The sequence below is a fragment of the Mustela putorius genome, unplaced genomic scaffold (assembly GCF_011764305.1).
Source record: "Mustela putorius furo isolate JIRA1106 unplaced genomic scaffold, ASM1176430v1.1 tig00001118_pilon_pilon_pilon, whole genome shotgun sequence".
Classification (NCBI taxonomy): domain Eukaryota; kingdom Metazoa; phylum Chordata; class Mammalia; order Carnivora; family Mustelidae; genus Mustela; species Mustela putorius.
This window is the reverse complement of record NW_025421577.1, coordinates 236,300-380,478: the sequence shown is the minus strand read 5'-3', so window position 1 is coordinate 380,478 and position 144,179 is coordinate 236,300. Positions and strand designations below refer to the sequence as shown.

Below are 144,179 nucleotides of genomic sequence, written 5' to 3'. Positions count from 1 at the left end.
GGACTGAAAGAGCACAAGAAGGTCTTCATTTATGGCCCCATTCTCCTGTCTGCGATGTGGTTCCCTGATCCTGTATTTCCCATTGCTCTTGGTTCCATCCTCTGAGCTCTTGATTCTGCCCTCTGTGTCATCTTCCATTTTAAATGGTGATTGAGCTGGTTCTGCTTTCAGCCTTCATTTCATCCAAAGAAAGTGGGGCTCCAAAGTCTTATTCCATTTTGAACTTAGTCACCTTTAGTCTAAACTGGTACAATTATTTTAAACTCTTTGTGGGTTCTCATTTATCAAATTACAATCCATTTCATTAAACAAAAACCACATTCACAATTCTTTCCAAGACAACCTCCTCTCTATTTGGGGCTATAAGTCAGGGTGCTGTGGAGTAATGTTCTTAAGTTACCCAGAAATCTCAATAAAGGGATGTGGGTGGGCATCACCTTATAGTTTTATGAGACTTTAACAAAGAGTCTTAGAGAAATTTTTGTCTTTATCTTGATCCTAAGACCATGCTTAACTAGCAGTACCCTGGATTTCATCTTTGTCTTGAGACTATTCTTATTTTAAGAATCTTCTGGAGGTGCCTGGGTGGCTTAGTCATTTGAGCACCTGACTCTTGATTTCAACTCAGGTCATGATCTCAGGATCATGAGATAGGGTCCTGTGTGGGGCTCTGTGCTCATTGGGAAATCTGCTTGAAGATTCTCTCCCTCTCTCTCTATTCCCTTCTGCCTGCTTGTGCTCTCTCACTAAATAAATAAATAAAATAAAAAAGAATATTTTGTTCATCTGGACATGTTGAAAATAAGAAAGAGTTTCACCTCCTAACTCATCAATTCCTGGATCAGAAATACATCCCCTAACTTGTGCTTGAAACTGAATCATTCCCTCTTTAGCTCATCTCTCTCTTTCCTTTCTTTATCACAGACAGTTAAAATAAGTCAGTTGGCACTTTCCACATTCCACTAGAAAATCTCTTTGGCAAGCTTGACAAATACATTAGGTACATGTGTTAGCTTAGTACATTTTGCCCCTCTGTAGCACACACTGTCCTTTCTCCAGCTGTCAGGGTGGTTCCTTCATTGCTCTTCCAGCCTCCATCATGGTCTTATCACCACTCCTATGGTCCCCACCTGTCTGAAACCATAGCCAACAGCATGCATGTTAAGTTTTTTGTTACAGCAGCAGTCCATTTTCAGGTACTCATTTTTGTAGCAGTTACTATTGATGCATGACAAAACAGCCCCAAACCTAATGGTTCAAAACAACTGTTGTTTATTATTTCTTACAATTCTGTGAGAATTGTGAGGGTTGAATGAGAAATTCTGCTCTCCAAGTTGTTGGCCAAATCTCACTTATGTGTCTGTATTCAGCTCATAGACTCAGTTTCCTGGAGAGAAGACTCCTTTCATATGCCTGGGGCCTTGGGCTGACCATTCTCCTTCACGTAGCCCTTGTCTCCATGTGGCATTTCATCCCCCAGCGCCTCTCCACGTGGCCTCTCTTTCCAGCAGAATAGTCAGGACTGCCTTGCTGTATGGCTGCTGGGTTCCAAGAAAGCCAAGTGCAAACTACCGGGCACGACATCACTGCTTTTTGACTCTACTGGTCAAAGAAAGTCCCAGAACCAACACTGATTCTAGGAGAAGAAAAACAGATGGGAGGAGCATGCACAGATGGAAGAAATTGTTAGTAGCCATATTTATAGAAACAACTCCCCCATCAGGTCCAGCCTCCCCTCTGCATCCCTCCTATTCCCTCCCCTAAGGCCTTGCAGAATTCTGAGATTCTCTGGTGAGGACTCAGGAACTCCTCTGAGTTCCTTTTGATGCAGGTTTCAGCTCTGACTTTGATCCCTGGTTTGTATTCATAGGTTTCTACGTTGCTCCTAATGTGACAACTTTAGCTTGAACTCTGTCACGGGTATGGTAACTAAATCTCTTTCTTGCTCTTATTGAGGTGAAAATGGCTATTATTATGAATAGCTAATATGTATGAAACCCGTTCTCAGTACCAAGCATACCTTGAGAGCGTTTCATTATTTCTGAATTGCAAATAAAGAAACTGAGATCCAGAAGGGTTAGTTAGGTGGCCCAAGGTGGCAAATGGGATGCCAGGGACTGGAGCCTAGGCTCTTTGGGTTAAAAGCTATCTGCATAGGGGCACCTGGGTGACACAGTCGGTTAAGTGTCCAACTCTTGGTTTTGGCTCAGGTCATAATCTCAGGGTCTTGAGATCACGCCCCACATTGGACTCTTTGCTGAGTGTAGAGTCTGCTCGAGATTCTCTCTCTCCCTCTCCTTCTGCCCCTGACTCCCCTGCACTCTCTTTCAAATAAATAAATAAATCTTGAGGGGTAAAAAAAAGCTGTCTGCATAATTCCAAATCTCTACTTCTCTTTTCCTGAATTGTGGCACTGTAACTCCTGTCAATTCCCCTCATCCATATTAGGTTCTAATTCCTCACCCTGTCTCCAGGGTTAGGGCCCTGCTATGTCCTAAGATGTTTCCTAATGCTGGTTCTGTGTTTTCTTTCTTTTTAAAAAAATTAAATACATACTTTGTTGAGATATATTATACATACAGAAAAGTATAGTGTATAGCTTGAAGACTTTTTTTTACAAGAAGTACTTACTACTCAAACCAAGAAATAGAACATTACCGCTCTCCCAGAAGCCCTCATGATCCTTCTCAGTTACTAGCTCTGCTCCACAAAGATAACTATTATTATTGTTTCCTTTATTATAGATTAATTTTGACTATTTTTGCACTTCATATACTTAGAATTCTGTGTATTTTTTTTAACCTGGCTCCTTTCTGCTTGACATTCATAAAAGAATCAGTCATATTACTATGTATAACAGTGGCTTATTTATTTTCGTTTCTTTTTTTTTTTAAGATTTTTTTTTGAGAGAAAGAGTATAAGCAGGAGGGGCAGATGGACAGGGAGAATCTCAAGCAGACTCTGTGCTGAGCAGGGAGCCTGATGCGGGGCTCAATCCCACAACCCTGAGATGATGACCTGAGCCAAAATCAAGAGTTGGGCGTTTAACTGACTGTGCCACCAGGCACCTCTTCATTTTTGTTTCTTCATGGTGTTCCATTGTACGACCATTCCACAATGTATGTGTCTCTTCTTCAGTTGATAAACATCTAGATTGTTCCTACGGTAAGCTATTACAGATAATGCTGCAGCAAACATTCTTGGACAAGCCTTTTGGGCACACGTAGCTGTTGAGATCATACCTGAGAGGTCTGCAATTACAAAAGAATGACTTTACAAAGCATTGGTACCAATTTTCACTTCCACCAGCAGCATAAGAGAATTTCAGTTGTTCCACATCGCGACCAACACCTGGCATGGCTGGTCCTTTTAGGCTTAACCCTACTGGCAGTGTGTAGTAAGATTTCGCTACAGCCGAATTCGACCACAGGCTGCAAACGTGTTTATATGTTTATTAGACATTCAGATGTTGTCTTTTTTGAAGTGAGTATTAAAGTCTTTTGCGTTGTCTTTCTTTTCCATTGGAAACAGTTCCTTAAATATTCAGTTCCTTAAATATTAAACACTTGTCCGATAGATCGATCGCAAATATTTTCTCTATTTTTTGGCTTGCTTTTGCACAGTCTTGTGTTTTTCAATAAACTTGTTTTTTAAGTATCAGTGCTCCTAGGTGGCCAGTTGCTAAACTACTTCCCCTCCTGGGGGTCACAATATTTCCTCTAGGCCCTCTCTAATGCTACCAACAAGGACAATGTCTCTTGTTGGCTACACTGAATACCCTCAGAGTTCAGTGCACCTGTTCCTGTCCTTCCAGAAGCTTGCTCCATCCCAGTAGCAGATCTGGTTCCAAGTTCTGGCACTTTCCTGTCTTCTCAGGCTCCTTGCAGTTAACTAGCTGTGCCCAATCGTATTCTGAAGAAGAGTTCAGGGTGTCCAAACAATTGACTTAAACATGAACTTTAGAACTCATCACCCTGTGCATTGGGGCAGTCCTAGGTACTCTATTTCCTTCTGTCTTAGTCACTTAGGATCAAATACCATTTCTAGCTGAAGAGAACTAGAACATTACAGCCATGGTTATGGATCACCCAAGATACCTCTGCAATTTAGTGCCAGGCCCCTAATCTGTGAAAGAAATTATGCTATGAGAAAATGACACCCTTAAGCCAAATTGAGAAATTCAACAAATAATTATTGAGTGCCTGATATGTGTTTTCACTGTTCCAAACACTACAGAAATAGCAAATGAAAAAAGAAGACACCAACCCATGCACACATGGCACTTATGTTTTAGATGGAGAAATGAGTAGCACGCAAGCTAAGTAAGACCTCTAGCATGTTAGTAGTGCTAAGGAAAGGAGGAAGGAGTGTCATGACAGTGGTAGTGGGTTCATAGTTTTAGACAAGATTTCTAGGTAAGGAATCACTGAAAAGGTGACATTGTAGCAAAAACCAGAAAAACAAAGAGAGTCAAGATGATACCTGGGGGGAGGAACATTTATGACAGAGGAAACAGCAAGTGCAAAGATCCTGTGGTCAAAGTAGCTCTTGTGTAAGAAAAACAGTGAGTATCAAAAAGGCAAGAATAGCTGGAGGTGAGAGAGAAAAGCAGAGAAATAAGAGAAGAGGTCAAATAGGTTTAAGATGGGTAAGCTTTATAGGTCATTGACAGTATGACATAGGCCTATACTAATTTGGTATAGTGCTGCTCAGATGCCAAGTTCACTGTGTGTTTAGATCGTGAGGTGGTTGTAATTTAAGAGTTGTTAAGAACAGCTTAATGCAGCCCTGAGGGAAAAGAAGGAAGAACCATGGGAAGGGAAGGGCTGGGACCCATACTTAAAGACCAGGGGCTTCGCTGGCTGGAGGGTTGGGGCACTGAGATCCTGAGTCCACAGAGACAAGAAGATTCAGGGAAAGGTGAAAATGTGGGAGGCCATCGACAAACCAAGACACAGAGGTTCAACTGAGTCTGGCTGACTTCCAGAAGACAATTAATAAATGAGAAGAAGGCTGAGATCACACTGAGAGATCTTACTGGCTCACAGCTCCTTATTCAAGAGTCAACTTCTCTCCAGTGTCACCCTGCTTCAGGGTCATTCTCTACTACTTTAAGTTATTGTTTTTCATATTTTGAATATGTTTTTCATATTTTTTGAAGATTTTATAAATCTAATCTGTAAAAAAAAATAGTCCGTCTTAACTACTGAGTAATAGAAATGAGACTTCTTTTATTATTATTTTTTTTAAATTCATGGTGTTGTCTGTCATCTTCAGCAACTCCAACTTGCTAGACATATTTTGTTAGTTCTGACTTATACACTTCTTTTTAGCTAGTCTATCTTCCTTCTTCCCCTTCCTTCCTTCCTTCCTTCCTTCTTTCAGAGAGAGAGAGAGAGAGTGCAGATTCCATGCTGAGTGTGGAGCCCAACACAGGGCTTGATCCCAGGACCCTGAGATCATGACCTGAGCCCAAATCAAGAGTTGAAGACTTAACCAACTGAGCCATCCAGGTGCCCCTGGCTAGTATTTTTTTTTTTTTAATAAAATGTATTTTTCTTTGTTGACTCGTTAGAACTCTGATTTTATGTTGAATTGCCGAAGTAGTTAGTGATCCTTCGTATAATAAAAGTTGAGGTATCTCTACTCCTGTGGGCTGGCAATGTGAAGCAGGCAGGTGAACCGTGATGTAGATCACACAGTCCTTCTGTTCTCGCTTTCTTCTTACTTTCAGAGGCTCAGGATAAGTGAAGACTCAGGGCATCATTGATATGTACCAAGGTTACTGCAAACTTAGTGGTTCAAAACAACATACATTAACTACATCACACTTCCTGTGGGTCAGGAATCCAGGGACAGCTAGCCTGGTCATCCCCTTCTGCATTTTATAAACCTGCAATCAAGGGGTCAGCTGAGGCGGTCGGTGGGCACTCATCCAAACTGAACTGGGGAAGGATCTGCATCCAAGCTTATTGGATTGTTGGCAACATTCAGTTCTTTTTTTTTTTTTTTTAAAGATTTTATTTATTTATTTATTTGTCTGAGAGAGAGAGAGTGCACAAAAGCAGGCAGAGCCAGAGAAAGAAACATGCTCCCTGCTGAGCAGAGAACTCCACGCAGGACTCAATCCCAGGACCCTGGGATCATGCATGACCTGAGCCGAAGGCAAACGCTTAACTGACTGGGCCACCTAGCATCCCTCAACATTCAGTTCTTGGTGGGCTGTTGGACTGAGGGTCCCAGTTTCTTCTTAGCTGTCCACAGGAGGCTGCTTTCAGTTCCTTGCCATGTGGGTCTTCCCCCTAATCACTTGTTTCCTCATAGTCAGCAAGAAAGAGAGTCTTCTGATGAGACTGGTGTTACGGTCGTATGCAATGGAATCACATACAAGTTTTTCACCTTTGCTGTGTTCCATGGGTTAGACTCAAGCCCCAAGCCTCAACCACATGAAAAGATTTGGATAAAGGCACGAATGCTAGTACAGGAGCTGTGGGGCCGCTTTATAGTCTGTCTGCTGTAAGTTTCTTTGTGACATGTTGGGGCCAGGGACACTAAACATACTCAAGAATTCAAAGTCAACCTACCATCAGAGGGGGTACACATTTTGGCAGGACCTGGTCTTCCCAGGAGCCTCTCCTTCGTGTTTCACACAGGAGTTTCCTGATGTTATCTGTCTCCCTTCCCTGGCACCCAAAGACAGCTAAACCTTATAGAGGAAAAAGGTTCTACTTCTCCTCACTGTTGCCACAACTCTCTGGACCAGGTGAGGTATAGATTGTAAGGTCCCAGATGAGCCTCACTTGGGTTACACATATCCAGAACTCCTTCTTGCATACATTTTTTTAAAAACACATGGTATGTCTTCCAGAGTCTAAATGTTTGGAAAGTACTTAAATGTATTATGATACCCATACATTAGAGTACCCTCAAATTATGTAGCTATTAAACAGAGATTTTAGCATGGAAAAATATTCCAGGGGGTGGAGAAAACACCTTAAATAACAGTAGCTCTTTCAAAATTGATTTCTTTTAAATATATGCATCTATGTGTGTAAATGTTAAAAGTGATTCTCTCTAGGTGGGTAGGATAATGGGTGATTTTATGTGTCTTCCTTTAACTTAGCTGCATAACAAAATATAACAAAATGTATTGCTTTTGTAATAAAGGGCCAAGCTTTAGAAGTTTTTTTGCTTTTTGTGTCTTAAGTATTGTTAGGTCCCCCAATAATGGGTCCGTGATTAAAGGAGCGAAACTGATATAAAGTGAAAGTCAAGCAAAGCTTTATTCGGCACCAAGCGTCAAAAATCAGACTGAATGTTCAGGGCCATGCCTCTTACAGAGACGGCTACCTCTCTCTGCTTCACAGACTAGCTTTTAAGGGCAAAGGCCATGTGGTTGGGCCTGGCCCCACGCAGGTGGCCAATGAAATTGTAACACACAGAGAAAGCTGCACAGTCATGTTAGGTCACACATAAGTGACCAATTGAATTACAATTTACCCTAGTAGATATTTGAACCACTCTATCACCTTGGTCAGAACTGGCCCAAAAGGTGCCCAAAGGGTGGGGCCCATACTCCTTGGTAACTAGGGAGACAATATGGGCCCCTCCACTGATTGGATGTCTCCACCTGGCCTGACCCACCCTTGTATTTGGGCTTTGTTACCTGGGACTGGTTTCCGGGACTTGTTTTTAAGTAAGTCCCCTGGGGGAAGGGTGGCAGGGACAGTTTAAGTTTTAAACAAAAAAATTATTGTTTAACCGAATGGAAGTGTTCTGGCTAAATAGGTTCTTACAGTATGATCTGTCTGCAATGAAGGACCTGGGTTCTTTATCCTATATTTCTATCCCAGCATAACTCCCTTGGACATATTAGGTTCTTTTTTTTTTTTTTTAAAGATTTTATTTATTTATTTGACAGACAGAAATCACAAGTAGACGGAGAGGCAGGCAGAGAGAGAGAGAGAGAGAGGGAAGCAGGCTCCCTGCTGAGCAGAGAGCCCGATGCGGGACTTGATCCCAGGACCCCGAGATCATGACCTGAGCCGAAGGCAGCGGCTTAACCCACTGAGCCACCCAGGCGCCCGACATATTAGGTTCTTAATGGATTTTTTAAAAGATTTTATTTATTTAAGAGAGAGAGAGAGAACACATGAGTGGGGAAAGGGACAAAGAGAGAGGGAGCAGACTCCCCGCTGAGCAGGGAGCTCAATGAGGGGCTCCATCCCAGGACCCCGAGATCATAGCCTGAGTCACCCAGGCACCCCTGGTTCTTAATGTTTTTAAACAAATACATGGATTTCAGAATATTTAAAACTAACATCAAGATATTCTATGGGACTCTGCAAACAACGCTAATTTATATACTTCATTACAAATAAAACACAAACAAAATCTCCCAAACCTTTGCTCTGTTTTTCCTAAGAAACCAACTCCACTCGCCTGCCCCAGTGAATCAACTATTCTAGGAGGTAAGTGTGGCAGACTGCATGGCTATTGGTAAAGGATGGCTTAGACAAGTGAAATTTACAGATAATCAAGTATTTCTTGTTTTATTCTATAGCTCAAACTGTCTTCCCTGATAGAACTTTGGAAAAGGGTACTAATATGTAGAAAAATCAATGGAGTTGCCATTACACTTCCCGCTTTGGATCACCCCTAGAAGAGGCGACCATGAGCACTCAACCCGGTTTTGATCTTCAGGATGGAGAACGAGGAAAAATAATGAACCAAACTCGTAACACTTGAAACAATGGGAATTTACTATACATAACCCTTTGGTATTTTGTTTACTTCACCCAAAATAATCTGTTGGGTAAGGGATTTTTTCCCAAGAATACTGAATGGTAGCATATCACAATATGTTCATAAACTGTTATGTCCGCATTGCCTTTTCATGCTTACATCATTTTTAATGCTAAGGAGGAAAATACAGTTTGAACCTTATTTTCTGAAAGAGAATATTGGAGCACTGAAAGAGCCTGAAGAACTGTTACAATGTTATTGGGAAATTCAGGCCCATTAAATCATAGAAACTGATGTTTGTGATCAATCTATCTGCATTAAGTGTGGCGGAGCTCTTTTCACCCCTCTTCATCGGTTTCCTGATCCCTAAAAAAATAAAACAACAAATAACAAGGTAGTTGGTCTTTTCATTTTCCCCCCATAATTTCAATACTTCGTGATGGTTAGCTCCGTTTCTTCCTTTTAGCCCACTCTGCCAAGCAAATGTTCTCAGGTACACGCAGATGAGCAACAACACCATCCACCATCATGACTCTAACCCAGAGTTCACTGGTGTATTTCATCGTGTTGGGTTTTCCTTTATGCTTGTAGGTTCAGCCACAATCCTGTCTAGGTTCACACAACTGCTCCATTTTCCTCCGTGTGCCGTTTTAACAAAACAAACAAACATACAAAACAAACAACAACAACAACAAAACCCTGGAGAGCCTGCCATGTGCTGGACACTATGCTAACCTCTTGCTGAAGGATAGGATGGAAAAAGAAAAGCAAGCAGATAGCCCAGTTTCAGCAGCTCCTTTCCTGTGCCCAGAAGAGTGATTTCATTTCTCTCTCATTCTGCAGCATACCTTCTTCCTCTACCTTTTCCCATGAAGTCCCTGCTTGGAAGTCCCCTGCCTTTGTACCTGCTGTTCCAAAATATGAGAGCCTCCCCGGCAAAATGGCGGCCAGTCTATTTCCCTCCTTTCTCTCTTTTGGTCTCCTTTCCTTCTTTATCAAAGTTCATTTTTCCTTCAAAAAGGTCAAAATCCGATTTGACTTCTCCACCAACAACTGTTCTCACAAATCAACCTGAGGTTTCACTCTTCTTTGAGGAGTACCTAGAATTGAATATTATTCCCAGGAAAAAATGTTCAGTAAGTACTCTTTCAGGTTATATTGGCTTCCAAATTTTCTTTAAAATTTTTTTTTCTGTTGTCAAAAGTAAACATTCTTTTGACAAAATGAGAGAACACAAGGAAATATAGAGAAGAAAACGGAGATCAGAGGCTCACTCACCCTCCAGAGCAAATGTTAATGTTTGCATACCTTTTTTTCAAGATCTTATTCTATGCATCTGAGATTGCATATAAAATATATGTGTTTATTGAATGGGTATAATTGGAGATACACATTTGTTGTACTTCTTTTTCTTTTTTTTTTTAAACATATTTTATTTATTTATTTGACAGAGATCACAAGTAGGCAGAAGCAGTCAGAGAGAGAGGGGGAAGCAGTCTCCCCGCCAAGCAGAGAGCCCGATGCGGGGCTCGATCCCAGGACCCTTGGATCATGACCTGAGCTGAAGGCAGACACTTAACCAACTGAGCCACCCATGTGCCCCTAAATATTCTTTTAAACACAGTATTTTTTTTTAATTTTTAAAAGATTTTATTTATTTAACAGAGAGAGATCACAAGTAGGCAGAGAGGCAGATAGAGAGAGAGGAGGAAGTAGACCCCCCAGTTAGCAGAGAGCCCGATGCAGTGCTTGATCCCAGGACTCCGTAATCGTGACCTGAGGTGAAGGTAGAAGCTTTAATCCACTGAGCCACCCAGACACCCCTAAACATTGTATTTTTAAAGCCTACCCTGAATTACTTTCAGATGTTACCCTTCATTTATTAATTGAAAAAAAGATCAACCCAATAATTATGGGCATTCCTAAAGAATGGAATAGTTTAGAAACCACCTAAGGAAACCTAATACATATATGTGGGGATATGTACACCAATGTGCTAGTTGCAGGATTTTTAGATGGTTAAAAATTGGATTCAGTCTAAACGGCCATCATAATGGGAATTGTTAAATAAATTAGGTTATCTCAATACCAAGAAATATGAGGCTACAGTTGGAAAAAATGTCCATGATATACCACTCAGTGGAAAAAGCAAGTCATAGGACATATATAGGGTTTGAATTTTATTAAAAAGGATATATTTATAGGGTTGCCTGGGTGATGCAGTTGGTTGACCCTCCGACTCTTGGTTTCAGCTCAGGGTTCAATCCTAGGGTTGTGGGATCGGAGCCCCTTACATAAGGGCCCTGCATTCAGCAGGGAATCTGCTTGAGATTCTCTCTCCCTCTCCCTCTGTCCCTCCCCCTTGTGCCTTCTCTCTAAAATAAATAAGTGTTTAAAATATATATATGTATATTTACTTAAATGTTTATAGAAAAATGTGTTGAGATTTATTTAAATGCTTATTAAGAACTGTGTAGAAATGGTACACACCATCTATAGTTTAAATTTTTGAATTTCCTAAAATTAAACTTAAGCATGTGGGAAAAGCTAATACTGCTCTTAATTTTTAGGTAATCAAAAATGTCATGTATTTTATCTGACGTAATGGAGAGCAGTGGTCCTATGCATCCCAAATGCCAAAATGGCACTAAAAATAACTAAAAATAACGACTATTGGAATAAAGCTATCTCAGATATTGTAAGAACAGATGAGGAAACATGAGAGGAAATTCCTCTGTACTTTGGGAAAAGATTTGTGTGCTCTATTGGAAAGTCTGGGTCTTCTGTGTAACTATGGATCCAAATTAGTTTTAATCCTGCTTTTGTGGATTTTTAATCCTGCTTTTGTGGTCAGGATTGGTCATGTAAGTGAAGCATGGTAACTCTAAATGAATATTTCTATGATGATTATGATGATGAATACAGAAAAAAGTCTTGAGGAAGATACATTGTTGCTCAAGAGGCTCAGAAATTTATTTGCCTGATAGAAGCATGAAATCATACATTTTATTTACTTCCCTGAGAAACAGGAGATTTGACTCGATCTGCAGAAAGCCAGGCATTCTGGTAAAGGTCTCTCAAGACCTTCTTTAGTAGAAAAAGTACCCAACTGGGATTTTAAAAACCTGGAATCTGGTCCTATCTTTTTTCCTAGCCATTTGAGTGATTTGAAAAAAAATTACTTCACTTCTCTGAGGCTCAGATTTTTCTTCCCTCACTAAAAGAATGGTAAAAAATAATGCATTGTCATTGTAAAAATTTTAAGCAATATTTAGTATATAAAGTCAAAATGTAACTATAGATAATAACTCTCACTTTCCAGGTCTGCTTCACAGCAGAACTGTTGTTAAAATTTGGTGTATATCATTCTACACATCCCCCTATAAGCACTTAAATATATATATTTTAGTGAAAAGAGTAGGGTTCAACTCTATATATTGTCCTATAACTTGCTTTTTCCACTAAATAGTATATCATGGACAATCTTTCCGACTGTACCCTTAAAGCTAAGATACAGAGCTATCCTAATTTATTTAACAAGTCCCATTTTGATAGGTATTTAGACTGACCTCAATGTTTAACCACCTAAAAATCCTACAACAAACACATTGGTACATATATCTCCATGTACATGTATCAAGTTTCTTTAGGCTAGCTTTCTAAAAATGGAACTGCTGAGTTTTACATATTTCGAAGTTGTGTAGTGGTACCAAACTACCCTCCAAAAACATACCACCTGATCTTTCCCCCAACAGAGTATGAGAATGCTCCTTCCGCACCCCTTTGTCAACACTGAATGCCATAACTTTTTCATATTCTGCCAATCTGATCAGTGAGCATGGAATTTTATTGAAACTTTCTTTTTTTTTTTTTAAGATTTTATTTATTTGACAGAGAGAGTACAAGCAGAGGGAGCACCAGGCAGAGGGAGAGGGAGAAGCAGGCTTCCCACCAAGCAAGGCGTCCGATGTGGGCCTTGATCCCAGGATGCTGGGATCATGACCTGAGCCAAAGGCAGTCACTTAACCCACTGAGCCACCCAGGTGCCCTTGCTGAAATTTTCTTAAGCTACAATATAGAGCTGGGTTTCATGATTTCCACGGACATTTGGATTCTAAAATGCTACATGTGGAAAACAAAACTGCTTTGTCTAAAGACATACATGTGAGGTTTCATAATGGATTTTTCTGGGCCATTTCTGACCCTTCTGCAAAAGTAGAATGCACAGTCCTGAGAGTTTCTGCTGAGAATTCCAGAGGTGGTAGGACATCTAGTTAGAGTTAGGGGACTCTCCATCAACCTCATCTGAAAGAAAGACAAAGGTGGCTATTTTCAACAATTTTAACTAAAAGGGAAAAAACAAAACAAAACAAAATAAACAAAACCCAGAACAAAAGGCTAAAAACATAAACCTTCCTTCAGTATTGCATGTAACAGAACAAGGACAAAAGCTCTGTATTTAAAATATAGCATTTGGGGTGGGGAGGGGGTGTCTGGGTAACTCAGTAGGTTAAATGTCTGCCTTTGGGTCAGGGTGTCTCGAGGTCCTGGGTTCGAGCCCCAAGTGAGGCTCAACAGTGAGTTTGGTTTTTCCTCTCCCTCTGTCCCATCCCCCTCCATCCTGCTCATGATTTCTCTCTTTCTCAAAATAAATAAATAAATCTTTAAAATGAAATAAAATATAGCATTTAGCAGGGACTCTGTAACTATAGATAATAATTCCACTGATGAAACTTTCTCCATTCATGTCTTCTTTCTGGCTAAATTCTACTTAAACATGTAGATTCTATGCTAACGTTAACACAACTTTCAGTTTCAGCCCTAGGGGAAAAAAAAAGACGATGACAGAGCAGTGGAAAATCTACCAGGGGAAGGTTAGTTTGATTGATGTGACCTTCTGGTTGCAGCACTCAGTTGTTCCATTAAGAGCTACAGTGTCTTTTCTATAGCAATTCAGAAACCATCTCCTAGAGTTAGTGAGTTTCCCCAAGCTCCAAATATAAGTAAAAGTTAAGGTCTTAATTACCTACCATTGGTTTTTTTGTTTGGTTGGTTGGTTGGTGATTCCTTTCCGGTAGCCCTTTTTACTTCATAAAATCCTTGTGCAGTTTTAAATCTTTCAGCTTTTAGAATTCCAATCAGGGGCACCTGGGTGGCTCAGTGGTTTAAAGCCTCTGCCTTCAGCTCAGGTCATGATCCCAGGGTCCTGGGATCGAGCCCTGCATCGGGCTCTCTGCTCAGCAGGGAGCCTGTTTCCCTTCCTCTCTCTCTGCCTGCCTACTTGTGATCTCTGTTTGTCAATAGATAAATAAAAATCCTTTAAAAATATAAATAAAATTCCAGTCAATTATACTCTAAGAATGGAGGAAACAATTTCTCAATGGCATCTGTAGGGACAATTATTAAAATGTTAACATAACCCCAGGACTGAACTATTGCAGTGATCTCATACTGGTCTCCGCAGCCAGTGGAGACCCTTTTGACCCAACCTCCACTGGAGTCCAGAGTCACCACCTACAACGTCCCTGCCCTTTAGAGCAGATTTGTCTCAGAACGTCTCTCATATCTGACTGCAGTCTCTGGATTTCCACCTCCTTCCTTGCCTTTTTCCCTCCAGCACAACCCATGTTCCACTTAGACTGACAGCTACCCAAATACTTGGCTTTCATATCTGCTTTTTCATGGGTGGTCCCCTTGCCCAGAAGGACTTGTCCCCAAGCGTGTCATCCCCTTATTTGTCTCTATTCGACCTTTCAAGATACAGCTGGATTGTCAGCTTTTCTGAGAAAAGGAACTCTCCAGGGAAAGCTGACCCTTTTGTGCCCTCAATCTCTGGTCTCCTGCCTGTTAAACAGAATGGTAGAGGCTATTTTAAAAGGCTGTCTTCTTTATTGGACTCTGCTAGTGCTTCCTGCTGGCTAAATCCAGACCCTTTGGATTGGTCATCTTTCCAGCATTTATCAAAGGGTGGGATATACTGCAGAGAAACTCTAATGTTAATTGAAGTGACTTGAATTGCATGACATAAAAGCAAATCTGATATTACTTGGAAACTCATTTTATTGGTGATCTTGGCATAAGTTCCAACAAAGCATCATCAAAGAAGGGACACTCACCAAATGCACAAACTACTAATAATCCCGGTCTGTGGCACAGTGATCCCAAGGTCCTTATAGGAAGGAGGTATGAGAAAGATTTCGTTCTGTTATTTCTATAGTGTTCTTTGTCCTTCCTGTACACTAGCCATGGCTCCCTAAAGATTCTGAGACCTTCTGAAATGTTTGAAAGCACCTTCAATGAAGAGACAAGACTAACAACATGTGTGAAGTGTAATGTGACTGACTTTGTTAGCGTTCATTTAATTAATTTTTTAAAGGTATAATGTCCTCTTTCCAACCTTCAAAATGTTCAAATAATTTTGACCTGACTGATTTTGGAAATACATTTCCCCTTTACCTAACATCAAAACAACTGCCTTCTATATAAATATGTCATCCTTTAATTCTAAGATTCTTTAACATCTACAATTATAGTTTTAGCCTATAATTGTTATAATTACATTGACTTTTACAGAGAGATCCTCCGAGATACATAATGAAAAATTTCCCAATGTCTGTATAAGAATATTAAACAGAGTGAATTCATTTCATTACTCCCTTTGTTGTAGAAACCTAACTTCTCGAACTGAATGTCTTCTTTAAAAAAGTATGTTCTTTGTTCTGAGGCAAGAGAAAAGCCTTTAAAGTAGCAAAACCCCAAATACTCACTGTGTTTAAATAGGTGTTAGTATATTATCTCTAGTTAGCTATACAAAGTTATTTATGGAGAAAAATGCTGACTATACTTGTTAAGGTTTAAATATTAGAGGCCGATTTTAAATGGAAAATACCATGTAAAAATGATTGGAATGCATAGATAAATCAGAAAAAGATCTTGATTATTTCTGTTTAAAACTACCAAAGTATAGTTTTCAAAAGTTTATATTTAAAATACATTCTTACATGAACTGAATTTACATTTCATTATATATAACTGTACATTTAAAGATCCACCATCCCACATGATAAAGTGATAACAGTCTGTTTATGGCTGTGGAATGTTGGATTGTTAACAGGCATCCAGAAATGGAATTACTAAGTTAATGAGTATGAACATATTTTGAGTTCCTGGTGCATATTTCCAAATTACTTCGGAAAGGGTGACACCACTTCTCAGTATCATTGGTAATGCAAGAAAATATGAATTAAAATCTGCTTTTCTGAGGAATAAACGTTACTTTCATAAAATTTTGCTAATTTAGTAGGTATGAGGTGCATTATTCTAATCTACATTTGTTTACTTTCTAACAAAGTTGAATATGTTCCCATAAATTTGAGTTAGATTTTGTGTGTGCGAATCCTTTGGTTATGTTTTCTGGCTACCTAGCCATCGAAATCTTAGTGTTTTTATTATTATTATGAGTTGTGTGTTATGTATATATATAATATTATCCTTTTATCTTCTGCATTTGTTGTAGAAGAACATCTTCTATATTTATGTATATTTGTTTTTTCATTCTGTTGCTTGTCTTTTGTTTATGCATTATTTAGAAAAGCATCAGGGCACCTGGGTGGCTTAGTCAGTTAAGTGCCTGACTCTTGATTTGGCTCAGGTCATGATCTTAGGGTCGTGGGATGGAGCCCTTGAGTCAGGCTCCATGCTCAGCAGGGAGTCTGCTTCTCTCCCTCTCCCTCCCCTCCCCATCTACCCCCTCTGTGTATTCTCTCTCTCTAAAATAAAAAATAAATCTTTAAAATAATTTTTTTTTAAAAAGCATCAGATATTTGAATTTATAGTATATCTGCTGATCTTTCCCTCTAATAATTGTTTTCTAAAGCATCTGGGAAGTTCTCTCTCACATCATCCTCAAGTTTTTAAATAAGGAATTCCAGGGCACCTGGGTGGCTCAGTGGGTTAAAGCCTCTTCTTTCAGCTCAGGTCATGATCCCAGGGTCCTGGGATCGAGCCCCACATCAGGCTCTCTCCTCCATGGAGAGCCTGCTTCCTCCTCTCTCAGCCTACCTCTCTAAATAAAATCTTAAAAAAAAATAAGAAATTCCATTTTCTGTTTCTTCTACTCGTCGAGTTTTTATATAATATTTTTAGCATTTTGATTATGATAAGACTTAGTGTTTTTTTCTTCCTGTTTCTTGGGTGGGTGTTTATTGAGCTCCCCGAATCTATGAATTCATCATTTGTCATCAAATTTGGGAAATGTCCAGCCATTGTCTCTTCAAATATTTTTTTTCTGTCTGCCCCTGCCTTTGGGGATTCCAACTGCAAATAAATCCATCCACTTAATGTTGTGTCATAATCTAGTGGTACTTTGTTCATTTCAAAAAACAATTCTCTGTGGGTATTTTGTTTTACAGAGTTTCTATTCCTATGCTTTAGAGTTTACTAACCTTTTCTTCCCTGACATCTACTTTGCCATTCCTCCCATTCAGTGGATTTTTCATCTTACACATCACAGTTTTCTGGTCTTAGAGCTCAATGTGAGTTTAAAAAAAAAAAAAACCCTATGTCTCTATTAACTTTTTGAACATATAGGATATAGTTATAATAATTGATGCTTGTCTTTGTCTGGTAATTCCAATGTCTATGAGAGTTCTGGGTCTGTTTCAATTGATGTTTCTTCATTATGTGTCCTATTTTCTTCCTTTTTGTGGGCCTCATCTTTTTTTTTTTTTTTTTTTCAATACCAGGTATTGTGAAAATACCTTGTTGGGTGGTGGATATTTTTGTATTCCTTTAGACATAATTGAGTCTTACTCTGGAATATAGCTAGGTCACTTGCCATCAGTTCTCTCTGTCATGTCTTGCTGTGTTGGGTGGCGCTGGGCAGTGCTTACGTCCAGCCAGCTGCTCCAGTTACGCCACTTCTGAGGCAAGACTCTCCTGTGAACTCTACCCAGTCACGAGGCCTTCATCTCACTGGGAGGAATAGGCTCTATTCTTGGTGCTGTGTGAATGTGGGCAGTGTTCCCTCAATCCCTTCAGATGGTTCTTTTTTCATCTTTAGCAAACTAGCAAACTCTGACCAGTACTCAAGGGGGATTCCCTGCACATCTCCACAGCTCTCTCTCTCTCTTCTCTCTCCTCTCTCTTGCAGGGTCTCTCTTCGTCAGTAAACTTTAGGCACCTTGCTCTCCCAGACTCTTAGCTTCTCATCTTCAACTCAGAGAACCCACTGTGCTCCGCCTGGGTTTCACCTCCCAGGTTTCCGATCCTCAGTCTCTGGCCAGGAAACTCTCCCAAGAAGGTACACTGGGAAAACAATGGGCCACTTCTTTTTTATCGCATCTCTCTGAGATCACTGGTAACTTAGTTGCCTGGTGCACAGTGTTTTAAAAACCATTGTTTTGCATGGAGCACTGGGTGTGGTTCATAAACAATGCATTCTGGAACACTGGAAAGAAATTTTAGAAAAATAAATAAAAATTAAAAAAACAAAACAAAACATTGTTTCTTACATTTTGTCCATGCTTTGGTTGTTTCCAGTGGGATTGTTACTATAGTCCCTGATTACTCCATTCTGTTGAGAACTGTGATTTCTTTAGGTATTCTGCAATTAATTCTTGTGTATGGATTGAGGTGAAAATCTATTTTGATTTTTTTTACTCCACCCAAATTAACTACCCTAACATCAACTCTAGTGAATATTTTCTTCCTTGTCTTTGATATTTACCTTGTGCTATATTTTGGGGTACATTTCCGCATTAGCTCATTGGTACTGTGGCTCTATTACTCATTTTTGCCCCAGAGCTATACTCTTTTACCTGGAGCTTCTTTGTCATATATTTTTAATACCTGATAATGCTAATCTACCTTATTATATTTTTCCATTAAATTTCCCTCTGAGTATTTTTTTTAAGTTTTTTTTTAAAGATCTTATTTATTTATTTGACAGACAGAGATCACAAGTAGGCAGAGAGGCAGGCAGAGAGAGAGAGAGAAAGAAGCAGGCTCCCTGCTAAGCAGAGAGCCCGATGTGGGGCTCGATCCCAGGACCCTGGGATCATGACCTGAGCCGAAGGCAGAGGCTTTAACCCACTGAGCCACCCAGGCACCCCACCCTCTGAGAGTTTTTTAAATGTATTCTGTTATACTTATTCTTCTACATCCATTTGGAAAACATTTTGTCAAATCTTTAAAACCATTCTGGGATTTTTCTTAAGACTGAATTATATATGTAAATTAACTTGGAGATGACACATAGACATTTTATATAATATTTGTCTTCTTATCCAGGAGTGTAATATACCTATCAATCTTTACTACTCACTCAAATGAGTTAATTTTTCAGAAGTTTTTATTGTTTTTTCACAAAGATCTTATATATTTCTCTCTCAAGTACTTAGTGTTTGTGTGTTGTTACTGGAAATGGGCCTTTATTTTGTCAGTTTGCTTTCCTACAATTACAGATGAAAAGCTATGGACAGGGGTGCCTGGGTGGCTCAGTGGGTTGGGCCTCTGCCTTCTGGTCAGGTCATGATCTCAGAGTCCTGGGATCAAGCCCTTCGACGTCTGGCTCTCTGCTCAGCAGGGAGCCTCCTGCTTCCCCTTTTCTCTCTCTCTGCCTGCCTCTTGGCCTACTTGTGATTTCTCACTCTGTCAAATATATAAAAGCTTAAAAAAAAAAACCTACGGACATCACATGCATGTAGTGTATGTCTGTGTGCTTATACTCATACCTATTTAGTTTCCTATATTCCATACTATATCCATGTATCTCTAGAACTGAGTCCTTGGCTTCTGTATGTATTTAATCATATTACTGGGAAATAATGGTATTTTCACTTCTTTATTTGCAACACTTAAATAACCCACATTAAACTAAACTGGTTTATGGAGTCTTGAAACTAGATACAGCATAGTTATACTACAAAAAAGTATTAGTCCAGCTCCCATATAGAACTGAAAATAAACTTAAATCTTCAGAGAAGTCTTTTTAGAATACCAAAGGGAGGAGGGGCGCCTGGGTGGCTCAGTGGGTTAAAGCCTCTGCCTTCGGCTCAGGTCATGATCTTGGGGTCCTGGGATCGAGCCCTGCATCAGGCTCTCTGCTCAGCAGGGAGCCTGCTTCCTCTTCTCTCTCTGCCTGCCTCTCTGTCTACTTGTGATCTCTTTCTCTCTCTGTCCAATAAATAAATAAAGTCTTAAAAAAAAAAAAAAAGAATACCAAAGGGAGGCTCTCTGCCCCTCTCCATTGAACAAATAAGGGCATTCTCTGGTGCAGTGCCAGCCACCTCCCCGAGACACGATGGTGAGGGTTGGAGTAAACGGATTTGGCTGTATTGAACACCATGTCGTCAGGGCTGCTTTTTATTCAGGCAAAAGTGGATATTGTCACCACCAATGACCCCTTCATCGACCTCAACATATTCCAGTATGATTCCACCCATGGCAAGTTCAATGGCACAGTCAAGGCTGCGAACGGGGAAACTTGTCCTCAACAGAAACTCCAACTCCGACTTCTAGGAGTGAGATCTTGCCGACATCAAATGGAGTTGATGCTGGTGCTCAGTGTTTTGTGGAGTCCACTGTGGTTTTCACCACCATGGAGAAGGCTGGGCCTCACTTGAAGGGTGGGGCCAACAGGGTCATCATCTCTGCCCCTTCTGCTGATGCCCGCATGTTTGTGATGGGCGTGAACCATGAGAAGTATGACAACTCCCTCAAGGTTTTGTTAGCAATGTCTCCTACACCACCAACTCCTTGGCCCCTCTGGCCAAGGTCATCCATGACAATTTTGGCATCATGGAAGGACTCATGACCATAGTCCATGCCATCACTGACACTCAGATGACACTCAGATGAACTTCCCTCTGGGAAGTTCAAAGGTCTGTCCAGAGCATCGTCCCTGCTTCTACTGACACCAAGTAGGTAGATGAGGTCATCTGTAAGCTGAATGGGAAGCTCACTGGCATGGTCCTTGTATCCCCACCCCTGACCTGTCAGTGGTGGATCTGACCTGCCTCCTGGATAAAGCTGCCATGTACGATGACATCAAGAAGGTGGTGAAGCAGGCATCAGAGAGTACCCTTGAGGGCATGCTGAGCTCCATTGAGGACCAGGCTTGTCTCCTGTGACTTCAAGAGGGGCCCCCTAGTCTTCCACCTTCAGTGCTGGGGCTGGCATTGCTCTCAGTGACCACTGTGTCAAGCTTGTTTCCTGGTATGACAATTACTTTGGCTACAGCAACAGGGGGGTAGACCTTCTGTTTCACGTGGCCTCCAAGGAGTAATAGCCTGCTGGACCACCAGCCCCAGTGAGAGCAAGAGGAAGAGAGGGGCCCTCAGCTGCTGGAGAGTTCTCACCCCAACTCATCCCCAACATGCTGAGAATCTCCTGACCTCTACTACAGTTTTCTTCCCAGACCCCTGAAGAAGGTGGGGGGAGGTCTCAGAGAGTCCTACCTTGTCATGTACCATCAATAAAGTATACTTTACCCAGCCAAAAAAAAGAAGAATACCGAAAGGAGAATACAAATGTAACACAAAGAAAACATCTAAAAAATTTTTTCTCTGGTTACTTCCTATCCAATACCATCTCACACATGGAGCTCCTCTGTTCTTCAATTTATCGCCCAACCTCTTCTCTACCCCCTAATTCTCCAAAGCCAACTCACAGAGAGCTGAATCCTTCCCCTTCATACCAATCTTCTAAACTTGCCTGGATTTTCCCGTAACTCTTTGTCATTATGTTTCTATTAATTTCTCCTTGCTGGTTTTCCTAGGTCTCTACTTCACCGCCCAGTTCTCTACTTCTCTGGGACCCTATTCAACACAAAAATCTCCCCCTAACAAACATTCAGTGGAAATTAACTTAGAATGTGGTGGGGTGGGAGAAAGGGATTCAAGACACCCATACTTACAGTTTCGTGTGTTTGTTAAACAGATGACTGCATAATTCTCATGTACTACGAAAATCTAAATGTTTTCAAATCCTGTGGGTCTCTATATGTTTAAAGGCCTTCCTTTTATTGCCTTTAATAATATATCCAAAATTACATGAACCAATGTTTATATAATTTTATACAATTTTCAAATTTAAAAAGTTCAAAAGCTGCTGCTTCACGGTTCCTGGGGATACTGTTTAATGCCTTCTGGGGTCAGGAAAATGCTTCAGTGCCATCTGCTGGTTCCTAGAGCTATATCAGGTAGTTATTCTAATTGCTTGCCAAATCCTTTTTTTTTTTTTTTTTTCCCCTTTAACTTCCCGGTTCTCCTTGACTGCATTTCAAAATAACCAGAAAAATAATTGCCATTTCCAGTGACAGGACCATGAGTATTCAAATTAATAATAATGTAATAACCTTGTTTGGGACAAAATATGAAGAACAAATATTTAACTTCTCGGTTTATTGAACTAATCATGTATTTGTTGCCACTAAACTAAAGTGTAAATTTCACATGCTGAATTGACATTGCTCATTACATGCATCTTATTTCATTTGTCACCAATGGATATATTTTCAGGTAGATAGTGTCCCATGTGTTGTGATATATGATGCAAATAATGTACAAACAAAAAAAAAATTGAAAGCTTCTGAATAAACTTTTATTACTTTTAGAATATTTTTAAGTCATTCTTATAACAATACTACTTTCATTTACTTACATTTGATATACATTTCTTGAACAGGAAGGAGATACAAACAGAGACAGTTTACACATATTTGTTCAGCCAGTAAATATTTACCGTCAACCACGCCCCAGGCATGTTACTTCACAGGAGTGATTTAGAAGTAAGCATGAGAAAGCCCTGATTTCAAGACCACCCTTGGGCCAGGGTAAGATCTGCACCCTACATATCACAAACACATTTTTAAAATTTGCTTAAAAATGTGGGAGGTGGGGCGCCTGGTGGCTCAGGGGGTTAAACCTCTGCCTTCTGCTCAGGTCATGATCTTAGGGTCCTGGATCAAGCCCCTCAGCGGGCTCTCTGCTCATCAGGGAGCCTGCTTCCCCCTCTCTCTCTGTCTGCCTTTCTGCCTACTTGTGATCTCTCTTCCTCTGTGTGTCAAATAAATAAATAAAATTTTTTTTAAAAATGTGGGAGGCTGGGACGCCTGGGTGGCTCAGTCATTAAACGGCTGCCTTCGGCTCAGGTCATGATCCTAGGGTCCTAGAATTGAGGCCTGTATTGGGCTCCCTGCTCAGTGGGCAGACTGTTTGCCCCTCTCCCACTCCCCCTGCTTGTATTCCCTTTCTCATTGTCTCTCTCTCTCTCTCTCTCTGTCAAATAAGTAAATAAAAATCTTTTTTAAAAAAATGTGGGAGGCTGTCTCTCAAAATCTGCCTTTTAGCCCTGCTGTGGCATAACCTGTGAGCCTAAAAATCCAATCTCTGATTTGTGTGTTTAAGTGTCAGGGAAACAGGTCTTTTGTCCTGTGTCCCCAACTAAAAGAAAACCCTGTTTGAATGCAGGGAAGACTTATGAGTTGTACTGCTTTTGGACCCTGTGTCAGAGTGTAAGGAAGATTTGTATGTAAAAGGGCTTAGGCAAGAAAGAAAAGACAAAGTAATTAACTTGTCACGTTCTTCCTCTCAGACTGCATGAACATAACAGACTTTGCATAATGAAGTGTTATTTCTAAGTAGTTCCAACGGTACCTTGTTGTTTCCTTTTGTTTTCTACTTCATAGGTCTGGATGTACTCATGAAACAGCAAAATGTTCTCAACAATTGGATATGATAGCTCAAGACTGTTTACAGTATTAAATAATTCATATGACACATAAATTTGAAAAAAGGTAGAAATAAATTTAACATGAATGAAGGGTAATACAGATTCTATACATTGGCAACTAGAGGGACATTGAATGACAAGCTTCTGAATATCCAACTCACAATTTTTTGTGCAAAAAGTTTTCCTATTTAATTATTTATTTATTTGACAGAGAGAGAGAGAAAAAGAGAGAAGATGAGCAGGGGAGGGGGAAGAGGGAGAGAGAGGCACAAGTAGACTGCCCACTGAGCAGGGAGCACAAGAGGGGGCTCCATCCTAGGACCCTGAGATCAGGACCTGAGCTGAAGTCAGGTACTTAATTTACTGACTGAGCTACCCAGGTGTCCCTTGGGAAAATATTTAATAAGGTAATAATATTTACAAAAAATTTAAAACTTCAACTTTATTTAATCTTATTTAAAAATTTGTCGTTAATTATAATATATTTTGCCTTCTTAAAAGAAAGATAACTGTTGAGGTGCCTGGGTGGCTCAGCTGGTTAAGCATCTGCCTTCGGCTTGGGTCATGTCCTGGGACTGAGCCCCACATGGGGCTCCCTGGTGAGCCAGGAGCCTGCTTCTCCCTCTCCCTCTGCCACTCCCTTTGCTTGTGCTCTCTCTCACATGTGCTCTCTCTCTCTCTCTCAAATAAATAAATAAAATCTTAAAAAAAAAAGAAAAAAGATAACTGTTGAAAACAAATGAAAAATAAAATGCATTGGCTTTTTACTTAATTAATATTTTTATGAAAATATATTCAATTTTTGTATACTTGGAATAGAATAAAATTTTATTTTTTAATTTGATCATTTTTGTCAATAGAACACAATTTATGAAAATTTGGGTGAAATAACGTGATTGGTAATTTTGCTGAAATGAAGGCAAAATTTTATGGAAAAAATATATATAGAATGCATTAACTCTACAAGTCTTTTTTTCTTCTTTTTAGCTCTATACGTCCTTATTACTCATTCACAATCATCAGCCAATCAACATTATACCCAGATAGATACAATAATTAAGTACTGTCATCTTTTATATTTTGTCACCTTTCATTTATATACAAACATTTTTATTTTGTCATTATAAATGTTTACTTGTCAAATATAGTGATTGTAACAGTTAACAGTGGAGGAGGAGTTAACAGTGTATTCGGCTGACTTATAACTTTTTAAAAAATATTTTACTTATTTATTTATTTGACAGACAGAGATCACAAGTAGGCAGAGAGGCAGGCAGAGAGAGAGGAGGAAGCAGGCTCCCTGCTGAGCAGAGACCTGATGCGGGACTCAATACCAGGACCCTGGGATCATGACCTGAGACGAAGGCAGGGGCTTTAATCCACTGAGCCACCCAGGTGCCCTTAACTTTTAAATAATTAGGAGCACCTGGATGGCTCAGTCAGCTGAGAGTCTCCCTTTGACTCGGGTCATGATCCCAGGGTCCTGGATCAAGCCCCACATGGGGCTTCTTGTTCATCAGGGTAGTCTGCTTCACCCTCTTTGCCTGCCACTCCCCCTGCTTGTGTGCTCTCTCTCTCTCTCTCTCTCTCTGTCAAATAAATAAAATCTTTTAAAAAATAAATATTTAGACTAATGGTAGGTGGGTCTCTATTTGCACACTTGCCCAGCTTCCACCTTCTGAGGAGCAGATTTCATGTCAGCCTGTATGAAGACAGTATTCAAGAGAGGGGACACAGAAATAAATAGGCAAGCAAATCAGATTGTTCTAGGTAGTCATAAATGCCATGGAGAAAATACAAGCTTGGTCTGTTTGATGGATAGAAAGATGATCTGTTGTGACCAGAGAGGAGTGAAGGTCAAGATCAGTCCTATCTGAGGTGATCTCCATTTTGTCAAGACTTCTCATTCAGGTCTCTGCTTAAATGTCGCCTCCTCAGAGGGTCCTTCTCTAACCACTCAAACTAATGATGCCTTTTCTCGGTACCCCCTAACATTCGGCTTTGTAGTAGTGTCATTACAGTACTTACCACACTACTCGATGCTTTTCTGGTTTATCAATTTGCTTACTGCTTGTCTCTTCCTGGTGGAATGTAAATTCCATGTTCACCCCTATATGCCTAGCCTGGCATAAAGTACACATGGAATGAATCAGAGTATTAATACTGGGGATTAAAAGGGGTAGGGTGAAGGAGGGAGGATAGCCTTTAAAAAATAACTTACCCAGGGTGCCTGGGTGCCTCAGTGGGTTAAGCCTCTGCCTTCGCTTGGGTCATAATCTCAGGGTCCTGGGATAGAGCCTGAATAGGGCTCTGTGCTCAGGGGGATCCTGCTTCCCCTTCTCTCTCTGCCTGCCTCTCTGCCTACCTGTGATCTCTGTCTCTGTCAAATAAATAAATAAAATCTTTAAAAAAACAAAACAAGCAAAAAACCAACTTATTCATTCAAATCACTCTTAGAAACTGTGGGGTGGAATAGAGTCCTTGCCTCAAACAGTGATACTGTAATGACATCCCTCATCAGATGAAAGAGCATATGGTGAAAATACTGACTCTGAAAACCATGTTTATCCTTGTATCAAGAAATATTTACCAGCTACAGCTGAAGTTGTGGATTTAATGAATGTAAAGTAGCAAAAGCCATGAAAAGGATTCTTAGACAACTGATATTTTAAATTCGAATAACAACTGAGAAAGTAAGTTTGCTCTGGTCCTCAACTGAATAATCAAACCAGGAGATAGGCATATAATCACAAAAACCAAGGAGGAGATAATCAAAACACAATCAGGAATATATCTAAAAATTCTTCTAAAATGGAGGAAAAGATGTAATTCAAGATCATAGTATTTGAAAAAATAAACCCATATTTTATATATATTTTATATTATATATATTTAAATAAACCCATATTTTATATATATTACATATATAAAATGCCTATACAAACACATGAATGTATGTATATATAAAATGAGTCTCTGACTTGTTTTCTTTCCTAGTTTACTTTCAAAATAAAATTCAACATGGCACAATTGGGGGCGCCTGGGTGGCTCAGTGGGTTAAGCTGCTGCTTTCGGCTCGGGTCATGATCTCGGGGTCCTGGGATCGAGCCCTGCATCCGGCTCTCTGCTCGGCGGGGAGCCTGCTTCCTCCTCTCTCTCTCTGCCTGCCTCTCTGCCTACTTGTGATCTCTGTCAAATAAATAAATAAAATCTTTAAAAAAAAAACATGGCACAATCGGAGCTGACATAGAAAGGCATACAATATTTCAAAATGGAGCAAGCAGGACTAGCTAAGCCTAGTTCTTCTTTTTTTTTTTTTTTTTAAGATTTTATTTATTTATTTGACAGACAGAGACCACAAGTAGGCAGAGAGGCAGGCAGAGAGAGAAGGGAAGCAGGCTCCCTGCTGAGCAGAGATCCCGATGCGGGACTGGATCCCAGGAACCTGAGATCATGACCTGAGCCAAAGGCAGAGGCTTAACCCACTGAGCCACCCAGGTGCCCAGGAACCACAAACTTTTTGCCAGCTGCAAGCCCTCAGCCTGGACTTAATTCCCTCATCATCAAGACACCTGAATCTTTCAGATTCTTCACTTTGAAAGGAGGCAGCTTGATTTGACCAATTTCAACCCTTCATTTATCTATTACTCCAACCAAGCCCAATTAACATACTTTCAATTCCTATTTTGCATAGAGGACCTACAGGATAACAGCACTCATGACCTTTTAACTTTACAGCTCTCTCCCCTCCTTGTCTTCCTCAGAGCATGTTCAAGTTCCTGCCTGAATTTGTCTCCCAAATTGCAATTCTCATTGCCCAAATAAATGCCTGTTTGCTCGAATTCTCAGTGAATTATTTCTTGGTTGACAAAGAGTTGAACCAAACACCTGTAGCACTTTTCTTTTTATTTTCGTTTTTATAAAGCTTTAAAATATATATTCAGGGGGCGCCTGGGTGGCTCAGTGGGTTAAAGCCTCTGCCTTCCGCTCAGGTCATGATCCCAGGGTGCTGGGATCAAGCCCTCCTTGGGCTCTCTGCTCAGCAGGGAGCCTGCTTCCCTTCTCTCTCTGCCTGCTTCTCTGCCTACTTGCGATCTCCATCTGTCAAATAAATAAATAAAATCCTTTTAAATATATATATATATATATATATATATATATTTCAGGATTTTTAAGTGAAAAAGCAAATTTATCTTGCTGATAAAATGGTACTGATTTTTCATTTCTTACTACTCTTTAACTTCTAAGCTGATTGTTCTTATAGAGGTAAAATTCCCTTAACACATAAGGACAAAACAATCTGAGAGATGTGTTTGTGTGGGTAAAGTAGATACCGCCAGAATTTTTTAAAATCCTGTTATCCTCTTAAGGCAATTAACACCACATGAAAAAGGAGATTATTAACTATCTGTAGGAATGATTGAAGAGATTTTTAGGTTTTTCCGAATGTTGCTGAAGTAAAACAAGAACAAAAGACTGTGTTAAATTTTAAGCAGAGAATATGCATTGAGTATAGAAGCAGAGAGCCCCCAAATCTGTAACTGTTTCCAACAAGCTGCAGGGAAGAGGGTTATTGAAAGACTAACACCCTGGCACCGAAAAGTCCATTTTCTGAGAGAAATGAATGCATCCGGAACAGGTATAGGATATGCAACACTCCTGCGCCCTGGGTAGCTTCTTGGAGAGAAGCCCCCATCTGTAGCACTTACCACACTGCTTTGGATATAGACGGTGGTATACCCATATGGGACACTCTTCAGCAACATTAATCTTTAATGATGCCAAGACCCAGCGGTTGCATGGGGCTTGGAGTGAGAATGGGTATCACAGCAAAGGGGCAAGAGGGAACTTTCAGGGGCCATGGAAACTCTCTTCTTGACTGGGAAGATCGTTACATCTTCACTTGTTAAAACTCGTAGAACTGTTGAACTGAGGTGGTTAGTTCGATTGGTAAATTTTATCTTAACAGGGTCAACTTTAAAAGAAAGAAAAAAAAATTCAGTATGCGCTCTCCAGGAACGCAAAGTGGTGACAAGCAGGCGCGCACTGCGCGAGCTCATCTCCTGAAATCCTCCGCCTTTCCCCAGTTTATTAAGAAGGTAACAAACTCAAAGTAATTCGGTGGAGCGCACACAGCACCGGGACGCCAGCGCTGGGATTTGAGCCCAGCCAACGTGACTTCGCAGCTCACATTTTTAACCCCGGGCGAATCTGGTGGTGCACAGTAAAGGCTGGATAAATGTATGTCTAATAAATGCTACGTTACAGATCCTTAATGCTCACAAAAGGTTCGCCCTGAGACTGAACCCTTCAAGCGCAAACCGCACAGCGCGGACGAGTAATCCACAGCTGGAGAGCTCAACGCGCATCAAAACCGCCGACTGAGCCTGAGCCTGTACGGCGAAGGGGTGGGGCTTCGACGCAGGGAGGTGGAGTCATCTTAACGCCTTTCTCGTAAGCTTGTACTTCTTCTCTTGCCGTAGTGCCTGAAACCGGAAGCTCTCCTTAAGCGTGCTCTGGATTTCCGGGCGAGAGCCGGCCGCTGGAGTACCATGTGCGGGCTGATGTGAAGACAGGTTACTCTGTACGCGCCTCCCGCAGTGAAGTTCCCGGTGAGCAGGAGCTGTAGGGCAGTAGACGATATACCAGCGGAGGGGGAGGTGACCGCGGGTTTTCGAGTGTCGCGGAATCAGGGCTGAAAAAGCCGTAGCGCGGCCCCAAGAGCTTTAACTGTGGTGTCTGCACCTTGGAGTCCGGGGCAGGCGGTGAGTGTCCGGGACAGCGCTGAGTGCGAGGGAAGTTGCTTGTATGTGAGCCATTAGGGGCTTGTAGTTAAGCCACTCTGTAGTTTTTCCTGGAGACTTCTCACGGTGGCTTTGTGTCCTAGCCTGTGTTTTTAGGAATCCGCCGGCGTGAGAGATGACGTCCCTAGCTCAGCAACTCCAGCGACTCGCCCTCCCTCAGAGTGACCGCAGTCTGTTATCGAGAGATGAAGTTGCTTCTTTGTTGTTTGACCCCAAGGAAGCGGCCACCGTCGACAGGGACACCGCCTTCGCGATCGGTGAGTTACCCGTTTACGAAGAAAAGCTTTGAAGCATTTGTTTTGTAGATGTTGGTGTATCGTTTTTTCTTCGGACTCTCCCTCTTTCTTAGCAGTTTCTGACTTGTTGTTTAGGGGTAGAGAATAACAAATAGCTATGTGCTGGGTGCTTGAAATGTATGTAGGTAGTGGCTACCTGAATTTCACAGGTTGAAGAAACAAGGAGGTTGACTAATGGGTAAAGCGAAGAACCGCTGAAAAAAGTCTGGAGGCAGTGACTAGGTTCCAGGAGGAATCTCCTAAACCCTAGGAGGACTGGCCTAGTTACTGAGAAGTGTATGCTTGTTTTTAAAGGAGTGGCTTCTGCCCTGCAGAACTTTCCTGTTTTTAGGGAGGGAGATAGGGTTTATTTTTTATGTTGAAAATTAGAAATCTATGTTTGGGACTGTATTACAATTATACCTGCTAAAAGGATACAGAGATCTTGGGGGTAAGTTAAATTGTAGAGGGAGCTAAGATGAGTTTGCTTGCAAACAATTGTTAAATCAGCTGGCCTTTTCCTAGGATGCACTGGTCTGGAAGAGCTGCTGGGGATCGACCCTTCCTTTGAGCAGTTTGAGGCACCGTTGTTCAGCCAGCTAGCAAAAACGTTGGAGCGCAGCGTTCAGACCAAAGCAGTGAACAAGCAGTTGGATGAAAACATTTCATTATTCCTTATTCACTTGTCTCCTTACTTCCTACTGAAGCCAGCACAGAAGTGTCTGGAGTGGTTGATTCACAGGTAACAAATAAAATTACAGAAATAATTATGAGCAAACAGCTTTGATCTTTAAAAAAAAAAAAAAAGTATTGAGAGCACTTAAACAATTTAAAGCTGAGAAATTAGATATATTAAGAGATTATGTCTGTTGGGTAAGATAAGCATGTCCCCATCAAACTCACTTCTTCTGATAGAACTAGAACTCCTAGAGATCTTGAGTTAATAGGCCAACTTCAGGGGCACCTGCATGGCTCAGTTGTTGATTGTCTGCCTTCAGCTGGGGTCATGATCCCCGGATCCTGAGATTGAACCCCACATTAGGCTCCCTGCTCCACAGGGAGCCTGCTTCTCCCTCTCCCTTTGCTTGCTGCTCAGTCTGTTTGTGCTCTTTCTCACTAATAAAAAAAAAGAAAATAGGCCAACTTCATTTGTTCTGAGGAGCTCATGTTACTTTGCTGTTACAAATTATTACTGCATATTTGGAGCAAAGGTGTTCTTGACTATTTTGTTGCTAAAATAACAAAACCAATGCTTGGAGAAGAGGAAACTAGTATTCTCTAAAATATTAGTATCCTCTAAAATAATAGAAAAACAATAATAGATAGTGTGTATTGAACATTTTTGTACTAGGTGCTGTGGTAAGCACTTTGCATGCATTCAGTGCTTAGAGCATTCCTATGGAAAGATAGTTGTACTGTCCCCATTTTACCATATACAGAGTTGAGGTATAGTTAAGTTATCTATGTCACGTAACTAGTACGCTGAGACACAAAATTGTTTCCAGGGTTTAATCTTTTATCCTCTCTGGAAATTGTCTTGGTAAGTATACTCAGTTTATATTCCCACTTAATTTCCATCACATCACAGCTTAGACAGTTTTGTTTATTCTGCCATGTGTTATATGTTTTATTTGTGTGTTTGTTTATTGAATTCTGTTTATTTGACAGAGAGACAGCAAGAGAGGGAACACAAGTAGGGGGAAGCAGGCTTCTGTTGAGCAGGGAGTCAGGGCATGATCCCAGAAACCTGGGATCACAACTTGAGCCAAAGGCAGATGCTTAACAACTGAGCCACCCAGGTGCCCCGTGTAGTATGTTTTAAAAGTAGAAAGACCTGCTATGTCATTAATTGGTGACATGGGGATAAAGTTATTTCCCTTCTGGAAGCAGTGGAGTCATTGGGAAAACATAAGTTTAACTTGGGTCTTCTGATTATCAGAACATTAGAGTCATCAGGCGAAAAACGGGTCTGTAATATTTCCCTTTTTCTTCTAGTATTTAATCTCCCCTCTCCAATAGATCATTAGTGTAAAGAATACTTGTATTTGTGTAACTTATTTACTAAGCAAACATTAAGTTCGAAACAAGATGAGTAGGCTGCTTTGGTTATTGTTTTAAAATAAAGGTGTATGCAAAGATTGGGGCATGTTGTGCTACCTGAAGTAGAGAGAAGCTTCATGGAGAAAGTAGCTTCTTGGCTAGTAAGTTTAGAGTTTAGTTAGACATGAGGGATCACTTCACTGGGAGAATTAGAAAAAGCATTCTGAAAAAGGAGATATTTGAGCTAGGTCTTCAAGGCTAGAAAGGATTTAATGTATCTGATGTAATTAATGAATCACTTACTATAGTAGAGGAGTCAGTACAAAGTTCTGTGAAGTTCAGGGACAAATTATGTATGGTTGTACTTTAACAAGTTTTTTTTTTTTTTAATTCAAGGAAATTAATGTGATTTTCATCAGTCTTCTGGTTTTAGAATTCTGATAATTAGGGAAGCTGAGGAAGCTGCGGAAGGTGAACTTATTAGAGCATGGAAAGGAGCCAAGCTTTACTGTCTAGTTGACCAGTTGCTTTTCTGTTGCTTTGACCACAGTGATCACACGGTTTTATTAATTTAATAATAGGTTTAAAAAAAAACCAAAGTGAATGGCATGTAAATTTTGGTATTGAATCTTAAAAATACTACTGCATAAGAGTTGACCAAATCCTGCAAAATAGTTATCATTTAATGCCCTTTATCTTATAGTTATGTGTTTGTTTTCACTGATATTTATTCTTAGTAGTTTTAATTCATTGATAAACAATTTGGACATGTAAGGAAATACATGCTTGTAGGTTTTGTGTCAGTGTGACTTGTTTGCTTTTCTCCCCCCAGGTTCCATATCCATCTTTATAATCAGGATAGCCTCATTGCTTGTGTTCTACCATACCATGAGACAAGAATATTTGTACGGGTTATACAGCTCCTAAAAATTAATAATCCAAAACACAAGTGGTTTTGGTTGTCACCAGTTAAGGTATGATTATTGAATGACACATGTTTTACTGAATATTGAGTGTGGCAGTTCAGGCTAGGAGGAGGACAAATGGGGACAAAAGTAGACTAACTGTAGGACCATGGAAAAAGTTAACTTTAGGCATAATGTGAGGTCAGTGATCAGAAATACAGTTTAAGAGTTTGAATGTAAAGCACTTGAACTAAAGGATATTTAAGAAGAGAAAGCCAAGCCAAGCCAAGCTTTTATCATATTACTTCCTCTAATAACCTGAAGACCATTTTTGCCCCTACTCTACACACAGAAAGTGAGGCTCTCTAAACACAGCTGTTTCAGGTATGCAAACCCCACTCACTATTAAAGTTCATTTTAGATTCTCCTTTCTTTGATTTATTCAATATTTATTAAGCACCCAGTACATGCCATGCATGATGCTAATAAGCAGTGGGAATAGCAGTATAAGTTTTCTGTGTTTGTCATCTGTTACTAGTCTTATTGTAAAGCAGAGAGAGCCTGTCAACATTGGCTGAAAAAAACGAATCTAACTAGGGGAGGTATTAAGAATCTGGAGAGTACAGGGGCGCCAGGGTGGCTCAGTGGGTTAAAGCCTCTGCCTTTGGCTCAGGTCGTGATCCCAGAGTCCTGGGATCGAGCCCTGCATTGGGCTCTCTGCTCAGCGGGGAGCCTGCTTCTACCTCTCTCGCTGCCTGCCTCTCTGTCTACTTGTGATCTGTCTGTCAAATAAATAAAATCTTAAAAAAAAAAAAAAAAATCTGGAGAATACAGACTTAGGTAAATACATAATCAAAATGCAAAACATAAGTAGGCAGTATTCGCTGAGGGTCTGCACCCTTGCTGCTCACCTCCTGGATTTCTAAACTTTGTGCAGTTTTATATGTTAATCTCCTATCTACCACATGCTGTATGGAGAGACTATATATTTTGTATTTATGAACTGAACCAATAGGAAGTTGTTACTATGGTAGGTACTTTAAAAAATAATAATTGTTGATAGATGCCCTTAACGATAATTGGTTCTTTCTGTCTATAACAGCAACACGGAGTGCCCTTAGCTAGGGGAACTTTGATTACCCACTGCTACAAAGATCTTGGATTCATGGATTTCATTTGTAGTCTGGTGACAAAATCTGTGAAAGTGAGTAGTATCTTGTTTCATGACTATATAGTTCCATTAAAAGATTGCTTGCTTGGAATGGGGAAAGCCTGCTAAGGCATTTCCTAATTACTGTACTTTGAAGAAGTTCCTTTGAAGTGAAAAAGCATGAGCAGTTCGATCAGTCTTGCATCACTAAAGGTGTTTTCCTACAAAAATTATTCTGTTTCCTGCCAAATTCTCTTTATAATGACTGTTTAAATAAAAAGATGGTCTAAAAATGTCAGGATTGTTCATTCTTGTCATATTTAATTAAACTATTGCATTTGTGTATTTAATATTGTGTGTGGTAAAAAGAAACATGTCAGCCTGAAGTAGTTGAGGAGAGTTGTAAATATGCTTCCACTTTTATATGTACTTTGTGTTTTTTTGTTCTAGGTGTTTGCTGAGTATCCTGGGAGTTCAGCTCAGTTGAGGGTGCTCTTAACTTTTTATGCTTCTACCATAGTGTCTGCTTTAGTGACTGCTGAGGACAAATTGGATAATACAGTTGCCAAGCTGTTTCCATACATCCAAAAGGTTGGCCTTGCTCATAAGTAAAGTAGATTATTTTGTACTTGAAGGAATTTCCTGGCTTTTAAAACTTTCACTCAATGATAAATATTTTAAAATTGGTCATTGGTAAGATTTAATTTTTTGGTTAAAAAAAAAAATGACTTGTCTTAAAAACGTGACCAAAGTGGGATCTTAATAAGGGTTCCTTAAGAATTAATGTTGGCTATTTGGCCCTGCCGCTGTCTTCCAGATCTGGTTTTTTTTTAGCAGTCATGTTAATTCACTGGAAAAGGAATGGATTTAAAAATCTCATCAAGGCATAGACTCTTTTATTCTTTTTGCAATGACTGACTTGACTTATACTTTGCAGTGTTTCTTCATCTCAAGTGCCTTGTTGCCTATCACCTTTCTAGATCCCTCATGAATTTACTGCTTTCACTTCCTACTGGTGTCCCAAAATTATTATCTTTAATCAGACACTATTTTGTTTCTGAAATCTCCTTTACAGTGGTGGGTGTTTGCCTTTAGAAGAGGCTATTGGCTGGCCCCTGTTATCATAAATAGCGGATGTTTGAGTTGGGAGACCTTCTGAGATCCCTCCTTTCATCCAGGAGACTTATCTCTATGTGCTCAGGAAATGAGGTTGACTTCTGAAGTGTGGTTGACTCTCACTTTGTGTTAGATATTATTAATCTCTAATTTATGGCATTTTCAATTTGTCAAGGTAAAGTGACATTTTAAGTAGAATTCAGTGCTATAGTTTATAATTTTTCCTTATATCTTAACAAATATTTAGGGATTGAAATCATCTTTACCAGATTACAGAGCTGCCACGTATATGATAATATGTCAGATTTCTGTGAAAGTGACAATGGAAGACACCTTCGTTAATTCGTTGGCCTCACAGATCATCAAAACACTGACCAAAATTCCCTCTTTGATCAAGGATGGATTAGGTTGCTTGATAGTGCTCATGCAGAGACAGAAGCCAGAGAGCCTTGGAAAGAAGTATGTACAATTGAATTGAAAAATGATAGTAATTAAAGGAGAATGAAGTTATTTTGAATAATTCTTTCAAATATAAATTTTATACTGGGTTGTTTTTTTTTTAAATTGCCGTGTATTTGACTTCTAAAGTTAACATGTACTTATTTCTCAAAGGCCATTTCCTCACTTGTGCAATGTTCCTGATCTCATTACAATACTTCATGGGATTTCTGAAATATATGACGTCAGTCCTCTTCTGCGTTACATGCTTCCCCATCTGGTTGTCTCCATTGTTAATCATGTTACAGGTATGTGGTTTTACATTTTGTGTTGAGAAACTAAGATCTGATTCTAAGATTTGTGTCTAAGATCTGATTCTCTTAAAATAGGAATCACATTCATGTTATTATCTTTAAGCTATTTAAAGGTTCTAATTAATTGTTCGGTGTCATTTATTCTGTGTAATTTATTCTTATGTGAAAAACATTTGAGGTGGGGAGTAGGTTTGTTGAAGGGAGATCCTTCCTTATTCATTGAAGGATATACTCAGAATTATGTTTTGTTTTGTTTTTTAATGTGTATTTTGTTTTTTACCTATCTGTATGTGAAGACGACTATGGAATTATTTTAAAATGATTAATGTATGTTGCCAAGTAAAACTTCCCTTTCTCATTTAGATATTTAATGAACTTCAGTGACTCATTTATTTATACTCAGTTGCCAAAAAAGTTTTTCTCCTTTGAGTCTTTGACCATAGACCAAGAAAATCTCATACATAAAAATCCAAATTTTAAAAAAGTCTTTAAAGTAATTAAAAGTGATTATTTCCATTATTTGCTTTTTATCCTTCAATAAATACAGAAAGACAAGAAGAAATGCTTGGTCCTATTACCACTTAGGCTAAGAAAGACATACTAAGGAAGACATCTCTAAATTATGTCATCTGTTGAAAATTAAGTTTGCTTACCCAGATCTTGGTTTACGTATGTTTTTCAGAAACATGACTAACATTGTATAAAAGCACATTTTTCCTATTTTGGTGGTGATAAGTAATATCCCAATCTTTGAAGGCAGGGCCAGCATCTGACTCAAAATACATCTATGGTCAGTCTGGAATATTAGATGACAGCTCTTGGTTCAGTAAGGTGTATCGAGATGATGATTGAGCTTGTTTTCAGAGCTAGTTTATTAAGACCTAGGCTTGGGTCCCTACTTCAGCCCCTTCTAATATGACCTGGAATGACTGTTTTTTAGACTTCTGTTTTAATAAGATAGGCATGAAAAACTTGTTAAAAATAAAGAGAATTTCGGGTAAAGCATAAGTGAGGGTAAAGTATACAAAAATATAAAAATATATAAATGGCTAAATAGGTAAAATACACTTGTATAAACAGGTAAAAAGCTGGTTTCAGATGAATACGGTTTAAAGTTATTCCTATAGGAGGGTTTTCTGCTGTAAATAAATTTAATAATATAAGTGCAAAAAACTTTCCCAATCAATTTTAATTTATGTTGTATACTAAAGGAGAAGAAACTGAAGGGATGGATGGTCAAATCTACAGGAGACATTTAGAAGCTATACTTACAAATATATCACTGGAGAACAACTTAGACCATTTGTTGGCTAGGTAAGAAGGTATTATTTCTGACATGCTTTTGATTTGTATTTTTGTGGTTTTGTATACTTTTTAGAATTGGCTAGCCATTTTCCAGTATGTCTTTATGATGTGCTTCTAGATTTGTCAGTATCATGTCACTAATTAGAAGTACTTAGTGCAATAATTGTGGCACTAGAAGGAAAAAATAATTTCTCTCTAGTGTTCATGTGTGATCATGGAAAGTTAATAGTTAAGCTAAATTTGGGTTATAGCTACATGTAACTAGTGGCTGTTCAGAGTTTCCTATTAATAAATGATCAAAGTGCCTGAAGCAATACCTCACAGTTGGCATTTAGTGAATATCAATTAGAAACTTGATACTGAGGGTTGGTGTGAAGTGAGGATTATTTCTTATTTGTTTATTTTTTAAAGATTGTATTCATTTATTTATCAGACAGAGATCACAGGTAGGCAGAGAGGCAGGTAGAGAGAGAGAGAGGGGAGGAAGCAGGCTCCCTGCAGAGGGGAGAGCCCGATGTAGGGCTCGATCCCAGGATGCTGGGATCATGACCTGAGCCGAAGGCAGAGGCTTTAACCCACTGAGCCACCCAGGCGCCCCTATTTCTTATTTTTTTGTAAAGATAGTTGTTTCCCATTTTCTTTTTTTACTTAAAGGGCAACTTGATATAAATGCAAAGAATGTAGGCATTGCATTCAGACATGGGCTTGAATCCTGCCTCCCTCATTTCCAGGAGAGTAGAGTAGTAAGTTCTAAAGGTCAGACTGCCTGGATCTGGTTTTGTAACATTGGCCTGTCTGCTGGTGTGTGTCATTCGAGCTACTTGCTGACAGAGTTGTCTTGTGAATTTCATGATGGTATATATGGGAAGTACTGTGGAGAGTGTGGGCCCCTGGATCAAACTAGACTTGAAAACACACAGTAGGACTCACTAAGTGTTGGCCATGGTGCTTCTTCTCCTTCGATCTCAGGCAAATTACAAGAATTCTAAGCCCTGGTTTTTGTCTAAAGTAAGAATGACTTCTACCTTGTGGAAGTGTGGCAGATAATATTTCTAAGGCATCTAGAACATAATGAGTACTCAGTAAATAGCTCTCATGTCTGCTGGTACTTGTTTTGCAGCCTTCTTTTTGAAGAGTATATTTCATATAGTTCACAGGAAGAAATGGATCCTGATAAAGTATCTTTGCTTAACGAACAGTTTCTTCCACTTATCAGACTGCTAGAAAGCAAGTAAGTTGTGTGTTTGTGCCGTTCTCTAATGTGTGCCTCTTGATTTATAAAAAGATTCACAGGTCACATTGAAATAAAGTAAATGAATTCTAAAGAGGCTGTCCTTTTTGTTCCCCCTTGAGGAAGACAGGTGAGGGATTTAGGTATATTTGAAATTTGACTTTCATATAGGGAATAGGGGCTATGTGGAGACTATAGAGAGTCTAATTTTTTTTTACAGAGAGACTTTGTTGCAGTAGTCATAGTTACAGACTTGATTAACATCACCAGGATTTACGTATACCGTTTTACGTATACATTTGTTAAAATTTTAAGTCTCAGTAATTTTTGAAGTTTTATTTATGTTTTTTTATATGTATAAGGTGCATGTGGTCAGTGACTTTACCAAGAATGATTAACTCATTAATTTCTTCCCAGATATCCCAGAACATTAGATGTTGTACTAGAGGAACGCCTAAAAGAAATTACAGATCTAAAAAAACAAGAACTTTTTCATCAGTTTATCTCTCTTTCCACAAGTGGAGGAAAGTATCAGGTAAGTTTTTCTTCAGAGAAATTGCTACAAATATGGATATATTTGTGTGGTTCTTTGAAGAGCTCTGGAAGGAAGTTTGCTACTTCATACCTTTCTTTGGAAAACTTTATGGACAGGTGAGATTTAATACAGTTTACCTAGTTCCCTGAAGTAAGGCCGTGAGGCAGGGGTTGAATCATTGGAAAAGGCACAGAAATTTAAATAACTGAAGGGATATGTGTTTCAGGGAGAGTATTGTTTGAAAATGTTACAGAGGATCATCAGCAATCACTAAAAGGTAGCTTCATGTAGTTTCCAGCATTTTCTTATTTTTGTTCCATACCTGTACTTTCCAGTGCAGTACCCACTAGCTGTATATGGCTATTTAAGTCATTTATTCAGAAAAAGGGAGGTAGATTTTAATTTCATGAGCATGTTAGAAATTTCCTGGTGAGTAACCCTGAATCTTTCTACTAGAAGTTAGGCAGCTCTTAAAATTAGCCTTGAAAATAAATATGAAGAAAAACTTGATTATTTTGGTTTTTCTTTTCTAATAATTAGACTTTCATTTTTAATGGCATTTCATTCCCAAATCTTCGTGAAGTAAGTTGTTATAAATCTGTCACTGTTGTATCATTTAGATAAATTGCTTTCTGTCTTCAGTGACCAATTTTTTAAATTTTTATTTTCATTTAGGTGCTACTACAATGATTTATTTTAGGTACTTCTCAGTCTGGAGTCAGATCTACATAAAGAATGCAAAGTTACTTCATAGAATTGCTTCACTAAATAAACCTACCCATAGACATGAGGGTACTCAAAGTCACAACATTAACAGTATACATTTTGTTCATCTATTGTAACTCATACCCTGTTCTAGAGACAAAGATTTTACTTTATTTCGTGGTGTCTGAAGTTAGATGGTTGTTATCAAATGTGTTGGGCATTTTGGGATGGTTTTTTCTAGTTTTTATTCTTGATTAGATGCTGTTCAGATTTAATGGCAAAAATAATTTGGTGATTGTGATGAATCCTATAGTTTCTAGCAGATTCTGATACTTCCCTGATGCTCAGTCTGAATCATCCGCTTGCTCCTGTGAGACTTCTGGCCATTAATCATCTGAAAAATATGAAAACATCAGAGGTTTGTATCAGACAGCTTCATTTGTGGTATTTTTATCCTTATGGTGAACAGTGTCATTCTAGAGTAAGAAATTGAAGTTACCAACTATAATTAATATTGTGTAATTACAGATATAAGATTAATAAAGCAGAGGAGAGTGTACAGGACAAAGATTTAGGACCATACATACCAGCAGGCAGCACTTTTAACTTGTGTATGCTCTAATAACAATTGTCTTCACATGTTTCCACGTTGCAGATTATTATTTAGCTTAGTGTTTTTCAGACTAGAATTTCTAGATTATTTACAGAGGCTCACAAATTATCTGAGAATGTTTTAGTTTTGAAATTTGACTTTGATAGTCTCAAGTTCAACATGAGTGTATTTGGGGACATGGGAATGAGACTTTTGGGATACCGTTCATGATCTCAGTACCTGCAGTTGTATTTGTGTTTCACATTTTGGTGGCTGCGAGAAGCAAGTACAAAGGCTGACTTAATTTGTAAATAATGTCTTTATACCAAAATGGTATTTTAGAAGACTTTGTAATGATTCAAATGAAGCAGTATTTTTCATTCTTAAGCCATTCAAACAATACCTTCACGATTTTTGGTTTGTTTGCTTACTGTTGATACTATGTTTTTAAAATTTTTCTCCCACTTTTAAATGGACTCATTTTTACATAGCCATCAAATCATGGGTTTGAAGAGCTAATTGGTATAGATATTTTGCTGTAGTTACTGTAATTGAAATGGGAGTGTTCATTGCTGTGATATCTGAAATCCTCTTGTATATGTACTACTATTAGCATATTTGGAAAATTTCTGGAATAAAAAAAGTGGTTCTAGAGTTGTTTCCCCATGGCATGTAGTACTACAAACATGCTGAACTCAAACTTGTGTCATGGTTGGTAGATCCAGATTCATGTCACAAGTAGAATTTAATTTCAGCTAATCATAATTACCCTAATAAATACATTTCAGTTTGAGTTTTATTGGCTTTATAGGGTTTTTAAATATTGGACTTCAAATTTTTTGTTTTATATTTTTGATATATTTATATTTTTGAGTTATTTAATTTTAAAATGATTTGTAAATAATAAAGTGTTAGGATCTGTCAGAATGTTTCTTTAAAAATGTTTGTAGTATTCAGATTTATAATCTATTGATTTTGATTCATTTCTGATCTGGCATAAGATTATGTTTCACAAACTGCTGATAAGTATGTGCTATTGATTTTTTGTTTTTTTTAATTAAACTACTGAATTCTGGTCTTTGTTTTGATGAGAAGATTCCAGTGTCTAGAATGAAAAAGGGATTCCTGGAAGCTCCTAATACTCCTACAGCTGTTCTCAGCCTTCTTTTACTCTTAATCCCTACCTCCCCTGTCCTTTTCTGCATCTGGTTAGATTTTCAGTAAAAGGCACTGTATACATCTGCCTTTTAGGTTCAATATTGTCATTACAGTTACTGTCTTTCTCTGCATGCTTTGATTTCACTTTTCCTTCTCCATCAGTGACAGAACATAGATCCTATTATAGAATTTCAGATTGGGATATTTGGCTACTTGTTAGCTCTAGAGAAAATTTTGGTGACATTTGGTACATGAGATTTGAGCTTCAGTTTTATGAGTTCTAGGGGTTTGGGTTTTATCTCCCAACAGAGAGCCCTGTTACTTTTTTATAGCATTATAAAAAATGCCACCTACAGGTAGGGATATATTTAGGTTGGCTTGTAGTCTTAGTTTCCCATTACTTTGAATGATTATATGCTTTATTTTCTTTTGTTAAGAAAAATAAAATCTCTTTTGACAGACTGGCAACTGGCTTTTCAGCAGATGTCCTTATCCTTGTAAAAATCTTGATAATAATAGCTAACTTTTAACTTTTAACTTTTAGGCCTTGTTCTATGCAGTGACAGGTATTATTTCATTTTGTGGCAGTTCTTTGAGATAGGTGCTATTATTAGCTGTCTTTGATAGACAAGAACAGTGAGACCTGGAAAGGTTAAGTAACTTGCTACAGGTCACACAATTGGTAAGTGGTCGAGCTAAGATTTAAACCAGACGTTCTGGTTCTTTAGTCTATGTACTCTCAATATCCGGGCTCTTGTGTAGCAAGATGAACTTTTTTTTTTTTTTTTTAAAGATTTTATTTATTTGACAGATAGAGATCACAAGTAGGCAGACAGGCAGGCAGAGAGAGAGGGGGAAGCAGGGTCCCGCTGAGCAGAGAGCCCGATGTGGGGCTTGATCCCAGAACCCTGAGATCACGACCCGAGCCGAAGGCAGAGGCCCAAACCACTGAGCCACCCATGTGCCCCATAGCAAGATGAACTTCTTAATGCAAAACTTATGTTTGGATTATACATATTCTATGGTATTTTCAGTAGAAACTGGGAAAAGTTTTTACCAAATAATTACTCATCTAAAAAGACCCTTTAGAGATTATCGAGTTCAGTGCAAGTATGCTGAGTGTTTGAGTTTGTCTAGGGTAGAGCCTGTATTTCTTGACTGATAATGAGTGCTTTTCATAAAACTAAGCTTTCTTTTTAGTGTAAACTCTTAGGAGGTTTTAGCAATAACCAAATTTAAATATTTTTTCTCTTGCTTAGGAGAGTGTTGATGAGTCTTTCATAAAAGAAGCTGTTTTAACCCGATTAGGTGATGATAGCATAGATGTTGTTTTGTCAGCTATAAATGCATTTAAGGTGAGTGAATTTGTTTGTTGAAATACACAGTTTGTAAATATTTTTTCATTCCCAGGTGATTCTCTGCTCTAGGCAGGAACATATTTGGAAATTATTCCTTCATTGGGAATTTGTTCTCCTGAGAAAACAGACTTAAGCCTGATTAAGGAAAGCTCATGGGAAAAACTAGACTGCAGAGTTTTATGTATATGGAAGTTCTTCAAGAAGGAAATGTGCTTTGTGAATTTTTGTCAGCAGTAAATACCTTGGGATCATGGAAGATTCTCTCATAAATGCCACTTTTGAGAAACTGTTCTCATAAAGCTTTGAAATTATATGACGACTGTTGGGAGATAAATTCTTTATAATTCATTATTTTTTTAAAGTTCATTTAACAAGTACCATGTGTATCTGAAGCAAGTGAAAATTTACTTATGTATGTTTCTTCCCCTTTAGATTTTCAAACAATATTTTAGTTCAGAAGTGACAGTTTCAAATCTTCTCAGCCTCTTTCGAAGAGCAGAACTTTCAAAAAATAGGGAATGGTATGTATTCATTTCTTCTCATACTGTTTTTTTTTTTTTTTTTTTTTTAAGATTTTATTTATTTATTTGACAGAGAGAAATCACAAGTAGATGGAGAGGCAGGCAGAGAGAGAGGGAAGCAGGCTCCCTGCTGAGCAGAGAGCCCGATGCGGGACTCGATCCCAGGACCCTGAGATCATGACCTGAGCCGAAGGCAGCGGCTTAACCCACTGAGCCACCCAGGCATCCCAACTTCTCATACTGTTTTGAAGTGACAGAATTCTATGTCCGTTTCAGTTCTGTTTTCTTTCTTTACATTTTTGCATCTGATAATTTAGTTACGTGGCCCTTTGGTCATGGTAGTGGAATGGATAATAATGTAACTTGTGCATCATAAAAAGAAAGAGGGTTTGTGGGGGTTCTCTATGTTTGAAATTTTCCTTAATAAATTTTCTTAATAAAAATTTTCCTAATAAAATGGAAAGATTACATAATGAGTGACATAACTGGTGAAATCTGAGAAGTAGGGTAGGAAGTAGTTTAATTTTCTGCTTTATATAATTCTATTTGATTGTTTTTATAAGGATAGTATATTACTTTATAATTAAAAGTAAACATATTAAAATAAGCTCAGAGGCACATGGTCACCTGTAGTGTTTGATGTACTCTAGTTACTTCATTTTTCACATCTAAGCTTTTTGCATTGAAAAAAATGACCTAAGCTCCTGGGGGGAGGAGAGCATGTCTTACAGATTTTTGTATCTGTCATATTTAGTTCTTAACACATAGTATGTGTTTTTATTTTTTTTTAACTTAGGAGTGAATCCTTCATGTCTAGTGGAGTTGAGATATGTTGTGAGATACATGTTTTATGTTACAGTCAACCTAGTGATTTCTCAAAAAAAAAAAAAAAAAAAGTTAACAATTACTGTCCCAAATAGCTCCCTGTTAGCATGGATTTTGAGTGATTGTCTGGGGTCTCTCCGAATAACGTGTTTGGTGAGGTCAGGATAGTGTCAGTTGAGCAGAACAATATAATAATTTTTTTTGCTGAATTTAAGTTTCTAATGGGTCCCTTAGCCAAATGTGTTTGTGTTTCAGGTACAAAGTACTTGAAGTAGCAGCAGACATACTAATTAAGGAAGAGATACTGAGTGAAAACGATCAATTGTCAAATCAAGTGATGGTGCATCTGCTGCCATTTATGATTATTGTCAATGATGATATGGAATCTGCTGATACGAAGATTGCCATATATTTATCGAAATCCGGAATTTGCTCTCTGCACCCTGTATTAAGAGGCTGGAAAGAAGGTAAAAAATTTGGTTGCCTTTGGGTGTGGGGGGCGGAACCAGCAACACTTTAAATACTTTAAAAAGAGGGGCGTCTGAGTGGATCAGTGGGTTAATTTAAGCCTCTGCCTTCAGTTCAGGTCATGATCTCAGGGTACTGGGATCGAATTCCACATCGGGTTTTCTGCTCAGCAGGGAGCCAACTTTCCTTCTCTATCTGCTGCTCTGCCTCCTTGTGATCGCTGTCTCTGTCAAATAAATAAAATCTTTAAAAAAATAAATAAATACTTTAAAAAGAAAAGTACAATTAAAAGTTGGCTCTAATCATTATTTGAAATCATGTTTGCTATGGTCTGTGTCAGCAAGATTTTTAAAAATTTTTGCCAAGGTCAGAAACCTACGGTTGACTCTTGAACAGCATAGGGTTGAACGGCATGTGGATTCACTTAAATGCAGGTATTTTTTGATAAATACAATACTCTAGGGGCACCACAGTGGCTCAGTGAGTTAGAGCCTCTGCCTTTAGCTCAGGTCATGGTCCCAGGATCCTCGGATCGAGCCCCGTCAGGCTCTCTGCTCAGCAGGGAGCCTGCTTCCTCCTCTCTCTCTGCCTGCCTCTCTGCCTACTTGTGATCTCTGTCTGTCAAATGAATAAATAAAATCTTTATAAAAAAAAATACAATACTCTAAATACATTTTCTTTTCTTTATGATTATTTAAACACTACTTTTTTTTCTCTAGATTACAATTTTGTAAGAATACAGTATAGCACACTTACAACATTAAAGGTGTGTTAACTGTTATTTGAAGGCTTCTAGTCTGTAGTAGGCTATTAGTAGTTAAGTTTTTGAGGATATATGCAGATTTTCTCTTGTGTTAGGGAGGGGCATTGGCAACCCCCTTCCCCATGTTTTTCAATAGTCAACGACAATAAAAATAAAGCTGACCCAGAGATAGATTCAGAATTGGATAAAAGGAAAAATACAGAGCAAACCTTCATAGGAAAATTGAAACTTTTGCCTAAATTTCTTACTCTACAGAATTCATGAGGTGAGTATTGGTGATACAAGTGTCCTCTGTGTTCATTTTTTTTTTTTTTTAACAGCTCTTGAAAATGTGATTAAAAGCACAGAGTCAGGAAAACTAATTGGTGTAACAAATCAGAAGATGATTGCATTATTGGCTGACAATATAAGTTCAGGGGATCCTTCTTCAATGTTAAAGATGGTATGTATGCTGTCAAAGACCACCCCTGGACTTCCTAAAATTCTATTAGATTCTCAGTGTTTGGTTTACTAGATTTTTTAAAATAAGTTTTACATTTTTGACTACTTTGTTATGCTTTAAACATGTATAGTTTTACATAGTATGTTCCGCAGAGTGTTTGAAATCTTCTACATTTTATATAATATTTTTGTGGTTTTACATTGGATTATAAGAATAGTGTATCTTTTTTTGCTTTCTTGTTTCCTGTCATTTAAAATATAAAGTCATATATTTTTTTAAATAACAATCTCTAAAAGGATTTTTTTTCTCTTTTGCTGTAGTAAATAAACCTATGTCAAGGTTTTAGGAGTATAATTTTAAAGCCCTTTATCCAGTTGCCAGATGCAATTATGTTCATTATAATTCTGAGATTATTTAATTTTATTATTACTTTAGAAATCAGTGAAGAGCTATGAGTAATGGAGTATGTTTATTTTTCAAGGTGGAAGATTTAATAAGCATTGGGGAAAAGGAGTGCTTTAGCCTGAAGCAAAAAGTGACTTTTCATGTGATCATGGCTGTGCTTGTTTCTTGCTGTTCATCTTTAAAAGAAACTCACTTCCCCTTTGCGATCAGAGTCTTCAGCTTATTGCAGAAAAAAATAAAGAAGCTTGAGAGTGTGATTACTGCGGTGGTAAGGAGTGCACAGTTTTTGGAACATTGAGTAAAGTGGCAGCCTGGCTTACTAATCACAGCAGCACTGAAAATTGGGGGCTGAAATGCTAAATCTTTGGATACGAGGGGTGAATGTGAAGCAGCCTTGGGCAGCAATAGGTAGAAAGTTAGAGAATTTAATTGAATTATAGAATTTCAGGGTTGTGATGTTCTGTACCTGATAGTTGACTCTTCCCTGTATTATCTTTATTAATTACCGGAGTTATACTTAAATATACTTTGTGATGAAGAATTCACTAGGCATGTTATTGCTTGAACAAAATATTTACTTTATTCTGTTATTTACTAAGAATTGATTTTTTTTTTTTTTTAAAGATTTTATTTATTTATTTGATGGACAGAGATCACAAGTAGGCACACAGGCAGGCAGAGAGAGAGGGCGAAGCAGGCTCTCTGCTGAGCAAAGAGCCCGACGCGGGGCTCGATCCCAGGACCCTGAGATCATGACCTGAGCTGAAGGCTGAGGCTTAACCCACTGAGCCACCCAGGCACCCCACGAATTCAAATTTTTAAAACAATTTGAGAGATACACTTGAGAGGGGTGTGAAGGGAGAGGGAGAGGGAAAGAATCTTAAGCAGACTCCCCAGAGAGCACAGAGCCCTACATACCATGGTCGTACAATCCTGAAGTCATGACTTGAGCCGAAACCAAGAGTCAGACGTTTAACTGAGCCACCCAGGTGCCCCAGGAGTTGATCTTTTGTATTATTTTAATATTACATCAGATTTGGATCTCACCAGCTTACTATTATCTTTGACAGTATTGGCTAAAGAGCATGTTTCAGTTGTTTGTATATTTACCTAGTCTCACATCTTGAGGTAATAAGATGATTTCTTCTAATTTTTTTTTTTTTTAAAGATTTTATTCATTTATTTGACAGACAGAGATCACAAGCAGCAGAGAGGCAGGCAGAGAGAGAGGAGGAAGCAGGCTCCCTGCCAAGCAGAGAGCCTGATGCGGGGCTCGATCCCAGGACCCTGGGACCTTGACCTGAGCTGAAGGCAGAGGCTTAACCCACTGAGCCACCCAGGCGCCCCTCTTCTAATATTTTTAATAGTTTTTTGTTTTTATTTGTCTTCCAACAATCAGAGGGCTTTTCATATTAGGGTTTGCTGAAACGAATCGCATCTTTCTTACATTTACACATACCCTGAGGGTTTTACAAGTTCTAGCCATAGTCATTGTTACCTAAAATTATGTAAACTTGAAAAGCACGAATTTTTCAGAGTTCCTGGGTGGCTCATTCAGTCAAGCATCTGGCTCTTGGTTTTGTCTCAGGTCACGATCTCAGGTCATGGGATTGAGTCCCACCTCAGCTTCTATTCTCAGTGCGGAGTCTGCTTAGATTCTGTCAGCCTCCCTCTTGTTCATGTGTGCTCTCTTTCTCTCTCACTCTCAAATACATGAATGAAAATCGTAGAAAAAAATATAGAAGAGTGGTGGATTTTTATATTATAAAAAGTAGCCCAGATAAGCCCTTCTTAATTTCTTTCTTTTGTAGAATGTAATAACCTGAATGGTATTTGCCCTTGGTATTAAAAGTATGGACAAATGGATTGTTTTTTTATATGTGCAGATAACATGCTGTTTTATATTTAGTACTCTTTATAGGAGTCCTGAGTCTTTCTGGCTGCAACAGCACACTGAGCCAATGAAATCCCTCATTAGAGACATTTTCTCAAAAGTCTGGCTTTGGGTTATTTTCCTTCTAAGTTACTACTTTGCAGTCTTCTGTACAGGGTCTTGTTTATCATTTTTCTTCATGTTTTCTCATGCTGCTTTTTAGTATCTGCTGTATAATTTTTAAGCACCCTCACATTTTGCTACTTGTGTAGATCTATTTGCACCCCATTAGAAGTATGTGACATGAGAAAGCTCCCTTTAAGGGTCTCCTGGAAATCCAACTCCTTTCTCTATAGAAATGTGCCATTTAATAAACACAATTTCTATGGATAAAATTTATTTTTAGATATGTGTTCAAGGAAATATAGATAAAATGAAACTGTGGATAACAATCTTTTTGTTGTGAATAGTGGTAGTTAAACCTCCTTACAAATTTGGATAAAGCTGTTAATCCTGTCCTCAAATGCTCATAGAGACGAAATTTTGCATATTACTCAATCATATATCATTGCAGTTCCCCTGTGTATAATCCATGTTCAAAACTCCTTCATATTTATGCTCTTTGTTTCCTTTACTATTTCAGGAAATCCCTTCCGAATGGCATTTTGAGCTGATGATGGACAGAGAGATACCAGTGGAACTGTGGGCCCATTACATAAAACAGCTCAATTTGGCCCAGCGTGTTGCCCTGGAGGACTCTGTTTTACTCATATTTGCACTGAAAAATTTTATTCATGCACTGAAGGGTCCTAAATCTTTTCCTAAAGGTAGGACAAAGTGTGACTTTTGAATGTGATACTCAAGAAAACAATTATTTTCTCCACAACTATTCTTTGTTTTGAGTGAAAAGTTCCCAGCACGTGTTCACATAAGTTTATTCATCATTTCTCTCTCTCTTCATGTCCATGTAGATGATATATGGTGGAATCCCGAGCAGCTGAAAGAAGATAGCAGAGCCTATCTGCGCTTGCTTATTGGGCTCTTTGAGATGATACTCAGTGGTACAGATGCCACTCACTTTAGGGTTCTGATGAAACTTTTCATAAAGGTACTAGGCTCATCTTTTTCAGGCATACTCTTCCCTTTCAGAAGATAGAGCATTTATGACAGTTTTTTAATGAAAATGAAAGTAGATTTTTGAACAGTACAGAGTATGGGGTAATAATATACACGGGCCCTGTGAGGTAGTGATATCATTATGACACCTCCATAGGCCAGAGACTAACATTGCTGCATGCCTAGTAGTGTGTTAGGCCTGTCATGTACTTACTAATCACAATTCATTACCAGTGAGAAACTGCTGTTCAATGGGGTAAGTTAGCTTGTGCAACTCAGTTAAGAAATTTCATGGACCTCCATGTTGCTAGGTCCAGCAGTTAAGTCTCTGTTCTTGTCTTACCCCTTTCAGCAGCATTTGGCACCACTGGTGACACTTATTCCATCTTGAAATTCTTTCTTAACAAGGCTTCCCCCTCATCACGAGTCTTGGTTTTCTGCTTATTTTCACATGTTGTTACTATTGTCCAGTGTGTTCAGAGGCAAAGTTATAGCAAGTCCTTTGGATTCATTTCCATACTTCTCGTTGGTTAAAATAAGTATGGAAAATTTTAAGTCTTGGGACAGGGCTTTGTTGTCATTACAACAAAGTGTTTTCTGTAATTGTACACTAGTGTAAAGAGGATTTGGAACCAACTAAATGTGAGTAAAAATTAAACTTCACTGTCGTTTATTTAATTTAGGTGCATCTAGAAGATATTTTTCAGTTATTCAAGTTCTTCTCTGTTTTATGGACATATGGGTCTAGCCTTTCAAATCCACTTAATTGCAGCGTGAAAGCAGCATTGCAGACTCAAGCTCTTTATATAGGTTGTGAGATGCTCTCTGCTCAGAAGGCACAGGATAAACATCAGCTGGCATCTGTATCTTCTCCAGGTATCATGAGAAGCGTGTTGTGTTCTGTCATGATCAGCTTTAATGCTTTCTCTATAGGTAGTTTATGTGGGTTATAGTTGGGAGAATTTTTTTTTTAACTTTTTTTTCTGAAGAGTACTCACAGTGTGTGCACTCTCTCTGCTCTTTACGTGTATGTATAAGTTAGGTGTATACATATAAATTCTTGTGTATAAACTGTATATACGTATATATAAATTATTATTTTTGTTAGATTTTACTTATTTGAGAAAGAGGGCATGCACACCAGCAGATGGGGAGGAGCCGAGGAAAGGGAGCCCGACATGGGGATCGATCCCAGGACCCTGATTTCATGACCTGAGCTGAAGGCAGACACTTAACTGGGGCACCCAGGAGCCCATATATAAACTACTTTTAATCACCAAAATGGGTTGTTAATATCCAGCTATTCATGTTCTGCATTTCATCAGTGAAGGGTTACATGGAGAAGCCATGCCATTTAATACAGTTCTGTATTCAACTGACTACTTAGAAAATGGGTCTCCAGACAACCTTTCTGAATTTGTCTCTTTTATCATGTGTAACTCATTTTCAGGTTGGGCACTCACTACTAAAACACCCCCAAGTTTAAGTTTATTAAGTTTATTTTTTGATAAAATGAAATTTGCAAATTCCATGAAGTTGATGAACGTGATACTGGAAAATAGGTACTTTAAAGTTACTGACCAAAAAAATTTTTTAAAAAGCTACTGACAGATGAGAGGATCTGGCAGAATTAGACCCTGTAGCGATTAAAGATGAGAGAATTGATAAGGATGATGCATATGATTGATACTTCAGACTGGAATGATTTTAATGTCAAAGGAATAAGAGTGGCCTTTGGGAAATTTGAGGGTATTCTAGATTTTTTTTTGTTAATTCTAAAATTGCTTTTTTTTTTTTTTTTTTAAAAGATCTATTTATTTGACAGAGAGAGAGACAGAGAGGGAACACAAGCTGGGGGTTGGGAGAGGGAGAAGCAGACTTCCCACAGAACAGGGAGCCCAATGTGGGGCTTGATCCCAGAACCCCAGGATCACGACCCAAGCAGAAGGCAGATGCTTAACGACTAAGCCACCCAGGCACCCCCTAAAATTGCTTTTTATAAATGTTTTGTGAAAGTAAAGTGAATGATCATATTTTTTTCCCAAGATCATTTCTGTTTATCTTTCATTAGCTCTGTGAAAGAGCACATAATTACAATTGTAACCAAGATTTTGTTAAATACAAGGTAATTTACATACATAGATTTCGAGTTTTACTTATAAAATAAAATCCCATGAATATAATTTCTTTACCATTCACTGTAAAATTGCCTTCCCTTTTTTTAGGTAGACTTACTTTAAGGTTTTTTTTTTTCCTGCCTTAGATGAGAAGACCCTCCTGTACATTTTTTAAACTCTTTATTAAATTTATTTTAAACCTTTTATTAAATTCTTTAATAAAGTATTAAGTATTATATTACAAGTATTCTATAGTAGTACTTTATATAAGAATTTATTTTAAAATGTCTGCAAATTATTCCATTGTATGGAAGTAGCATGATTTATTAAAATGGATATTTTTGTTAAATTTGGGAGTTTTCATAAAGGTATGTGTATTTTATTTAGAGGTCATAACTATTTGGATTTCCTAATTATGAAATGTCTGTTATCTTTTGGTATCAAAGGCAGTAGTTTCTGAGGAATGGATATCTCCAGGACCCAAAGACTTAACTTGTCCCCAGTTTTGCTGCAAGATAGGCTCCCTGTCTACCCCTGACTTGTCATCTGTCATTTTCCTTCTTCCTAAAGTACTTTTGCATTTATGCTGCTAGAAATGTCACAGTACTCCACTGAAAACAGGAGAGATGCACCTTGTTCTACTGGGAAGCTCAAGGACTGCACACTATAGAGTCCCAGGGGGCCTAAAGTGGAAGGTCATTTAGCCATTGCACCTGTCCTCCGTGCTCTCCTCTTTGAGTACACAGTGAGCTTCTATGCGTACCTTGTCTGTGAGGAGTCCAGGAAGTGTTGGCTGATACTTCTTTTAATCTGTTTACAAAAAACTTTGTCTTTCAAAAGAAAAAGGTATTGGCATATTAATATAGTATGCTGTTATTTGAATTAAGTCTTTGTCAGTGGCTTGGGAATCTAACCACCATTTATTGCTTTTTCTCCAGATACTCAGTTCAAAATTTGCTTACATACAGCAAATTTTGTTAGATGAATAAATATTTAATCTCATTTGTAATAAGATGTAGATGTAGACTGCCTTTGTTTTTTTAATACCTGATCAATGTAGTACATTCATTTATATATTTAAAACCAAAGCTCAGTATTTTTTTTCAACTTCTGTGTAAAATAACTATTTTAAATCTAAGTAAGATGATTTGGGAGAATGAAGTCACAGAGATTTTAAATGGAAGAACATTCCTAAAACTTGATTGTTTAAGGTACTTTTTGCCTACCTTGAGTTCCAGTAAATGTTACTGGAACATGGTAACTGTAGTATTTTCTTCTTTGAATTCATTTTTGAATGATACAGGGAATTTTAGCAAATAGTATCTTGACCTGATGCTGCCCCTTGCATGAATTCAGCTTTCGAGCTGTTTCTGACTTTATGAGTTAACATTACAGAGACCAGGAAAGATTTCCAGCTTTCAGTTTACCTTCTCAGGTTCAAAAGTTTGTTGAGCTGTTTCTTAGCATTCCAGAAATGGAATATATGGAATGGATCATTACTACCAAAATAAAAGTTGGCACAACTCGCCTCAGTAGATAGCACAGAATAAAGCTTAAATAACTAATTACCATAAAAGAATTTTAGGTATCCTTTTCTCCCAAAGACATTTTTTCAAAAAACCCTCAATCCACTTGAGCTTACAGATACTCTACCAGATTTTTGAAGCAGGTTTTCCAGTGCTGTTGAACTGAGCAGGGCATAGAATGAAGAAAAGCTTCCAGATGCTTTGTCTAAAACAAGTGTAACATTGAAAATTGACAGTTCTTCCAAACAAAAAGAAAACAATAGGCATGTTTCTTTGAATAATAATGCAAATTTCTAAAGTATTTGCAAATTGAGTCCAGTATATTTTTTAAAAAGCACGTATTTACCCAAATAGAGTTAATTCCAATAATACGAAATTGGTTCAAAATTATGAACTCTTAATATAATTAGCCATATCAATTTGAAAGGAGAAAACCCATATCATTTTCCAAAAAAACTGAAAAGGCATTAGATAAAAATCAGTAATTCTAATTAAGTGGCAGCAAAATAAGAGTGAGTAATAAAAATACTTCTCAAATCAAAAGCTAGCATTCTTAACTGCAGAGTTAAAAGCATTCCTTCTAAATTCATTACATTACTGGGCTTGGTTCTAGAAGTAGTAGTTGGCAGCAAGCAGTAGCTCTTTCAGATACTGACGGAATGTATGAATAATAAAGCTCTAGAATTTTTAGGTGGATTATTAAATGGGACATCTGGCTAGCCATTTGGAGACATTAAAAGTTTGACTCCAATCTTATTCCTTAGACAGAAATTTCATGTGAACTAAAGATTTCACATTAAAAAAACAACACACAACTTAGCTCTAGTGGTAGAAGAGAACATGTGGTACATGTGGCCTCTCTCAGAATATGAAGATAGACACTTGAACAACTGACTCAGTGCGGGGAGGGCCTCTCTAAGCAATGTACAAAACTAGAAGAAAAATTAGACTAATTTCTGCCACTAAGGACAAAATATTTGCAAAGCCTGATACACAATGGGTAGTTTATCTGCGTACTTGCAAGGATGTATGTAAAGAGATATTTGTGTTAGCAGTTACAGTGCTGAGAGATAAGGAACAGCTGAGTCACCAGCAAGGTACTGGTTTAAAAAATATAGAAAATAGAATGGAGAACCATACAGTTTTAAAGAATGATTTAATTTAGATACACACACTTAGGTAGAAAGCACTTCAAAATAAATTGAGATGTAATCATTCTGTGTGTGTGTGTGTGTGTGTGTGTGTGTGTGTACATTGTGTACTCTGCTCTCATTTGTATGTTTTCAAAAGGATGTAGTAGCATATAGCTAATAACATTTTGCTAGAATAGTAAACAGTGAATGGTCTTCAGAGAGAATTTCAGTGAGGAGGAAAACTTCGACATACCCTCTGGTACTATTTAAGTTTTATACTGTTTAAATTTTTTAAGTTGCTAAATATTTTCCCCTTTGGTTTTAGTGGTGATAGCTCTACTCATTAATCTGGGAAGCCCCATAAAAGAAGTACGAAGGGCCTCCATTCTTTGTCTCCAAGCCCTCAGTGGAGTGGTGTCTCAGTTCCACCTGTTAATAGATCATTTGGTTCCTAAAATAGAGGAGATCACCTCAGATGCCACCTATGTTGCTCAGGTAAACTCATTATCAAAGAAGATTGATCGTGTGCGCATGCCTGTGTATACCTGTGAACAGTTTTGTCCTCTTTTGACATTTTGCTTTGTAGGGATTTTGATCGAGTCAAGTCACTGAAATTTCGAAATTGATGTCAATATCTGCACAACTTTCTCTTACCGTTTTTAAAAAAGATAGCATACAGTGTTTCAGTATGTGACTCTTGATAGTACTAACTTAGAGGTATTGTACCATTTCCTGTTAAGGTTTCAACAGGAAATGAAAAATGATTCACTATCATGTGATTTGGAAAAGACTCTTCTATGATTAGTACATTTAGCTTTTATAGTTTCTCAGCCCTTTTTTATCTGATTTTCTTTTTGGTGTGCTAGGATTTAGCCACTTTGTTTGAGGAACTACAGAGAGAAAAGAAACCAAAATCTCATCAGAAGTTATCTGAAACTTTGAAAAACTTACTCAATTGTGTATATAGTTGCCCATCTTACATTGCAAAAGATTTGGTGAAAGTACTTCAGAAAGTCAACAATGAGGTATGTGCAATTTAGGTGGCTTACACATTCCATGTAATGTTACTAAACACTATTGTATCGGCTAATGAGTGAGGAAAACATTTGCAGGAGTTACAGATACTCACTCAGAAGTGAAAATTTTCTTTATAATTTGGGAGAGGGAAGTGAGATGTAGAAACAGATAGAGGACACAAAAAGCAAGTACTGGTAGATTTTTTTTTTCTATTTTAAAATTTTATGTTATTCCTACATAATCATTTATTTGAAGTGAATTTAAAAAAGTAAAAACATGGGGAAAAACACTGAAGATGCACTGCTGAGAAAACTGTTGGTTTGTGTCTTCTGGTGGAAATCCTACACAAGATAATATATTTGGACATAAGCATGAATATTCCAGAATCCTTTGTTCATTCATAAAATGTGTGTGTTTGAACATTATTTCTGGGGGAAATCCATAGCTTTCATTATGTCGTCAGGGAGGCCTTGGCACAAAGGAGGTTGTGAATCACTGTTTTTTGTGATGGCACATGTGATCAGACTGTTCCAAAGTGCATGGATGCTTCACCAGTCTCAGACTGACTGCAACGTGGAGAACTCAGGCAGGTGTCAGTGGAGTGAAAACCACATGATCAGATTTTCCTGGTGGCAGCCAACAGATGGCATTGAGCGGCTTTGTGTCATCCCTTGTAGTTTAAACTGGAATTGACTGTCTGTTCTGTGAAAGACCAAATAGTAAACATTTGTTCTGTGGGCTCCCACAGTCTTTTCTTCTTGCAGGTGCTTGGCTCTGCCATTGTATTGTGAAAGTTGGAGCCAGTTATGTAAACATGAGCTTGGCTGTATTTCAGTAAATAAAATTGACCAAAACAGGTGGACCTCTGGATTTGGCCCACGAGCCATAATGTGCTGGCATTTGGTTTAGTTGTTAAAGACCTCACATACATAATTTGGAAGTTCTGTTTGAGGAAATATGCAGTGTTTGCTAAAATTTATTTTTGTGGTCGAAAACTTTAGTTTGTGTTTCTTGTTATCAGAAAGTCTTGGGATACCTACAAATTACTCCTCATTTCTGAAGGGTTTAGAGCTTTTGACTATTATAAACTGAACCATCAGAGAAAGCCTGAGTGCTTAATTGGATTAAATAGCCTTGCTCCTGTCCAAGGGATCATTTTTAATTGGGTGTTTTCTCCAGGCTAAGCTCCCAGGCTTGTAACATCATATCTTGGGATGTCTTTGTAAAGCAAGCAAAAATAGGTGTCAGTAGAGATAACTGTTCGCTAATAAATTTCTCCAACTTTAGATGGTGCTTTCTCAGCTGTTGCCTATGGCTGAACAACTGTTAGAAAAAATCCAGAAGGAGCCGACAGCTGTCCTAAAAGATGAGGCCTTTATTTTACATCTCACTCTGGGAAAATATAATGAATATTCAGCTTCCCTTTTACATAAGGACCCAAAGAGTCTAGATATATTTATAAAAGCTGTACATACAACAGAGGAACTTTGCACAGGAATGCCAACCATTCAGATAACCGCTCTTGAAAAGGTCAGTGACTTTTTTAAAGACTAAAATATGTTCAAGCTCTTAAAATTTTGTAGTGTTTTACTTGGAGGAGCTAAAGTAGACTGGACATGTTTTAAAATGGATATGATCTGTTTGGCCTGCTTTTGCAAAATTGAGTGATACGTAGGTGTGATAAAGCTACATTTTAGCTGACAAAATGGGAATAATATTACATCATAAAAAAGAACTATTTAAAGGTCATTTTTGGGATTCACATTTGTTGAGCTCAATTGCCTTTTTTCTACCTCCTCTAGATTACAAAGCCATTTTTTGCAGCTATATCAGATGAAAAAGTTCAGCAGAAGCTTTTGCGCATGTTGTTTGATTTATTGGTGAACTGTAAAAATTCACATTGTGCTCAAACTGTTAGCAGTGTTTTTAAAGGGGTAAGTTACGCAATTTCTATAATTTGTTTATTATTGTTCTCTTCCAAGTAATACCATGTTTAATTAACCTCTGATAATCCAGTGCCTTTAGAGTGTCAGATGGTAGCATTAATAAGAATCATGGACAAGTAGCTCATAGAGAAGTGCAGAATCAAAATTATAAGTCTTCACCACGATTTTTATTTTGTGAAATATTTATATTTTAACCAGGTTGGGTATAGTGTTAGTTTGGCTCTTACATTAGATGGGATCTATTTGTTCTATGCAAGGATTTTCTTTTTCTTTTTTCTTTTTTTTTTTTTTAAAGATTTTATTTATTTATTTGACAGACAGAGATCACAAGTAGGCAGAGAGGCAGGCAGAGAGAGAGAAAGAGGGAAACAGGCTTCCTGCGGAGCAGAGAGCCCGATGTGGGGCTCGATCCCAGGACCCTGAGATCATGACCCGAGCCGAAGGCAGCAGCCCAAACCACTGAGCCACTCAGGCGCCCCTATGCAAGGATTTTCAATGGAGTACTCCTTAACGGAGTACTCAGCGGGTTCTACTTAATTTAAATAGTTGTTTGATGACATGTATATCGTGGAATTGAGCATGTGCTCATTGGTTTATATGTATATTAAAACATAGCTGTACATCAGAACAACCACTTAGTTACTTTGTTTTGTTGTTTAAAAGAAAACAAGTTCACAAAAATAGGTACTGGTATGGGGAAGTCCTAGTATGCAGATTCACCAGTTCTCAGTATTTAACATATTTTCTTAGATTTCTGAGATGCAGATTTCTAAGTGAAACAAATTAAGCTACAGAACAGTGTGTATACTACACTCCTGTTTGTGTGGTGTTTTCGTCTTTATACAGCTGTTAGGACATGGAAAAGAATATGGTGGCATTTGCCTTCGGGGTTTGGGATTGGTTTGGGCTCTAAAGTCCTAGGAAAATGTGAAAGTGGACATGGACATTTAAGTCAACATCTGTTTCTCTAAATTTATCCCATGAAGTGTATCATCAGTCATTCTTTATTCATATTTCAGATTTCTGTTAATGCTGAACAAATCAGAATAGAACTCGAGCCACCAGACAAAACAAAGTCCTTGGGCACAATTCAACAAACGAGAAGACAAAAAATGCAGCAGAAGTAAGAGCTAGGAGTGCAATGAAAGCATGCTATTTATTCCCCGGTCCTTGAATGTTATGAAACCATTATAATTTTTTGATGCCCATTAATTTGGCATACATAGTATGATAATTTTTACTTTGCATTGATAGTGTTTGCTTTTCAAATATTTTCTGTTTCCCAGAAAATCACAAGATCTAGAATCTGTTCAGGAAGTTGGAGGTTCTTACTGGCAAAGAGTAACCCTCATCCTAGAATTACTGCAGCACAAAAAGAAACTCAAAAATCCTCAGATACTGATACCAACTCTTTTTAACCTGCTGTCAAGGTACTGACACTTGCCTTTGCATTTGATCTATGAGAGAATAGGATTCTAATTCATGCACATCTTACTTAACATTCTTTTTTTTAAATATAGTCTTAACTAGTCTATAAAATAAAGCAAGTTAAGTACTGTAGTTGAAAGGTTAAAAGAAAGTTGTTAGGTACCCATTGTTAATGCCCAAATTGATCATCCTCTTGTGTTGTATACTGAATGACCATTCCCCTTATAGCCTGCTTCTTAACTTTCAGAATCGAGTTCTTGGGGCATGCTTACTTTAAAGATAAAGGGAGAAACCCGCTATGGTTTTTAAGTATAAATTACCAGATAGCTGTAGTGTTTGCCATTGTATTGTAGATAAAATTTGTTTTTGTCTGAAGAGAATGTAATTCTCAAGGTTCTCTAAGATTTCAAATAGGTTGATGGAGAGTACAACAGAGAGATAAAATTTGACATTAAGCACCTGCCCATATGAGAAAAAAAATCAGTTAGAATCTTGTTTTTTATAGGCTGTGTTTAATGTAAATATTTTAGTTATTCCTAAGTAAATATGCATTCTGGAGAGTGGTCATTAATGCATAAGTGAAATTGTGTAACTTCATTTCTCATTATGTCTTTGCCGGGGGGTCCTGAAGGAGCTTAGAACCTCTGCCACCGGAGCAGGGAAATATGGAATACACCAAACAATTAATTCTTAGTTGTTTGCTCAACATCTGCCAAAAACTATCTCCAGATGGTAGCAAAATACCAAAGGGTATGTACTTTGTTGGAAGGAAACGATGGAAAGATTACTTGCTTTGCGTGCATATGTACCTACCACTTAGAGGTTTGTTTTTTTTTTCCCTCCTCTAGATGTTCTGGATGAAGAGAAGTTCAATGTGGAATTGATCGTTCAGTGCATCCGTGTTTCAGAGATGCCGCAGACCCATCACCATGCCCTTTTACTTTTGGGTACTGTTGCTGGAATATTTCCTGTAAGTACTAATGATTTTGAGACTTCAGCAGATACTTTGATATTTTTTTTCTTCAGAGGAAATGCGTAAGTGCTCACTGGTCTGAATTCAGTCGACTTTGGGTCTTATTGGTGGGACTCTTAGCCCTGTCTCTTAACAGTTGTGGCACTGTAGCTGGTTGATCTTGCTAAGCTTCAGGTCCTCTTCTTGTAAAATGGCAATAATAGTAACCTTCTTTGTAGGATTATTGTGAGGCTGTGACTGGGTGGTTTATGGTTTGCACTTAGCACAGAGCCTGACACCATGTAACTTATAAGCAGTAGTGTTGGTGTTCCTTGACAAAAATTACCATCCCACTGTCCTCAGACAGCTTTTGTCCAGTGAGTTGAGAAAAAGTACTTTGATTATAAACTACCTCGGTGAGAGAAATCCTGTTCCTTATAGAAGTACATCTTTTGAAGGTAATTGAGATTTTTTTTTCCTGTTGGGGATTGAGGTCACAGGTTCTTAACCTGGGGTTCTCTGGGAGCTTTAGCGGTCTTTCAGTATACTAAACATCACATAGATTTTATGCATATAGAACTTTTTCCTTGGAAGAGAATCAGTAGCGCTGAGGAGTTGATAACTAGAAACAATTAAGAATCATTCATATTTTTTCTTTGCTTTAATTGAAATATAGTTCATATACAATAAAATTCATCCATTTAAATGGGTTCTACTATTCACTGGTTTCAGTATGTTGACAGAGTTGTATAAATATCACCATTCTCTACTTCCAAAACATTTTCATCACCTCCAGAGAAACCCCATACTCATTAGCCATCACTCTTTATTCCCTGTAACACTATAATTTCTGCCCCTGGCAAACACTAATCTACTTTCTCTCTCTTGGTTTACCTGTTCTGGACATTTCATGTAAATGGAATCCTATTACATGTGTGCTTTTTAATGCTTTACTTCTTTCACTTAGCACAATGTTGTCCAGGTTCATGAATGTTGAAGCTTGAGTCAGTATTTCTTTTTTATGGCCAAATAATATTCCAATGTATGTATGTGCCAGATTTTGCTTATTTGTTGGTCAGTTGACAGACATTTATTTCTATGTTTGGGGTATTGTGAATTATGCGCTGTGAACATTTGTATATGAGGTTTTGTATAAATAGGTTTTGTGTTCTCTGGTATATACTGAGGAGTGGAATCTGTGAGTCAGAAGTTAACTTTAATTTTCTTAGAAACAGCCAAGCTGTTTTCCAAAGCATCTATATAATTTTGTACCCACCGGCAGTTACGAGAATTCTAATTTCTCTAAACCCTCTCTGCTAGCTGATCTTTTTTTTTTTTTTTTTTAAGTCATTCTTGGGTGTGTGAAGTTTCTTAGGATTTGGATTTTGCATTTCCTTAAATGCCTAATGTTGAGCATCTTTTCATGTGCTCATTGACCATTTCTTTATCTTTGGAAAAATGTCTTTGGGAATCCTTTGCCCATTTTTAAATGGAGTTGTGTCTTCTTTTATTGCTAGACTATAATGAATCATTGATATTTGGTGTGCTTAAAATGGAAAATGTTGAAAGATGTGTTTTCTTTCAGGATAAAGTTCTACACAACATCATGTCTATTTTTACATTTATGGGAGCCAATGTCATGCGTCTAGATGATACTTACAGTTTTCAGGTTATTAACAAGACTGTGAAGATGGTTATTCCAGCACTTATTCAGGTAAGCTGTCTTTATACCATCAGTAGTTTTTTATTGTTTAAGTGTGCTGCATACCCAACATGAAGCCCACCACAAGGCTTGAACTCATGATGCTGAGGTCAAGACCTAAGCTAATAAAATCAAGAGTCAGACGCTTAACTGACTGAGCCACCCAGGTGCCCCAGGTTTTTTTGTTTGTTTTTGGTCTTTAAATTTTTACATAGTATGAAAGTAGAAGTAAATAAGTGACATTAAAAGCCTTTCTGAAATGCTCAGGTATTTGTGCTTCTTACATTTTAGAATGCTGAAGCTAATAATTAGTTTTAGTAACAATGTCCGTTCCAAAAATACAAGGAAACATGCATAACTGGTTTGCTGTGCTAAAGGGGTAGAACTATACCTGGGGCTTAATGTTACACTGACAGACTGAATTTAAATTTGCCATATATTGCACTTGGATAATACTGTTATGCAGGTTAGTGAAGGTAGGACATTTTAGAGTTACAGTGGCAAATTTGTTAATTCAACAAACATTTTTCAAGTGTTCTCTAAGAGCCATGTACTCAGAGATGATTGAGTCTCTACCTGGAAGGATGAACCATTTGAAACTAAAAATCATCCTTAAAAATAAAAGAGCTTGATCATCTACATTCATTTTCTGTTTATCCCCACCTGTTGTTAGTGTCTTCTTCACATTATTGGCCATTCCAGGGATGACCGTATTCAGCACTCCTCTTCTTTTAATCTTGGTATTAGGTTGATACTCTCTGTGTCCAACAAGTTGGCACGTACAGGACACAGATATTAAAAGAAAAGTAATTGTATGCATCAACATCATATATGCCAGTTGAATAGGTCTGTGCTGAAAGAGTTCAGAATAAAAGACAGCACCCTTGAGCCAGGAAGACCACAAAGTTTCCTAAGAAATACAATTTGAACTGATAGGAATGAAGGACATGATTTGCTTGATGAAATGACAAGGTCCAGGAATGTGTACAGTGTGTGTGTGAAGAATGTAAGTTAGAGTGATGTGTGGAGTTCAGAGTGTTGAGACAGGGAGAAGTAGAGGGCATTGGTTCATTCATTCTTGCATTCAACAACCGTATTTGTAGTATCAGTTCCAGATTTCAGTGGTTTGAACATTATTCTGTAAGCAACAGGGAGTTTTTGGCCTTTTCTGTGTTCTGCTTATGTAGATTATACCCATTCTTCTCCGGGCAGAACACAAATCCTTCTTGTTGTGTGTAGGGTCCCAGTTGGCCTAAGAGCAGACTTGTTCTGAGTGCCACATACTTGGGATCTGTCATTTAGTACCTCCAGTTGGTATCTTTCCCCATGTGAGTCTTGTTCATACAGATGATAAATCTTTGTGGCGGGGCTCACATCCTACATGTTGTATTCCCCTCAGGGCCATGCAGTCCCTGGTATGTAATCTGTACTCACTGAATATTTACTAATAGTTCCTTGATTATTCATGTTCTTTTGATCATTTTGTGGGGGGGCACATCTGAAGGCCTTCCCAGGTCTACCTGAAAGCTTTGTGAAGGGTTATTTGCTCCTACTCATTGTTTCTACTTGCTGTTCTGCAGTCCGATGGTGGAGACTCTGTAGAAGTCACGAGAAATGTGGAAGGAATCGTGGTGAAAATCATTAACGTGTTTGTGGACGCACTGCCACACGTTCCAGAGCACAGGCGCCTGCCCATCCTTGTTCAGCTTGTCGATACATTAGGTGCAGAAAGATTCCTCTGGGTTCTCCTCCTCCTGCTCTTTGAACAGTATGTCACTAAAACAGCGCTGGTGGCTGCCTATGGAGAAAAGGTCAGAGTACAGGGCGGGGTGACTAGAAGGAAATGCTGATGTTTCACACACACTTCGTGATACTTTCCAGTTCATGTGTAGGGCCAGTGATGCTTATGTCTGTTATTTACTTATTCATTTGTTTGTTTGTTTATTTTTTAAAGATTTTATTTATTTGATAGAGATTACAAGTAGGCAGAGAGGCAGGCAGAGAGAGAGGGGGGAAGCAGGCTCCCTGCTGAGCAGAGAGCCCCACAAGGGGCTTGATTCCAGGACCCTAAGATCATGACCCGAGCAGAAGGTAGAGGCTTAACCCACTGAGCCACCCAGGTGCCCCTACTTATTTATTAAAGATTTTATTTATCCATTTGACAGCACAAGCAGGCAGAGTGGCAGGCAGAGGGAGCGAGAGAAGCAGGCTCCCCGCTGAGCAAGGAGCCTGATGTGGGACTTGATCCCAGGACTCTGGGATCATGACCTGAGCCACAGGCAGATGCTTAACCGACTGAACCACCCAGGCGTCCCACTTACGTCCATTATTTAACAGTACTTGCTCAGAACTGTTTTAAAAGATATTTTTTACTTTTTTTTAAAGATTTTATTTATTTGACAGACAGATCACAAGTAGGCAGAGAGGCAGGCGGAGGGTGCTTTGTGGGGGCGGGGGGGGGGGGAAGCAGGCTCCCTGCTGAGCAAAGAGCCCAGTGTGGGGCTCAATCCTAGGACCATGACCTGAGCTGAAGTCAGAGGCTTTAAACCACTGAGTCACCTGGTGCCCTGTTTTTGACATTCTTTACAGTTGCTTTCAGAGCCTGTGGCACTCCGAATACCCTTAGTAGCAATGGATTATTTGCTGTGGGTGATTGGACTTTCCTGAGAACTGGTCTGTAGTGCCATGCTAGGTGGTTCTGTTTTAAGCCTAACACAGTACGGCCGGCTATAAAGTAATTAAACTGTGTCTCTTGAAAATGGTTTTGAAGGCATTTCATGGGGAAGGGGAGGAGTGTCAGGATCATCAAAATTGTCACAACACTGGTGACTGTTTTTAAGAGCCCTGTTTGCATAGATGAGGGTAGAACTTATAGGTCAAGGTTAGGCTTTTAAATGACTTTTTAGACAGAGGATTTGGGATAGGTCTAGATGTACCCTAAGTAAAGGAACATATTCTGTTCTGCTAGAAATCACAATGCAGATTTTCCTGGAATTAGGCCCACACAGTTCTCATAAATTGGCTTTTTTATGTAGGACACTTCGTAACTCATTCATCTGGGATACACATGACCATAAGGAACAATACATAATGCCTTTTCATGCTAAGAAATATTTTTAAAACATTTCCCTAACGTGTACTTACTAACAAATTGGATAGGTATAGTTTTATTGCCTATTTTTCTTCTTTGTACAGGATGCTATTTTAGAGGCAGACACTGAATTTTGGATTGCAGTCTGTTGTGAATTTAGTGTCCAACATCAGATACAAAGCTTGATGAATATTCTTCAGTATTTACTAAAGTTGCCAGAAGAAAAAGAAGGTAAGCGTTAAGTGTTAATTACTGTTTCATCTGAAAGATTAAGAGAAGCAGAAGACTGTGCATGTTCTCCTTAGAGCACATAGTACGTTTTTAGAAGGGTTTTTTGCAAGTAACTTAATAATTTTAAATTATGTATGATTGTGTGTCTTCTCAAGTCCTTGTGGAAAATAGAAAGTAGGACTTCAGCTCACCTCTCCTCACACACTGGCTTTTTTACTTCTGTGGATGTGTTGGCTGCGGAGTGTTACCAGGGGCACCAGGATGCGTTATGGTAAAATGACAGCAGGTTAGCAGGGACTTAATAGCTGTCTCTTGACTTCCCATTAAAATATTTGTGAAGAGGGGCGCCTGGGTGGCTCAGTGGGTTAAGCCGCTGCCTCCGGCTCAGGTCATGATCTCAGGGTCCTGGGATCGAGTCCCGCATCAGGCTCTCTGCTCAGCAGGGAGCCTGCTTCCCTTCCTCTTTCTCTGCCTGCTTCTCTGCCTACTTGTGATCTCTATCAAATAAATAAATAAAATCTTTAAAAAAAATATTTGTGAAGAGACAGGAAGAAGAAAAACAGCACAACTTTGGTAACTAGGGGCGCCTCTGTGGCCGTTGGTTAAGCATCTAGCTTTGGCTCAGGTCGTGATCCCAGGGTCCTGGGATCAAGCCCCATGTTGGGCTCTTGGCTCACCGGGGAGCCTGCTTTTCCTTGTTCCTCTGCCTGCCATGCCTCCTGCTTGGGTTGCTCTCTCTTACTCTCTGTCAAGTAAATAAATAAGATCTTTTTTTTTTTTTTTTAAAGATTTTATTTATTTATTTGACAGACAGAGATCACAAGTAGGCAGAGAGAGAGGAGGAAGCAGGCTCCCCCGCTGAGCAGAGAGCCTGATGTGGGGCTCGATCCCAGGACTCCGGGATCATGACCTGAGCCGAAGGCAGAGGCTTTAACCCACTGAGCCACCCAGGCGCCCCAATAAATAAGATCTCTAAAAAATAAAATAAATATTAAAATTTTGCTGTGTATATGAGTCTAGAAAATAATTCCACCAGTGAGACTGGTTTAAGAAAGGGTTTGATGTGTTCTTCATTCTCTGCCTTTTGAAGCAGAGCAGCAAGGAGTCCACAGGGACTATTTTCTGTACAGCTAGCTGATTTGGCCCTGCAGCGGCTTGTCTGATCCTCCATTCTGCTTAGGTCTGGCAGGGACAGACCAGCCTGGAGAGCTGTATATAGTAACCTGTTTATGGAAGAAGTCTTCAATTAGAGTCACTCTCTAGGACAGTGTTTTCTAAGTGGCCCACTGTGGACTACTAATTACTGTATCTTCAAACCCTTCTATATTAGATAAATGTGGATATGGGATTCTACAAAGTTTTAGGAGACACATCTGTGAACTTTTAGAATTAAACGTTGAAGCTAGAGAAGACCCTTCCTTTATTCTGCCCCGGGCCACTAAGTAAATGCCTCTGTGGCTTCAGGATTGGGAATAGATGCAATACTAAAAGACACATTTTGTAGTGCTTTTGTCTTTCATTTGCTTGTCTTAGTTGCCTTGGGTATTTTTTGTTTGTTGTACTCCCAGGACTCTTGGATATGTTAATAAATATACATCTTTCACTAATTCAGAAGATGAAAAACTGGGTGTGATAGATTCACAAATTCCAATCAGAAAATTATATCCCATGTACCGTGCTCTTTATATCCATATCTTCCTAAAGATTTCACATGAAGATGAGTGAGGTCACTTGTTATCTTGTTCTTTTTCAGAAGCTGTTCCCAAAGCTGTATCAACTAAAAGTGAATCACAAGAAGAAGTGCTACAGATTTTTAATGTAGACACTCACACTAGCAAGCAACTGCGGCATTTTAAGTTCTTGTCAGTGTCCTTCATGTCTCAGCTCCTGGCTTCCAGCCATTTTATCAGAAAGGTGATATGTTTTTTAACTGTATTTATGAAAAAATTATTTTTTTGAAGGAACTATTTTGAAAAATATTTTTTTGAAGGAACTATTGTTTAAATTAGTAAAAAGAGATTGGCAAATATAAAAACATGAGGCAGCCCTTAAAGATAAGAAAAATACAGTAGACTTTACCATAAACAATTTGGCGTGATCTGTTATGGCTGTACACATGTAAACCCTGCCATTCCGTAGTTCCACTCTCCAGCGGTACACAGGCATACCTCGTTTTACTGTGCTTCACAGGTGCTGTGTGTATTTTGGTTTTTTACAAATTGTAGGCTTGTGGTCTCATGCACCAGTTTTCCAACAGCAATTGATCACCTCAAACTTTTTCATTTTATTTGGTACGGTGACCTGTGATAAATGATGATGACTTGCTGAGAGATCAGGGGATGGTTAGCATTTTTTAGCAATAGGGTATTTCTAAGTTATGTACATTGTTTTTTTTAGATACAACACTATTGCACATGTGATAGACTATAGTTAGCATGAATATAACTTATATGCCCAGGGAAACTTACATGCCCAGAAAGTTCATTCGACTCACTTTACTGTGATGACTTTATTGTGCTGGTCAGGACCTGAATCTACAGAATCTTCGAGGTATGCCTCTGCACCCAGCAGAAACATACACACAAGCCAACGTTTAGCAGACATGCTACAACACATTGAGGAGAACCCCCGTGAGAGCAGTAGTTGTGGTAGTCCAGAACTGGCAGCAAGCCAGGTGTGCGTGAACAAGAGATGAAGTGTCCATCGACATAAATGGACACGAGTGAATCTCAAAAAGGCAATAGTAAAAGAAAACAGGCAGACACACAAGAATACGCCCTAATTCCAGTTATGTAAAGTTGAGAAACAAGCACAACAAATCTGTGGTGTTAGAAGTAAGGACAGTGTTTACCTTTGGGAAGGAGGGAAAGAGTGGTAATGAGATCAGGTAGAGGAAGGATTCTGAAGTGCTTCTAATTGTAGGCTCTTTATCTGCATACAGCAAGCTCTGTACCTGTGATTTAGATGTCTTCCTGTTTGTGTGTTAAACTTTACACACAGGAAGAAGGAAATACAGAAGCAAAATGAAAAGGAAGGATTGGGAACATCAGAGTGGTTGAACATTAGAAAGTCTGTTCTGTTTCTACTGCATGAGCAGGTCAACAGGGAAAACCGTATGACAATTGAAGAATTTATAGAGAAATCATTAGATAAATTCAGTACTTACCATGGTTTAAGAAAAATCCTCCTAGCCTCCAACATGGATGGGAACTTCCTTGGCCTAATATAAACCAGAAACTGGTTTATATCCCACTTCTTAATGAGACAGACATTGTAAGTCTGGAACAAGGAGCATGTCCTGTCCTGTCCTGTCCTGTCCCATTGCCGTTTCTATTCTGCAAAAGAATGGAGCCTAAGAATCAGAAAACATGGTCACCAAGCTCCTAGAGCGAATAATTCATTTTGCAGGCTTGCTTGATAGGGGTTAGTGTGGACACTCCTGAGGATCCGCCTGCCGAGGACAGTGGTGGTGCACGAGCAGTCGGAGGGCTCACACCCGTGCAAAAGCAAGGGAGGTGATGATGTGGCGGGAGTTTTGCGAAGTAGGTGGGGAAAGAGAACTGTCCTATAACTAGAACCACCAGGGTTTGTTTTCCATTTGGGGAAGGAAGACTGATCTCACACTGTATACAAAAGATAATTTTAAGTAGATCGTGAAAAGGAACACTTAGAAGAAAATTGAGAACAGTGTGACCAGAGGATGGAGAATTAATTTAAAAGTTCAGTTCAACAAAAGGCCACCATAAGCAAAATGAAAAGAAAGCCACAGTTACAAAGTTCATAAATTCATTTCCCCTAAGAACATCTGGCAGAGAATATGAATTCACTAAAAAGGGAACAGAAATGGCCAATTAATATGCAACGAACTACATTCCTAGTAGGAAGGAAATTGCAGATTAAATGGTAATGCCACTCTGATGTCCCTCAGATTAGCAAAAATTTAAAAGCTCTTACTACCAAGAAGTGGCAAGGCTGTGGGGACACAGTTATTTGTGTCCACAGTGATGGGTAAGGTCTCTGAATAGGGACTTCAGAAAGCACACGGCAGTCTCCAGGTTGGAGATGCGCATCTCCTCTGATCTAGCCATTCCCTTTCTTGCGTATGTGCCCTACAGAAAGGGGCCCGCTTGTTCAGGGAGATAAACAAAAATGTTCTTTTCTAACGTTCTTACCAGCAGAAGACATGGACATAAACCAAAATGTCTATGGTAAACAGAGGTGGACGAGCAGATACAGCATGGTATGTCCTGTGGTGTATGCAGAGAGCACTGTGTGCCTTTAAATAAGCACTAGGATGACATGAGTTCCCATAGACAGATCCCAGAACTCCCATATTCCCAGAAAAGCACATTGCCAACTGCTGTGTACTCTGACTGCATTTAACGGCAGGTTCAAGTTGGTGGGGCTGGGGGTATTGGGAGAAGGGAAGAGGGAGCCGTACACAGGACTACACCTGTATCTGTAGTGTTCAGGGTCTTAAAATCAGCTAAGAGCTAAGGAAAGCATTTCATAAAATTTCATAAAATTAGTATAAAATATAATAAAATGTGCATAGAATAGCTAAATTAAGGGGAACCAGAGTTCTTGAAGTATGATGGGGATAATCTGAACCTGATTAAATTGTAAGGTCAGAGGGACACCTGGGTGGCTCAGTTGGTTGGGCAGCTGCCTTCGGCTCAGGTCATGATCCCAGCGTCCAGGGATCGAGTCCCATATCGGGCTCCTTGCTCGGCAGGGAGCCTGCTTCTCCTTCTGCCTCTGCCTGCCATTCTGTCTGCCTGTGCTCGCTTTCTCCCTCTCTCTCTCTGATAAATAAATAAAAATCTTAAAAAAAAAAAAAAAAGTTGTAAGGTCAGAAAACAGCCCCTGGGAAGTTTGAACTGAATAGTCTTAGATAGCTGAGTTTTACTGCATTTACCTCAAATGATGTTATTAATAATGTCCATACTGTTCTGATGATATGATGTTTTCTTTAAAAATTAGGTAGTTGAAAGTGGTGGTCCTCAGGTTTTAAAAGGCTTTGAACAGAGGTATGTTACTTTTTTTTAACTTGGAAATAATTTCCAACCTTATATCAAAAAGCCAAGAGTTGTGCACAAAATTCTCATGAGTCTCCTTTGTTTTAGGTTGCTGGAAACAGTTCTTGGCTATATTAATGCTGTAGCACAATCCATGGAGAAAAATGCAGACAAACTAACTGTGAAATTTTGGCGCGCACTGCTGAGCAAAGCCTATGACATGTTAGATAAGGTAGGTTTTCATTTCTCCCCATCTGCTATGTTTTGTTGACTGTTTATGTCATTGTGAAATGATCTGACATACAAAGTTTTACTTAAAAAATATACTTAGCAATAAGCTTTTCTTAATATACTGCAGCTCACATGTTTCTTAGAAAAGAATCCCTTGATGGCTAGAAAGAAATTCATCTGTAAAAGGATTGTTTCCCTACCAATTATGAGAACATGTGTCTCTGTCTCAGAATATGTGTCTCATATGCTTTGAATATTCAGTCATCTAATACTGTATTATGTTCCACTTTATTCAAGTGAAATAGAAAAACACCTCTTTAGGTGGAGTGTTGGGGGATACTAGAAATATCACTGGCCTTGACATTAGGATCACTGTTCAAAATCTAACTACAAGGCTTGGAACAGTTCACTTACTCTTAGCATCAGCCTTTTTACCTTTCTTAAATAAACATGGTTAGTAATGCGTCCCTGAAAGGTTAGTCTAAGAAATAAGAAAAAGGATCTCTAAGTGCCTGGAACCTAGAAGCTCTGCAGTGAATAGAAGTCTTTCTTATTCTGAATGGATCTTCCTTTTTAAAAAATTTTTTTGTTCATTGTGACTGCCGTCTAGGTAAATGCCTTGCTGCCCACAGAGACATTCATTGCTGTGATCAGGGGGCTGCTGGAGAACCCATTGCCATCTGTCCGCCGGAAAGCACTGGATCTTTTGAACAATAAGCTACAGCAGAATATATCCTGGAAAAAGAAAATTGTAAGTGGAGACCATACGCTGGACCCATTTACCATTCTTGGCTTTATCAGAGCACTGCATTTAACTCCCTAAGTTCATCCAGTGGTACAGTTTGAATAAGCATATCATTATCTGAACATAATGCCATTGAGGTGCATTTCTAACATGTGATGTTAATTCTTATAGGAATTGTGATAAGAGTTCTTAGAATAGAATCTCAGCCTAGTGGAATTCTTGCTAATAAGGACCAGATGTTGTGGTTTAGCATACTGCTTTAGCATAATTCTAATCCTTTTTTGCTCCAGATGGGTAGGGTGCTTTAGATAAATACGTCGGAAATTGGTCACAAGCACATTCACTGGCTCAGTGGTAAATAAAGCAGGTGGGGAAACAGTTGCTTGTGTAGAATTGTTTGGCATAGGACGTCCTGGTCTGATTTCCATTTAGATGGTCTCAAACAGTAAAAGTGGGAAAATGTACTAGTGTTTTATTTTGCAGCTTTAATTATATGAAAATCTTGGCTGACCTCTTCAGGTTTATCGTTTCCTCAAACTGGTTCCAGTCCTTTTGGCCATTGTGCAGCATAAAAAAAAGACAGTAGAAGAACAAGCAATAAACAGACAGACAGCATTGTATACCCTGAAGCTTTTATGCAAGAATTTTGGTGCAGAAAATCCAGAACATTTTGTCCCAGTGCTGAACACTGCAGTGAAACTGATTGCACCGGAAATGAAAGAAGAGAAGAATGTCTTGGGGAGTGCTCTGCTGTGTGTGGCCGAGGTGGCCTCCACCCTGCAAGCACTGGCCATCCCCCAGCTTCCCAGGTGGGCTGACTGGGACCTGGGATGGGAACCGTCACTTTGGGTTTCTGGTACATGTTGAAAAATATGTCAGTGGCTTTTTTGCCTCTAAGTAAAAGTTACGTAACATTAGTTATAGATGTGATCTCTGCTTCAAGCTGAAACCTACAACATTATCATATCCCTTTATGATGGTTATTGTCCCCTGATTTTTCATTCCCCTTTGGCCTACTGTAACTAGGAAGTGTAGGGGGTAAAGTCCCTCTAGAGGGCCCCATCTCTTTGGGCAAAAGCTGCATCCTGCTGCCCACATTCTGAAGTTGGATGCTCCTGCTTTGTCCTTGGCTTTGGTATTTACTAGTTGCGCAGCCCTGGGCAGTTTACTTAGTCTATTAGAGCTTTGCCATCTCTAAAACCAAGATTGTACCTCCCACATGGGATTCTGGTGGGACCATGAGTGTAAGGGTTTTCACACAGTGCCTGACACATCGCAAATGTTAAATTGACAGACCCCGTTATTTTTAAAAAATGACTGTGTAACCATGGGTACTTGGAGATCTTGCTCTTGGGCTCATAACGTGCAGACGCCGTTTTGTGGACTGGGCGGCGAAGTGATGTATCAGGCACAGTTTGGATTTTTTCATGACTTCTTAAAGTTACGCTGCAACTCTTGTTTTCTCATTTTAGCCTGATGCCATCATTGTTGACAACAATGAAAAACACGAGCGAGCTGGTCACTGGTGAGGTCTATCTGCTCAGTGCTTTGGCGGCCCTGCAGAAGGTTGTGGAGACCCTCCCACACTTCATCAGCCCTTACCTAGAAGGGGTCCTGTCCCAGGTGAGCCACAGTGACCTCAACATCTTGTCTGAGATGGCAGGGGCGGGAGAAGAGGACAAATTACAAAGCTAACAATTTTGTTTATTCTTTAAGTTTTTAGTTTCTGTTTCACAGAAGGCTCTTACTTCTGAAAGCTGTCTTGCTTTTTTAGTAAAAGTTCCCTTTTTCTCTCCCATTGTCCCACTTGCTTGATTGTGACAGTGATACGGTTATTGCTGTCTTGCAAGGCTCATCTCTCTTGATTTTGCAGAATGTGTTTTATTGCGTTTCTTCTGCCTCCCCGCCATGAGATTTTTGGCATTAGGCTGGTAGAGCTGCTTTTTATTACTTCTTACAGGAACTAGTGTGCCCTGTTTCTACCATGGATTTTTTTTTTTTTAAGATTTATTTATTTATTTGACAGACAGAAATCACAAGGAGGCAGAGAGGCAGGCAGAGAGAGAGAAGGAAGCAGGCTCCCCACTGAGCAGAGAGCCCGATGCGGGACTCGATCCCAGGACCCTGGGATCATGACCTGAGCCGAAGGCAGAGGCTTTAACCCACTGAGCCACCCAGGCTTCCCTCTAACATGGATTTTTTAATCGTAAGGTATCTTTCAGAGCAGGAATCCTCTGTCGTAGTTCACCACATACTTGGCAGACAGGCAGCAGGCCAAGTGACATTTCTAACTGAAAATGCCCCCAAATGATCCTTGTTCTGTTCTGTCATTTGCCATCTATGAGGTTAGGAGCCTTAACTGCCATGGTGAAAATTACTTAGCTGATTCACACACTCTATAGCCAAGATTTAAATTACAACATTGCATCTGAGGAGCTTTCTAGAAAGAACTGGACTTTCTCATGGTCTCTGCATTCCTGTCCTCTAAAAAAACAAAAACAGAAACAAATAACAGTGGGAATGGGGCACCTGGGTGGCTCAGTGGGTGAAAGCCTCTCTTTGGCTCAGGTCATGAAATCAGGGTCCTGGGATCAAGCCCTGCAACGGGCTCCCTGCTCAGCGGGGAGCCTGCTTCCCCCTTTCTCTCTGCCTGCCTCTCTGCCAAATAAATAAATAAAATCTTTTAAAAAAAAAAAAAAACAACAACAGTGGGCGTGCTCTGTGTCCTTCTGCCTTCCACCACGTACCTACATCCCTGACTCCCACCTGGGAAAGAGGCATCTGTTCATTTTTCTCTACAGATATTCAGGGCTGGCTTTAAAAGAGATTCTGTCTGAAGCGCACTGAGCTTTCGGCAACCACTATCATCTGAACTGAGTTCTGTAGTGTGCAGACATTGTCAGTGAGTTCTAATACTGGCTTTGATCACTCTTTTTATATTCCTATAGGTGGTTCATTTGGAGAAAATCACTAGTGAAATGGGTTCTGCCTCACAAGCTAATGTCCGTGTCATATCCCTTAAGAAGACACTGGCTACCACACTCTCACCCCGAGTCTTACTGCCAGCAGTCAACAGAACGTACAAGCAAATTGAGAAGAACTGGAAGGTTAGATCATACTGGGTATTAGACTTTGGAGAAGGGAGATAAAAATACTAAAATTCTTAAGTTTTCCCTTAAAGAAGAGGATTAATTCCTTAATGAATGCATTAGTGAACTCTGAGAATATTAAAAATTGGCACATCTCTTTACTCTGTCACTGGTAGAACCACATGGGTCCATTTCTGAGCATCCTGCAGGAGCACATTGGGGTCATGAAGAAGGAGGAGCTCACCTCCCATCAGTCTCAGCTGACCACGTTTTTCTTGGAAGCCCTGGACTTCCGAGCACAGCACCCTGAAGTAAGCTTATTTCCTCTTCCCCAAATCCTAAAGTTATCTGCCTGTTTAAGAGCCAGAGAAAAATCTCGCAGTGTAACCTGTTTTATTTGTGAAAGTTGTGGAAAGCCAGATGTTAGTAATCTGGCTAATAGATCGGATGCTCTTTTGTTTTCAGAATGATCTGGAGGAAGTGGGAAAAACAGAAAATTATATCATTGACTGTCTAGTAGCCATGGTTGTGAAACTTTCCGAAGTCACGTTCAGGCCGCTGTTCTTCAAGGTATGCTTTCTTCTCCCACATCTCCTTTGTATCCAGATAGAAACGGTACAAGAGAAATAGAATAAAGTAATCCTACTTTATCTTTTTAGCTGTTTGATTGGGCTAAAACAGAGGATGCCCCAAAGGACAGACTGTTGACATTTTACAACTTGGCGGATTGCATTGCTGAAAAGCTGAAAGGGCTTTTTACTCTGTTTGCTGGCCACTTGGTAAAGCCTTTCGCTGACACCTTGAACCAGGTGAACATCTCCAAAACAGGTTGGTAGCGGACTGTAGTTCAGTGGACACCTTTACTCTTGCTACCTTACACACAGTACAGTAAGTGTAAGGAAGGTGAAGTTTTTACTTCATGGTCAGTTGACAGGCATTGAAGTGTTTGTTTCAGGGTAATGAAAGCGTGTTATGGTCAACTGATGCACTTGGGAGAGAGAATAAAGCACATGGGCACGAACTATAAGTTCCTGAAAGGAACTGTAAGACGTTCAGACTGGCGCAGTGCGCACTGCCCAGTGACCCACTTGACAGCTGCTAATTGAACTTGCCAAACTAAGTGATCTGAGAATCTTCTCCTAAAGAAGTTATGTAACCAGAGCCATTCATATTGTGCCTTCATCCTGATTGATTTATCATTTTAGAAATACCGTTCTGTTTGTGGTGGTAATAATGATTTGAATTTAAACATTGACAATTAAATTGTGAAAATTTTTTTTCACTTTTATTCTCTCCTATCTACAGATGAAGCGTTTTTTGATTCTGACAAGGACCCTGAAAAGTGTTGTTTGCTCTTACAGTTTATTTTGAACTGTTTGTATAAAATCTTCCTTTTTGATACTCAGCATTTTATCAGTAAAGAGAGAGCAGAGGCCTTGATGATGCCCCTGGTGGACCAGGTAACCAAATAGAACCATCTCTTTTTGACAAACAATGAGGAAGCCGCCAACCCTGTTAAAGTGTTACTAGATCTTAACATCTACTAAAAATTACAGCTGCTGGGTTTTAATCTCCAGACTTCTTAATGAAATTTTTATTTCAAAATTGAATGGAAGGAACTTCTCTTCACAGTGGTGTGTACTAAGTCTTACTTTTGAATTTTTCAAATGAAAGGCATGATATAAGGCACTGTGGTTAGATTTTTAATTTTCTAAACTTGAATTTATTGAGAATGTTTTAGGACTTGCTGCTCTCTGGAAGAACTCCTGTCAGCTGTTCTGCTAGAGGGAAAAGAGTGATGCTAAGAGCTAGGAGAGTCTGAGCTCCAAAACGTGGTAAATTTGTTCTAGAGAGAGTACTAGAATTACACCTCGAAAAAAAAAATTACACCTTTTGAGCCTGCTGCCATCATGAAAGAGAGTGAAAAATTACTTACACATTGGGTATTTTTTCAAACAGAAGGAGACCTGTTGCTCAAAGTCCTCGTCTCTCCCTCTTCATAGCTAGAAAACAAGCTGGGAGGGGATGCACGCTTCCAGGAGCGGGTGACGAAGCACCTGATCCCCTGCATCGCGCAGTTCTCCGTGGCCATGGCAGATGACTCCCTTTGGAAGCCGCTGAACTACCAGATTCTGCTCAAGACCAGAGACTCCTCACCCAAGGTAGGAACCGTGGTTGACAAGCATTGAAGCTGTGTGTGTTCACCATACAGTCTGAACAACCTTAAAGCAGTCAAGGATATTAGGACCCTGGTAAGTCTGCAGGGACACAGCTTGTCGTGTAGAACTAGAGGATGCTTATGAGGCAGAAGTTTGAGCCTGACAAATTTTTGGTTTTTACTTAAACGCTATTTATAAATAACAGAAGTCCTCTCCCCACCGCAGTATGTTAGACCCAAGTACTAACATTTTGTAAATACTTCAGAATTTTGAGAAAACCTGAATTCCACTGTTTAAGTGTCTTTGTGTTCCCAGAGACAGTCTTTCAGTTTGCCATGGAATATTCCTTTGAGTTAGAGCACTGTATTATCTTCACTGTAATTTATCAGGCTTAGGATTTTGTGGAATCGTGAAAGGTAAGCAGCTCACTGGCCTGCGCAAGGATGAGTGGAAATTAAAATCCCATGTCTGAGTGTCAGTGTTTTCAAACTGGTTAGCAGAGAATCACCATTTCTCTAATTATCATACAGGAGCCTCAGTGAATAAAACAGACCAAAGTAAATTTTATTGAAAGGTTTTGTACTTGAAATTCATAATATTTATTTATGAGAACAATAAAGCTGTTTTCATGAGCCCCCAGATTTTATTTTTTTTTAAGATTTTATTTATTCATTTGATAGGCAGAGATCTCAAGTAGAGAGGAGGAAGCAGGCTCCCCACTGAGCAGAGAGCCCAATGTGGGGCTCAATCCCAAGACTTTGAGATCATGACCTGAGCCGAAGGCAGAGGCTTTAACCCACTGAGCCACCCAGGCGCCCCGAGCCCCCAGATTTTAAATTGTAGCTTCTTACAAAGTTGCAGCATGAAATTTATTTTAATGTTTTGACTGTATAGTACCAAGAAAGTCTGGTTTGAACGTAGGTGGTTACAGATGCTTAAGTCATTTTGCTGTATCTGAATATTTTTTTAAATGATCCAAAAACTAGAAAGAAGACTGGTACAGCTTTGATTTTAAGCTGAATCACTGGAGGACCTGGTTGGTTTAGTCCATTAAACATGCTTTTGGCCCCTGCATTGGGCTCCCAGCTCAGCAGGGAACCAGCTTTTCCTTCTCCCTCCTCCTAGGCAACCCCCCCAGGGTGTGGGGGGCTGGTGCTTTTGCTCATGCAATAATTAATTAATTAACAAACCTATTGATCTAATCTTTTGTTTTTCAAAGGTAAATCATTGAGTGCCTGACAACCACTTGCATTACTTCTCATAGACCAGTCATGTGAGACACCCAAACTTTAATTCTGTGCTGAGCATGAGACCAGAGCCAGTGCCCAGCCCCTCCCACAACTATAGTGGTGACACAGGGTTCTGAGGGAGGGGCCCTGCCTGAGGGGACCAGCAATGCTCTTCAGCCAGGCCAGCATCATCTCCAACAGCCAGGCGAGCCATTGAGTTCCAGCATACATAAATTTGGGATGACACTCTTCAGTTTGTGTGTAGCATTTTATTTATTTTTAAAGGAAAACGTGGAGGTGCCTAGGTGGTACAGTCAGTTAAGTTTCTGACTTGGGTTTCAGGTCAGGTCCTGATCTGAAGGTCATGAGACAAGCCCCACATCCGGCATCACGCTCAGCATGGAGTCTGCTTAAGATTCTCCTTCTGTCTCTACCCCAGCCTCCCACCACCTGCACTCACACGCATGGCGCCCTCTCTCTGGTAGGAGGGGGCGGGGAGAAAATGTTATAAAAACAAATTCGCATTGGGCCCCGCAGCACTGGAAGACACTTATAAAACACTGGTTTGTAGAAGGTTGCTCATATTAAATCATCATTCTTTACCTCTGTCCCTTTCAGGTTCGATTTGCTGCTCTGATTACCGTGTTAGCGCTGGCTGAGAAACTAAAGGAGAATTATATTGTCTTGCTACCAGAGTCCATTCCTTTCTTAGCTGAATTGATGGAAGGTAATTCCTAAATTGCTAAGAAATAGTTAGAGTAAAATTCTGTGAAAATGTACCGAGTGATAATGGGCATGTGGATAGAATGGGGTGAGCCCTTGGCTCCCATCTTCCTCGTACACTGCATCTCCCGCTGCAGACATGGGAGGCGGAGTTGCTGTTTTGAGTAGGGTGAGGGAGCGCGTTAGGGGACCACCAGGTGTTCATAAGAAACTTCATTTACACTGTATTCACTACCTGTACTTTGGTGTTATGATGGTAAGATCATCCTATATGGTTTTTCATCAACCTTAGATATTTATATCCTTGAGTATCCTGGTCCCCAGACATAGGGCTATTGTAGCAGAGTGTCTAGTGCCATTAAGATGGCAGTAGATGAGCTGCCTGTTAGTAATGGTCATCATTTACTCCATGCTCTGCATGCAGGATACCATTTAATCCTCACGATGGGCTGCCATTATCCCAGTTCTCATAAAGGAATAAACTATAGAGGCTTTATAAGAACCTAATAAAGTGGGACAGGTAGAAGGAGGGTTGGAATCCAGCTGTGTGCACTTGTGGACATATGGCACTCGTGCCACCATGCAGCCCGAGGGAGAAGCGTTCAGGTCTTACTCAGCAAGGCTGAGTAGCCAAGTAGACAGATACTTTTTCATGTTAGTGGTTCGCTACTTTTCTAAAAGTACATTCACCTCTGTTTCTTATGTCCTGGATGAGGGGCATCACTAGGAATTTGGGATTTTCGTTAGTGTACCACTATGTTGAGGGACCCAGGTTACTCAGCTTCCAGGTCCAAAACCAAGAAGGGAACAAAGGCAAGAAGAGGACATGCGGAGGAGGGGTTCCACGATGCTCTCTGCTGCATTTCTGGTGACCAAACAGTGGCCACAGGATGCAACACCTGAAGTATTAGACGAGTGGTTATTGAAGCAGAAGATTGGTTCAGTTTTTATTTTTGTTTTTTAGATGAATGTGAAGAAGTAGAACATCAGTGCCAAAAGACTATTCAGCAACTGGAAACCATACTGGGAGAGCCGCTCCAGAGCTACTTCTAAACCTTGGGCTTTTGGTGTTTCTTTTTCTTCCTCTGTTCAGAGGTCAGATTTTTTATATTTTTATTTTTGGGTGTTTGGTACCATATTACTTTTGGTACCCTGACCCCTATACGGACTTCTTTATAAAACTCCTGCCTGGTTTGTGCTCCCATAGAGCCTTTCCCACCCCCTGTACAGAATGGCCGTGAGAGTAAATGGTACCCGGTGTTTGTTTGCAGTCTGTGTTTGTTTAAACATTTGTTGGGAGTCTTTTCTGATTGAAGTTATTGATACTATGGCTGTGTGTAAGTTGGGCACTCAGAGGTGAAAAATACCTCATTTAGACAGTAAAACCTTAACTTTCTAGAAAGGGAGTCCTGTGTACATGTGTGCATGTTGTGATCTCACGGTAGCTCTTCAAGACAAGGACACGCACTCAGCAGCGCTTTGGACTGGAAGCTATTTGGAATACTTTTCATTTTGGGTACATGACACTTCGGCCCTAATTTTTGTGTGTGTGGCCACAAAGGGAATTAGTTTTGGAATACATTTCCCACTTAGGACTAGGATTGTCGTCTTTACCCTTCAGTCTTTGGGGTGCCACAGCAGTGGGCTGTGGAGGCAGGGCCCAGAAACACTAGGTGGCATGGCTCTTCCGGGATTAGAAGTGATCGCATTTCCACCGGTGGTGATCCAAGAATTACTTGTATGAGAAAGTATCATTTGTTTCAAAGCTTTGACATTTTCTAATCTGATTGTCATGTGAAGCAAAGGCTTAAAAAAATAAAACCTGCCTTTATTCAAGGCATTTTATTTACTTATGCCTTTTGAAAAAATTTAAAGCATCTAAGAACTTCCCATAGAATGTTTAGTTTGAAAGCCTCTGTTATAGAAATTTAGTGAGGAACTGAGACAGAGAAGTAAAAGGCTAAACTGCAGCTTCAGAGATGCGGCTTGGGAGAACTGGGCACTCCCAGCTAAGAAATGTCTTGGTAATAAGATTAATTCATAAGTGCTAACAGCTTCTTTTTAAAATACTGATTTTTTTTTTTCCTGTCACAGAACTTGTCTTATGGCTTAATAATACCTTCATGTGTAACAAAAGAGCAAGCATAAGTATGGTTAGGTATTAGTGAAAACAATATATGTGGGCTTTTTTTCTCTGAATGGCCTACAGTCTGCATGTCTTAGTCATGCCCTCTGATGTTCTTTTTAAAGGGGGAAAAAAAAAACAAAACCCTGGGGGATTCCTTCTACAACTTTCGCAGTGAAAGTTTGACAAGAGGCAACATAATTAACATGAATAGAAAAGAATTAAGTGTCAGAAACTTCTACCCTGAGTACGTCTAAAAAAAAAATCAGATTGCTAGTTTTAGTCTTTTTGGTATATGGGTACAAATGATTTCTAACCAAAACTTGTAACGAAAATATTTCTAAATGCTGGCAGCATATTCAGCCCAGGAACTTAACATGATAAAATGATCAAACTGATTCAGCTTTTTTACCTCCTTACTCCCAAGCCTTTGAAATTTCCTGTAACAAGATCTGACCTGTAAGAACTGTACAAAGAACTTCTGCCAACTCACTTCAAAGAATAGAAAAAATTACAGAAATGCAATAATTTAACCTGCTGATACAAGTCTGATTTTAATCACTTACAGTGGAACAGTGTTTTGATCTGTCGCTAATGATGAGGGACTAAGCTTTAGAGCAGAAGAAAGGCAGGGTTCGTTTGCTTAGGGACAAGCAAGATTGTTACACCCCCTCTCTGCCCCAATGGTCTCTGTGTATTTTACCTTCTGATAGTGCCTATTTTATCAACAGTCATGATATCTAATCTTGACTTTGTTTTGCTAAAGTCCTGTCCCTTAAATTTTCTGTTGGGGTATGTGCAGACCTTGGACTCATCCTGAATTCAGGTACACTAAGCATTTACTGACCGAGACATCATTGGCCTTGAGACTGACATCAAGTTAATTTTAATATGATTGGTTTTGTTTTGCTGCATTTTTTGCCTTAATCTTTGTGCCGTGTTCAGATTCTGTAGTGTTAAATTATTTGGCAATGCTTACAGCTAGTAAAGCTAGGTATTTATCATGCCAAAGGAAACTGTGAGATGGAAGGCAACATCAGTCCTTTCCATTATGGGATGTGATTGAACTTTAGGTATGAAAGTGATCGCTGGAGAAGTAGAGTTTCAGAAGTTAGTTTATGTAGGTGACTTCATAGCTGAGTAATTATCTCTGGTTACTTTATGTGACTAATGCCTGTGGGAAAAGCAATGCCATGATGTCAGAGCTCAGAAGATTCTGAGCCTGAAAACAGGGAATATTGCGCTCCACTGTATACTTCTGGCCCCACACAGTGCTGACAGAAAATAAGTACTCCCTGTATGTCAGCTTCTGTACCAACAGATACTTATTGAATGTGAAGATTTAAAAAAGAAGAGGCCAGGGTGGGAGAGAGAATAGAAAGACCTGAATAATGACTGTACGTTGCTGTTGCCTCAAATTTCCTTATTCTGTGCTAGACAAAGCCACACTGTGTGGCAAGGACTGAGAACGCCTAGTAGGACTTCACGTTATACAAGCTCATCTTAATATATATACAAATATAACAGATGCATTTTAACAAGGCCAGTGTTACATAAGTCATTTTGTATTTCAGTTTTTGTAGCAAGCATATCAGCTACCAGCTCCTTACTTCCAGTAAGTGAATATCTCCATCAATTTCCAGTGTGTCGATATCGCTAAGCTCTTTAAATCTGTGTTTGTACTCCAGGCTGTGTACACCATTTACCGCAACCTTGAATTCTCTAGCGTCACAATAAATTATCATCTGGAAGGAAAGTACACACAACATTAGTGGCTCCCCTTGGGTTTGCTTTATACTGATGTTCTCCCAGCCTGCTGCTGTTAAACTTCAGTGTCTTAGAAGTTCTTTGGTAGTCGCACCTTCTGCTTTGTCCCACTCAGGGAACGGAGTATGCTTGGAGCTTCACACTGTGCCTATGGCCTGAGGCCTTCCTTCCCTCAGCACATTACCTCTGCTGTCCCCTTTCCTGCCTGTTGTCCCCCCTCTCCTGCCAGTGTTCAGATACTGTAATGACGCAGGAAACTGCCGCCATATTGGCACTCACAGAGAAGTGGATTCCAGCTTACGGTTGAAAACCAGGGGACCTGGATTGGGACTTTTCTGCCTTAAACTCTAGGGTCTTAGACAAATCTTATAATCAAAAACCAAGTTTTTGCACTCTATAGGATTGCACAGCTGCCTCGTGGCCCTGACTTCCCTTCCAGTTCAGCACCTCTTGGTCTCCATTTGTTTCCCAAAAGCTCAGGCTTCTGTGAATCCACGGAGGAATTCGCATTCTGACAAAGATTCAGTTCCGATTCGTGACTAGTGTGAGTCTTTCAGAGATGTCTTTGCCTAAAACTCAAAACAGTGAAAACCAAAAGAAACTCCAATCCCTTTTATTCAACTTTACACCTAAAATTCCTATTTCTGATAAGACATTCCTGCTGCCAATCAGCCACAATTCTGCCATTTGTTCTCCACTCCCGCTAAAAGGACCCGTGCGGTGAACCTGCACTATGTTCTCCCAACTGCGTCTTCCCTCTGTCAAGGCTTCAGCAGAGCTGAAAGGAGCAGCCCTGCTGCTAACCCGGCTCCATCCCCAGGGGCCAGGCTGAGGCAAAACCTAAATCTGCAAAGAAGCAAAGAGTGTATTTATTCTTTTGTTCTGACTAGTACAAAGATACCTTTGACAAAATCTCAACACAAAACAGTTTCGTGCCTGGAAGGGGCAGTGGGAAGAGTCTATCAGTCACCACATGGTACCAGAGCAGGTAGCACACCGCTGCCTTACCGACTGTCGGGACAAGTCTGTGGCCCAGGGAACACACTGCCGCTACGCAAGTACGCAACACACAAAAGAGACCCAGAACCTCCAAGACAACATGGAACAACAAAATCCCTCACAACCATTGGATGTTCTAGAACAGCTCATACCAACGTGATTTGATGATTTAAAAAAAAAAAAAATTTACAGAACTAAAATTCTTTTTGAAGACTGTAGTAGTTAGAGTGAATTTTAAACAATGAGGAACAGAAGATACTGGTTAAAATCAAACTAATGGTATAATGGAATAATCGAGAATCTTAAAAAAGGCAGGCATTTGAAGCAGAGAAAAACCGATCACTATAGATAATTAACAGTGATCTAAGAGGAGGGTATTTACTGTTCTTGAGATACAGAACAAAAGGAAAAAATGATTATTTAAAAGAATTCTTGTCCTTTTCCATTTTATTACAGAACCAAACTTGGGGTCAAGTTCAAAAAACAAGTAATGTCACTGGTTTCCTGTCACCAACCCCAGGGGTCCACTTCCTTCTGGAGCAGTCACCTCTGTGTCCTTCCAGTGAGCCCCCTGTTACCTTTTATACCTGGACTTCTGCCAAGAAAACCCCTGTACTACACGCCCCCCCATCTTGTTCAAATCATCCCCTCAATCTGGAAAAGCCACCTTTCACTTCACCCTCCTACATCGTTCTGAATTCCAAACCAATATCCACACCTTCCAGGGAACCTCCTACAACTACTTCACACTGGCACAGCACGTACCAGGAACTTACGAATACATATGAATGTCTGTTTGCCATCTTCTATTCAGCCTTGATGTTCCTTCTGTTAACTACTACTTTTGATGAGTCCTTAAGAACTCTGTGTAATGGTCCAGAGCATGTGACTGTTTGTAGGATGTAGAAGCATGACCTAAATCAGTGACCTTGAATGACTATGTAAGGCAGTGCTTCACCTAAGCTGGTGAGCGGACCTATCCAGCCACCCAGCATCCACGTCTCATCTGCTTAGTATCCAGAAGCATTTTGGGAAAGGCTGTTTGACCATAATATTCACACACTTGGGGGACTCAGGACCGTATGTCTTCAAGTTCTAAGGGTCTAAACCTCTTTTTCCTCGAATATATACGAACAGGACTAACCTGGAAGAAAGGACTCCCACCTAAAGCTACATATAACCAAGATGGCAGGTGACAGAGCAGACAATTTCATGGTTCCTGTGTCCTCAGGTTCACTTAGCATTAGCCTAAATCTGTCTTAAGGCACAAGGTTCCTGTTAAAATTCCTACAAACTAATACGGCACCACATAGTAATAATTCCAATGCAAACAATGTGCTATTCTACTTGCTATGCCATTTATGCCAATCAAAATACTGACTATATTTTGAATGCCTTTTATATGCACAGTCTCCAAATAAAAGCTAAATGCAATCTCCACATGGACTTGATTTTAAAACACCATTTATCCTATCCCTCCTCCCAGGATTCTTTGCCCTGGCCCATAACGTAATCTTACCTCAAAGTACATCCCAGGACTAAATGGGAAACAGGTAATATTTCTCTCTTCTTCTCCCCAGGCCTCGTGAAGAAAAGAGTTTCTTACAAATGCTTTAATATTGAGGCGTGGGTTCAAGTGAAGAGCAATATCCTTTGACTTTCCCGATACGAGGTTAACATTAAAGCTTTTGAGAGAATAAAGAAAATTTACCGGTAGTCAGCAGTGCTCTTCCTACAATTTTAACAATCAGAACTGAGCTCTCTTCACAACTACACAAAACGTGTGCACACACAGACTCAGGAATGCGGATGAAGGTAGAGTTTTAAATTTGGAGTTAGCATTCCACTGATGTAAATATGCTCTTTGCAAAATAAAAACCTAAAAAACCTGAACATTAGAGTTGAGGCCACAGATCTGGGTGGGAGGCAACTGAAGGGTTAGAGCAAGTAACCGAAATGCTTGCTTCAGGCTGCAGCCCTCTCAAGTACTGTTCTCGGTCAACGTTTACAGTTGTTCTGTTCTTCAGTCTATTGCTTTCTAGGAAATAGGGGATTTCAAGCTTTTGAATGTCTCTAGAAAAGGTTCTTCAGAAATTCTACCAAGTCACATGACGTAAGGGGCCCGAACAAGTGGAGCGGACCTCCCGGCTGCCCTCAAGTCTTCAAGGCATGGGTGGGCTTCCCGGACAAAAATGCCACCCTCCTGTGTGGCCACAAAAAGCCTAGCTCAAAACACTAGCCTTCAGTCCCTGATTCTGCCACCAGCTCGTTAGCAGTCTTGCTGGCAGCCTGACCTCCCGCTGCTTCGACAGCCTCACCTTTGTGGTGAGGATCAGGACACTAGGCCTGCGCCCGTCTCCCAAGACTGTTAGGGGAAGAAGGCAGGAAGAGACACGTGTGGAAAGTGTTCGCACTCATCCTGGTAACTGGTACTGACCCTTTGGCAGTTTTATTCACTTCTCCTTTAATGAAGACGGTTCGTCCAGGGCCCATTGAGGAGTTCAGCCTCGCAGTGAACGGCAGAGTCTGAAGAGAAACCACAGTGAGCACTAGAAGGCCTGCAGAAAGCGACCTCATGGGAGAAAACTGAAGACACGGGGCCATGGTTAAAGGCCTTGCCCCTGTAAGCCCCAGCGGTCAGCACCGCCTGGCTCACAGCCAACTCTCAAGGAAAGCGTCTCAGAGGAGGCAATGAATAAACGTGAAGTGGGGCCTGAAATCCCTCGTGTGAGTCAAACACACTCAGAAAGTTGCCTACGCTCGGGGCCTGCAGCCGTGCTTCACGTTCTGCCTGAGGGAAGCGGCCCAGGTGGGAGCATTACAGAAACACACACTCAGCCCAGAGATACGATGCCCAGCGGACTCTACTCTGTCCAGGGTCCGCGCAGAAAGGCAGAGTGGCTGCTCGGGGCTTCTGCTGAGGGCAGAAGTTACACATTACCAGCTAATTCAAACTTAATCGGTTATACAAAATTAAGAAAATTTTTGGTTCTTCAAACCTTTGACAAACAGCTGGTAGGTAGTATTTTGGCGCAAGTCAAAGTGTGATGGGCAGTCGAACCTTTGCTCTTGGTGTAGACAGTTCTGGGTACGATTTTAGAAATGTCTCCTCTATTACTAGGCTGTTGGGGAAAGAGTTCTGCAGTAAGGTGGGGAAGGAATGAAGCTGTCTTCTAAGGTTTCAACTATTCATGTCCTGGGCGATTTTAGAAAATGTTCCCTGTTATAACCTGGGCAGAAATACTTACATAATGTGGCGTGTCGGACTTCAGTACCTATTGGAAGAGAAAGTCAAAGTGAAGACATTTGGAAGGGAAAAATGCATTTACTAACGTGAGCAGTCAGCGCCGATTGCTTACAATGGCCAGAGCCAGCGCTTCCTGACGGTGTGGTGTGGAGCTGTGAGCAACTGGCTGCTCAGGCTGGGGGTACAGCTTCATGGCCCTGGTCATCTGAAGCCTCTATCCTCTGGCATAGATTACTTTTTTGTAGGACTACACGTGAACTTCAGACATATTTTACTTGTTCTTTCCAAGGTGCTCCCAAGATGCTGAGCTACTGTATTCCATCTATTAGGTCACAGGTTCCGAGACCATTAAGGTATCGCTTTGTCCATTAATAACAAAGACTGTACTTGTTCCTACCAGTGAGAAGATACATGTGGGAGTTCATGTGCCAAAGCACTGTGTTCAGTACTTATAAATACTGTGACAGTTCTCTTCCACAGTTAAGAGTGAGAGGGGTTTTTTTGTTTTGTTTTGTTTTGTGTTGTTTTTCATAAGAATGGCAGCTAGTGGGCAGATGCACTGAGAGCTCAAGCATCTGCACAACTAACAGGGCCTGGGACAGAAGGAAAAGCCTTAATTTTCAAATGCTTACTTCAAGCCTATTAATATTAAAAATAATTTTTTGCATTAAAAACATAATTTTTAAAAACTCAGCCTACCACCTGATTTACATGGTAACTAAAAGAACATTTTCAAACTGGTAGTTCATTAAAAGATGTAATATTTACATTTTCTTTACTTATCTCTGTCAGTTCCAGAGTAGATGCTTGGGTACTTCTGAAATCCTGAAGATAAGATTAATTTTTAACATCCATCAGAATTCTAAATACAACCCTCCCTGACATATCAAAAACAATTATAAATAGTACTAAACATGAAAATATGCTTGAAAATTACAATCCAAAAATGTACTTAACGTAAGGGTCCTCCCCCCACCCCCCCAATCAGACTGGCAAGCATTACAGAGACTAAGAATGAGCATCGAGAAGAATGTGGGCGAGCGGGCATGGCTGCCGAGACTGTAACATTCCTGGAAAGCTTTCTGGAGGGTGAGCTCGCCAGCCCTCCAGCTGCTATCAGTTGTAACTTAAAATGCAAATACCTTTGACTCAGACTTTCTACTTCTAGGAACTGATCTTTGACAAATCCTCCATTATATTCCTGTGTCAAGGAATTTGCCCCTGTTAAAAAGGGTTTTTGTTTTGTTTTGTAGTCACTGTTTTGGGTTTTGGGTTTTGTTGTTGTCAGAGCCATACAAAATTTGAGATCCTACAGACACTGAAGCCCTGGCCCAGACATAGCAAACTACCAGTCTGAAAGATTCACTTCCAAGAAATTAATACACTAATGACGGAAACATTTACAGAATTTTTACCTTAACAGAAGACACTAAAGATATTTCCTACCGTTTCATCAGAAGACATCAGCGAAGAAGAGCCCAGCGGTGAAAGGGTACTTACCGAGCTGAAGCTATAACCAACTGAGTGGATATTCACTTTGCCATAAATGCCCAGAGTGTCTACTTTCCCTGGGCTAATCCTGTGGGCATAGAGCAGTATGTGTTTCCCATTTACAGCCACCTACATGGACAGAGAAGACAGCCCAGCACCCCCAGAAAAAAAAAAAACAGAACAAAAAAACCAATTAATACATTTATTAATGCATCCAAATTTAAATCATGTTTACTTGGGTTTAGTGTCTTCTCTCACAGGTCTGTACATTCCATGTCTGACCAAACTGACTAGAAGCATCCATAATATTAGCAATGTTTCTTAACTTCCTCTGAGGAACAACCATGGACCCTCCCCGTCCACCGACAAATTACGCATTCATGAATACAGATGTGCATACGCATGTGTGTCCCCGTGCATGTACATGAGACACTGGGCTTCAAAGTCGCCCGATCCCCTCGTCCTGCAAGCCTGCCACCCCGCCCGCTGTCCTAGAGGACCACACTCTAAGGAAGACACCCTGCACACCACAGGCGCTCAGTAAATCTTGTGTCTGCTGAATGAACACACATGGGCCAGCTACTCAGTTTAGCTTCAATTCCTACTGTAAGTGGGAAAAGGCTCACCCTCAAGGCAAGGGCTGCTGCTGGGAGGAGACCAGAAAGTCACTCCCGAGCATCCTGCAGCACCAGGCCTGCCAGCAGGGACCCACACCACTCGGCTCCCCGGCCCTCCCTCCCAGACAGGGAATGTCAGGAGAACACAGGCCACATGCAGACCATTCCCCGACCTCCAGGAGCTTAAAATCCCACTGGTTGGGTAAAAGAAAACCAGAAGAAGGCACCGCAGCACAGGAAGGAGTGTGTTTTGTTTTGTTTTTTTAAAGATTTTGTCAGAGAGAGAGAGGGAGAGCGAGCGAGCACAGGCAGACAGAATGGCAGGCAGAGACAGAGGGAGAAGCAGGCTCCCTGCCAAGCAAGGAGCCCGATGCGGGACTCTATCCCAGGACTCTGAGATCATGACCTGAGCCGAAGACAGCTGCTTAACCAACTGAGCCACCCAGGCGTCCCAGGAAGGAGTGTTTTAAAGAAAGTTGTAGACACAAGTGCTCAGAAAGCCAGGCAAGGGAGGGATAAATGGCAACTGGGCGATTCAGGGGCGTTGTCTTGGGAGCATATCCCGAAGGACAGAAAGGACCAGCACCAGAGATGGGGAATCTTCCCTCGAAGGCGAGTGGATCTCAGGTCTGGGAGGTTCGAGGCTCCATGGGGCTTGCAGGCCAGTGCGCCCTGTCCAAAGCCTCCAGGGCCACCTTCTGCCTCACCCCTACATGCTAGTATGGGCAGGGTCTTTACCACTTGGAGCCAGCGCTGGTATTTACTATGCGTAGGACTTCTACGAACTCCTCTGCATCTAAAATCTCATGATCCTAAAGAACTTGTGGTGAGACTTAACTCTGATTCCCTATTCATCTGTGAGTTCCGGATGCCCCACATTTGGGTCACGGTGATCACGGTTTACTATCCCAGTTAGAGGATGCTGTGCTGATTTGGATCTAAGCTCAGTCATGCTAGCAGAAATAGGATCGAATAAAAAGGCCTGGCTACCCTGGACACATATTCCGATGAAACACCAAAGGCAGACACAGGTGTGCCCCAGCTCACATTCAGGTACTCCCCTGGCCCGTGCTTTCAAGCCAAAGGCTGGAGCTGCTTTTTTTTCTCGGAGTTAAAATAACAAAGGATGAGTTCATGGACGTGCAGAGCTGCCCTGGGTGCTTATGGTCATTAATGAGGATTCCATCTTCTTTCTCCAAAACCTACCTGGAATTTATCTTTCAACACCATAATCACAATTTCAAAAGATTTTTCTTTTTTGAAAGGCACATCGTAGGTGATCTCTTCCCATCCCCATTTTTCATTTTTCAGAGTATTGCACACGATGCAGTCAGACCACTTGAAGCGCGGATTGAAATGAAAGGCCACGTCGGCACGCGGCTTCACGCTGCTCCCGCACTGCAGATCAACCTGGAACCTGCGAGAGCAAGGAGCAAAGGGCCGTGTGGGAGCCCAGAAGGAGGCTGCAGGGGAAAGCCCAGCAAGCACAAAACTCCAGCCTCAGAGACCCAGGACTGATCCTCTGTCACTCACCCAGGTGGCCTAAATACCTTCTTACAGAATCTTCCTTTCCTTCCTCAGTGCAGAGCCCTGGGCTGGGGCTGGGGCCCTGTCTACGCAGAGCAAGAGCCCACATTTTTCCAGCCTCCCTGGAAGGCAGGTGCCCTCCGGTACCGGAGGTTCTACTGAGGTGCAGATGCTCAGGGAAGACTCCTGAGAATGGCCCCAGTCAGCCGGCATCTGTCTTTTGTCCACTCCCCTCCCCTGCCCACTCCCCCCAAACCCCACAGGCACCCACCCAGCTACCCAAAACGTGGTGTGAGGGCTAGGTTTCTAGCTGCCACTAACCATGAGAAAAAGGACCCAACCCAAGGGACAGCAGAACCGTGAGCTGGAAGAGGCCTGCTTCTCTAGATTCTACAGAACTCCCTAGAAACATGTGGGCTATCTTCTTCAGACCTTTCACTTCTTACTTAAACTGCTGTCATCCGTGCCTCAGAGCTGGCCCAGCTCGAACTCAAGACAGCCTCATCCAGTTTGTATCAGAGCAAACAACTCTGACAAAACATCAGACAACTCGCCCAGAGGGAATCCTAAGCAATGCTGTGGGAGCGTTACACTGCAACTTGACCTTGTCCCTGGGGTCTGACCACGATTCCCATTGCTAACTAGATCTCTAGTACTTTACAGCAATAAAATGAAACATCCAAGTGAACTTTATCTCAGCCGCTCATTCCCATCTCCTCAGCACCTGGGCTGTTGATGAAAGCAAAACCAGGCCTCAAAGTACCAAAACAGTCTCCCCACAAAAAGTTCAATCTTGTTCCTTTTTCATCTAACATGATGGCTTTACCTGTCCGAATCACAGGGAACATGCCCACGTATTACAATCAAAGTTCCAGGCTCCAACTGCCCAGGAATGGTTCCAACATAGGGGATTACCTAGGAAAAAATAATTTTAACAAGTGGATGTTTATAGAAAACAAAGACTACATTTTTGAAAGGATGCATGTAAATCTCAGAATCTAGCATTTTCCAAGTCACTATTCAAACAGGATAGTGACAGGATCTGAAACATCTTGGAGTTCTTTAGAGAAAGACACAGCTGGACGTTCATAGAACTTTTTATTTGGCTGGGGGTTTTGTGAAATAAAATGTCTACTTAATAGGATAATTCTGCTAACATAAGAAACAACTTGCTGGAAGTTCTCTCCCCCTCCCCCTCCCTTTCCCCTAAAGTTCGACTAATGATCTGAACGTGGAACTGAGACCATGCAAGGCCCCAAGCCCATGTTGATGGAGGCAGCAACATTCATTTACTGCCTGGGGAGGGGGCTCCAAACATAGTCCCTTCTCCACACCTGGGATCTGAGTGTCTAATCTTCCCTGCCAGGCTTCCAGACTCTTGCTGGCAATCAGAACCATGTGATCTTAGGATGCCTACGGTCTCTCAAGGCCTAGAACCCGCCTGGCCTGGCCTGGTCCAGTCTGCAGACTTAGGTTGTAACACAGTATCCAGGTCTCTGCCTGCCCCCTTATCACCTGGAATTCACCCTTTCTGTCTGGGTTGGGACACACTATCAGATCTTTCCCCAGAGCAGACTCCACCATCCTCCCCACCCACTGGCTGTGTTTCCTGCATCATGACCATTGCCCCTCCTACTCAGGGACATCTGAGCAAGACAAGCAGGCCAGACGCCATCATGCTCTACACCAAGCTCACTCCAGTTATGATAAAAATGCTCAAGTCTATCCACGGTAGCCCTAATCATCAAGAAATAAGACCTAAAATGAGAGGGCACATAAAAGTAGTTGTAGAGGGGCACCTGGGTGGCTCAGTGGGTTGGGCCTCTGCCTTCTGCTCAGGTCATGGTCCCAGGGTCTTGGGATCGAGCCCCCACATTGGGCTCTCTGCTCGGCGGGGAGCCTGCCTCCCCCTCACTCTCTGCCTGCCTCTCTGCCTACTTGTGACCTCTCTCTGTGTCAAATAAATAAATAAATAAAATCTTAAAAAAAAAGGTAGTTGTAGATTGGTTGCTCCTAAACAGAAAATCTCAGCTCAAGGGCCATCTCCTCCATGAAGCTTTTTTCAGACTCCATGGGCCAACAGACTTAACCACTCTCCAATGATCCCTCACAGCACATGAGACGCTGCCTCAATTTTAAGCTGCGCAGGGCAGGCCTCAGTCGGCCCCTTTAGGCGCCCACAACTGGGGTCAGGAGATGATCAGTGGTTACATGGTGAGGAGAGAGTGCTCGTCAGCCCAGAAACTGGATTCCGGCAAGCCACACATTTGCCGTGGAGCGGCAGCTGAGCAGCGGCAGCTCAACAAGCGTGCTGCTGCCTTGACCAGTGAGCCGAGTGATGGCCGAGCACACCAGGAAATGACTGAAGCCAGCTGTCACCTAGTGTCGTGACAACTGCTGAGAGCAAGGTGGGTGGGAGGAACAGAGCCCATCACACCAGAAAACACAAGACACGCACAGGAGGCTACTGCCACACACCAGAGTTGCTGGGTTTTGTGTGGAGAGGATACGGAAGGAATTACACTTCCACACTGATCTGGGCCACGGCCATTTCCAGGAATAGCCAGCAGCACCCTTTGCAGAGTGAACCTCTTAATCAACTGAACAGTCTTCATGACTTCGAATTTTATATACATTTCAACTGTATTTATGCAGAAGGATGCAAAAAGGTTAGGGATATAAATATTAGTGAGAAAAAAGCCTGTAGAACTAGACACAGTATGATCTTAATTAAGTAATGATAAACATAAAAATAAAAAACCACTGTAATGAAAGAATGTTAACAATAGTTTTCTTAAGGAATGGGATCTTAATTTTCTTCATGTATTTTTATATTTTGCAGATCTCTATGATAAGCATTTATATATATATTTTTTTTTTTAAAGATTTTATTAACTTGTTTGACAGAGAGAGATCACAAATAGGGAGAGAGGCAGACAGAGAGGAGGAAGCAGGCTCCCCACCGAGAAGAGATCCCAATGTAGGGCTTGATCCCAGGACCCTGAGATCATGACCTGAGCTGAAGGCAGAGGCTTAACCCACTGAGCCACCCAGGTGCCCCCATTTATATTTTTATAACAAGTTTTTATTCTATATTTAACTTAAGGTTTGGAAACTTTTTGAGACCAGTAATCTATTCCCATCACTGCTAATAAGTTCTCCCCAGTTGTTAATAAATTGTTCCAGTCTGAGAAAAAACAGTGCTGAACACCTTCGCCATCTGCTGTTTCAGCTGTCTGCATGAACACTTTCTACATAGGAAAGCGCCCTCCATGGTGTCAGTCATACTCAGGTGACTGGGGCGGTGTGAGTGACACAAAAGGCTCTGCAGCCCACTCCTTGAACTCAGCACTCTGCAGAAAGGGAGAAGGGTATTGTTTTGCAGGCAAATGTCAGGCTTCGGATGTTTCATGAATAATTTATGTAAAAAAATTAAAAGCCAGTTCTGATCACACTGGAGACAATACTGTAAGCCGAAGCCATACTTGGGTTTAGTGTTACCTGCCGGAACGTCCTAGCTGTCTCAACCTGCTCTACCTGTTGTAGGATTACTTCCGTGATGTCTGCTACCCACAAAGGCCTAGGCGGCGGCTGCAGTTAAAAGAAGTACGCGAGTCCTGTCCGGGAGGAGCTTATAACGCAGCTGGGGAAAAGTCGGAGCCCCGTGGAAATGGGATACTCTGGCTGTTCAGAATCACAGTCTTCTCCCATATCTGGAAGATCCTCCCTCAACCTCATCCAGACTGCAGGGAAGGGCAAGGGCATGGGATGAATCCCCGTCACTTGGGACTGCCAGAACCTCCCCGGACGGGAAGTCAGAACCAGGGCAAGAAGCCAGAATCAGAGTGCTGGTTTGGCAGGTGGGCGGCAGCGCTCCCTGGGGTCGGAGGCACAGCTGGTCCAGGTGGAGCTGCCAGTGCAAGGGGACCATCTTGGGGGAAGAGGGGTAACAGTCGTACAGCACAACTTTGCAAGTTGTCTGTGACTCTGTAGTTGCCAAGTGTGGTTCTTCAGTCCTGCTAGAGATTCTCAGAACTATTGGGTGTCAGTGAATAATGCCTTTTCTGCTCAGACTGGCTCCTGTGCTTGCAGCTGCAAGCTTGAAGCTCAACACCTTCAAATATAGGGCAGAAGAGGCCAAATCGGTGCTCCAGGTTGCCCAAATACAGTTTCTAAGGAGGTGTGATATGAGCTGGCATTTAGGAGGGGAAAGCCATTTCAGGAAGACATGCTCATCTACAAAAGCAAAGAGGCAGGAAAAGATGAAACAGATCTGGCAGACATAGGCAGTAAGGGGGCAGTACAGAATGCCTGGGTGGCTCGGTTGAATGTCTGCCTTTGGCTCAGGTCATGATCCCAAGGTCCTGGGATAGAGTCCCAGGTTCCTTACTCAGCAAAGAGCCTGCTGTTCTCTCTGCCTACTGCTTCGCCTGCTTGTGCTCGCTCTCTACTCTGACAAATAAAATCTTTGAAAAAATTAAATGGGGGTGGGGGAGAGTTCAAGACAGAGGGTCAGACTGCAGAATGAGATCATGAAAGCAGGGCTTGGGGATGCAGTCCAGTTGGGAACAGCACAGTGGAGCATTGGGCATTCACGGGGAGAGTGGCTACTTTAGGGAGCCAGAGATAAGGATAAGCGAGGCTGATGGCAGCAGACATGGGGAGACGGAGGGAGGAAGAGACACACACAAGAACTACTTCCAAGGGAACGATCTACAGAGGGCCACCATCTAACATGGTAAAACTGAGGAGGAAACCAATTTCAGAAGGAAGAGGAGTATCATTTTGAACATGTCTAGTGTGACGGGTTGGGAGAACAGCTAAGAGCACATACACCGAAAGGAATAGCGGATACAAGGACCACACGGGATTTGAGAGGCCAGGACTCATGCTCTGAGTCCAAGAAGAGAGGGTTACTGAAGGTATCAAGGCATGAAACCTAAGAGAATGGAAAAGCTGGGGCAAAGGTTTATAAAATGGTTTGTAAACTGAGGGACTATGCAGAAGGGAGTTCACAGACTGCCAGCGCTGCAAGGCCTCCTGACGAGGTTGGCCCTGGCTGGGGTCTAGGGACTTGGATCTGGGGAGCGCACCCACCACCCACACGGCTAAGGGTGGTGTCCTGTACTTAAACTGCAAGCCATGTGCAAGCTTCTCCGGTGGGAGGCATTTCACATGCACAGCTTGTTGCTGGGGGGTTTCAGTGGGTCCAGGGGAGCCCACAGGGGGAGGGCCTGCGGAAACCCGCACCTGGTTTCCCCTGGACTTCGCCCCAGGTGCCTTTCCCTTAGTGATGTTGCTCTGTATGGTTTCGTGGTAATAAATCACAGCCGTGAGTAGGACTGTGCCAGTGAGTCATCACACCTGGGTGTGTGTGTCGGGGACCTCGACTGGGGGGATGGGAAGAGAAAGGAGAGAGAGCCCAGTCAGCTAGACACATCAAGGAGGTCAATTTCCAAAATTCTTAACATGGATAAATAAGGAAGGTTTTTGAAAAGATAACAAAGGGGGGTCATGCCCTTTGATCCAGTGATTCCACTTTTACAGACTGACCCTATAAAATTGAGGCATACACCAGGCTGTACCACACAGCACTGATGGTATTTTCATGGAATCATCACAAAAGCCAACAGTCCTTTAAAGAAAACTGGCGGAATAAGCGACAGTACACCCATACCACGGGCCAGTCGTGCAGCCAGGAAGATACGCGAGGCAGTGCCACATGTACTGAAATCTCCAAAGCGCATTCACCGGGGAAGCAGCACACAGAGCAGTGTCTATGCAGGCACACTCGGAGAGACTGTGGCCTCAGCTTCCGGACCACTTCAGTAAAGTGCAGAGGGCAGTAAAGCTCTTTAGATATGCTGTTTTGTTTCCCAGTGGAGGAAGAAGTTCTATTTACATGATACCACAGTCTATTAAGTGTGCAATGGCACTAAAAACAAAAAGTACTCTTAATTTAAAAATACTGCTACAGGGGCACCTGGGTGGCTCAGTGGCTTAAAGCCTGTGCCTTTGGCTCAGGTCATGATCCCAGGGTCCTGGGCTCTCTGCTCAGCGGGGAGCCTGCTTCTCCCTCTCTGCCTACTTGTGATCTCTGTCAAATAAATAAATAAAATCTTTAAAAAAAAAAACTTAAAAAATAAAAGTAAAAAATAAAAATACTGCTAACAAAATGCAAACCATCATCTGAGCTTTCAGCAGGTTGTAATCACTGATCACTGGAATTGAAATGATAATAATGAAAAAGTCTGAAGTGTTCCAAGAATTTCCAACCTGTGACATAGACACGAAGAGAGCAAACACTGTTGGGAAAATGGTGCTGACAGGCCTGACGTGGACCTGCCACAGACCCTCACTTTGCGAGAAGCACCACAAAACGAGGTCTGTAGTGAAGAAACAGGATCAACAAAAGTGATACAACACACACTCTGGGATATTCATGTGTATTCTCAGAAAAGATATACAAAAAACTGGTAAATATGGTTGTCTTCAGGGAGGGGAACCAAGGACCAGGGCAGAAGGAAAATTTATGGCTTAATGTAACCCTTAAATACAGTTTGAATTTTTAAAAATGATTTACGCATACTATCATTAGATTTTAAAAATACTAATAAAAAAGGGAAAAGCCACTGGGTTTGACATAAATGAAATTAAATTTGGAACACAGATTATCCTCAAACTATTCAGGGCTTGGCGGCATGGGGGGAGGCATAATTAAACAGCAGAAAGGCATGGAAAGAAATGGAAACCCGCAAAAGGGAAGCTGATTCGGGGAGGGAGACAGGAGTTTAGTTATAAACTGCTCAGTCCGGAAAGGCCGGCAGAGCATCTAAGAGCATTAGGTAAAATGCCAGAACTGCTCACATACTGTGTACATACTCAGAAGGTCTAACAGTGATCAGTAAAGACAAAAAATGGAAAAGACAAGACTAGTAAAGACAAAGAGGAAATTAAGAGTTAAAAAAAAAATGAGAGGGCAGAGCTGTGGTGAAGGAATGAAGACTGCAGAACCGATGCCGTCTCAGGACACTAGTCTGCAAGGGGAGAACAAGAAGGACATGGGGCTGGATGAGACCATGGAGGTTAAGATTTTACTCTTTTGGGGCGCCTGGGTGGCTCAGTGGGTTAAGCCTCTGCCTTCAGCTCAGGTCATGATTTCGGGGTCCTGGGACTGAGTCCTGCATTGGGCTCTCTGCTTAACAGGGAGCCTGCTTCCCCCACCCCCATGCCTGCCTCTCTGACTACTTGTGATCTCTGTCAAATAAATAAAATCTTAGAAAAAAAAAAACTATTAAAAAAAGATTTTACTCTTGTGTGTTTTAAGATTCAGTGGTAAGGCAGAAAGGGGGCTACTCAGAATACAAAGGAGAGAAGGTTAAATGTGGAAGCGAGGTTCCCAAGGAGACTGGAAGCGTGTTTTGGCACCAGGTGGAATGAATGTTAACCGCCAGTGTGTGTCACTGCTAAAGAGCGTCTTAACCAGCTCACACTCGGTCACAGATTAAGAACTGCATAAACAGCAATCAGTGAAATGTATTAGGTATGAGAAAGCACACAGAACAGTTACACAGTGCACTCTGCTTTTGCCAAGAAGACAATGTGGATAGAATTTGCTGCCACAGTGGATGGAAACTTTAGAAACATTAAGAAAAATTAAAAGGCAGTAGTTTCTGTGTCTTCCTGATAAGTCAACGAACACATTAGTGTCTGCGCTGCTTAAACTCTTCTCCCATCTACAGCTAGCTGCCCTTCCACTGTTCAAAACACAACGGGTAAAAGAAATAGAGGCTGCCAAGTAAATTAGAGATTCTAAGTCAATCTATTAGGATACTGTACAACCTAGACTTAACAAGAACTATTTTCTTGCACTACAGTTATTTTGTTAGTGAGCGTAGCAGTGTGAGCACTTGGTGCTATGAATATTTCTTTAATAAGTTAAAGACGGAGCACAATGTTGTTTTTTTTTAAAGATTTACTTATTTTAGAGAGATTGAGAGACAGAAATAGAGAAAGGCATGGGGGAGGTTGGGGAGTAGGGAGAGAAAGAATCCCAAGCAAACTCTGCACCGAGCACAGAGCCCAACGCAAAGCTCGATCTCATGACCCTGAGATCACAACCTGAGCCAAAATCAAGAGTAGGACGTGTTGCCCCAGCAAAATGTCATTTTTGCTATTCAGGTCAATCTTTCTATCTCTACCCTTTTCTGCTTGTGAAAACAGACTACAAAACAGAAAAGCTTAAAAAAAAAAAAAAAAAAAGGAAAAGAAAGTATCTGCCAAAAATCTTTACTGTCGAGGAATGTGTCACCATAAACTACCTTCAGAGCAGCAGCGAGGCCACATGGACACCCTGGCTGTTTCCCGCCCTGGAGCAGCACTGTCTCTGGGCCCTTCGGCAGGAAATGAACGTCAGTGTACTCTTGTTTCGACCCTTCAGCTGAATGTGCTAAACCCAGAAATTACAGGAATCATTGGTGTGCTTATACCAGGGTGCACAGGGGTTTTAGTCTAAAATATGGCTCTAAATTGCACTCCAATGAGGCACCTTCGTGCAGAAAGGGCAGAACCGCAGAGCGTCACCAGACCATCCCTTCCGCCTCCTGGCAGGAGCCAGGACTGTACTCCGGGCACCCTTGTGGACAGCTTTTTTTTCTTTTCTTTTCTTTTTTTAATCTTTGCAGAAAGTCCATCTACAACCTTGAGATGTTGTTGCTGTTGTTTTTTAAGTAGGCTCCACGCCCAGCATGGAGCCCAGTGTGGGGCTTGAACTCACCACCCTGAGATCAAGACCTGAGCTGAGATCAAGACACTTAATCAACTGAACTACCTGGGCATCCCCAACCTTGAGATATTTTTAACTTGAAGATACAGAAAATCATTTTAAATGTTTCAATGACTTCAAACTCGGTCTTCCTTTTTAAAGGACGCCTACTACTAAGGCTATTTCTTCTAAAATGGAACTTGCTTGAGTGCTGGTTGTCCCTGCTCTGCACAATGACATCAAAACCTGGATAAAAGAGAATTACAACTAGAAAGTAAGTAACAAAAAAAGGGGACCACAAACACTAATGAGACTGGCTTACCTGCTTCAAGGACTCATACCCTGTCTCTCTTGCCCACCAGTCTCCTAGGAGGATGGTTACAAAAGAAAAGCAGCAACTCTACTTCAGACCTAAATTCAGGATTCAGATTCAGATATGTGGAAACCAGACATTTCTAAAGATTGTTGCCACCACATAAAACTAAAACAAGTTCATTACTTCCCAGGATGTTCCTGAAACTTCCAGCAATTGCAGTCACTGGGGCTCTTGGACCACAAGATCCTAATTATTCTCTTTCGCCATCTTCCCCCTAGCTTTTGACCTTTTCCCCATACAAGTACGAAACAGTATTTGAAAGGAACCAGGTCTAATGAAAAAAGAAAATTAAAAATTTGTAGAGCAATGAATCAATTTTCCTTTGAAAATTATGTCCTGTGACTATCTTCCCAAAACCACCAAAGTTGGCTTCCCTGCACTGTACCCCCATGCTCTCCATTCAGAACACGTCCTCACCACCCTGTATTGTCACCGTGACTTCGTCCTCCACTAGACTGAGCTCCACCACAGTCCCTGTCACAGTCCCTTTCCATATGTTTACTGAATTTGATGTTCTCTTCTCCCCAGCAATGGACAATTAGTATCCAATTGGATTTGCTCTAAATCCCACCACAGATAAAAAGTATAGCAATCACTTACCGGGTTATAGATGATATTCTGCAGGTTTGTCAAGGACAACATCACTCTTTTCCACCTTAATGTTGGTTGAGGTCTCTCCTTTGTGTAGGACCTAAGACTTTAAGCAAGTTTCATTTAAAGGCTTCCCAGATTGAAACTGATGCTCTTGCCCTGTGTAAAATTAAAAGAAAGAAAAATTAGCATGCACTATTTTTCTTTTTAACCATTTTTAATTTAAATTACAAATTATTTTACTTATATCTACCAGATAATAGGATATTACAATCAAAGCTGTGACCCCAATTCTTTCATTGTATACGTGCACACTAAATAATTTTGTTCTTGAGTGCACATGAAACCTTCTCCAAAACAGACCACATACTGGGTCACAATTCAGGGCTCAACTGATGCCAAAAGACTGAGATTATTCCCTGCATATTCTCAGATCACAATGATTTGAAACTGGAACTGAACCACAAGGAAAAGTTTGGAAGGAACTCAAACACCTGGAAGCTAAAGACCACCTTGCTTAAGAACGCTTGGATCAACCAGGAAAACAAAGGACTTAAACAATTCATGGAAACCAATGAGAAGGAAGACCATTCGGTCCAAAACCTATGGGACACAGTAAAGGCGGTCCTAATGGAGAAATACATAGCCAGCCATCCAAGCCTCCCTTCAAAAAATTGAAAAATCCAGAATATACCACCTATCTCTACACCTTAAAGAACTGGAGAATCAATAACAAATTAAGCCAACTCCACACACAAGAATGGAAATAATCAAGATTAGAGCAGAGATCAGTGAGATAGAAACTAGAGAAATAGTAGAACGCATCAATGAAACTAGAAGCTGGTTTTTTTGAAAGAATCAATAAGATCGATAAACCATTGGCCACACTAATCCAAAAGAAAAGAGAGAAGACTCAAATTAATAAAATTATGAAAGAAAAGGGAGAGATCACAACTAACACCAAGGAAAGAGAAACATCATCAGAAATTATTATCAACAGTTATATGCCAATAAGTTAAGCAACTAGATGAAATGGATGCACTCCTGGAAAACTATAAACTTCCAAAATTGAACCAGGAAGAAATTGACAATCTGAATAGACCGACATCTAGTAACAAGATTGAAGCAGTGATCAAAAACCTCCCAAAAAACAAGAGCCCAGGACCTGATGGATTCCCTGGGGAATCCTACCAAACTTTCAAAGAAGAAATAACACCTATTCTCCTGAAGCTGTTTCAAAAAATGGAAGCAGAAGGAAAACTTCCAGACTTTGTATGAAGCCAGCATTACCCTGATCCCCAAACCAGCCAAAGACCCCACCAAAAAGGAGAATTTCAGACCAATATCCCTGATGAATATCCCTGATGACACTGATTCTCAACAAGATCCTAGCAAATAGTAAATAGGATCCAACAGCACATTAAAAAGATCATCCACCACGACCAGGTGAGATTCATCCCTGGGTTGCAAGGACGGTTCAACATTCGCAAATCAGTTAATGTGGCAGAACAAATCAGTAAGAGAAGAGAGAAGAACCACATGGTCCTCTCAATTGATGCAGAAAAAGCATTTGACAAATCTAGCATCCATTCCTGATTAAAACACTTCAAAGTATAGGGATAGAGGGAACATTCCTCAACTTCATAAAAGCTATCTATGAAAACCCACAGCAAATATCATCCTCAATGGGAAAAAGCTCACAGACTTCCCGTTGAGATCAGGAACAGGACAAGGATGCCCAATCTCACCACTCTTGTTCAACACAGTATTAGAAGTACTAGCAACAGCAATCAGACAACAAAGAAATAAAAGGTATCTAAATTGGCAATGAAGAAGTCAAACTCTCTCTTCGTAGATGACATGATACATTATATGGAAAACCCAAAAGACTCCACCCCCAAACTACTAGAACTCATACAGCAATTCACTAAGGTGGCAGGATACAAAGTCAATGTACAGAAATCAGTTGCTTTCTTACACACTAACAACGAAAACACAGAAAGGGAAGTTAGAGAATCGATTCCATTTACTATAGCACCAAGAGCCCTAAGATACCTGGGAATAAACCTAACCAAAGAGGTAAAGGATCTGTACTTGAGGAACTACAGAACACTCATGAAAGAAATCGAAGACACAAAAAGATGCAAGACCATTCCATGCTCTTGGATCGGAAGAATAAACATTGTTGAAATGTCTATACTGCCTAGAGGATTCTATGCTTTTAATGCCATTCCGACCAAAATTTCACCAGCATTTTTCAAAGAGCTGGAGCAAATAATCCTAAGATTTGTATGGAATCAGAAGAGACCCAGAATTGCTAAGGAAATGTTGAAAAAGAAAAACAAAACTGGCAGCATCACGTTGCCTGATTTCAAGCTTTACTACAAAGCTGTGATCACCAAGACAGCATGGTACTGGCATAAAAACAGACACTTGGACCAGTGGAACAGAGTAGAGAGCCCATATATGGATTCTCAACTCTATGGTCAAATAATCTTCGACAAAGCAGGAAAAAATATACAGTGGAAAAAAGACAGTCTCTTCAATAAATGGTACTAGGAAAATTGGACAGTTACATGTAGAAGAATGAAACTTGACCATTTTCTTACACCGTACACAAAGATAAACTTGAAATGGATAAAAGACTTCAACGTGAGACAGGAATCCATCAGAATCCTAAAGGAGAACATAGGGAGTAACCTCTTCGATATCAGCCACAGCAACTTCTTTCAAGATATGTCTCCGAAGGCCAAGGAAACAAAAGCGAAAATGAACTTTTGGGACTTCATCAAGATCAAAAGCTTCTGCACAGCAAAGGAAGCAGTCAACAAAACAAAGAGGCAACCCATGGAATGGGAGAAGATATTTGCAAATGACAGTACAGACAAAAGGCTGATATCTGGGCGCCTGGGTGGCTTAGTAGGGTAAGCCTCTGCCTTCAGCTCAGGTCATGATATCAGGGTCCTGGGATCGAGTCCTGCATCAGGCTCTCTGCTCATCAGGGAACCTGCTTCCTCCTCTCTCTCTCTCTCTCTGCATGACTCTCTACCTATTTGTGATCTGTGTCAAATAAATAAATAAAATCTTAAAAAAAAAAAAAAGGCTGATATCCAGGATCTAGAAAGAACTTCTCAAACTCAACACACACAGAACAGGTAATCATGGGCAGAAGACATGAACAGACACTTCTCCAATGAAGACATACAGATGGTTATCAGACACATGAAAAATGTTCATCATCACTAGCCATCAGGGAGATTCAAAATAAAACCACATTGAGATACCACCTTACACCAGTTAGAACGGCCAAAATTAGCAAGATAGGAAACAATGTGTGTTAGAGAGGATGTGGAGAAAGGGGAACCCTCTTACACTGTTGGAGGGAATGCAAGTTGGTGCAGCCAATTTGGAGAACAGGGTGGAGATTCCTCAAAAAATTAAAAATAGAGCTTCCCTATGACCCCGCAATTGCACTACTGGGTATTTACCCCAAAGATACAGATATAGTGAAAAGAAGGACCATCTGTACCCCAATGTTTATAGCAGCAATGGTCACGGTCACCAAACTGTGGAAAGAACCAAGATGCCCTTCAATGGATGAATGGATAAGGAAGATGTGGTCCATATATATTATGGAGTATTATGCCTCCATCAGAAAGGACAAATACCCAACTTTTGTAGCAACATGGACAGGACTGGAAGAAATCATGCTGAGTGAAATAAGTCAAGCAGATAGAGTCAATTATCATATGGTTTCACTTATTTGTGGAGCATAAAAAAATAACACAGAGGACACAGAGAGATGGAGAAGGGAGTTGAGGGAAATTGGAGGGGGAGATGAACCATGAGAGACTATGGACTCTGAAAAACAATCTGAGATCTTTGAAGGGGTGGGGGTGGGAGGTTGGGTGAGCCTGGTGGTGGGTATTGTGGAGGGCACGTATTGCATGGAACACTGGGTGTGGTGTATAAACAATGAATTCTAGAACACTGAAAATTAAAAAATAAATAAGTAATTTTGGATCATCAGTGCAGGAAATAGTGATTTAAAATATACATTAGTAGAGAAGATGGTTCAAAATGGCCACATAGGTAGATCCAGAGCTCACCTCCTCCCAAGGACACAACAAACCTACAACTACATATGGCAAACCTCCTTCTAAAGGGGGACTTGGAAACTGGATGAACAGCACTTCCACAAGACACAGCCTGAGACAGGTAGATGAGGCAGAAATCTTGTCTCACTAATGGAAAAACCACACCCAGGCATGGCATTGCACAGTCCAGACAGATCTCAAAGGTATGGAAATTTTCCCAGAGGAGTGAGAAATTCAAACTCACATCAGGCTTTATATCCTGCACAGATGAGACGGCCCCCCAAACAACTGGCTTTCAAAACTGACAGGGAATCACCCATACAAACTACAGGAATCTAGGGAGGGAAAACCCATTCTTAAAGGGCCTGTGCAGACTCATTTGACCCAGAAACCAGCACAAAAATACCAGACAAGAAGCACAGAGACTACAGGTAAAGGAGACCCCCTATTAACTTTGGGCCACCTGTTGGAGAGGCAGGGACACTGGGTCTCTCCCCGGGACTGAGATACCAGTGGCAAGCCATTTTTGCTGTCTCCTTCTGTCATGCTGATCTGCCCTCTAGACTGCTAGTGTCAGGGTGTGCACGCTGCTGAGAGCCCCACATAACCCTGTGCTTCTGTGTGGCCTCACAGCCAAGGGGGCGATAACCCCGCCCACCAGAGGAACCTGGCAGCCAGCTGGCTGGGAGGACAACTAGCAGTCCAAGCACTGCCACAACAGGAGGCCACGTGCAGCCCACACAGAGGAGAGCCCTGGAGCAGCGACGGTCTATGGAGGCCTAGGGGATTGTGTTTCTGTGCTCCACAGGACATCTTCATACAGTCACTCCTTCAAGACCGGGAGACATAGCGAACTACCTAATACACAGAACCAGAGACAGGCAAAATGAGGAGACAAGAATATATGTTCCAAACAAAAGAACAACAACAACAAAGAATAAACAAAAAATAAATAAATGAAAATGTAAAAAAACCCAACAAGACAAAACTTCAGAAAAAGAACAAAACAGAAATAAGCAATCCACCCAATAAACAGTTCAAAGTAATGGTCAAAAAGACACTGACCTAGGGAGAAGAAATGAGTGCACATATTGAGAACTTCAACAAACAGAAAATATAAGAAAGTACCAATCACAGTTGAAGAATACAGTAACAGAAATGAAAAATACAATAGAGGGAATAAACAGCAGATTAGATACAGAAAAATGGATCAGAGGTCTGGAAGACAGGGTAGTGGAAATCATCCATAAGGAACAGCAAAAAAAGAAAATAATAATAAGTTTAAGTACAAGATAGCTTAAGGGACCTCTATGACAACATCAAGTATACTAACATTCACATTATAGGGATCCCCCCCAAAAAAAGAGAGAGAGAGAGAAGGCAAACAACTTTTTAAAGAAATAATGGCCAAGAAGTTCCCAAACCTGAGGAAGGGAACAGACATTCAGGTCCAAGAAGCACATGGAGTTCCCCCCAAAATCCCCCCCCAAACCCAGATAAATCCATGCGAAGTCATGTTACAATTAAAAGGTTAAAAATAAAGTGTGAATCTTAAAAGCACCAAGAGGAAAAAAAAGGGCAGAACCCCCCACTCCTTGGATTATCAGCTGATTTTTTTTCAACAAAAACTTCTCGGGCCAGGAGCGGGAAACACAATATATTCAAAGTGCTAAAAGGAAAAACTAACAAACAAGAATACTCTACCCAGCAAGGTTATCATTCAGAACTGAAGGGGAGGTAAAGAGTTTCCCAGAAAAGCAAAAGCTAAGGAACTTACTGCATCAACACTAACTGGCTCTACAAGAAATATTAAAGGGACTTCTTTAAGGAGAAAACACCATAAGGAGAAGTAAGAAATACATTTTAAAAATCTCTCTGGTAAAGGCAAATATATGGTACAGACAGCAGATCAATAATAGAGAAAGTCAGTATGAAGGTTAAAAGAAAAAGTAGTAAAATCAATTCTATCTACAATAATTACTCAAGGGACACACAAAATAAAAGGATGTAAGATATGACATTACAAAGACATGGAACGAGAGTAAAAACGCAGTGCTTTTACAACCTGCGCCAACTTACGCAACCACCAACTTAAAACAGACTGCTGTATACGAGGTTGTTATATATGAACCTCATGGTAACGACAAACTAAAAGCCTATAATAGACAAACACGCATAAAAGAGAAAGGAATCCAAACATCACATGGAAGAAAGTCATAAAATCACAAGAGAAAAAAAGGAAACTACAAAATCAACCAGGAAACAATCAATAAAATGGCAATACATACTTTTCATTAATTACTTTTAATGCAAATGGATTAAATGCTCATTAAAAGACTTAGGATGGGGCCACCTGGGTGGCTCAGTGGATTAAAGCCTCTGCCTTTGGCTCAGGTCATGATCTCAGGATCCTGGGATCCAGCCCCGCATCATCGGGCTCTCTGCTCAGCAGGAAGCCTGCTTCCTCTTCTCTCTCTGCCTGCCTCTCTGCCTACTGGTGATCTCTCTCTGTCAAATAAATAAAAATAAAATCTTAAAAAAAAAAAAAAAAGACTTAGGATGGCTGAGTACATTTCACAAAACTAAACTAAATGAAACAGGGAAAAGAAAAAAAACCCAAACAATAAGGTGGACTGTAAGGGCCTATTTAGCCAGAGCTGCTCCACCTTGGTTGAACAGCCATTTTGTTGTTTATGCAGTAAAACCTAAACTGACCCTGCCCAGTTGAAGGTGAAGAGTTAATGAGGTATGGTATGGTGTTCATTTAAATGCAATACTAGAGGCACCTGGGTGGCTCAGTGGGTTAAGCCTCTGCCTTCGGCTCAAGTCATGATCTCAGGGTCCTGGGATCGAGTCCCGCATCGGGTTCTCTGCTCACCAGGAAGCCTGCTTCCCCCTCTCTCTCTGCCTGCCTCTCTGTCTACTTGTGATCTCTGTCAAATAAATAAATAAAAGCTTAAAAAAAAAAATAAAAAAAGAAAGAGCCCAACAAATAGCCTAGAGAGAGACAGAACAGAAACAGCAATTTGAAAAATGCTTGGGGCCCATGGGAGGGAGATTTACTTACTAATCGCAGGTCCTAGAGGGGCAGGGGTCACTGGGGTACTCTGCCAGGAACAAAGAAACTGACAAACACCATATCCCTCCCTTGCCTTCCCCCCAGCATAAATACAGAGCAATCTGTGGGAACCAGCGCTGTGCTGACTTTCACTACCTAACTTGCTTCCATCCCTTCCCACACCCTGGGCTTCAGGCATATGCCCCTTCCAGCCAGACGTGCTTCAGTTCACTTCTGGACCTCTCCTGTAGAAAACCAGCAGTGTGCAAACCTTGCTAACACTGCTGCCCACCACACACACACACACACACCCGCCCCCCATGCTGCAGATCTACAGCCTCTAATACACTTCTAGATGGGGCCCATTCAAAGCCAGGCCACAAGCCAGGCAGTGTGCAAGCAGCCCTGGCAGGGGCTGGCCTGACTCCCAGTGACTACTGCCCCGGGGTGAGGGGAATATGACCACACACACCAGTCTGACTGCTGACCCAGCAGAGGAGTGGAGGCAGACATCTGCTCTGACTGCAGGTCCCACCCACCAACTAAAGCTTCACGGGGAACAACACAGAGCACCCAGAAGTTCAGAGCTACCACAGCTCTGGCAAATGCCTGTTCTCACTCAACTCAAGCCCTGGCAGCCCAGGGTCCACTCACACTGCAAGGACCAAACACTGCCCACAACAAAGAGAGCCACTGAGGATGAATGGACTGAAGTCACAAGGGGCTCAGCCACCACAGCAGGGTGCCTGTAACACACACAGGACACACCCCTGAGGCACCAGGTTCCAGAACAGGGACACCACACTAGAGGACACTACAGGAAATCCTCATAAAGCCACAACTTTCAAGACCAGGAGACATAGGTGACTCTCCTAACACACAGAAACAGACACAGAGAGTTAGACAAAATGAGGAGACAGAGAAATAGTTCCCAAATGAAAGAACAAGACCAAACCACTGCAAGAGACCTAAGCAAAATGGAGATAAGTTATATGCCTGACAGAGAATCTAAAGTAATAATCGTATCACTGGATTTGAGAAAAAAGTAGAGGATGTCAGTGAGACCCTGAACAGAGATAAAGAAGATCCAAGCAAAGATGAAGGACAAAACAAATGAGATTAAAAATACACTAATGGAATAGACAGCAGGGACCAAAGCAGAAGAATGAATCAGTGACCTGGAAGACAGAGTGATAGAAAGTAATCAAGCTGAGCAGTTAAGAGAAAAAAAAAATGCAAAATGACAACAGACTCAGGGAACTCAGTGACTCCATCAAGCATAACATTTGCAGTATAGAAATCTTAGAAGGAGAAGAGAGAAATAGGGGGCATAAAATTTATTTGAAGTAATAGCTGAAATCTTCCCAAGTCTGGGCAAGGAAACAGATATCCAGATCTACGGGACACAGACACCCCCCAAAAAATCAACCCAAAGTGGCCCACATCATGACACAAAGTAATTAAAATGGCACAAAAGTAGTGATAATGAGAGCATTTAAAAGTAGCAAGAGACGGGGCGCCTGGGTGGATCAGGAGGTCTGCCTTTGGCTAAGGTCATGATCTCACAGTCCTGGGATCAAGCCCCAAATCAGGCTCTCTGCTCAGTGGGGAGCCTGGTTCCTCCCCTCTCTCTCAGCCTCTCTGCCTACTTGTGATCTCTGTCAAATAAATAAATAAAATCTTAAAAAAAAAAAAAAGGAAGCAAGAGAAAGGGAACTCCATAAGCCTATCAGCTAATTCTTCAGCAGAAACCAGGCAGGCCAGAATAGAGAAGACTGATATATTTAAAGCACTTAAAGGAAAAAAATCTGCAGCCAATAATACTCTATCAAGCAAGGCTGTCATTCAGAATAAAAGGAGAGATAAGAGTGCATGACCACTAAACCAACACTACCAGAAATGTTAAAGAGGACTATTTGAGCGGAAAGGAAAAACTATGAGTAAGAGTAGCAAGTAGGAAGCACAAAAGCAGTAAAAATAAGTATATCTGTAAAAATCACTCAGGCCATGTATAAAATAAAGCAACGTAAAGTACGATACCATCTACCTAAAATGTGGGGAAAGAGAAGTGAAGAATAGGTTTAAAATTAAGCAATCATCAACTTAATGCAGACTGCTATATATGTAAAATGTCATTTACAAACCCAATATTAAGCACAAATCAAAAACCAGTAACAGACATGTAAAAATAAAAGAGAAAGAAATCCAAGTAAATCACTGAAGAAAGCAGACTTACCATTAGAGAGGGGAGCAAGGGAAGAATGGAATACAGAAGAACTATAAAAACAAACACAAAGTTAGTAACAAAAGAGCAATAAATACATACCTATCAATAATTATTTGGAATGTAAATGGAATAAATGCTCTAATTAAAAGACAAACGGTGGGGGGGGGGGTGCCTGGGTGGCTCAGTCCGTTGAGCATCTGACTCCTGGTTTCAGTTCAGGTCAAGATCTCAGGGTCCTGGAACTGAGCCCAGCATCAGGCTTCACTCAGCATAGAGTACTCATCCATCCCCCTGCCCCTCTGCTCCTCCTCTCTGTGCTGGCACATGCCCACGCTTTCTTTCTCTAATAAATAAATTAATAAAATCTTTAAATATTTTTTAAAAATCTAAGATCTTTAAAGAATAATAAAATAATTTTTTTAAAAAGGACACAGAGTGACAGAGTGGATTTATAAAAAAAAAAAAAAAAGACCAGGGTTACCTGGGTGACTCAGTTCAGTTAAGCATATGGATCTGGTCATGACCTTGGGGTTCCGGGATCAAGCCCCACATCAGACTCCCTCTCCCTCTGCTTGTGCTCTCTATCTGAAATAAATAAATTCTTTAAACATACACACACACACACACACACACACACACACACACACACAAAACCCGTCTATATGCTGCCTACAAAAGACTCATCGCAGAACTATAGACACATGCAAGCTTAAAACAGGGGAACAGAGAAACATCTGTCATGCAAATGAATGTCAAAAGAAAGGCAGAGTAGGGGTGCCTGGGTGGCTCAGTCAGTTAAAGCCTCTGCCTTAGGCTCAGTTAATGATCTCGGGGTCCTGGGATCGAGTCCCGCATCAGGCTCTCTGCTCAGTGGGGAGCCTGCTTCCTCCTCTCTCTCCGCCTACTTATGAGCCTGCTTCCTCCTCTCTCTTCCGCCTCCTCTCTCTACCTACTTATGATCTCCGTCTGTCAAATAAATAAATAAAATCTTAGAAAAAAAAGCCAGAGTAAAAATATTTACACTGGGCAAAACAGACTTTAGAACAAAAACTATAACAAGAGACAAAGAAGGATACTATATAATCATAGAGGGAACACTCCAACAAGAAGACAGAACAATCATAAATATTTATGCACCCAACATGAGGGCACCCAGATCCATGAAACGGTTAGTAACAAACATAAAGGAACTGACTGATAGTAATAAAATGATAGCAGGGGACTTTAACACCCCACTTATATCAATGGACAGATCATCCAAACAGAAAAACAAGGGAACAGTGGCTTTGAATGACACACTGGACCAGACGAATTTAACAGATACAATCAGAACACTCCAACCTGAACCAAAAGTACACAGAACATTCTCCACAACAGATCATGTAACAAGTATGAATTTAAAAAGATCAAAACCACACAATGCTATGAAACTAGAAATCAACCACAAGAAAAAATGTGGAAAGAGTCAAATATATGGAGGTTAAATAACATGTTACTAGGGTGCCTGGGTGGCTCAGTGGGTTAAGCCTCTGCCTTTGGCTCAGGTCATAATCCCAGGGTCCTGGGATCAAGCCCCCCATTGGGCTCTCTGCTCAGCAGGGAGCCTGCGTCTCACCCCCTAAACCCTCTCTCTCTGTCTGCTGCTCTACTTGCGATCTCTCTTTCTCTCTCTGTCAAATAAATAAATAAATAAAAATCTTAAAAAAAAATAACATTACTAAACAATGAAAAGGGTCAACCAAAAAAAATCAAACATGAAATAAAAAAATACATGGAGACAAATGAAAATGAAAACACAACAGTCCAAAATCTTTGGGATCTGGGAAAAGCAGTTCTAAGAGGGGATGTTTATAGCAATATTGGCCTACCTCAAGAAGAAAAATAAAAAACCAAACAATCTAACCTTATACCTCAAGGAACTAGGGGGGAAAAAAAAAGACCGAAACCAGCAGAAGGAAGGAAGCAATAAATATTGGAGCAGAAATAAACAATATAGAAACTAAAAAAATAGAACAGGTCAGTGAAACCAAAAGCTGTTTCTTTGAAAAGATGAACAAAATATATAAACCTTAGAGTGCCTGAGTGGCTCAGTGGCTTAAAACCTCTGCCTTTGGCTCAGGTCATGATCTTGGGGTCGTGGGATCCAGCCCCACATCAGGTTCTCTGCTCAGCGGGGAGCCTGCTTCCCTTCCTCTCTTTCTGCCTGCCTCTCTGCTTATTTGTGATTTCTCTGTGTCAGATAAATAAAAATCTTAAAAAAAATTGATAAGCCTTTATCCAGACCATCCAATCAATACAAATAACTAAATAAATACTAAAAAAAAAAAATCAGAAATGAAAGACAAGATAAAACTGACACCACAGAAATAGAAGATTAGTAAGAGAATATTATGAAAAATCATATGCCAGCAAATTGGACAACCTAAAAGAAATGGATTAATCCTAGAAACATATAACCTATCAAAACTGAAGCAGGAAGAAACATAGTATTTGAATAGACCAATTACTAGCGATGAAATTGAATCAGAAAACAAAAAACACCCAACAAACAAAACTCCAGGACCAGATGGTTTTACAAGCAATTTCTACCAAACATTTAAAGAAGAGTTAATACCTATTCTCAAACTGTTCCAAAAAACAGAAAAGGAAGGGAAACACTTCTAAATTCATTTTATGATGTTTGCATTATCCTGATTCCAACACCAGATAAAGATACCACAGAAAAGGAGGACAGACCAATATCTCAGATGAACACAGATGTAAAAATCCTCAACAGAATATTAGCAAATTGAATCCAAAAATACATTAAAAATATCATTCAAGGGGCGCCTGGGTGGCTCAGTGGTTTGGGCCACTGCCTTCGGCTCAGGTCATGATCTCAGGGTGCTGGGATCGAGTCCCACATCGGGCTCAGCGGGGAGCCTGCTTCCCTCTGTCTCTCTCTGTCTGCCTCTCCATCTACTTGTGATTTCTCTCTGTCAAATAAATAAATAAATAAAATCTTTAAAAAAAAAAAAAATATCATTCAAGTGGGACTTGAATGAGTGGGACTATCAAGTGGGACTTATTCTTGGATTCAAGGAATTCTTGGATTCCCAAATCAATAAATGTGATACACCACATCAACAAGAGAAAGGATAAGAGGGGCGCCTGGGTGGCTCAGTGGGTTAAGCCTCTTCCTTTCGCTCAGGTCATGATCCCAGGGTCCTGGGGCCAAGCCCCGCATCAGGCTCTCTGCTTAGCAGGGAGCCTGCTTCCTCCTCTCTCTCTGCCTGCTTCTCTGCCTACTTGTGATCTCTGTCAAATAAATGAAATCTTTAAAAAAATTTTAAAAAGAGAAAGGATAATAACCATATAATCATCTCAATAGATGCAGAAAACGTATCTGACAAAGAACAACCACAATTCATGATAAAAATGCTCAAGAAAATAGGGTTAGAGGGAACATATCTCAACATAACAAAGGTCATATATGAAAAACCCACAGCTAATATCATCCTAAATGGGAGAACTGAGAACTTTTCCCCTAAGATCAGGAATAAGATAAGAAGTCCACTCCCACCACTTTTATTGAACATAGTACTAGAAGTACTAGCCACAATAATCAGACAAGAAAAAAGAATAACCGGGATCCAAATTACTTAGGAAGAAGTAAAACTGTCACTATTTGCAGATGACATGCTTCTCTATACAGAAAACCCTAAGGAGCCCACCAAAAACCTACTAGAACTGATAAAGCAATTCAGTAAAGTTGCAAGATACAAAATCAATACATAGAAATCCACTGCACTTCAATATACTGATAATGAAGGAGCAAAAAGAAAAATCAAGAAAACTCCCATTTACAACGGCACCCAAAATAGTAAAATACCTAAGAATAAACTTAACCAAGGTGGTGAAAGACCTGTACTTTAAAAATTATAAAACACTGATGAAAAAAAAAAAAAAACGAAGTTGACAAAAACAAATGGAAAAACATTCCGTGTTCACAGACTACAAGAACAAATATTGTTAAACTGTCCATACCACCCAAAGCAATCTACACACTTAATGCGATCCCTATCAATATACCAATAACATTTTTCACAGAACTGTAACAAATAATCCTAAAATTTGTAAGAAGCCATAAAGTACCCCAAATAGCCGAAGCAATCTTGAAAAAGAAAAATGAAGCTGGAGGTATCACAATTCCAGATTTCAAGTTATAGTACAAAGCTTTTAGTAATTGAAACAGTATGGAACAAAAATAGATGCAAAGATCAATGGAAAAGAATAGAATGCAAATAAATAAACCTACAATGTTATGGCCAATTAATCTTTGACAAATAAGGGAATATGCAATGGGGGAAAAGAATAGGCAATAAGACATCCGTTCCTGATTAAAACAATTCAAAGTATAGGAATAGAGAGAACACTCCCAAACTTCATAAAATCTATGAAAAACCCACTGCAAATATCATCCTTAATAGGGAAAAGCTGACAGCCTTCCCTCTGAGCTCAGGAACACAACAAGGATGCCCACTCTCACCACTCTTGTTCAACATGGTACCAGAAGTCCTAGCAACAGCAATCAAACAACAAAGAGAAATAAAAGGTATTCAAATTGGCAATGAAGACATCAAACTCTCTCTCTTCACAGGTGACACGATACTTTATATGGAAAACTAAAAGACTCCACCCCCAAACTACTAGAACTCATACAGCAATTCACTAAGATGGCAGGATCCAAAATCAATGTACAGAAATCAGTTGTTTTCTTATACACTAACAATGAAAATACAGAAAGGGAAATTAGAGAATCGATTCCACTTACTATAGCACCATATACCATAAGATACCTGGGAATAAATCTAACCAAAGAGGTAAAGGATCTGTACTCGAGGAACTACAGAACATTCATGAAAGAAACTGAAGACACAAAAAGATGGAAAAACATTCCATGCTCATGGATCAGAAAAATAAACATTGTTAAAATGTCTATACTGCCTAGAGCTATCTATACTTTCAATACCATTCCGATCAAAATTCCACCAGCATTTTTCAAAGAGCTGGAACAAACAATCCTAAAATTGTATGGAACCAGAAGACCCCACATTGCTAAGGAAATGCTGAAAAAAAAAAAAAAAAACTGGTGGCATCACATGGCCTGATTTTAAGCTTTAATACCTATTCTCAAACTCAAAGCTGTGGTCACCAAGACAGCATGGTACTGGCATATAAACAGACACTTGGACCAGTAGAACAGAGTAGAGAGCCCAGATATGGACCTTTGACTTTATGGTCAAATAATCTTTGACAAAGCAGGAAAAAAATATACATTGGAAAAAAGATAGTCTCTCCAATAAATAGTGCTGGGAAAATTGGACAATTATGTGTAGAAGAATGAAATGCAACCATTCTCTTACAGCATACACAAAGATAAACTCAAAATGGATAAAAGACCTCAAGGTGAGGCAGGAATCTATCAGAATCCTAGAGGAGAACAAAGTCAGTAACCTCTTTGACATAGGCCACAGCAACTCCTTTCAAGGTATGTCTCCAAAGGCAAAGGAAACAAAGTGAAAATGAACTTTTGGGACCTCATCAAGAGCAAAAGCTTCTTTCTGCATGGCAAAAGAGACAGTCAACAAAACAAGGGGTAACCCATGGAATGGGAGAAGATATTTGCAAATGACAGTACAGACAAAGGGCTGATATCCAAAATCAATAAAGAACTCAAACTCAACACACACAAAACAGACAATCACATAAAAAAATGCGCAGAACATGAACAGAAACTTTTCCAATGAAGACATACAAAGGGCTAACAGACACATGAAAAAAGGTTCATCATCATTAGCCATTAGGGAGATTCCCCTCAAAACCATACTGAGATACCACCTTACAGCAATTAGAATGGTCAAAATCAATGAGACAGTAAACAACATGTGTTGAAGACGATATGGAGAAGGGGGAAGAGTTAATACCAATTTTAATACTGTTACACTGTTGGTAGGAACACAAGTTGGTGCAGCCACTTTGGAAAGCAGTGTGGAGATTCCTTAAGAAATTAAAAATAGAGCTTCCCTATGATCCTGCAATTGTACTACTGGGTATTTACCCCAAAGATACAGATGTAGTGAAAAAAAGGGCCATCTGTACCCCAATGTTCATAGCAGCAATGGCCATGGTCGCCAAACTGTGGAAAGAACCAAGATGCCCTTCAATGGACAAATGGATAAGGCAGATGTGGTCCATATATACAATGGAATATTATGCCTCCATCAGAAAGGACGAATACCTAACTTTTGTATCAACATGGATGGGACTGGAGGAGATTATGCTGAGTGAAATAAGTCAAGCAGAGAGAGTCAATTATCATATGGTTTCACTTACTTGTGGAGCATAAGGAATAATATGGAGGACATTGGGAGATGGAGAGGAAAAGTGAGTTGGGGGAAATCGGAGGGGGAGATGAACCATGAGAGACTGTGGACTCTGAGAAACAAACTGAGGGTTTTGGAGGGGAGGGGGATGGGGGTGAGCCTGGTGGTGGGTATTAAGGAGGGTGTGTATTGCATGTAGCACTGGGTGTGGTGCATAAACAATGAATTTTGGAACAATGAAAAGAAATTTAAAAAAAAGAATATGCAATAAGAAAAAGACATTCTCTTCAATAAATGGTGTCTGGAAAACCGGACATGCAAAAGAACTTTCTGATACCATACACACAAATAAACTCTAAATGGATTAATTACCTAAATGTGAGACCTGAGACTATAAAAATCCTTAAAGAGCACACAGGCAGTAATTTCTCTGACATAGGCCATAACAATGTATTTCTAAATATGCTTCCTGAGGCAAGGGAAACAAAAGCAAAGATAAACTGTTGAGACTACATCAAAATAAAAAGCTCTGCACAGGAAAGGAACCAACCAAAAAAACTAAAAGATAACCTAATGAATGGGAGAAGATATCTGCAAATGACATCTGATAAAGGGTTAGCATCCAAAACATAATACAGAACTTACACAACTCAACACCAAAACCCCACAAATAATCCAATTTAAAAATAGGCAGAAGAGGGGCGCCTGGGTGGCTCAGTGGGTTAAGCCGCTGCCTTCAGCTCGGGTCATGATCTCAGGGTCCTGGGATTGAGTCCCGCATCGGGCTCTCTGCTCAGCGGGGAGCCTGCTTCCTCCTCTCTCTCATTGCCTGCCTCTCTGCCTACTTGTGATCTCTCTCTGTCAAATAAATAAATAAAATCTTTAAAAAAAAATAGGCAGAAGACATGAACAGACATTTTCCCAAAGACAACATCCAGAAGGCCAACAGCCACATGAAGAGATGCTCAACATCACTCACATCAAGGAAATATGAATCAAAACCACAATGAGATATAGCTAAATAAAAAACACAAGAAACAACAAGTACTGGCAAGGATGTGGAGAAAAAGGAACCCTTGTGGTGGAAATGCAAACTGGTACAGCCACTGTGGGAGACAGTACAGAAGTTTCTCAAAAAATAAAAAATAGAACTATTCTATGATCCAGTATTTGCACTACTGGATGTTTATCCAAAGAATACAAAAACAATCTGAAAGGATATATGCACCCCTACGTTCACTGCAGCGTTATTTACAATAGCCAAATTTTGGAAGCAACCCAAGTATCCATCAACAGATGAACAGATAAAGAAGATGTGGAGTGTGTATATATATATATATACATACACACAATGGAATATTATTCAGCCATAAAAAAGAATAAAATCCTGCCATCTGCAACAACATAATGGATCTAGAGAGTATAATGCTAAGTGAAATGAGTCAAAGAAAAATACCATATGATTTCACTCATATGTGGAATTTAAGAAACAAACAAAGAAAAACTAAGAAACAAACCAAAAAACAGACTCTTAACTACAGAGAACAAACAGACGGGTACCAGAGGGGAAGGGCTGGAATATGGGTGAAAGAAGTGAAGGGAATTAGAGTACACTTATCTTCATGAGCACTGAGTACTACAGAGAATTGTACTGTAGACCTGGAATTAATATACGACTGTACATTAACCATACTGGATTTAAAATAAATTTTTTAAATAAATAAACACGCAAGACCTATCCATATACTGCCTACAGGAGACTCACTTCAGATCTAAAGACACACAGCAATTCAAAGTGAAAGGATGGAAAAATATATTCCACACAAAGAGGAAAGAAAAGAAACATGGCATAGCAATACTTATTTTAGACAAAATAGATTTTAAAACAAAGACTGTAACAAGAGACAAGGGCATTACATAATGTTAAATCAACCCAACAAGATGTAACAATTATAAATACTTATTCACCCAACATAGGTGCTCCTAAATATATAAAGCAAATACTAACAAACACAAATAAATAAATAAACAGCAATACAGTTGGCTGGAGAGACCACCCAACCAGAAAATTAATAAGAAAACACTGGCCTTAGAAGATACATTAGACCAGGTGGACTAAATAGATATATACAAAACATCCAATCCCAACACAGCAGATAGTAATTCTTTTCAAGTACACATGGAAATTCTCTAGGAAAGACCACACATTAAGACCAAAACATAAGTCTCAATGAATTTAAAAAGGCTAAAATCGTATCAAGCAACTTTTCCAAACACAATGGAATGAAACCAGAAATCACTTACAGTAAGAAAAACAAACAAACAAAACCTCCACAAACATGTTAAGACAAAGAACATGCTACTAAATAACCAATGGCTCCATGAAAAAAATCAGAGAAAATTAAAAAATACCTTTAGACAAATGAAAACACAACATTCTAAAACATACGGGAGGTAGCAAAAGCAGTTGTAAGAGGAAAGTCCATAGCCTACCTCAAGAAAAAGAAAAACAAAAAAAATAAACAATCCAACCTTACACCTCAGGAGAATAGAAAAAAAAGTACAAAATTAGTAAAAGGAAGGAAATAGTAAATATCAGAGAAGAAATAAATGGAGACAAAAAATGGTAAAGTTCAATGAAATGGGTTCTTTGAAAGAAACAATATTGATAAACCTTTAACCAGACTAATCAAGCAAAAGACAGGGTCTAATAAGTAGAATCAGAAATGAAAGAAGTTACAACTGATACCATAGAAATACATGGGTCATAAGAGACTACTACAAATGAGTATATGCCAACAAACTGGACAACCTAGAAGAAATAGATAAATTCTTAGAAACATACCATCTTTCAAGATTCAATCAGCAAGGATGCCTAGGTGGCTCAGTGGGTTAAGTCTCTGCCTTCGACTCAGGTCATGATCTCAGGGTCCTGGTATCGAGCCCCACATCGGGCTCTCTGCTCAGCAGGGAGCCTGCTTCCCTCCCTCTCTCTCCCTGCCTGCCTCTCTGCCTACTTGTGATCTCCTGTCTGTCAAATAAATAAATCTAAATCTTAAAAAAAAAAATTCAATCAGCAAGAAACTAAAAATCTGAAGAAATCAATCACTTGTGAATGAAATTGAATCAGTAATCAAAAAACTAATAAATTGAGAGGCAATGTGGGGGCTTTGGGAGGTAGGAAAAGAAGAAATGAAACGAGGGATCAGGACAAAGACAAACCATATGAGACTCCTAATCTCACAAAACAAACTGAGGGTTGGAGGGGTGGGAGGTTGGGCTAGGGACACTGGGGAGAGTACGTGCTATGGTGAGAACTGTGAAGTGTAAACCTGGCGATTCACAGACCTGTACCCTTGGGGCTAATAATACATTATACGTTAATTAAAAAAAAAAACTCCTAATAAAAGTCTAGGACTTAGAAACCTTCACAGGTGAATTCTACAAAACATTTCAAGAACTGTTAATGCTTATTCTTCTCAAACGCTTCCAAAAAACTGTAAATGAAAGAATGTTTCTACTCCAAACTCATTCTACAAGGCCAACATTACCCTGATACCAAACCATACAAAGACACTACCAAAAAATTACAGGCCAATATCCCTGATGACCATAGCTGTAAAAATCCTCAACAACGTATTAATAAACTGAATTCAGCAATACATTAAAAAGATCATACATGTGCTCAGGTGGGATTTATTCTGGGGATGCAAGGTTCTTTAAATATCCGCAAATCATTTTGTTATGCCCCCAATAATGGGTCCGTGATTAAAGGAGCGAGACTGATATAAAGCGAAGGTCAAGCAAAGCTCTATTACGCGCCAAGTATCAAGAATCTAACCCAACGTTCGGGGACGCACATCTTACAAGACAGGGAGGGCGACCCTTCTCTGTTTCACAGACTAGCTTTTAAGGGCAAAGGCCATGCAGTCGGGCCTGGCCATGCACAGGTGGCCAATGAGATTGTAACACACACAGGAAACACCACAGTGATGCTAGGTGACCAACTGAGTTACAATTTACCCTAGTAGACTTTTGACCCAGCCTATCACCTTGGTTGGGATTGGCGCCCCAAAGGCTCCCAAAGGGCGGGGCCCATACTCCTTGTAACTAGGGAGACAGTATGCATTCCCCCCACCACCATTGATCGATTGTCTCCACCTGGCCTGACCCACCCTTGTATTTGAGCTTTGTTACCTGGAGCTGGTTTCTGGGACTTGTTTTTAAGTAGGTCCCCTGGGGGAAGGGGAACAGGGACAGTTTAAGGGTTAAACAACAAAGTTATTGTTTAACCTCAATGGAAGCTTCTAGCTAAAATAAAAATATAAAATAGGTCCTTAAAATTTAACATGCTGTACCACATTAACAAAACAGAATGAAAATCATATGAACATCTCGATAGATCCAGAAAAAGCATTTGCTTAAATTCAATATCCACTTTTTTCTTAAGAGTTTATTTATTTATTTGACAGAGATCACAAGTAGGCAGAGAGGCAGGCAGAGAGAGAAGGGGAAGCAGGCTCCCTGCTGAGCAGAGAGCCCAATGTGGGGCTTGATCCCAGGACCCTGAGATCATGACCTGAGCCCAAGGCAGAGGCTTAACCCACTCAGCCACCCAGGCGCCCATCAATATCCACTTTTTTTTTTTTTTAAGATATTTTTTACTTATTTGACAGAGGGAGAGAGAGAGAGGTCACAAGTAGGCAGAGAGGCAGACAGAGAGATAGGAGGAAGCAGACTCCCTGCTGAGCAGAGAGCCCAATTCGAGGCTTGATCCCAGGACCCTGGGATCATGACCTAAGCCGAAGGCAGAGGCTTTAACCCACTGAGCCACTCAGGTGCCCCCTCAATATCCACTTTTGATAAAAACTCTCAACAAAGTGAGTAGAGAGGAAACATACTTCAACATAATAGAGGTCACGTATATGACAAACCCACAGCTAACAACCTACTCAATGGTGAAAAGCTGAAAGCTTCTCCTCTCAAATCAGGAACAAATCTGCCCACTTGCACCATTTGTATTCAACACAGTACTAGTCCTGGTCCTAGTCACAGCCATTAAGCAAGAAAAAGAAATAAAAGGCATCCAAATTTGACAGGAAGAAGTAAAACTGTTGCTATTTGCAGATGACATACTATAAAAAAAAAACCTTAAAAAACTCTAAAGTCTCCACCAAAAAACTATTAGAATAAATGAATTCAGTAAAGTTGCAGGATATAAAAACCAGTATAGAGAAATGAGTGCTTTTCTATACCCTAACAGTGAATTCTCAGAAACAGATATTAACCATTTACCATTACATCAAGAAGAATAAAGTACCTATAGATCAATTTAATCAAGATGGTGAAAGACCTAGAATCTCAAAACTCTAAGACACTGATGAAAGAAACTGAAGAGGACACAAATAAACAGAAAGATAGATGATGTTCACTGACTGGAAGAATTAATAATGTCAAAATGTCCAAAATGCCCTAAGCAATCAAAAGATCTGAGGCAGGGCACCTGGGTGGCTCAGCAGGTTAAAGCCTCTGCCTTCGGCTCAGGTCATGATCCTAGGGTCCTCGGATCGAGCCCCACATCGGGCTCTTTGCTCAGCAGGGAGACTGTTTCTCCTCTCTCTGCCTGCCTCTTCCCTCTGCCTACCTATGATCTCTCTGTCAAATAAATAAATAAAATCTTAAAAAAAAAAAAAAAGATTTGATGCAATCCCCATCAAAATACCAATGGCATTTTTCACAGAACTAGAAAATATAATCCTAAAATCTGTACAGAACCACAAACAAACAGAAACAAAAAACAAATACCCAAAACAATCCTGACAAGAAGAATAAAGCTGGAGGTATCATTCTCCGAGATTTTGAAGTACACTACAAGGTAGAGTAATAAAAAACAAAGAGATAAACAACACAACAGAGAGCACAGAAATAAGCCCATGGTTACACGGTCAATTAATTTACGACAAAGGAGGCAACAATGGGGAAAAGACAGTCTCTTTAATAACTGATGTTGAAAACGTGGACAGCTACATGCAAAAGAGAAACTGGGCCACTTTCTTGTAACAAATACAAAGATAAACTTAAAACGGGTTAAAAAGTTATAAAATATAGGACCTGAAACCATAAAACTCAAATAACACAGGCAGTAAGCTCTTTGACATCAGTGTCAACAGCATGTTTTTGGCTCTGTCTCCTCAGGCAAGGACAAAATAGTAACAAATGGGTCAAGAACAAAATAAAAAGCTTTTGCACAGTGAAGGAAATCATCAACAAAACAAAAGGGAAACCTACTGAATGGGAGAAGATATTTGCAAATTATACCCCAATCGGGGTTAACAACAAAAATACATAAAATGCATACATAAAACATCCAAAATACATAAAATAATACAACTCAGTATCAAGCAAAGAGTATGATTAAAAAATGAGCAGAATACCTGAATAGGCCCTTTTCCAAAGAAGACATACAGATAAGTACCAGGTACAAGAAAAGATGCTCAACATCACTAACCACCGGGGAAATGCAAACCAAACCCACAATGAGAGATCACCTCACACCTGTCAGAATGGCTAAAATCAAAAAGACAAGAAAATACAAGTGTTGACAAGGATGTGGAGAAAAGGAACCCTGGTGCATTGATGGGGGGAATGTAAACTGGTACAGCCACTGTGGGAAACAGTATGGAAGTTCCTCAAAAAATTAAAAATAGAACTGTCATATGGTCCAGCAATTCCACTTCTTGATATTTACCCAAGAAAATGAACAATACTAATTAGGAAAGGCATATATAATCTTCTGTTCATAGCAGCATTTACAATAGCTAAGATATGGAAGCAATCTAATGTCCATCATAGTTGAACTGGTAAAGATGTGGTTTATATGTATAATGAAATATGATTCAGACATAAGAAATAATGAAATTTTGACATTTGTAACAAACAGGGATGGAACTAGATGGTGTTAGGCTAAGTGAAGTACGTAACAAAAGAGACTCATGTTGCCAGAAGGAATGGGGTAGGAGGGATGGAGGAAACACATGAAGGAAGTGAAGAGACAATCTTTCAGTTATAAAGTAAATAATAAAAGGGCTATAAAGCGGAATATAGTCATTAATATTGTAACAATCTTGTAGGGTGACATCACCAACTACAAGACATGACCTTTACCACCCACCTCCTTCTACCCACCAACCTTGGTATTCTGCATTTTTCCTTAAGCTCTTCTTTACAGCTTATGTCTTAATTCAGGCAAAAGACCCTGTGGGCATAATATCCCATGATGGAAACAACTCAATCAATAATGACCAAAGGAGCACCTGGGTGGCTCAGCTGGTTAAGCGACTGCCTTGGACTCAAGTCATGATCCTGGAGTCCCAGGACTAAGTCCCGCATCGGGCTCCCTGCTCTGCAGGGGGTCTGCTTCTCCTGCTGACCTCTCTCCTCTCATTCTCTCTCTCTCTCAAATAAGTAAATAAAAATAAAAATAATAATGACCAGAGGAAGAACTCTGGTGGCCCTAAACCCCTGACTCAGGCTTGTAGAGAAGGACCAAGGAGCAACCTCCAGAATAACCAACAATTACCTTGACCTCATTATAATACTAATGTAATACCCAGGAGAAGCACAAACTTCACTTACATAACAACCCTTTCACCTCGCCTAGGGGAGTCCCAGCTTTGAAAGTTATTCCCCAGGATCTCCTTACTGGACGCAAATGAAGCTTCCTTTGTGGGACAGCTCACCCAGGTGTAGTTTCTATCTCTGACTCATCAAGGAGCAGACTCCTGTTGGTTCCATTATAGTAACAGATGTTTACTACATATACATATTGTCAATAATACTGTAACAACTTCGTGGTGGTAGATGTTCATCAGATTTATTGTGATCATTTCATAAATAATGTATATAAATTTTATAAATACAGACTCAATGTTACACCTGAAACTAACACAATATATGTCAATTATTCTTCAATTAAAAAAGAAGACCAAGTTCATCGGATCATGCAGGCAAGTTAGTAACAGCAGGAGGAAAGACGACATTAATTGTGATAAGCAAAATTAGCACTAATTGTCCCTTATTTTTGCCACCCAAATCCTAAAGTTGCTCAAACAAAAATAAAACCAAATAATAAATTTAGGATACATGCACAGAAAATCTCTAATTTGGAATTTATTACTAAAAATAAAATAATAGCAAAGAGTCCTGTACAATTACTAAAGATACTCATTTAACTCTTCTCCCCTGTAAAGTGAGAATAATAGCATTCACCTTACAGGTTTGTTCCGATTAAATGAATTAATAAAACAGTGGAATAGTAAGTGCTTTATAAATGCTTGCTCTTATTTTAATAGGAGCCATTGCTCTTCCTCCTCCACATTAAACAAGCCAAAAAGAAAAAAAAATCCAGGGGCGCCTGGGTGACTCGGTCCGTTAAGCTCTGACTCTGGCTGGGGTCCTGATCTGGGCTCCCAGCTCCCCGGAGAGTCGGCTTGTCCCTCTCCCTCCGTCCCTTCCCCGGGCCCACGCTCTCGCTCTCTCTCTCAAATAGATAAATAAATAAAATCTGAAAAAAAGAAAAACCCCAATCCCTTCGATAACAATGATATAGTTTCCCTTGTGGCTTACAACAACAACTACTACCGGCGGGGAGGGGCGGAGGCTGCTGCGCCTCAGCCGCAGCTTTAAAGATTAAAGTACTCATCTGATAGAAGTTCACATTAACTAGCTCCAGGGAAGCCTTGAGGTCGTCGAGCAGAACTAAAAGAGAAACGAAAGTGAAGCTTCCTACATTTACTTCCGCCCATTCTGTCCTTACACCGCACCACAAATACGCAGTAACCGCATCTACGAGTTTCTATGAACAAAATACTGCCTCCCTCTAGGTCTACCACCTAACCGTAACCCCAGCCTGCCATCAATTTAGACACGAGTCAAAACCTCACGACCCTTCCGCTCCGTCAAATTCAGGAAGGGGGAATCCGAGCAAACAGAAAGGGCAGAGATGCCACACTGATCTCTGACATCAAGCCCAGAGAGTAACCCGGTTTAAACCCCAGGCTTGCGTGAAACCCGTCATTCCCAAAGGGACGGGTCCCGCTGTTTATTCGCTTCACAACAAGCCACCATCACGTTTCACCGACAGTCCAAGCTACTACGCTCCCAACTTTTTCACACCGCAGTCAAATGACTCGGCATCTAGAACGAACGCGTCTGCGGAGAGCCCGGAGAGCAGAGGAGGTCCGTCCCCAAGCGTCCGGACCCCCCGGGGGCCGGCGGCGCTCGGCTGGGGCTGGGAGCCCGCAGGTGCGCAGGGGAGGGGAGGGGAGGGGAGGGGAGGGGAGGGGAGGGGAGGGGAGGGGGGGGAGGGTCTGCGGCGGGGCGGCCAGCAGCCGCCGCCGGGAGGGCCGGGCCACAGGTCCCGCGGCGAGTCCCTCCCGGGAGCCTCCCGCCACCCCGCCCCACGCGGCCGCGGAGAGAACCTGTGGAACGGGCGCCCCCCAGACGTCCCAGACACCAAACTCCGACTCGCAGACGGCGACGTCCGGGGCCCCTCCTCGGCCGCCGTCGGCCGACTCACCCCCGGACTGGCGTCGCAGGCGTCGGGCGCGCACCGAGCTGTTCCTCTGCCGCAGCGCGTCCCCGGGACCCCGGGAGGCGTGGGCGACTACGGCAAGCCAGAGGAATCAGTCCGCCTCCGTTTCGCGGTTCGCAGGCTCCGGAGGGAGTCGCCGGCGGCCCCGCCTCCGTGTGTCGGGCGCGGTCAGGGCGCTGCGCGCGTGTGGCCGCGGATCGCCGCCAGGCGGACCTTCCGCCCTCGGCTTGCTGCGGGACGGACCGGGAGGGAGGACAGCAGCGTGTGTTTTAAGAATTCCTGAGCGCGCCCGCCTGCCTCTGCCTGGCTCGCCTGCCCAGGTGGTCGGGGTGGGAGGGCGGGGAAATGGGCTGGAAAGGAGAAAACTGGAGCACCCTGGGTCCCGCGTGTTCCGCCCGCGCGCGTGTCCCGGCCTCTGCCTCGGGTCAGAGTGCAGATGGTGCTGTGAAAGATAACCCGCCCTGGAGGCGCCCCCTTTTGCCCGTACACAACCTGGGTACCCGTGACATGGGCGGGGAGCGGGTTCGGTACCGCTGCACGGCGCCCAGCCCCGCGCGCCGCGTCGGGCTACTTTAACTTGGACTTGCCGCAGCTGTGGAAGACTCGCCAAGTACTTGACGAGTTGGTTTTCTAAGTTACACGCCTCCCCTAGGGAACAGTGCCAGCAGGATGGGGCACAGTTACGAGCAGATTTAGATGTCCAGTAAATAACCGATTTCTCAGTCAGGGACCCACACTGGCCGCTGGTTTGCTGTAAAAACAAATGCAAATCAAATTATGTAAGCTACTTGAACAGCTGGCTGCTTGCCATCTGTTTCCTATTAGGCACCGCAAAGATTTCCTGTTCAAGCAATCGGCGTGGAGTCCGCTTGTCTATCGCTCTCCCTTTGCCCCTCCTTCCCACTCTCCCCCTCGTCACGCACTACCCTCCCCTCCCCTCTCCTCCCACCCCCATTTCATGCACACTTGTGCGCGCGCTCTCTCTCAAATACACTGATTAAATCTTTAATAGAAGATACTACAGTGGTGCCTTGTAGACTCAATGAGTAAGCCCCAATAAGAACTACATGGACGTTGTGACTTGTCGCATACATGGTTAAAATTATGAAAAAAAGAAAAAACTTTGCAAAACAATACTCTTGATATGCAAAGCACTCTAATTTTTGATTTAAAAAACGCTGCCACTAAAATGTTTGCAAGACCCATTAGCGCGTTATCAACTGAGGTTTGAAAAACATTTTCAGGGATATATTGGAGCTGGATCATACTGGCTTGGGAGACCCAATTTTGCACCTCATTTCCATGCTGGTATCTTGAAATTGGCCACGAGTGAAACTATTTACACCACACCACGACCACCTAAGGCTTTCCCCCACTCACTCCACCCCCAAAGCTGTATATTAAACATTTACCACCACACTACTGACTCTACTCCTATGAATGATACAGTACAGCGGAGAACGCTAATGATGGAGGAGACAGGGGATAATTACAAGAGTGGTTCTTGAGATGATTTTGTCCCCGAAACACAGCAATAAACATTCAGAATATCAGTTCAAAACAATAACATAGATGTTACAAATTATTTGCAGACAGTTGCCTTAGAGTCCAAAGCTGAAGGGATCATTTCTAGTTGCATCGATGTCTTTTCATCACTTTATTGACCTCTTTCCTCACCCAAGAAGACACACTTAAGAGGGGCTGCCAATTTTAATTTGTACGATATAAAAATAGTGTCTTAGAAGCAAAATGTGAACAAATATTAGTGCCCCAATTTTATACAAAGCAGTAAAAATAATTTTAGTTTTATGAGTTGAAACTGTATGCTCTTCTGGATCCTTAGTAGGATTAACACCTTTAGAAAGAAACACCTGCCACAGTTTATTAATGACGTGAATCGTGTTGTTTACAGGTAGGAAGCACTTCTGGTGGTGATTTTGTTTGTTACTGTGTTGCTGTGTTTTTGTATTATAATTAAAATTTTTAATCTCCAAGCATTGATTGGATGGTGGTGCCAGGGCTGGGAAAATAGGCCTCAAATCAATAATTTTGGAATATAAGTCAGGTGTGCTAAAACACTATAAAGAACTTTAAGTAAAAACTTTGATGGGGCGCCTGGGTGGTTCAGTGGGCTAAAGACTCTCCCTTCGGCTCTGGTCATGATCCCAGTGTCCTGGGATGGAACCCTGCATCAGTCTCCCTGCTCAGCAGGGAGCCTGCTTCCTCCTCTCTCTCTCCCTGCCTCTCTGCCTACTTGTGATCTCTGTCAAATAAATAAATAAAATCTTAAAAAAAAAAAAAACTTTGATAGATCACACTGTGCATTTAGAAGTCAAAACTCTAGAACAAGAATAATGATATATTCTAGCAAGAATAATGATACAGATACATATAAAAGCACTATTTAAAAAAAATCTGCCACGGGGCGCCTGGGTGGCTCATTGGGTTGAGCCTCTGCCTTCAGCTCAGGTCATGATCTCAGGGTCCTGGGATTGAGCCCCACCGCGGGGCTCTCTGCTCAGCAGGGAGCCTGCTTGCCCCCCTCTCTCTGCCTGCCTCTTCTGTGTACTTGTGATCTCTCTCTCTCTCTCTGTCAAATAAATAAATAAATTCTTTTTTAAAAAATCTGCCACAATAGCTACAGATTTATAAGCTCTGAGAACATGCACCTGCTTTTCATCTAGTCCCGTGAGAAAAATAGTCCTGAATTATGCAGATTTTAAATGATGCTGTCTTTAGGAATGCGTTATTTTGATTATTTTTTTTTTAAAGTAATGTCTATACCCAGTGTGGGGCTCGAACTCATGACCCCAGGATCAAGAGTTGTATGCTCTATGGACCGGGCCAGCTCTATGGACCTTTTCAGGAGTACATTCTTCATGAAACTACAGCACTTATATTGCTTAACCATAGGTCTACTTCCCAGGAAAATTTCATGGTTGGTGTCATCAACCTCTTCTGAATATCCCCCCTTTCTGTAAATGGACTCATTTCTTCTTTGAATTCTCTTGCTTTGAACTAATCTCTCTCACATCCCACTACTAACACCCATGAGCACTCAGCCTTTTTTCCCAACCTTCAGACCCCGCTGTGGTCAGATTCATCAGGCTTACCTCTTCTGTTCTACAGGATCATGTTCCTTATTCAGTCTTTTCAGGTGTGAGGAACAAGCTTCTAGAACTATGGTTTTGTCATAAAATAAAAGAACCTTGAAGATGTGAAAGATCTGCAGAGGAATATAAATTAAATCAATTCATCCCAATGGCCCAAAGAATGAGATGCTGTCCTATTTTTAAACTACTTCTCTTGAAAGACTTGGCAGAGGATGGTATGTTAACAAAAGAATAGGGTATTGTTATTCTACGTAAGAACGTATCTGAAATTATGTAAATCTTTAAAATGAAATTATGTAAATCTTTAAAATGGAAACACAATAGAATACTTAAACTATGTATATTACAGTAGGTAACATTTTAGACACTAGGGATACAATGGGTAAAAAATATCTCTTTCCAAATGACAGTACAGACAAAGGCTGATATCCAGGATCTATAAAGAACTTCTCAAACTAACACACAGAAAACAGATAATCATGTCAAAAAATGGGCAGAAGACATGAACAGACACTTCTCCAATGAAGACATACAAATGGCTAACAGATACATGAAAATATGTTCATCATCACTAGCCATCAGGGAGATTCACATTAAAACCACATTGAGATATCACCTTACACCAGTTAGAATGGCCAAAACTAAAAAGACAGGAAACAACATGTGTTGGAGAGGATGTGGAGAAAGGGGAACCGTCTTACACTGTTGGTAGGAATGCAAGTTGGTGCAGTCACTTTGGAAAACAGTGTGGAGATTCCTCAAAAAATTAAAAATAGACCTTCCTTGTGACCCCGCAATTGCATTACTGGGTATTTACCCCAAAGATACAGATATAGTGAAAAGAAGGACCATCTGTACCCCAATGTTTATAGCAGCAATGGCCACGGTCACCAAACTGTGGAAAGAACCAAGATGCCTTTCAACGGACGAATGGATAAAGAAGATGTGGTCCATATATACTATGAAGTATTAGGCCTCCATCAGAAAGGATGAATACCCAACTTTTTTATCAACATGGATGGGACTGGAGGAGATTATGCTGAGTGAAATAAGTCAAGCAGAGAGAATCAATTATCATATGGTTTCACTTACTTGTGGAGCATAAGAAATAACACAGAGGACATGGAGAGATGGAGAAGGGAGTTGAGGGAAATTGGAGGGGGAGATGAATCATGAGAGACTATGGACTCTGAAAAACAATCTGAGGTTTTTGAAGGGGTGGGGGGTGGGGGGTGGGAGGTTGGGTGGGTTGGTGGTGGGTATTGTAGAAGGCTCGTATTGCATGGAGCACTGGGTGTGGTGCATAAACAATGAATTCCAGAACACTGAAAAGAAATTTAAAAAATGAAAAACTAAAAAAAGAATCACTTTCCTGGAGCTTACGTCTAGTGGGAATTTGACAGTAAGTAATTATGCATATGTATTTTAAAATGCAGAAGAATGATGTCAGTAACTGTTAATGCCCCTTGTGATCTTTGTTCATGCAAAGGAGCAGAGATTCTTTTTTTTTTTTTTTTTTTTAAGATTTTATTGATTTATTTGACAGAGAGAGATAACAAGTAGACAGAGAGGCAGGCAGAGAGAGAGAGAGAAGCAGGCTCCCTGCTGAGCAGAGAGCCTGCTGAGGGACTCCCTCCCAGGACCCTAAGATCATGACCTGGGCCAAAGGCAGCAGCTTAACCCACTGAGCCACCCAGGAGCAGAAATTCTTAATGCTGTTGGAAGGCCTCCCTCAGCTTTGCACTATGGCCAATGAGCTTTATCTGAGGCTCAATTACTGCTAATTGTAAAGGCCTCCCTGAGCAACCCAATCTGAGTATTTAACCAATCCTTTTTGTGCATGGCTAATCCTCTTCTAGCTAGTATTTACACAGCTCATTGTAAAATAAAGTAACAAGGGAAACCTCAGAGGAAGAATTTCTGAGACAGGTTAGAGCAAGCAAGAAATCCAAATGTTTTTTTCCGACTAGAAAAATGTGATTGAGTCCACATACTAAAACCTCTTTTTATTTTGGAAATGTAAAAACATACACATCACTTGAGAGATGACAGGATGAATTTCCATGTGTTCATTGTCCAGTTTCAGCAACTATCAAGATGGCCTATCTTGTCTTGTCTGCACTCCCTCCCCACCACTGGCTCATTTGGAAGCCGATCTTCAGACTTCATTTAATCTCTAAAAATTTACAGGTTTCCTAAGATCCAGGTCCACATTTTTGGCCAGAAGACCTCCTAAGTGATATGTACTTTCAATTTGCAAGTATCAGGAGTCACTTAATTTCTGGTTTTTCTTTTTATGCTGTCAAAACTGGCCAGTAATTTCAGATGATGTCAGCCTGACTTATCTGTTAAAAAGTTCTCATCAGTTTTTGATCAAATATTTTTAGCAGCTACCTGTTGATGGTCATTGTCTAGATCCATTATTTTGTTAGGAACTGAAAACTGATGGTAGATCAATTCCATCATTTCTCCTACGTTTATGAGTTAGAATTCTTTTATAAGGAAATACAGTTCAGTGATCCCAAGGTGAAGTTCATACCAGAAAGGTAAGGGTTTGATTCTTTCCCTTTATGTAGAGAATTTCATATTTCACTCAACTCCCTAGCCTCCACAAAAGGTAACCAATGAATCATCTTTTTTTAAAGGTCATTATGAATTGATGAATATTAATATACTTGATGTGTTTCTAATTTTTTTTAAATTTATTTGACAGACAGAGATCACAAGTAGGCAGAGAGGCAGACAGAGAGAGAGGAAGGAAAGCCGACTCCCTGCTGAGCAGAGAGCCCAAGGCGGGGCTCTGGTAATCTTAGTTTCCTTGCTTTGGGCTATGACAAGATGTCCCAAGCTACCATTGTTATTTCCTGCTAAACCCAGACTTAGCAGTTTCTCCAAGAAAACTTTAAGGGGAAACAGTATATAGAGACCACAAATTTGACTAGGAATGATTATAGCCACTGGGGTGGTTTCTAGACTTCCTCTGTAGGTGAAGCCAGAAAAATGTTTGTTAAAAAAAAAGTAAATATTATATATATTGTAAAAATTTAAATAGTAAATATTATATAAAATATAATATTATATATAAAATATTAAATGTATAAATATATTTTTAAATACATACTTAAATATATAAACACACATTTAAATTTTTATTTAATTAAAAATATATAAAATATAGGGGCACCTGGGTGGCCAGGTCGGTTAAGTGTCTGGCTTCAGCTCAGGTCATGATCCTGGGGTGCTGGGATTGAGTCCCGCATCGAGCCCCACACGGGCTCCCTGCTTGGTGGGAAGCTTCTTTCTCCCTCTCCCGCTCCCCACTGTTTCCCCCTGCTTGTGTTCCCTCTGTGTCTGTCTCCCCCTCTGGCAAATAAATAAATAAAATCTTTAAAATAAAAAAAACACATATATATAAAATATAAATATATATCTGAGTTTATACTGATTTCATACAATTTAGGATTACCATGTTTTCATTTAGCTTGTTTATTTTATATTTATACTGCATTTTAAAAGCTTGGTAAAAAATAAAATAAAAATCTTAGTTTCTAACAACATTAACATATTTATTTGTTTTATTCTATTTTTTTCTTTATTCTATTTTTTCTTTAATTTATTATATATAAGGGTTTGGGGATAAAAAGTTAAATATTGTAACAATATGATTGCAAAACAAAATGAAGGATTATTTGCAGTTGCTTTCTGTCTTTAAGCTATATCACAAGAAATGTATAATATTTCTGTTTTAAAATAATTTCATAATACAAAATGATCTCCTGATCCACCACAATCCCCATCAAAATTCCAATAGGGCTTTAAAAAAAAATTCTTTCTTTTTCTTTTAAGATTTTATTTATTTGTCAGAAAGAGAGAGAGAGGGCACAAGCAGGGGGAGTGGCAGGCAGAAGGAGAAGCAGTCTCCCTACTGAGCAAGGATTCCAAATGTGGGGTTCATTCCCAAGACCCTGGGATCATGACCTGAGCTGAAGGCAGACACCTAAAAGACTGAGTCACCTAGGCATCCCTCTAACAGTGCTTTTTGTAGAAATAGAAAAAAAAAAATCCTAAAATTCACCAGGAATCTCAAGAGACTGAAAAATACGACAAAGCTCGAGGTCTCACACTTCCTAATTTCAAAACATCTTTTTTTTTTTTAATTTTACTTATTTTATTTGACAGACAGAGATTACAAGTAGGCACAGAGGCAGGCAGAGAGAGAGAGGAGGAAGCAGGCTCCCTGCTGAGCGATCCCAGGATCCTGGGATTATGACCTGAGCTGAAGGCAGAGGTTTTAATGCACTGAGCCACCTAGGCGCCCCTGATTTCAAAACATCTTACAAAGCTAGTAAGCAATAGTGTAGGGGTGGCAAAAAGGACAGCCATACAGACCAACAGAACAGAATAGAGAGCCCTGAAATAAACCCTTATGCATATGGTCAAATAATCTTCAAGGAGAGTGCCAAAACCATTCAGTGGGGAAAAGACAGCTTCTTCTACAAATGATGTTGGGAAATTTAGTTATTCACATGCAAAATTGGACCTTTACCTTACAACTTATACAAAAATTAACTCAGAATGGATTAAAGATTTAAACATTAAACCTAAAACTATACAATTCCTAGAAGGAAACAGAGGGGGAAAACTTCATGACTTTGGATTTTAGCAATGATTTTTTGGATATGACACCCAAAGCACAGATGACAAATTAAGAAATAGACAAACAGGGCCATATCAAACTTTAAAATTCTGTGCATAAAGGTCACAATCAACAGAGTGAAAAGGTGACCCGTGGAAGGCGGAAAAATATTTGCAAATAGTACATCTGATAAGGGGTGAATATCCAAAACAGATATATAAGAACTCCTACAACTCAACAACAACAAAAACAAATAACCCAAATCAAAGAATCTGAACAGACATTTGTCCAAAGCTGATACATAAATGACCAACAAGTTCAACATCACTAATCATTAAAGAACTGCAAATCAAAACCACAGTGAGATACCACCTCACAGTCCTTAAGATGGCTACTGCAAAAGAAAGGTTGGGGGAGAGAAAGAAAGAAAGAAAAACTAACGAGGTTTGCCAAAGATGTGGACAAATTGGAATTTTTTCCCCCAAAGATTTTATTTATTTGACAGAGATCGCAAGTAGGCAAAGAGGCTCCCCACTGAGCAGAGAACCCAATGCGGGGCTGGATCCCAGGACCCTGAGACCATGACCTGAGCTGAAGGCAGAGGCTTAGCCCACTGAGCCACCCAGGCCCCCCAACAAATTGGAATCTTTAAGACTATTGATGGGAATGTAAAATGGGGTAGCCTCTATGAAAAACAGTATGGCAATGCCTGAAAAAATTAGAGCTAAAATTACCATATGATCCAGCAATCTCAACTCTGGTTATACATCCAGAAGAACTGAATGCATGATCTCAGAGATGTTTGTACACCTGCGTCCACAACAGCATTATTCACAATATCCAGGAAAAGGAAGCAACACAAATGTCCTTTGATAAACAAAAGGAGAAACAAAATATGACATCTATAGTGGAATACTATTCAGCCTAAAAAGGAAGGAAATCCTGTTGCATGAGACAACATAGATGAATCATTTTTGTAAAAAAAGATTTTATTTATTTATTTGACAGACAGAGATCGCAAGTAGGCAGAGAGAAAGGGAGAAGCAGGCTCCCTGCTGAGCAGAGAGCCTGATGCAGGGCTCAGTCCCAGGACCCTGAGATCATGACCTGAGCTGAAGGCAGACCCACTGAGCCACCCAGGCGCCCAAAATAGATGAATCTTGAGGACATCATGATAAATGAAATAATCCAGTCACAAAAAGACATCTACTTACATGAGACATCTAATGAAGTCAAATTCATAGAAACAGAAAGTGGAATAGTAGTTTCCATGGGCTGTGATGAAAAAATGGGGAGTTGTTTAGTGGGTATAGGATTTCAGTTTTGTAAGATGAAATAGTTCTGGAGATTTGTTGTACAACAGTGTGAATGTACTTAACATTACTGAACTGTGCACTTAAAACGGTTAAGATGCTAACTTTGATGTTGCGTTAACGACAGCTTTAAAAAATAGTAATTTGAGGGGCGCCTGGGTGGCTCAGTGGGTTAAGCTGCTGCCTTCGGCTCAGGTCATGATCTCAGGGTCCTGGGATCGAGTCCCGCATCGGGCTCTCTGCTCGGCAGGGAGCCTGCTTCCTCCTCTCTCTCTCTGCCTGCCTCTCGCCTACTTGTGATCTCTCTGTCAAATAAATAAATAAAATCCTTAAAAAAAAATAGTAATTTGAAATAACTTATCTCTGTGTGAATAAAGCACTAGCTGAATACACCACTAGATTCATTGGTTTCATTTTGCTTTCAATTTTGGGGGCTTGCTTTTAGTTTATTTCATTTTGATTTAATTTTGGATTATAATTTTATGAAATATTTACATGGTCCCAACACCAAATTTACAAACAAATCTACAAAAAAGACACATTCGTGGAATCCTAGTTTTCAGCCCTGTCATCTCCATCCTATTCCCACCCTCTCCCTACACATAATATATGTCGATAGTTTTTATATTCACACTTGCAGTGTAAAAAATGATAGCACACTACGCATAGTTTTGCACTTTGCTCTTTTTTCAGAGATATTCTTTGTTTTTTTTTTTTCCAGCTGCATATTATACTATTGTGTGGATGTGCCTGTGATATTGTGATTTATAGTAAGGTATATATGTATTTGGGGGGTGCCTGGGTGGCTTAATTGGTTGAGCATACGGCTCTTGATTTCTTCGGTTCAGGTCATGATCTCGATCATGAGATCAAGCCCCACATCGAGCTCTGTGCTGGGCATGGACTCTGCTTCCAATTCTTTTTTTTTTTTTTAATTTATTTATTTGATAGACAGAGAGAGATCACAAGTAGGTGGAGAGGCAGGCAGAGAGAAGGGCAAAGCAGGTTCTGCTGAGCAGAGAGCCCGATGCGGGACTCGATCCCAGGACCCTGAGATCATGACCTGAGCCAAAGGCAGAGGCTTAACCCACTGAGCCACCATCCAGGCGCCCCCCCCCCCCGCTTCCAATTCTTCTCTCCCCTGCCCCTTCCCCCACCTCACACGTGTGCATATGCTTGCTCTCTCTCTCTCTAAAACAAATAAAATAAATACAGTTTAAAAGAAATATACATTCGGTCTTTGTCCTCTTTTCTGGCACAGAGCTCCTTGGAATTTCCTAAGGGAGGAGAGCTGTAAAGGTGCCTTTTATTATGTTAATGAGGTGCCTTTCTGACCACACCTCCGGATGGAGGATGGTGGACCTTGGAGCCAACCATGTGACTGGAGAGCTGGAACTTTCTGTCCCACACCCCTCAGGTGTGTGCATGTGTGTTGGGGGATGGGGGCCTTTTCCCACACCAAGAAGCAATTCTCCCATACCAGCCGAGTGTCCTACAATTCAACCCAATTTTTCATATTTACCCAGAGATAGCATCAGGTGCCTTAAGGGCTCAGTCCTACAAGACCGCCCCCTCACACCTCAAATGCCAGTTGCACTTGTGCTTCTGAAGGACCCACCAGAGATTAGAGGTTCCTAGGACACCTCCCTGCATTCAGTTTGCTGCAGTTGCTCACAGTTCAGAGAAACATTTTACTCACCATCTTACCACTTTATTCTAAAGGAAAGGGGAAGGGGAGGAGTTGGAGACTGAGTTCAATCATGTGGCCAAAGAGTAAATTATCCATGCCTATGTAATAAAGCCTCCATAAAAATCCTAAAGCACGGGGTGGGGGAGCTCCCGGTTTTCTGAACAACTGGAGGTTTTGAAAGAATGACCCATTCAGGGAAGACAAGGGAGCTCGGCACCCTTTCTCCATACCTTGCACCAAGCATCTCTTCCATCTGCTATTCCTGAGTTCCATCTCTGTTTAGAATAAAGTGGTAAGATGGTGAGTAAAATGTTTCTCTGAACTGTGAGCTACTGCAGCAAACTGAATGCAGGGAGGTGTCCTAGGAACCTCTAATCTCTGGTGGGTCCTTCAGAAGCACAAGTGCAACTGGCATTTGAGGTGTGAGGGGGCGGTCTTGTAGGACTGAGCCCTTAAGGCACCTGATGCTATCTCTGGGTAAATATGAAAAATTGGGTTGAATTGTAGGACACTCGGCTGGTATGGGAGAATTGCTTCTTGGTGTGGGAAAAGGCCCCCATCCCCCAACACACATGCACATTGGAATTGGATGCAGAATCTTTTAGTAGCATGGTTTGTTCAACCTGTGGACATTTTGGATTGCTTCTCATCTTTTGCTATCATAAATAATGCTTCAGTGTATAGCCTGTGCATATCTTTTTGTATTTTTGCACACTGTCTCCCTGGGGTAGATTCCTAGAAGTAGAATTTTTGTGTTGAAAGTTGAGTGCTATGTAATTTTGCTAGATATGAGCTAAAGCACTTTTTGAGAATTCGTTCAAATCCTTTGTTCCTACTCCACTTTAGGAGAAGGTCCAGGCTACTGTGATGGGAAACAGGTGTTGGATTTGAGGCCTGAGAAACTCTAGTGGAGAACCTGTCCCCGAGAGGCCTCGGGGAGCTAAAACCAAAGGAGTGAGCGGGACTGGGAACCACATGGAAAGCCAGAGTCGAGAAGCCAGGAAAGAAGGCTAGGAGATTCCAAATAGGGGCCAGGAGGAAATATGGAAGCTTTCATCCAGGAACAGAAGTGCAGGAATAATAAATGCAAATGGGTTTGGAACAAAGGGGGAAAGATCCAAGGTAATTAACCCAGAAGAGTGCTCCTGTTCCACATTCTCTTCTTGGCTGGCTGACCAGGAGTCATTGTATGTGTTTGTACAAGGACAACTAGCTGAATTCAGATGTGGTAGCTGCAATGCAGTCTCTACCTTACACGCCAAAGAGGCATGATGCTGTATCTCCAGGGGTAGAGCAATGAGGGTGGGAGGAAGACCACCTTCCTTAAATTTGCACAAAGGTGCCAGATGGCCTAACCAAACCTTGCTCAGGTTGGCTGGGTTTAAGGGCTATGCAGAATGGACAACAATCATCCATCCAAAGTGTCCTTCCACCTAAGTGGTTATATTCACTTCTTTCTTTATAATTTAATTATATTTCAGGCTCTAATACTCTACTCTAGAACGATCTCTAGGAGGAAGGTGAGGCTAAGTTTTATGGTCTTTTGCATTTGAGCCATAGTAAGGAGTTGTTTATTTTAACAAAATGGTTTATTTTAATACATAATTTTTTTTTAATGAAAATGGCTTTTAGGGAAGACTGTGACTGCCAACTGGTGAAACCTGTGTTATGAGAGGTGAGGCATGTTGATACTTTTGTTAATTTGGAGATGGGAGAGTCAGGAAAACAGCAAACCATGCATTACCTGGAGATGATATAGAGCTTTATTTAATGGGCTTTGAGCTTTAGAGCTGAGAAACTCAGGGCTGGCTTGACCATATGCTAGTTTAGATAAGTGATCTGCAAACATTTCTGCTCACATAACCTCTAAGCAGAATTTTGAAAAACTATGTAACCTTTCCTCTCACATGGTACTGGAAGTCCTTGCTAATGCAATAAAACAAGAAAAAAAGAAAAAAAGAAAAAATGTGTACAGATTGGGAAAGTAGACATAAAACTGTCTTTCTTCATAGACAACATGATCATTTGTGTGGAAAATCTGGAAGAATCAACCAAAACACTCCTGAAACTAATAAGCGATTTTTGCAAGATTGCAGGATACAAGGTAAATGTACCAAATTCAATTGCTTTCCTATATACCAACAATGAATAAGTGGAGTTTTAAATTAAAAACATAATACCATTTATATGAGAGCACCCCTAAGAATGAAATACTCATGTATAACTCTAACAAAATACATATGAGATAAACTACAAAATGAATGAATGAAATCAAAGAAAAAATAAATGGAGAGATATTCAATGTTCCTGGATAAGAAGACTCAGTATTATCAAGATTTAGATTCAATGTAACCTCAATCAAAATCCTAGCAAGCTATTGTACAGATTGATTCTAAAGTTTGTGTGGGGAAGCAAAAGACCCAGAATCACCAACACAATATTGAAGGAGATGAACAAAGTTGGAGGACTGACACTAATAGGCTTCAAGACTTCCTATAAAGCTATAGTGATCAAGTGTGTTAATGGTAAAATAATAGACAAACAGATCAACAGAAAAGAATAAAGAACCCAGAAGCAGACTCACATAAATACAGCTAACTAGTCTTTGACAAAGGAGCAAAGGCAATAAAATGGAGCAAATATAGTTTTTTTCAACAAATGGTGCTGAAACAAATGAATACTCATATATGAAAAAATAAATTTTGAAGCAGGCCTTACGTCTTTCACAAAAATTGATCCAAAATGGATCATAGGCTAAACATAAAACGCAAAACTCTAGAACTCCTCAAAAATAACAGAGAAAACCCGGATGATCTTGGGTATGGTGATGCCTTTTTATTTTTTTTTTTTATTTTTTTTTTTTTTTTAAAGATTTTATTTATTAATTTGACAGAGAGAAATCACAAGTAGACAGAGAGAGAGAGAGAGGGAAGCAGGCTCTCTGCTGAGCAGAGAGCCCGATGCGGGACTCGATCCCAGAACTCTGAGATCATGACCTGAGCCGAAGGCAGCGGCTTAACCCACTGAGCCACCCAGGCGCCCCTGGTGATGCCTTTTTAGATACAATACCAAAAACACGATACATGAAAGAAATTTTACAAGCCGGACTTCACTAAAAATAAAAACTTCTGGTGGTGAAAGACAATGTCAAGAGAATGAGAGGACAAAGCATAGACTGGGAGAAAATACTGCAAAGGACACCTCTGATAAAGGACTGTCATGCGAAATATACAAAGAACTCCTTTTTATCCCCCCCCCACCAATATTTTATTTATTTGAGAGAGAGAACATGAGCTGGGGAGGTGGGGTGGAGGAGGGTGGGGGAGAAGGGCGCACAGGCTGAGAGAGAGGGAGAAGCAGGCTCCCGCAGAGCAGAAAGTTCAAAGCAGGCCTTGATTGGGATCACGACCTGGTCTGAAGGCAGACACTGACCTGACTGAGCCACCCCGGTGCCCTACGAAGAACTCTTAAAACTCAACAATAAAAACACAACCAAATTTAAAAAACAGACCAAAGATCTTAACAGACACCTCACTAAAGAAGAGAGACGGATGGTGAATGAGACTATGAAAAGAGGCTTGATGTCACATGTCATTAGGAAGATGCAAATTAAAACTACAATGAAATAATATGATGTACCTATTAGGATTCCCAACGTCCAGAATGCCAAAATCCCAGTGAAGATGTGGAGCAATAGAAGCTCTCATACACGGCTGGTGGGAACGCAAAGGCACAGCTTCTTTGGAAGACAGTTTGGTGGTTTCTAACAAAGCAAAACACCCTTTTACCAGATGATCCAGCAATCGTGTTCCTAGGTGTTTACTGTAAAACAGCTGGGAGTTTCTGTTCACACAAAAACCTGCATATAGATGTTTATAGGAGCTCTAACATAACTGCCCAGACTTGGAAAGAACCAAGTAGGTGATGGACAGATAGGTTCTGCTACATCCAGATAACCAGCGCTAATAACAAGTGAGCTAGCCATTATCAAAAGACATGGAGAACCCTTACTAGCACATTTTTAAGTGAAAGAAGACTGAGAAAGCTACATACTATATGATTCTAACTATGTGACATTCTGGAAAACACAAAACTAGTGATAATAAAATGATAAGTGGTTGCTAGAGGTCAAGGATAGGTAGGGAGCGGAGGGAGTGGGGAAGAGAGGAACAGGCAGAGCACAGATGTTTAGAGCAGTGAAAATACTCTGCATACTATTCTAATGATGGATCTGTGTCATTACACCCTTGTCCAAACCCACTGCATATACAACACTAAGAATGAACCCTTAGGTAAACTATGGATTCTGGGTGATTATGACATGTTAGTGTTCCTTAGCACAAAAAGTACCATTCTGGTGAGTGATGTTGGTAATGGGGGAGTCTATGTGTATGTGTGGGAGCAGGAGGTATGGGAAATTTCTGTAGCTTCCCTTTCATCTTGTTATAAACCTAAAACTGCTTTAAAAAATGAGGTTGTTAAAAAATAGTAAACTCTGTAAGCTTTCACACTTTTTACATGGATGTTTGGGTTTAATTGGTCATAAGGAATATAATTTCTAGCATATTGCAAATATTGACATTTTATTTTTTAAATATTTATTTATTTATTTATTTTAGAGCATGGGCAGGAGTGTGGGCAGAGGGAAAGAGAGAATCCCAAGCAGACTCCATGCTGAACATGGAGCTCGATGGAGGGCTCGATCTCACGACCCTGAGATCATGTCCTGAGCTGAAACAAGGAGCCAGATGCTCAACTGACTGAACTACACAGGTGCCCCTTTATTTACTTTTTTTTAAGTGGGCTCCATGCCCAGAAGTAGCCCAACGTGGGGCTTGAACTCACGACCCAGAGATCAGAACCTGAGCTGAGATCAAGAGTTGGACACTTAACTGACTAAGCCCCCCAAATACTGAGATTTTAAATAAATTTGTTTTATTACTCTTTTAAATGTATTAGGTAGAATATAAATACCAAAGTGATTTGATATCCACTATCATCCAATGAAGAAATCATGACCAAACTTCTATTTTACAGTTTTCCCCCATTATTCTTTTCTCTCATGAAATCATATCCACTCCATTTCATCTGTGTATAAGACATTTTTAATGCTTGAAAGCCTTTATTTCCTATCCATCCTATGTCTCTTCAGCAAAATGTTTATATAACTTTTCTTCAATCTTATGATCATAAGGTTCAAACTATTAAATTTTCTCCTACATTGCGTTTTCACAAATCTCTTTATTGTTATAGTTTCCTGTACCTGATTGATCAAATGACACCAACAAATTTTATTACTTTGTAAATAAAAAACCATAAAGTTTTATCAAAGAAGATTATTTTTATAGGCCAGAAGAAGTTTCAGAGTTTATGAAAGGAGGTTTGCAGGCATTGATTTGAATTGTTCTTTTACTCGACAAGGTGGATTTTTTTTTCTTATCCCTCAGGGCAATGAACCATATTAAACTAAATACTGAATGTTTTGGTAAAGTGGGAGAAGAGCAATCCTGAAATGGGGAGCAGGAGAAGAGTCAGCCTGATGCCGCAGAGCAGGTGGCTACTTTCTCAGGCGGGTCAATGTCAAGAAAGGGTACAACTGCAGATAGATGATCCCTGGCCGAGGACCCCAGGCCAAGTCTTCATCTACACCCAGAGATGCTCACACCCTGATTGGAAGACTGCTGGCTCATGTGAGGTTAGGTGAGATCCTTTATCTATAAAATGGAGAGTAATAAAACCTGCCTTGGAGTTGTGAGGATGAAACAGGATGGCGTGTGAACTGCTCACACACATCATGCTATGTGAGCACACAGTAGGCAAACACCTTCGGAGTTGGATTTATTCTTTTGCTGCTGTTCCTGGCAGTAAACCTATCACTGATCATTAAGATAAGGGATATATATATATATATTTTTTTTTTTTTTAAGATTTTATTTATTTATTTGACAGACAGAGATCACAAGTAGGCTGAGAGGCAGGCAGAGAGAAAGGAGGAAGCAGGCTCCCTGCTGAGCAGAGAGCCCGATGCGGGGCTTGATCCCAGGACCCTGGGATCATGACCTGAGCCGAAGGCAGAGGCTTTAACCCACTGAGCCACCCAGGCGCCCCAGGGATAGATATTTGTTGCAAGTTTGCAACATACCTTTATCCCACTGAGATGTAGTGGCCTGTTTTCTTGTCTGTCTTCATTCCTGGACTTGCTGGCCCCTTGAGGTTGGGGAACTGCCCATTGTCAACCATAGATAGCAGAGGATCTGACCACAGTAAGTGATCAGGAAATGTTTGTTAACTGAATTAATGTGATTTCTCCTAATAGTGCCTATGCAACATTAAAACTAGAAACAGAAGTCATCTAAAAGACGTGAAAACAATTAGTTCAAATCTGGCACTTCAGAAAAGTAGCTCTTACTCAAGCTGGTTCGTTTTAGAGAAAGACACTTGGAGGGAGAAGCAAAGAAAAAATGGGCCAAACCATTGTTTTTATTTGCACTATTGCCCACGTGGGGCCATCACAAAGCTCTGGTTGAGTGTTTCCTTGGGTCTAAGGTCCACCATTTCCTCAAGGAGCTCAATGAAGACAAATTATTGTCTCGACCAAAAGAAAGAAAAACTTAGCGAGCAAAGAAAGAATTCTTTATAAAAATTGTTTGAGAGTTAATGCACATGGATGTCCAATTAAGTGTATTTTATTGAATTGAAAGCTGTTATAGTTTCTACAGTTATAAAATCAGTCTCCTGATGAATTCCAGAAACACTTCTGGTTCTAAAATTATGTGTATGCCTAATTTCATGCATTAGAATTACCATATGTGTACCGTTAGTGGCCAATTTTCACTAGACTACCACATTTTCACCAGCATTTTCTTTTTAACTTTTTTAAAAGATTTTTAAATTTTATTTATTTGACACACAGAGAGAGAGAGATCACAAGTAGGCAGAGAGGCAGGGAGAAAGGGGGAAGCAGGCTCCCTGCTGAGCAGAGAACCTGATGCTGGGGCTCAATCCCAGGACTCTGAGATCATGACCTGAGCCGAAGGCAGAGGCTTAACCCCCTGAGCCACCCACGCACCCTTTTTAAAAGTAGGCTTCACCCACAGGATGGGGCTTGAACTCATAACCCTGAGATCAAGAGTCACATGCTCCATCAACCAAGCCAGCCAGGCACCCCACCAGCTTCCTTTTTATTCAAATATTATTTTTCACAGCAGTGTAATGAAAGCAGAAATATATTTTCAAGTGGTTGAAATATTTACTTCATCACAAACTTATTTCTCTTTGGCTCAGTCTAATTTCTTTTAGATCTTTTTTTTTTTTTCCCTGTGTGTGTCTAATTTTTCCCCTAGTTATAAATCCAAAATCTGCACAAGAAAATAAGCTCTGATTCACTGGAGTTTTGACGAATTTGGCAGATCGTACAAAACGTGTAGGGGACAGTAAAAAGCTGCAGTTGTTGACGTCTGTGTTTTGCAAGCACTTCTGGGAGCGGACTGCAGACTTCTCAATCTGCATGATTAGGCAAGAAGTCATGTGGGTTTGACAATCACGAACCCTCAGAAACCCCGAGCTCCTCATGTTACCTGCAGATCATCACCCTTTTAATCTGTGCAAGAAATTCCTTGAAAAACTATTCATAACGTTGTGGAAAACCATCCGTGGCCCAGGCTGGATACTGACATAGAGTTTGGTAAAATGTGTCTGGGACCCCTTCAGGGTGTGGCTTTTAGAAGGAATCAGGAAAATAATAACCCAGGTAATCTGGCCCAGGAGCTGGAATTTGAGGCTACCAGCTCTCTTGCTGCTTATCATTCTTCCTTAGCTATCATTTAATAGCCAACCAACGTTATTAACACACCCATTGGGTGTGTTAGGTAGGCGCTGAGGGCAGAGAACTATACTAAGAGCTATAAGCCCCACTCAGAGTCAGAGCTATTCAAAGTGTGAATATTGTCAAAAATCGGAGTACCGTGAGGTGGGGTCCTGAGAGCCATACCTCGTAGCACAGAGACTAGACCCTAACATAGCATCTTTGAGGAGAAGAGCCTCTGGCCATAAGTGATCAGGAAGCTGGTCTGTTTCTAGGAACAGAGCCCTTTGCTTGTATAGGCCCCCATGTGAGCCGTAAAGACAGTCCAACCTTTAGCACTTCGGGTGGTTAGTGTGATGGTTAAACTACAGTAGTTAAACTTAAGGGTCAAATCATTCTAGATTATGCATATGAAAGAGCGGGTCTTCAGAGAACCAGCCCAATACTCCTGAGGGTTTTTCATGAATGAAACCCCAAGATTTGGGAAGCAGGACTGTGCAGGAACCAGTCCAGGCATTTAAAGCTGGATTCAGGGGTGCCTGGGTGGCTCAGTCGTTAGGCGTCTGCCTTTGGCTCAGGTCATGATCCCAGAGTCCTGGGATCAAGTTCTGCATCGGGCTCCCTGTTCGGCAAGAAGCCTGCTTCTCCCTCTCACACTCCCCCTGCTTGTGTTCCCTCTCTCACTGTGTCTCTCTCTGTCAAATAAAGTCTTTTAAAAAAATAAAGCTGGACTCATTTAGAAACTATTTTGAAAGAGGTGAAGACCACTGAATTACTAATCTAATATAATCCCTAATGCCCAGATACCTTTTTTCTAGAACTTAATCCCATCTCTCAGTGACAAGCTATAGGAAGAAGAGAAATAGAGCAATTTTAGCACAAAACCTGATGGTGGGGCCAGCTGCAGGCCAAGACTGACTTCTGCCAGCAGGATAAAGGGGCGCGGTGAAGAAGACTGAGAACACCAAAGTCCCTTACTGGACATTTTTTTAAAGTGGGTGCTTAGCCAGTTCTCGGGACCTGGGATCAGGCAACAGTGTCCTGTGTTGTTTTAACTCAGTGAGCAACCGATTTACTGCTTGGAAGTTTTCCTCTGCTAACACCTGTTAAAAAAAAAAAAGAATCCCACTTCCCCTGCCACCTCTGCAGGCCTCACCCCATACACTTGCACCCTTCCTTCTAGAAGGCTACCCCACGGAGGAGTCATATGTTGCTTTAAAAGACAGATGAAACCCAGCTCATACTTCCTATCTATGTGCCATCTCAATTTCCTTTGGGCATGTGTATCTTGAAAGGTAAGACACATCTGTCTGAATCTTAGCTCTTTGGAAATGATCTATATCTGGAGGTATTTAGGTGAAAATGGGAGTTTCAGATTTTTTAAGATTCTTTTGTTTTTTCATGTTGAAGAAGTGGTTTTATTTTCTTGCTTTTTATTTTTTTTTAATTCAAATTAACAAGCCATCTCTCTGCTAGAATTACAAAGCCACCTGGCTCATCACATTCATCAAAGAGGGGCGCCTGGGTGGCTCAGTGGGTTACGCCTCTGCCTTCGGCTCAGGTCATGATCTCAGGGTCCTGGGATGGAGCCTTGCTTTGGGCTCTCTGCTCAGCGGGGAGTCTGCT

The 144,179-nt window shown here is 40.5% G+C and overlaps 2 protein-coding genes and 1 pseudogene across 9 annotated transcripts; 2 read left to right on the top strand and 1 right to left on the bottom strand.

Annotated features, from left to right (window-relative positions):
* The first annotated feature begins 20,047 nt into the window (after nucleotides 1-20,047).
* On the top strand, nucleotides 20,048-21,031 carry LOC101677855 (annotated as a pseudogene).
* Nucleotides 21,032-28,478: 7,447 nt separating this feature from the next.
* HEATR1 (HEAT repeat containing 1) lies at nucleotides 28,479-78,424 on the top strand. Of its 2 annotated transcripts, XM_004774798.3 has the most exons (46): nucleotides 28,479-28,577; nucleotides 28,962-29,090; nucleotides 29,366-29,539; nucleotides 30,083-30,299; nucleotides 32,430-32,571; nucleotides 33,605-33,706; nucleotides 34,103-34,243; nucleotides 35,016-35,227; nucleotides 35,381-35,514; nucleotides 36,732-36,834; nucleotides 37,946-38,056; nucleotides 38,474-38,591; nucleotides 39,610-39,714; nucleotides 42,306-42,401; nucleotides 42,837-42,925; nucleotides 44,006-44,217; nucleotides 45,302-45,423; nucleotides 45,905-46,096; nucleotides 48,345-48,528; nucleotides 48,673-48,809; nucleotides 49,501-49,693; nucleotides 53,919-54,088; nucleotides 54,460-54,618; nucleotides 55,898-56,140; nucleotides 56,413-56,544; nucleotides 57,576-57,679; nucleotides 57,843-57,986; nucleotides 58,616-58,734; nucleotides 58,833-58,954; nucleotides 60,522-60,650; nucleotides 62,219-62,449; nucleotides 63,834-63,960; nucleotides 65,714-65,874; nucleotides 68,944-68,990; nucleotides 69,087-69,210; nucleotides 69,820-69,960; nucleotides 70,474-70,763; nucleotides 71,427-71,577; nucleotides 72,903-73,061; nucleotides 73,220-73,354; nucleotides 73,509-73,613; nucleotides 73,703-73,871; nucleotides 74,349-74,503; nucleotides 75,047-75,205; nucleotides 77,050-77,158; nucleotides 78,119-78,424. In XM_004774798.3, exons 3-46 carry the CDS (start codon nucleotides 29,398-29,400, stop codon nucleotides 78,205-78,207), a joined length of 6,426 nt encoding a protein of 2,141 aa, XP_004774855.2. In that variant the 5' UTR covers nucleotides 28,479-28,577; nucleotides 28,962-29,090; nucleotides 29,366-29,397; the 3' UTR covers nucleotides 78,208-78,424. The 2 variants fall into 2 exon arrangements, with proteins under 2 accessions (XP_004774855.2, XP_012902422.2); XM_013046968.2 differs by lacking the exons at nucleotides 28,479-28,577; nucleotides 28,962-29,090 and adding an exon at nucleotides 29,122-29,243.
* A 2,402-nt stretch (nucleotides 78,425-80,826) lies between these two features.
* Nucleotides 80,827-127,133, bottom strand: LGALS8 (galectin 8). 7 transcript variants are annotated; one of them, XM_045087347.1, is made up of 11 exons: nucleotides 127,111-127,133; nucleotides 98,668-98,817; nucleotides 89,754-89,842; nucleotides 88,607-88,817; nucleotides 86,793-86,912; nucleotides 86,061-86,117; nucleotides 85,294-85,320; nucleotides 85,045-85,167; nucleotides 84,483-84,571; nucleotides 83,565-83,730; nucleotides 80,827-81,024 (listed from the first exon to the last, which is right to left on the bottom strand). In XM_045087347.1, exons 2-11 carry the CDS (start codon nucleotides 98,707-98,709, stop codon nucleotides 80,875-80,877), a joined length of 1,074 nt encoding a protein of 357 aa, XP_044943282.1. In that variant the 5' UTR covers nucleotides 98,710-98,817; nucleotides 127,111-127,133; the 3' UTR covers nucleotides 80,827-80,874. The 7 variants fall into 7 exon arrangements, with proteins under 7 accessions (XP_044943282.1, XP_044943280.1, XP_044943279.1 ...); XM_045087345.1 differs by lacking the exon at nucleotides 127,111-127,133 and adding an exon at nucleotides 123,983-124,112; XM_045087344.1 differs by lacking the exon at nucleotides 127,111-127,133 and adding an exon at nucleotides 123,885-124,011.
* Between the last annotated feature and the right edge of the window lie 17,046 nt (nucleotides 127,134-144,179).

Excerpts from the sequence above, each read along its gene's own strand:
- HEATR1 (XM_004774798.3), top strand. The coding sequence starts at position 29,398 with ATGACGTCCCTAGCTCAGCAACTCCAGCGACTCGCCCTCCCTCAGAGT. Across the intron at positions 54,619-55,897 it reads TTCAGAAAGTCAACAATGAG|ATGGTGCTTTCTCAGCTGTT; the intron begins GTATGTGCAATT and ends CTCCAACTTTAG. Across the intron at positions 69,961-70,473 it reads TATCCTGGAAAAAGAAAATT|GTTTATCGTTTCCTCAAACT; the intron begins GTAAGTGGAGAC and ends TGACCTCTTCAG.
- LGALS8 (XM_045087347.1), bottom strand. The coding sequence starts at position 98,709 with ATGTTGTCCTTGACAAACCTGCAGAATATCATCTATAACCCG. Across the intron at positions 85,321-86,060 it reads CAGAGATAAGTAAAGAAAAT|GTACTGAAGTCCGACACGCC; the intron begins GTAAATATTACA and ends CTCTTCCAATAG. Across the intron at positions 84,572-85,044 it reads CTACCAGCTGTTTGTCAAAG|ACTCTGCCGTTCACTGCGAG; the intron begins GTTTGAAGAACC and ends GTTTCTCTTCAG.